General features: G+C 41.6%; 23 protein-coding genes across 23 annotated transcripts; 13 read left to right on the forward strand and 10 right to left on the reverse strand.

Annotated features, from left to right (window-relative positions):
* Window positions 1-14,991: 14,991 nt before the first annotated feature.
* K441DRAFT_706457 (golgi apparatus membrane protein-like protein tvp23) lies at window positions 14,992-16,221 on the forward strand. The gene is made up of 4 exons (XM_067653661.1): window positions 14,992-15,147; window positions 15,211-15,259; window positions 15,375-15,658; window positions 15,819-16,221. The coding sequence occupies exons 1-4, from the start codon at window positions 15,051-15,053 to the stop codon at window positions 15,971-15,973; spliced, it is 585 nt and encodes a 194-aa protein (XP_067502275.1). The 5' UTR covers window positions 14,992-15,050; the 3' UTR covers window positions 15,974-16,221.
* An 814-nt stretch (window positions 16,222-17,035) lies between these two features.
* K441DRAFT_688092 (uncharacterized protein) lies at window positions 17,036-19,257 on the reverse strand (the record flags this gene model as incomplete). The annotated part of the gene is made up of 2 exons (XM_067652149.1): window positions 17,036-17,186; window positions 17,246-19,257. The coding sequence occupies 2 exons, from the start codon at window positions 19,255-19,257 to the stop codon at window positions 17,036-17,038; spliced, it is 2,163 nt and encodes a 720-aa protein (XP_067502276.1).
* Window positions 19,258-20,193: 936 nt separating this feature from the next.
* On the reverse strand, window positions 20,194-22,144 carry K441DRAFT_613879 (DUF1776-domain-containing protein). Its single transcript, XM_067645656.1, has 4 exons — window positions 22,011-22,144; window positions 21,607-21,955; window positions 21,198-21,361; window positions 20,194-21,148 (listed from the first exon to the last, which is right to left on the reverse strand). Exons 1-4 carry the CDS (start codon window positions 22,041-22,043, stop codon window positions 20,339-20,341), a joined length of 1,356 nt encoding a protein of 451 aa, XP_067502277.1. The 5' UTR covers window positions 22,044-22,144; the 3' UTR covers window positions 20,194-20,338.
* Window positions 22,145-22,286: 142 nt separating this feature from the next.
* K441DRAFT_662394 (WLM-domain-containing protein) lies at window positions 22,287-24,464 on the forward strand. The gene is made up of 3 exons (XM_067649027.1): window positions 22,287-22,876; window positions 22,930-23,035; window positions 23,086-24,464. Exons 1-3 carry the CDS (start codon window positions 22,699-22,701, stop codon window positions 24,215-24,217), a joined length of 1,416 nt encoding a protein of 471 aa, XP_067502278.1. The 5' UTR covers window positions 22,287-22,698; the 3' UTR covers window positions 24,218-24,464.
* A 128-nt stretch (window positions 24,465-24,592) lies between these two features.
* Window positions 24,593-26,857, forward strand: K441DRAFT_706461 (acetyl-CoA acetyltransferase-like protein). The gene is made up of 9 exons (XM_067653662.1): window positions 24,593-25,067; window positions 25,132-25,236; window positions 25,298-25,537; window positions 25,586-25,732; window positions 25,798-25,909; window positions 25,967-26,076; window positions 26,143-26,162; window positions 26,216-26,437; window positions 26,500-26,857. The coding sequence occupies exons 1-9, from the start codon at window positions 24,683-24,685 to the stop codon at window positions 26,725-26,727; spliced, it is 1,569 nt and encodes a 522-aa protein (XP_067502279.1). The 5' UTR covers window positions 24,593-24,682; the 3' UTR covers window positions 26,728-26,857.
* Window positions 26,858-28,276: 1,419 nt separating this feature from the next.
* Window positions 28,277-30,282, forward strand: K441DRAFT_169725 (uncharacterized protein). Its single transcript, XM_067640310.1, has 2 exons — window positions 28,277-28,399; window positions 28,459-30,282. The coding sequence occupies exons 1-2, from the start codon at window positions 28,380-28,382 to the stop codon at window positions 30,176-30,178; spliced, it is 1,740 nt and encodes a 579-aa protein (XP_067502280.1). The 5' UTR covers window positions 28,277-28,379; the 3' UTR covers window positions 30,179-30,282.
* Window positions 30,283-30,301: 19 nt separating this feature from the next.
* K441DRAFT_639211 (uncharacterized protein) lies at window positions 30,302-34,170 on the reverse strand. Its single transcript, XM_067646572.1, has 4 exons — window positions 33,741-34,170; window positions 33,636-33,692; window positions 32,008-33,575; window positions 30,302-31,920 (listed from the first exon to the last, which is right to left on the reverse strand). The coding sequence occupies exons 1-4, from the start codon at window positions 34,003-34,005 to the stop codon at window positions 30,559-30,561; spliced, it is 3,252 nt and encodes a 1,083-aa protein (XP_067502281.1). The 5' UTR covers window positions 34,006-34,170; the 3' UTR covers window positions 30,302-30,558.
* Window positions 34,171-36,434: 2,264 nt separating this feature from the next.
* Window positions 36,435-38,098, forward strand: K441DRAFT_569171 (glycosyltransferase family 34 protein; the record flags this gene model as incomplete). The annotated part of the gene is made up of 3 exons (XM_067643851.1): window positions 36,435-37,032; window positions 37,083-37,371; window positions 37,420-38,098. Coding segments are annotated over 3 exons (1,566 nt in total), but the record flags the coding sequence as incomplete, so codon positions are not given.
* A 1,848-nt stretch (window positions 38,099-39,946) lies between these two features.
* On the forward strand, window positions 39,947-42,183 carry K441DRAFT_662399 (uncharacterized protein). The gene is made up of 2 exons (XM_067649028.1): window positions 39,947-40,414; window positions 40,544-42,183. The coding sequence occupies exons 1-2, from the start codon at window positions 40,285-40,287 to the stop codon at window positions 41,695-41,697; spliced, it is 1,284 nt and encodes a 427-aa protein (XP_067502283.1). The 5' UTR covers window positions 39,947-40,284; the 3' UTR covers window positions 41,698-42,183.
* Window positions 42,184-42,414: 231 nt separating this feature from the next.
* On the forward strand, window positions 42,415-44,551 carry K441DRAFT_662400 (cystathionine gamma-lyase-like protein). Its single transcript, XM_067649029.1, has 3 exons — window positions 42,415-42,826; window positions 42,879-42,964; window positions 43,030-44,551. The coding sequence occupies exons 1-3, from the start codon at window positions 42,701-42,703 to the stop codon at window positions 44,063-44,065; spliced, it is 1,248 nt and encodes a 415-aa protein (XP_067502284.1). The 5' UTR covers window positions 42,415-42,700; the 3' UTR covers window positions 44,066-44,551.
* Window positions 44,552-44,681: 130 nt separating this feature from the next.
* On the reverse strand, window positions 44,682-45,874 carry K441DRAFT_662401 (uncharacterized protein). The gene is made up of 3 exons (XM_067649030.1): window positions 45,493-45,874; window positions 44,982-45,414; window positions 44,682-44,896 (listed from the first exon to the last, which is right to left on the reverse strand). Exons 1-3 carry the CDS (start codon window positions 45,827-45,829, stop codon window positions 44,806-44,808), a joined length of 861 nt encoding a protein of 286 aa, XP_067502285.1. The 5' UTR covers window positions 45,830-45,874; the 3' UTR covers window positions 44,682-44,805.
* Window positions 45,875-60,619: 14,745 nt separating this feature from the next.
* On the reverse strand, window positions 60,620-62,094 carry K441DRAFT_706467 (Methylthioribulose-1-phosphate dehydratase; the record flags this gene model as incomplete). The annotated part of the gene is made up of 6 exons (XM_067653663.1): window positions 60,620-61,101; window positions 61,168-61,215; window positions 61,267-61,350; window positions 61,428-61,678; window positions 61,766-61,909; window positions 61,984-62,094. 6 exons carry the CDS (start codon window positions 62,092-62,094, stop codon window positions 61,038-61,040), a joined length of 702 nt encoding a protein of 233 aa, XP_067502286.1. The 3' UTR covers window positions 60,620-61,037.
* A 96-nt stretch (window positions 62,095-62,190) lies between these two features.
* On the reverse strand, window positions 62,191-63,104 carry K441DRAFT_613904 (uncharacterized protein; the record flags this gene model as incomplete). Its single annotated transcript, XM_067645657.1, has 5 exons — window positions 62,191-62,569; window positions 62,651-62,770; window positions 62,832-62,898; window positions 62,981-63,011; window positions 63,068-63,104. 5 exons carry the CDS (start codon window positions 63,102-63,104, stop codon window positions 62,420-62,422), a joined length of 405 nt encoding a protein of 134 aa, XP_067502287.1. The 3' UTR covers window positions 62,191-62,419.
* Window positions 63,105-70,112: 7,008 nt separating this feature from the next.
* On the reverse strand, window positions 70,113-71,628 carry K441DRAFT_697530 (2,2-dialkylglycine decarboxylase; the record flags this gene model as incomplete). The annotated part of the gene is made up of 2 exons (XM_067652985.1): window positions 70,113-71,061; window positions 71,143-71,628. 2 exons carry the CDS (start codon window positions 71,626-71,628, stop codon window positions 70,219-70,221), a joined length of 1,329 nt encoding a protein of 442 aa, XP_067502288.1. The 3' UTR covers window positions 70,113-70,218.
* Window positions 71,629-72,325: 697 nt separating this feature from the next.
* On the forward strand, window positions 72,326-72,989 carry K441DRAFT_662406 (uncharacterized protein). The gene is made up of 2 exons (XM_067649031.1): window positions 72,326-72,633; window positions 72,941-72,989. The coding sequence occupies exon 1, from the start codon at window positions 72,409-72,411 to the stop codon at window positions 72,580-72,582; it is 174 nt and encodes a 57-aa protein (XP_067502290.1). The 5' UTR covers window positions 72,326-72,408; the 3' UTR covers window positions 72,583-72,633; window positions 72,941-72,989.
* K441DRAFT_697531 (uncharacterized protein) lies at window positions 72,326-74,830 on the forward strand. The gene is made up of 5 exons (XM_067652986.1): window positions 72,326-72,756; window positions 72,864-72,896; window positions 72,941-73,076; window positions 73,123-73,664; window positions 73,738-74,830. The coding sequence occupies exons 1-5, from the start codon at window positions 72,679-72,681 to the stop codon at window positions 74,545-74,547; spliced, it is 1,599 nt and encodes a 532-aa protein (XP_067502289.1). The 5' UTR covers window positions 72,326-72,678; the 3' UTR covers window positions 74,548-74,830.
* A 1,164-nt stretch (window positions 74,831-75,994) lies between these two features.
* On the forward strand, window positions 75,995-77,546 carry K441DRAFT_662408 (uncharacterized protein). Its single transcript, XM_067649032.1, has 3 exons — window positions 75,995-76,884; window positions 76,932-77,093; window positions 77,159-77,546. Exons 1-3 carry the CDS (start codon window positions 76,060-76,062, stop codon window positions 77,426-77,428), a joined length of 1,257 nt encoding a protein of 418 aa, XP_067502291.1. The 5' UTR covers window positions 75,995-76,059; the 3' UTR covers window positions 77,429-77,546.
* K441DRAFT_662410 (uncharacterized protein) lies at window positions 77,508-80,558 on the reverse strand. The gene is made up of 10 exons (XM_067649033.1): window positions 80,130-80,558; window positions 79,754-80,081; window positions 79,523-79,693; window positions 79,293-79,454; window positions 78,977-79,241; window positions 78,798-78,929; window positions 78,693-78,750; window positions 78,409-78,638; window positions 78,137-78,355; window positions 77,508-78,082 (listed from the first exon to the last, which is right to left on the reverse strand). The coding sequence occupies exons 1-10, from the start codon at window positions 80,504-80,506 to the stop codon at window positions 77,919-77,921; spliced, it is 2,106 nt and encodes a 701-aa protein (XP_067502292.1). The 5' UTR covers window positions 80,507-80,558; the 3' UTR covers window positions 77,508-77,918.
* K441DRAFT_662411 (uncharacterized protein) lies at window positions 77,628-78,017 on the forward strand. The gene has a single exon (XM_067649034.1). The coding sequence runs from the start codon at window positions 77,635-77,637 to the stop codon at window positions 77,911-77,913; it is 279 nt and encodes a 92-aa protein (XP_067502293.1). The 5' UTR covers window positions 77,628-77,634; the 3' UTR covers window positions 77,914-78,017.
* Window positions 80,559-81,563: 1,005 nt separating the features above from the next.
* K441DRAFT_662412 (amino acid transporter) lies at window positions 81,564-84,581 on the forward strand. Its single transcript, XM_067649035.1, has 10 exons — window positions 81,564-82,035; window positions 82,111-82,239; window positions 82,294-82,354; window positions 82,416-82,877; window positions 82,923-83,039; window positions 83,099-83,164; window positions 83,218-83,317; window positions 83,432-83,632; window positions 83,688-84,064; window positions 84,143-84,581. The coding sequence occupies exons 1-10, from the start codon at window positions 81,821-81,823 to the stop codon at window positions 84,242-84,244; spliced, it is 1,830 nt and encodes a 609-aa protein (XP_067502294.1). The 5' UTR covers window positions 81,564-81,820; the 3' UTR covers window positions 84,245-84,581.
* A 122-nt stretch (window positions 84,582-84,703) lies between these two features.
* K441DRAFT_613917 (Clavaminate synthase-like protein) lies at window positions 84,704-86,242 on the reverse strand (the record flags this gene model as incomplete). The annotated part of the gene is made up of 1 exon (XM_067645658.1): window positions 84,704-86,242. One exon carries the CDS (start codon window positions 86,240-86,242, stop codon window positions 84,704-84,706), a length of 1,539 nt encoding a protein of 512 aa, XP_067502295.1.
* A 359-nt stretch (window positions 86,243-86,601) lies between these two features.
* Window positions 86,602-87,838, reverse strand: K441DRAFT_170252 (uncharacterized protein). The gene is made up of 4 exons (XM_067640311.1): window positions 87,612-87,838; window positions 87,276-87,536; window positions 87,037-87,220; window positions 86,602-86,966 (listed from the first exon to the last, which is right to left on the reverse strand). The coding sequence occupies exons 1-4, from the start codon at window positions 87,750-87,752 to the stop codon at window positions 86,782-86,784; spliced, it is 771 nt and encodes a 256-aa protein (XP_067502296.1). The 5' UTR covers window positions 87,753-87,838; the 3' UTR covers window positions 86,602-86,781.
* A 45,422-nt stretch (window positions 87,839-133,260) lies between these two features.
* On the forward strand, window positions 133,261-133,473 carry K441DRAFT_569183 (uncharacterized protein; the record flags this gene model as incomplete). The annotated part of the gene is made up of 1 exon (XM_067643852.1): window positions 133,261-133,473. A coding segment is annotated over one exon (213 nt), but the record flags the coding sequence as incomplete, so codon positions are not given.
* Window positions 133,474-137,369: the final 3,896 nt, after the last annotated feature.

The following is a 137,369-nucleotide window of genomic DNA, read 5'->3' on the forward strand; positions in this document are numbered from 1 at the left end:
CATAGGGCTCTCCTATAGAGGCCCCTGCGGTGGGGTTCCGTAACAAAGACGATCTTTTAAAGCTAGAACTACTAAGTTGGCCTATACTAAGGAATATACTACCCACGGCTATATTAATAGCAAAGCTAGACCCAAACTAGCTTACTACTTATAATTAGCTCTACGCCAAATATAAGGACGATTTGCGCGTACACTAGAAGCAAAAATAGGCTATAAACGATATTAACAACTACATTATTCGCACCATATTGGTAGCCTACCTTTTACTTATTAACAGCCTTAGTAGTTGGTTATATTAAATATTTAAGGCGTCTCTACTACTACAGTAGCCACTATAGTAGCCACTGCAGTGACAGAGACACCCCGTATTTTGGTAAGTAATTAAGCCCATCTTATACAAGAATCTCATGCTATTAGTACTTACTAAATTACGTACTCGCAGGGCCTCCTCCCGTCTATAAATACTCCCTCCTTTATACCTTCCTCTCTTCTTCTTTCTTCTTCCTTATAAGAGCTAGAGGTGCTTTAATACCCCTCCCTAGTCCCCACTAAGGGATTTATTAGTTAACGTAGTAATATAAATAGTATCGGACGACAAGACGGGTAAGAGAGGATAGAAAGGACGGAGGAGCCTCCGGTATATATCAGTCGAGTAATATTACTAGCTATATTATAGCTGCCTAATCTCCTATACTCGTAGGCCTCCTCCCGTCTATAAATACTCCCTCCTCTATACCTTCCTTTCTTTTTTTCTTCTTCCTTATAAGAACTAGAGGTGCTCTAATATCCCTCCCTAGTCCCCACTAAGGGATCTATTAGTTGACGTGGCGATATAAATAGTATCTAATAAGGAGACGGGTAAGAGAGAAGATAGGAAGGACAGAGGGGCGTCCGGTAGGTGTTAGTTAAGTAATATTAATGTCTATATTATAGCTGCCTAATCTCCCGTTTATAGGCCTCCTCCTATCTATAAATACTCCCTCCTCTATACCTTCCTTTCTTCTTTTCTTCTTCCTTATAAGAGTTAGAGGTGCTCTAATACTCCTCCCTAGTCCCTACTAAGGGATCTATTAGTTAATGTGGCGATATAGATAGCATCTAATAAGGAGACAGGTAAGAGAGAAGATAGGAAGGACGGAGGGGCGTCTAGTAGGTGTTAGTTAAGCAATATTAATGTCTATATCATAGCTGCCTAATCTCCCGTTCGCAGGCCTCCTCCCATCTATAAATACTCCCTCCTCTATACCTTCCTTTCTTCTTCTTTCTTCTTCCTTATAAGAGCTAAAGGCGCTCTAATACCCCTCCTTAGTCTCTACTAAGGGATCTATTAGTTAATATGGCGATATAGATAGCATCTAATAAGGAGACGGGTAAGAGAGGAGATAGGAAGGACGGAGGAACCTCTAGTAGGTATTAGTTGAGTAACGTTAACGGCGGTTTTTGTTACCCAAAAATTGCGTTACGTGATGACATTTGGGAACGTAAATATATACCCCGTCCCATACTCACACCACTACTAAATATTCTAGATTTTGCACTTAGAGCTGCTTATAATAGGCATTCCTAAAAGATCTGCCAGTTTAAAGCTCTATAATTAAACGTTATTAATGTTTTATATAGGGGTTGTCAATTAAGCTCCCGGGATACAATTTTTAAAGTTTAACACTATACTAATATTACGACCTTCTTGCAGTGGCTAAGCCACCCCCAATCTCCTCCCTCTCCTCCCCCCTCCTATTACTCGGCGCCAAGCTATTACGTTATCGCCGAGCTATTGCGTTGTTATATGTCCGAACTAGGTGGGCAATGATATAGTTACTTAATTATATTAGACGTCTCTATATACAGTTATATCTCTTCCTACACACGTATTTAATTAAGTTGGAGTAGTAGACTTACTTTAATTCCAGCTATACGGCGATTTAGTTATTAGGCATTAAAAATATTTAGTATATAAAGCTTTAAATTGGAATTATAATCTACTATATTAGATCCTACGTAAAGGGCTCTATATTAAAGCTCTGCAGTCTAAATATATATTAGATTCGTAACCAATATAATTCTTAAGCCTAGCTTAAGTAGGGCGCCTTAGTCACTATAGTAGATCCTTACCTAGCAGTAACTAAGGCGCCTTAATCTTACTACTACTTCTAAATTAAGCAAAAGCTCTATATAGGGGGGTCCNAGGGNGTCTCCCCCTNNAAAACCTTATCTCTATATATATTAATTAAAGTCTATATAATAAAGCTCTAAAATTAATTAGCTTATTACTTATAAACTTAGGTTAAAATTTACGTTAGGGGATTAACGTTCCGCATATTTAAGGTAAGGTAAGAAAAGGAGGTAAAGCTAAAGGCTCTAAGGCACCCTAATAAAATTGAATTAAAGACCGTTTACATTATATAATTAACTTTAGGAAATAATATAAAATACTAGTAGTAAGTCATTTTAATATCCGAACCCTCCGTAACGCGGATATCGTCAACGCGCTTAATAAATGTTGGAAAAGTGCCTTAGACGTAACTCCGGTGGTGCAGCACGAATGTGGTTAGTCAGCTTGCGGACTAATTGAAAATCCGTTATATAGGAATATCCGCACCGTCCGCTTACCTCAGCAAGCTCAGACGTGATTCTATTAGTTCGGATTTTTAATCGGTCCGCAAGCGGACTAACTACGTTTGTGCGAAACCACCAGAATCACGTCTAAGCCACATATCCAAAGTTTCTTAGTATTCCGTTAAAATCCGCGTTGCGGAGGTTGTGGATATTAAAATAACTTAACACTAGTATTTTATATTATTTCCTAAAGTTAATTAATTATATAACAGAACCTAGGCTTTTAGAATATATTATTTTTATTACTTAGGTATTTTTAGGTTTTATAATCATTTTTATTAAAAAAAAAACGCGTTATTAGGGATTGTAAAACTCTATATAGCTTTACTAAACGCTAGCTAATATATATAAAACCCGTATAGATTTATAATAGCCACCCTAAAGAACCTATTATAGCCTAGCGGATATATAGCGTCCGCGTTGTGGTGTGAAACACCTACTAAAACCTTATCTCGCGCCCACTACTAAGTTACAGATATTTAGGTAAATCTACTATATGCTAGCACCAAAACCCATTAGGTGGAGAGGGAGGAAGTTAAATAAGGTGCTAGAACAGCCGCGGCCGTATTAGGTGTTAAATAATTAGACTTATAGGAGTTGTAGAATAGACTAGGAACGACGGCTATAGGACCTTTAAAATTAGCTTCTTGCGCTTTATAGAGAGAGTAAGGCTTAGTAGCTAAGTAAGCTTAATAAGGCTATTGCTTTTTTATATCTATATTGCGGACGTGCGGAGCAGCTTAAAGCCCTTAGGTGGCTGCTGTTTAAGGAAAAAAATATAATACTTATTGTAAGAACCTTATTTGGCAAGAGTATAATAATGCAAGTAATGCTATATCTTCTTCAGGCCTTAGTGGTAATTATTATCTTGCCACTTAATACAATTAGTATGGAGTAGAAGGTAAAGATTAAGGAGCTTTTTAAAATAAGGCCGGTTTACGTATACGCTGAGATAATATCCGTATATCTTTTACGGGAAATCCGCATTAGAGTATATACCTATATTTTAATATCATCAGAGCTGTTAGTTGGCAAAAGGTTTTATAAAACTCTTACCAACCCTACCTTTCGTATATATATTAGCTTAGTAGTAATTAATAAGGTGCACCTTATAGCCAATTAGGGGGGTTCGTTCCGGAGTTTATATATATAGCTATAAAAAGTACGGTTGTTATTAGGGCGGAAGCCTTGGTTTGCTTATACTGTAACGCTTAATAATATAACATTTAAGATTGTTAAAGAGTTGGCGGGCTTTTAAAATAATATTAATATAGTACGGATATTAATTAACCGGCTAGATCTATTAATTATTAGAGAATACGTTAAGTGAGGAAGTAAGAAGTCCTTTAAGAGCTTATATTTTATTATAGACCGCGCGTATACCGCTATATTTGTTAAGTAGGGAATTTAATATACGCCAACTCCTTACTAAATCCTAAAGATAATTATCTTTCTTAATTTAAAGGACCTAATATTACTAGGGAGGGATATAATTTGTTTATAGTTAGTATATTATAGGTACTAGGAAGCGTAGGCTAGAAGAGCTGTTTAGCTTTATTATGTATTATTAGCTATTGCGGATAAAAATAGACTATATAAGGAGTTAAGAAAGCCTAACTCCGAAATCTGTATTTTACTCTCCTCTAACGCGCTTGCTTATGGCACTAATATTTTTAATTTTAACTATATTACGTAGTATTATATATATAGAGATAAGTTTATTAATATAATGTGGCAATGACTTGGACGCGGTGCTTATAGTAGTGGTTAAAAAGGTAAGGCGATATTTCTAATTAAGGATTAGTATAAAGGTCCGCGTAAGGATATTGCTGGGCTAGCTAAAAATTGCGGTTGTACTAGTAGAGCCTTCTGATCTTAGCTAAGTTAACTTAGCCGCGAATATTGTGTTAAGTAATAGGTGTTATAAGAGGATAGGGCTGCTGATTTTGCTAGCGATATATCTTTAAGAGTGTTTATATACAGCGATGCTAATTTTAATGCGTTCGCATCTAATATAGGATGAGAGCTTAGTCTGGGTGGAATATCCGTAGTCCTACCTATGGATATTCTACTAAAGAAGCTAGCGTGGCGCCGAAAGACTAAAGCTAAGAAAAGAGTAGCTCTCTCCTATTATATATATGCTCTTATAAATGAGGAAAAGGGCTACTTATAAAAGATTATATTGGAGAACTATAAGGAGTAGTCTCCGTCTACTAGTGGCTAGGGTTATTGCTCTAACTATAATCCTACTTTATGGGCTTTTAAAGAGTTTAATATCTATAAGCCGTATATAGAGGGGATTCCAAGGAAGATGTAATAAAAGGCCTTTGCTATAAGTATAAAAAACTAGTTCTATAACTGGATAGAGAAGAAATATTAGTATACTGTTTGGAATTTAACCTCGAGCTACGTTATATCTAATAAGTAAATTGCCGCTCTTTATAGCTGCGCCTGGTATATAACTAGCTATAAGGCACTTAAGAAAAACTTACCTAATTAGAATTGTGGTTAGCTTGGTGATAATCTAGATAAGTTTATTACCTTTATTTAAGAGGAGGTAGAAAAGGCAAATTAGGTAGAGAGCTAGCTATTAGTATTAGCAAGCAAATTAAAAGATAGTATAGAGCGGATATTACCACGGTTTAGGGTAGCGGAGAGGCGTATAGTATTGGTAGCTTAAAGTCCGTAAATATAAGTAGCCTAGCTACCTTAATTGATATCCGCCGAAAATCCGCATATAGGGCTGCTAACACTATTACCTTCTCAGCCTATATCTAGTAGGAACGCGCAGCTAGCTAGCCTAAACTCTAGCTAGCAGAATACCTCTAGGCTAAGTATACTAAAACCCTATAACGGATATCTAGGATCTTAAAATTAGGCCGGGTATTAACAGCCCTAGGGTAACAATTAGCGTCTGTTGTCCGGTATTAAGTATCGGCCTCTTAGATATTAGGGTCTATATTATAATAATAGATATTAACTCCCTACAGCTTTAGGATATCTAAGTCTATATTATAGTATTAGAAACTAGTCTTTAGGGTAGGCTAGGTATTATAGCTTATAAGGCAGCTCTGTATCTTAACCCTTAGAACAATCTGGATATTAGAGCTTATAGCGTAATATTAGGTTTTAGCCCTTAGAGCAATCTGGATATTAGAACTTATAGCGGAGTATTAAATCTAAATCCTTAGGGTAGTCTAAGTATTAGAGCTTACAGTGCAATACTAAGTCTTAACTTTTAGATAAACCTAAGGTTTAATATTCGCAATATAGTACCGGATCTCCGATTACGAAAAATTCTAAAGTTTAAGATCTATAGTGTAGTACTAGTTCCTAGGTGGTACGAAATCCGGAAATTTAGAATTCGCAACGTAGTACCAGATCTCCGCTCCTAGGAAACTCTAAGGCTTAGGGTTTATAGGCTAATGCTTAATCTCCGCCCTCTAAACTAGGCGTAGTTTAGAGTTTATATACTAATACTCGATCCCCGCCTTCTAAATTGGGTGTAGCCTAGAATTTGTAGTCTAATATTTAATCTCCGCTCTCTAAACTAAGCGTAGCTTAGAACCTGTAGCCTAGTACTTAATCTCCGCCCTCGGTTTTGGATATAACGTAGCTTTAGTAGGTTAGTATTTAATATTCCTCGGCGTTTTATTTGTTTATTAACTTAACTAGGACTGGGGCAGAGCTCTAATTAATGTCCGGGTGTTAAGTGTTAATCTCTGCATGCGCATTTAAATAGTTTATTAGAGTCTTATTTAGAGAGACATTAAGGTTTATACCTAAAGCTCCCGAAACCTATAGAACCTATATTATATTAGCTATTTAGTTTAAGTGTTTTATAATCCTCGTAACTAGATAACATCTGTTCTTCTTAGGCTACTATGCCTTAAGATTCTTAGCTAATAGCAGATCCGCCTTATAGTAAGAGAAAATAAAAGGACGTGTCTGCGTACTTTAAAAGTAAGAAATCCGCTTACTAAGTGAACCCGATATCCGCTTACAACCCTTCTTTAGCACCTTAATTAGGTGGTAATTCTATATTAATGTTACTTCGCAAGTTAACTAGACGGCGCCCACTAACTTTAATTAGTAGTAACTTAACTATAAAGGATTTGCGTGTTATAAATAAGCGTTTATAAGGTAGTTAATGTTTACTAAGGTAAGTCACCATAGTAATTACTTGTTAGTAAGCTAATTTAATAAAATTGGTAGCGCGGATATTCACCTTTAATTAACCTCTGTACCTTCTACCTTATAGTATTATACCGTAAACTTTATTATTATTGTTTCGTCTACTATCCATTAGTATACTACTATCTATAATGCCTCCTTTTATACCTCTAAACACGTCCGACAGTTGTTTAGTTAAGGAACTTAATATGCGCGACGTTGACGATAAAATAATTGAGGACGCTTTTAAGGACGCCCTTTTTTTCACTAATCCTTTAGGGTCTCTGCCTAGAGAGTTAGCTTTTTAATACTAAATTATGCCTGTAGCTAATATAATTTTAGGAAATATATACCAAAACACTCTTTGTTGGATCTAGTAGAGTACTATAATAAGGCTATTGCGAAATCCGCTGGAAATTTGCTTACCTATTCGCTGCCTGGCTCTTTACCGCCTACTTCTTTACTGCTTATTTCTTTGCTACCTACCTCTTCGCCGCCTACCTCTTTGCCGCCTGCTGCTTTTAAAAAGTTTAATTGTTATTATGCTTCTACTTCTCTTAAAAGGTAAGCTGATAGAATTGCTGCGTAAAATGTTTAGTATAAGATAGCCTTTAAATTGTATATGTTAACTATACTATTTTAGTATCTTATCTACTAATTTACCTCTTATAGTAACCTAATAGAAATATTGGAGATTTTAGATAATAATAAAGAGAGTAATCTTAATGACGCCGACTTTCCTAAAAGCCCTTCTCTATCCTCTTATAATCTCCGCAGCCCTTATAAGCTCTATAGTACGCAGACGGCCTAAGCTATAATGTTTAATATTAATATAAACGAGCGCCTTCCTATTTAAGTGCTGTTAGTAAATAAATGGTACACCCTAAAAGCTAGTGCTTGGGAGAATATAAAGGAAGCTTGCTAGTGGATATATACCTATGTCTAGAATATTAAGGGTAGCTCTAGTATACTGCGCGATCTGCTATACGCTCTATACGTTAAGCAAGACTATAAATGTCGCGTTTATAAGCAGGACTCTGGACCTTATTTTGGAGGTATATGCTTAAGATATCGCTTAAGTAGTAGGTTGTGCGAAAAGGTATGTACTGTATATGCTAATAGTATACTATTATTCTATTAGCTAATACGTATATAGGATAGTTTGCTGAGACTAGAGCTGGTTACACCTTAGCGCTAAAAACGTGTGTAATTAGCTTCTGCTAGTAATCCGGCTGGGATACCTAGTAAGGTATAATATCCGTATTTTAATAATACGGATACTACTAATATCCGTATAGCTTTGTACCCGCACTATCCCCCCTCTAGAGACCTCCCCTTCCTTAAAGACTTTTACTCTTTTACTAATTCCTAGTACGTCTGGTGCTGCTTTTAGTACTCCCGCTTATATAGAATCTGTTGGGATGTATTTAGCAATTGCTATTTCCGCGTGCGTTAATATAGTTAGTAAACGGGTAACTGATATAGTAAAAGATATTTAAGCTATAGACCGCCGGTTAAATAAGTTTAGAGATTCTCTAAGTGAGATAAAGGATAAGCTTGCATTCCTAAGGTGTAGTGTTACTGCGCTTATACGCAACGCTGAGTTACCGGATATAGAATTTAAGTAGATATAGGTTAGCTGTTGCTATAGGTTAGCTGTTATTATAGGTTTAAAGTAATAAAATAGTAGTTTTTACCTCTTTACTACTATGTATGAATTAAGTCTCTGCCTTGTATTTAATAGATATACTTAATTAATATTATAATATCCGTATAAGCTAGGATAAAGATATCCGTATAAGCTAGGATAAAGATATCCGTATAAGCTAAGATAAAGATATTTATATATCTGCACCGCTAATGTTTACTAAGGTGAGTTACTATAGCAGCGATTATTTGTTAGTGCGCTGTTTTAATGAAATTTGTAGATTGGATATTTACCTTAAATTAACCTCCACACGTCTTCTTCCTCTACTAACCTTCTACCTTACAGCACCGTACCGTAAACTTTATTATTATTATTTTATCTACTATCTCCTAGCGTTCTACTATCTATAATGCCTTTATTTACGCCTGTAAATGATATTAATGTAAGTAATAGTAGCGAGGTAGTTAAGGAACTTGATATGCATGAAATAAATAAGGATACTGTTAAGCACGCTATAGCTACTCTTACTAAGCCTTTAGACTCTGTTCCTAAAGAGTAAGCTTTCTAATACTAAATTATGCCTATAGCTAATGTGATTTTAGAAAATATATACTAAAGCGCTTTTTATAGGATTTAGTAGATGACAAAAATACGGATAAAGTAAAATCCGCTGAAAATCCGCGCACCTTTTCGCTGCCTATCTTTCCGTTGCCTATATCTTTGCTATAAACCACTTTGCTATTAGCCTCTTCGCCGTCCACTTCTTCGCCGTCTACCTCTCTGCTATTATTACCTAATGCTTTTAAAAGGAGGCTTAACAAGGCTCATTTATCTTCTTTTCTTAAAAAGTAGGCTAAAAAGGCTGCTAATACAAATCTAAAGGCTAAGATAGCTATTAAATTATATATGTTAGTTATACTACCTTAACGTCTTATTTACTAATTTACCTCTTATAGTAACCTAACAGAAATATTAGAGACCCTAGATAATAATAAAGAGAGTAATCTTAATAACGCTAACTCTCCTAAAAGCCCTTCTCTATCCTCTTATAATCTCCGCAGCCCTTATAATCTCTATAGCACTATAAGTACAAACAAGCGCCTTTCTATCTAAGTGCTGTTAGCGAATAAATAGTATACTTTAAAAGCTAGTGTTTGGGAGAACATAAAGGAAAGTCACTAGCGGATATTAATACACGTCTAGAATATTAAGGGTAGCTTTGGTAAGCTGCGTAATCCGCTATATACTCTATATAAAAAGTATTGCCATGAATGCCGCGTTTATAAGAAGGACTCCAGGCCTTATTTTAGGGGTATATGCTTAAGATGTTGTATAGGTAGTAGGTCGTGCGGAAAGGTATATGCTAATAGTATACTATTATTCTATCAGCTAATACGCGTATAAAAAGGTTTACTAAATCCTAAGCCAGTTATACCTTAGGGCAGAAAACATATAAAATTAACTTCTGCTAATAATCTAGCTAAAACGCCTACTAAGAAGGTATGGTACCTACGTTAATAATATAGATATTGCTGATATCCGTATAGCTTTGTTCTTATACTATCCCTACCCGCGCCACTACGCCTCCCCCCCCCTATTAAGACCTTTACCCCTATTAAGACTTCTACTTATAGTAGTACGTGCGGCCGTAGAGGCACCCGCTCTACTACTTCTCCTTTAACTCTTTTACTAATTACTAGCACGCTAGGTGCTGCTATTACTACTACTGCTTTCGCTAGCACGGGATTTATTAGGGTATATTTAGTAATTGCTATTTCTGCGTGCATTAATATAGTTTATAAATAGGTGACTAATATAGTAAAAGATATTTAAGCTATAGACCGCTGGTTAAATAAGTTTAGAGATTCTTTAAGTGAGATAAAGGATAAGCTTGCGTTCCTAAGGCGTGGTATTACTGCACTTATATATAATGCTGGGCTACTAAATATTAAATAAGTAGATATAAGTTAGCTGTTGCTGTAGGTTAGCTGTTGTTATAGGTTTATAATAATAAAATAGTAGCTTTTACCTTTTTGCTACTATATACGTAGGAATTAAGTCTCCGTCTTAAATTTAATAGATATACTTAATTAATATTGTGATATCCGTATAAGCTAAGGTAAAGATATCCGTATAAGTTAAGATAAAGATATCCGTATAAGCTAAGATAAAGATATTTATATATCCGCACTATAAAATAGCTAACTGCTATGTTATATACTATGTATTAAGGAGATTATATGCTAGCTAGAATTAATATTAATAAAAGAACTCGCTTAATATATTAAGATAGAAACGTACTATAAGCCTAAGTATTTAAAAGCCCTCTAGTATATTATCTATAGCCTTATTAAATCCGTCCTTATAAGGGTTGTATAGTAAACTGCTAATATAAGATATCCGCATATTAAAATTAGTAATGCCGCCCTATAAGAGCTGCTTTAATCTAAGTTAAAGAATAGCAGGTGCCTTAAATCTAATGTCCCGTATACGCTAACGCATAATCGAGTCCTTAGCAATTATATCTGTAAGGGACTGGATATTAACCGCAGAAGGCTTAATTGTATAATTAGATATTGTCCGCTTACTAAATACGCCCTTAAACTTAGTATAAAGAGGTCTAGTATAGCTTATAGTAAGAACACTCTACCTAAATAGAGAGTCTATTCTAAAGGTTAAGTTTCCGCATAATTAGAGTAGCTCCTTTAGCTGAAGATTTAGTAGTTTATTAAGTTGATTAGCTTTAAAAAAGCTATTTAGCTTTCCGCGATTATTAATTAACCTATTTACAAGTATAGCCCGCTAAAGTACTAAATTATACGCCTCCGTTATAATTAACCTCCAAAAGTACATTATTTTAGATATGTAGTTATTACTCCTTAATCCGGCAAAGTAAAGGTAAAGGTAGGCAATTATACGCTTTAAAAGGCCGATATCCGCATACCTAATAGCGTATTTTAACACTTTATATATTTTAACCACCTATAAATACCAAATATAATTAAAGAACTTTATGTTAACAATCTAAGCAGGCTAGCTTATAGTAGCGGAGCTAGGTTCTATAAGTAATTAATTTATAATCTAAGAACCTCCACGGGCGGAGGTCTGCGGAGGAACTAATTTATTAGCCTTATGGCCGACTTTAGAGCTGAAACCCGCTGCGTGGATATTCTTAATATGCTATAGAAACTGCTCGGGCGTTAAGGATCTAATGTATCTTTTAACCGCGCCTTCTTTGTAAATGTTAAGCCTATCGCGGATATATATTAAAAAGAGCGCAATAATACGCGCATTAAAACTATGCAGTACTAGCTCTTTAAGATGGTGGAAGGGAGGGTACTCTATAGGAATATTTTATTACCTAAGGTGATTTATATAAGTATAGAGCGTAGAGTACTACTACGTATATTACTTATTACTGAAGAAAGTCCTTATAATTATATATAGGAAGTTTAACTGGAGGTGCTAAAGACCTAAAATAGGTAGTACTCAACGGTGGCTATTATATAAGAGCGCAGCCTCTGCCCGCTCCCGCTTATAGGTATGGATAAGCTTTGCGGTTTTCTAGTTACCGTATGCCAGATATAATCGGTCCTAGAAATCGTTGTTATAATTAAGTTATAGTTGCTCTAAGAATATCATCTTAAGTACGCGGTGGTTGCCATTTATAGAAGCCTCGCTCTCTATAATAGGGCCTAGGTTTATATATATTGTCTTTATAGATGGTAGAATATTAATCTCCAGCATACGCGGATATTCCAGCTTAGTATTAGATTTAAAAATACTATTTATAGCGGCCGGATATGCGCTTTATAGAGCATTTGTAATTATAAATATGGATATCCAATTCTAAATACTATTATATATATTACCTAGCGCCTTAGCAATATCTTTAATCCGAAGTTGCACCTAGTTATATAGTATACTTTAAAGAAGGCTATTAGGGGGAATATAGGATCTGCGGATAAGCTTTTTAGTAGTATAGGAATAGAAAACACTAGTGTCTCCAATTAACTAATATTGCGTTCGCTTAAGGTAGTTAAAATTATTATATATAATATAGATATTATTAAGAGCGAACATTAATTAGAGGTGAGTCTTTAATAACGTTAGCGCCAGTATATCCGCCGCTGGTATTATAACCTTCCTTAAAGCGTTTGGCTAATTCTATTTTTTGGCAGTTAAGCGTTATATATCTATTAATAAGCCCTAGTCTATAAAGTAGTGATAGAACCTAACACTTTATACCTATGCCTTAAAGATAAAGACTAAAAAGCCGAGTAAAATAGTTAGTGGAGCTTTAAGCGCGGCCTAATAAAAGGATAAATGTAAGAAGAATAATCTGCCCTAGGTGCGGTTTTTGTAATCTATTAGTTCTTAATTGTGCTAATAATTCTTCTATTAGTTAGTAGAGTAGAGGGGTATATTAGCTAATTGCCTTATAGCCCTATAAGAGTTAAACGTCTTTAAACTCTAGATCTAACTTCTATAGACTAAAGATAACCATCTTTTGCTGAAGATCACAAAGCTCTTTACGAAGAGTATTTACGACCGTACTAATTAGTTCTAAATAGATATCCATAGTCTCTATAATCGCATTACGGATTTCTTTGTCCCCTAGAAGGGTAGTAATAAGCCCCTTTACCTTCTTCTTTTTTACCTTCCTTTTCTGCGCCTCGTCTTTTTTTACGCCTTGTTTTTTATTAGCACTAAGCTATAGCTATGCTAAAGAAAGGTTACTAAAGGTCTAATGCCAGTCACGTAAATACTCTAAAATAACTTTAATCTTCTCTTCCTTTAATATCCGCTTAGCGGACGGTCCAGTTAGCGTTTAGGTAGGCGTCCGCTGGTTAACTAATGCTATATTTATAGCGGGGGCGGGCGATTTAATTATTAATATATTACCTGTTTGGCGGCGCTTATTGCTTAACATCCTAGGGGCTAATGGGGTAGATGTATTAATTAATTATAGAGCTGCTTTTGCGGATTAATTTAATAGTATTTCTGAGATAATAGCTGTTATAGGGGTATAGATCAATTTCGTTAAAAAAGGTAACTACTCTATATATAAAATAAGTCGCGTCGCTTAAGAAAACGTTGGCAAAGTCTCTTAGACTATAGAATCAACCTTTTAACAAAAAAGGGTTAGCGATATCCGCTTGCGGATATACGTATGTCCGCTAACTGATTCTATGGTCTGAGCTTGCTGAGGTAAACCGTCCGCTAAGCTGATTTAGGACGGCAATCGTTTTCTTAGTCTGAGGGACTTTGGCGAGATTTATAGGAAAACCTAAACACGGTTTATATAAGAAGACCTTATTAACTTTAATAAAATTAATCTACCCTCCCGCAATACCTATCGATATAAAAATTAAACCAAATTATAGAGAAAAGCCTACTCTATAAAGCTATAAGATCCTTAGCTCCTTATACATGCGCGACGTTAAGAGGAAGTCGCCGCGGCAGAGGCTATAATTCCACCTCTGTACTATCGAGCGCGAAGTAACTACCAACGCTAAACGCCTACGCCTATGCCCGCCTTCTCCATAACCAGCGGATATTCCATCTGCTATATACCTATTTAATTTATTTACTTTATAGCCCTTTATAGGTTATAGTGTAGGCCCTAATAGAGTTACAAGCTCTGCGTCTACGTAGAGCTGTAGAGCTTTGCAAGAGCTCTGCAGAACGAAGCTTAGGGGGAGACCTGCACGAAGCTCTGCAAAAGCTCTGCACGAAGCTCCGCTCGAAGCTCTACTAGCACTAATATACTAGGAAGGTTCTACAATCGCCCGTATGAACGCCCGTACAAACGCCCATACAATCAATCGATCAATTGCCCATACAATCGTCTCTACAAACGTCTCTGCAATTGGTCGCCCGTACGAACGTCTGCACGTCCGCACATCTACACGCCTGCACGCCTGCACGCCTGCACGTGGCTCTGCGCGTGGCTCTGCACGAAGCTCTGCACGAAGCTCTGCACGAAGCTCTGCACGAAGCTCTGCACGAAGCTCTACACGAAGCTCTACACGAGGCTCTGCACGAAGCTCTACACGAGGCTCTGCCCAAAGCTTACCTCTAGTAGTAGCTCCGGGCCAAGGGAGGATATTTTTAAAGAAGGACCCAGCTATAGTACCTACTAGGTGTTGCAATAACTTNAAGTAGTAGATATCTATAGATCTGTATAGTTTTATCTATATTAGCAGACTATTTAATAAGATATAATATATGCTCATAATTTTAACAACGCGTTTTTTAACTTTAACGAAATTAATGTCAGGACTAAGCAATAGCCGTATAATAAAATTCATACCATTTAGAAGCCCTAAGTCTTAAAAAAAAAGTGACTTTGTGTGGTAATAATAACGCGTTATGTGAATGAATGAATTAGATATCCGTAATGTCCGCTTGGCGGATTTTGGTCATAATTTTAACAAAACACGCCAAACGCTCTCAGACGTGATCTTGCAATTCGGAAGACGGCGTAGATTATTCCGATGCTAGCTAAAAAATCGCGTCTGAGCTCGCTGAGGTAAGAAAATCCGTACCAACGGAATTAGGTGGGCAGCTCCAAACACCACGCGGCCATCACAGCTCTGCCGCATATACAATGGAGAATGCGCAGACCCAGCCCCAACCGGGCGACCTAAGTTGGAGACTAAGTAGCCATCCTATTACTCTACTCACTTTTCTCTTTTTCAGGATATGTGCGTGTCTCCATATGATCCCCAGGCTCCAAAGTTGGACTGCTAGCTAATATACTTTTACAGCAAGCCTCCTCGTTTATCTCTTCGGCCTCAAACTCTTCACCAAAAACTAGTACGTCTTACTTCCCAAACCAGTGCGCAGAACCATCTAGTTCCCGCCCTCCGCCCACTCTGCTCACTTATCCTCCCACCTCGCAACCCACCAAACTAACCCGCAATCCCTCCAGCGTCCTCATCTTCATAATCACCATACTGCTCCTGGCCACCGACTTCTACTACCTGAAAAACATCGCCGGGCGCCGGCTCGTCGGGTTGCGCTGGTGGAACGAAGCGGACACGGCGACGGGCGACTCGCGCTGGGTCTTCGAGTCCGCAGACCCGGAAACCCGCACCATCAACGCCACCGACAAGCGCTTCTTCTGGCTCGCGCTGTACGCACAGCCGGTCCTATGGGTCATCCTCGCTATTGTGGCGCTGGCCAGTTTCGAGCCCATCTGGTTGACCCTGGTTGGTGAGTTACACTCCCTACCCTAGCTTTCCGACTTGGGTGGAATGCAGTGCAAAAGACGGTTGGATGGTATGGGAAGCCGTTGGATTCTGGGTGTTGGAGACAAGAGATCGGCCGCGGAATGATGTGCTGGAGGTGTATACAATGCTAACCACGGCCGCAGTCATTGCGCTCATCCTCACAGTCACAAACACGCTCGCCTTCTCGCGCTGTGACAAGTTCAGCCAAGCCAGCAACTTCGCCTCCAGCGCTGTCTATTCATCTGGTCTGGCGCGGAATCTTGCGGGTGGTATGGTGAGCAGCTGGTTCCGTCGTTGAGGAAGTAATGAACCAAGATGAGATGTATGCCCTATTTGTGTCGAGTATTTCTAAAGGGGTTATCTTACTCCGGCGAGGCGTTTGGGTTAGGTTGGATTTGTATGAGTAGCGAGGCATGTATCAGGTCGTTCGTATGAAATATGCCAGTGCGGTCAGTTTGGCTAAATCCCATGTGGACAAAATATGCAGAATCAGTGACATCTGCTATAAGACATTTTTGCTTGAAATGGAATCTAATTCGTACAGCCACAAACTAAATTCGGCTCCCAACTGTCTATAAGGTCTGCGGTTATTGCATTCCCTACAATGGCGAAGGCCTTGAGTCGGCAATGTGTTCAGTGACGGGTTCTTAATTCAAATGCTATTCGCTTGGCTGAGGTCTTTTGCGTTGAATATTATAGCTATAGCAGAGACCCTGAAGCAAGACGCTTGGGCGAACCGCATCGAAGCACAAGCACAACATAAATATCGCACCAAGGTTTCCTCTAGGGCCGCGTTCGACGCAGCCAACTCAATTGCCTATTCCGATTCCTCCCATCCCATCTGTAACCCTCCTAAATCCACCAATAATGCATTAACAAGCAGGCCTAATCCTACAGCCACTCAGATAGCAGCACCGGCTGTACATGACACGAAACATACAGAGCCTTCAGGAAGCTCCCGGCTGATATATAACAACAAACCAAACCAAACGAAAATACCGTATCCACATTCCCTTCCCTTCCCAACGCAATGCTGAAAAAACCCGCTTATTGGCACAGACAGATAAACAAACAGATAAACAAAGGAAATATCACTGGAAGTGAGGTAGTAGTAGGCGCCGTCATCCACACGTCGTGGTTTTTGGCAAAGAAACTGTAATAAAACAGAGAAAGGAAAGGAAAAATATATGCAAAAACAAAACGATCCAGCGCCGTACCTGCCTGAGGGTGTGCACCAGTAGTTTCCCCACCCTTTGCCAGATTTACGCCGTCGCCAGAAAATAAAAAGACCCAAATCTGCATATACACATGACCGGCACGAGAGAGTGAGAGAAGGTTAAAGAAGAGGGAACGGCTGGGCTTATGCAGCGGTGCTCTTCTTCCGTCCGAAAATGGTCCTCGTCCGGCTCTTATCGCGCGGCTTCTTTTCCGACGAATCTTTTTTACTTGACTTGCCGGAGCGCGTTGATCGCGTGTCTGAAGAGTCTTCCATATATTTATCCTTGTATATCCTGTTCGAAAGGTCAGTAAAAAGCTCATCTAGTCATTCTAAGCTGGGATAACTACTCACCAACTATTCCCCGCCATACTCATCCCCTTGGCTTCCGCCAACCGGTAAAACTTGGCTGCCTTCTTGAGATCCTTCTTACATCCGATCCCCTCCGTATAACAAAACCCGGCCTCGGCAAGCGCATCAGGGTCACCCCAGTTACCCGCAATTTCAAAACACCTCAATGCTAGTGCTTTGTCTTGCTGGATACCCCATCCGTTCATGTAGCTCACTCCGAGCTCGTAGATGGAGAGTGCGAATTGCGCCTTGTGCGTTTTGCGCTCTAGAACGTCGCCGGGTTTACCTTGCTTGGTCAAGTCCTCGTCATCGGCGACCTCAAGCTGCGCGCAGTCAACTGCGCGGCGTAGCCATTGCACACCTTCCGCCTGGTTGGGCCGCATGCCCCAACCGTGACGGCAGGCAAGGGCATAGAGGAGCATGGCGGTCGGAAGACCGGCTTTAGCGGCCAATCGCAAGTGGTAGGTTGATTCATTGAGCGAACCAGCCTCATGGCATCTGATCCCTCTATTGAGATGCTCTTCAGCTGTAACCTCACCAGAACGTTCCTGACGTGCACGGACTGTGCTATTGCTCGATGCGAGAGAAGGTGAGCCGTGGCGCTCGGCCAAAGAAGTACGCGGAACTGGGGATGGATCAGGCTGGCTGCGGGGTCTGTCGATGGAGCGAGGAGGCGACGGTGGAGAAGGGGGTCGTGTCTGTGCAATTGGTTTGTTAGGTTTATTCGATTGCGGTTGGTCCCATTGGATCTGGCTTGAGAGGAAGTCTTCCACGCATATAGATTCCCGTTGTAATACCCGTCCGCGTGGCAAAGAAAACTTGGAGTAGACGTAAGATGGAGCAGGGTGATTCTGCGAATCTATAGATCCTCGAAAATCTTCGCTAGTCATGCTTACGGGAGTGTGGACCATTTCGTTGGAATAATTTGTGAGAGGACTGTCCCCAGCATCTTGCCTTTGATAGCTATCGAAGGATGGCCTCATCATGGCACTCTCGTCAGATGCCTGTCTTGAAGGCATGTCAAATGACGGTCTGCTAGCGCTGCTAAGTGGCCTCGAAAAGTTGAAAGCCGGACGAGGAAGCTGTGAACCGCCAACGGAGTACTCCGACGAAAGAGAACGGGAACGTGGTAATGAGTGGTTCATGAACGGGGAGGCTGGAGAATATGACCTTGAAAAACTGGAGTTCGACGAGAGTTGCCTTGCAGGTAGGGAATCATAAGAACCGCCAAGGGACATGCCTTCAACTTCATCAGAGCTGTCGCCAGGAACAGACCTAATGCTGGGAGATACACGAGGGGACCTTGACGGTATCGGCGACCTTGGTGGTAGGAGTCCGTTTGAAGGATAACCTCTTGCAGCCACTGAATCAATGGCAAGTGGCCTTTGCCTACCCTGTGATGAGTTTGATCCATTGTAGCCACCATTGGAGCCTGGCGTAATAGGCGTTGCTCCTTGGACAGAACCTATACGTGGCTCAACGGAATCTGGCGACTGTGCCCTGGGAATGGCGAAATAATCTTGAGGCACAGCCGAGGGTTGCTCCGTCTCATCCACTCGTGACAAATTATTCCTGAAGGGGAGCGGCCGGTCAAATTGAGAGTCATCTGCCTGCATCTGTGGATAATATGATTTGTGTCGACTGTCTTGTCGCGTCTCCCAAGCGCTATGTAGTGTCGTATCTTCTTCCTGTTGCTCGGATTCGGTGTAGGAGTTGAGGCTGTCCCCAGACTCCTGAGACACTGAGCGGAAGTAACCCGGGCGATGTCCAAACTCGTTTGCGATTGTGAGTGGAGGTAACCTGCTAATGCGGCGACCATGAGTGTTTGGTTCTTGAAACCTTTTTGCAAGAAGCCGTCCCTGTAACGCAAGCGCATCAAGTGGTGACAGTGCGGGGGGAACTTCGCCGGTCCTGGGAGAGGGCAGATCTCCGGAGGAGAAATTCGGTTGGCGTGGCTGTTCGTAGGACTGGAAGCCGCCACCCAAGTGTTCTGGTCGATCTGGCCGATTAAGCATTGTGATTGAGTGATTAAATATTGTGGTGTCGGATTGGCGTTCTCTCATGAGGTTGAGGGTGAGGTTTGCGGGACAATTGAGAGGTTATAGTGATCCGTCATACAGGCGCAGTTGAATGTCGTGACTGTCGAGGCAGAATCCGCAGAGTAACGGACGGGTATGCAGCGGCTTTCATAGGTATCAAGATACGCGCCGTCAAGGATCCAAAGGAGGCTGTGATAGTGGCGAGAGTTCACGGTCAGGACAGAGTATTATGTTTAGGAGTGAAGGAATGCTAGGGAAGGTCCAAGGAAATAATGCGTGGTCGGTGCGGGGTCAGTGTTGTTGATGAACGAAGGAGATAGGAAAGCTGGTGCTGGTAGCAGTGAAGCCGGCTAAAAGATGGCAAGGCGGCGGAGTTGGTTTTGTGTTCCGTCGTGGACAGAATACGGGGTTGGACTTGGATGGGTTGGACTTGAATAGGAGTCGCTTGGCACCCGTGGCTTGGGTGCAACGCCGACTTTATTTTTGCGACACACTGCTGACGCCGGCCAATCGAGTCTTCTGAATCAACCTACTGCGGTCAAAACCCAGATTAGCTCATCACAAAGCTGCGTCGTCACGGTCGTCACGGTCGTCTCAGTCGTTCGGCGTGCTATCCAGCCTCGCTCATCGCCGTTCGCGAAATACTGCCCGTCACATGAAAAATGCAAATTTCTACTCCAACCACTGGCAACATTTCAACGCCTCAGCCTTCGCCCTAGCCTCGATTGCGCAGCCCTCCCTGCAAGCCTCCTCGGCTGCACGCCCCATCAGGAACAGCCGAGGGACGGTGACATTCCTGACACTTCATCCCCCGTGACCATCATTTGTGGAGCCGCCTGCACGCAAGATTAGTGCAAATTACATCTCTTGGCCATGGCTGCAGCAAATCGTGACCCCATGGGTGGCGCCTGTCGTCTTTGGAGTAAAGAATAAATTCTGCTAATTATACTTATAATTCTAGGGTGCGATTGAAACTCGTTTCCTCAGATGCGCCTAAGGTACCTTCATTACAAGAAACCCGACTGCTGAGACACCACTATTCCTACACAACATGCATTTAAGTCGACTCCACCTTTTCCCATGACTGCACGCTGTCTTCCAACTTTGGTTCTGCCACCTCATCTAATGAGACTTGTCTTATTCCCAGTATCCATCCCACCAATCCTGTTGGAGCCCAATTACCAACAATGTCGTAAGCAACACTGCCTCTTCCAACTCTCCAAATCTTTCGGGGCCGTTTCTGTGTTAGCGCATCAAAGACAGCGTTATGCAGCTCGCGTAACGCACTGCCGGCAGATATGTTTCCATTCTCATTGAAGAGTCCTTTGCTGCCAGCGATCCGACTTTGCGTGACATAGTTGTGTGCATAGAGTGCTCGAGCAGATGGCGGCCAAGCATACGTCTTTGGTCCTCCGATCGGTTGGATGTGGTGTTTCCCACCCACACTTCCGTAGTCAAAAGTACCTAGCTTAAATTGGCATACATCTATGCCTAATGTCCCTAGTTCACCCCGGAGAGACGTGGTAAATCCTTCTAGAGCACCTACAACAGCACTTTCGACCCCGTGGAAGGGAGGCCGTAATGATGAAACGATACTCGGAGTAAGCACAAGAACACGTGCTTTAAATTCGCAGATGGTAGGTAAGAATGCCTGTGTAGTCGCAATAGTACTTAATACCTTTGCGTTGAGTGCATCTGACCAAAGTTCTGGGGAGACAATTTCAATGGGTCCTGAAGGGTAAATAAGATCCGGTACCAGAAGGAGACCTGTAAAGTTGAGATTGTGAGAAGATGCTCCTGAAAAGGCAATGTGTGGACTTAGGAGAATATTGTTGAATCGCTCAATTGCTTCTTGGGTGCTTAACGACTGCGCAAATTAGTTAGCATGGTTACTATCACGAGAAGAGTATACTTACATCCACGATATCTAGATGTAAAGGCCTTATATCTACTCTTGCTTCGCCTTGCACAATCTGTTCCTCTTCGACGCTGTTCACCACAACATACACAATGAAACCTCGTCGTTCGAGGTCTAGTGATATTGATTTCGTGATAGGAGAGCTCGGAGGACCAGCAATCACTAACATCATTAGCTGGCATTTTAGACACAATCATGAGTGTAGCGCATACCAACAACCTCTCTCCTGGCGCCATTGGTAGCTCTTCTTGCTCTCCGCTTCTTGTTATATCCTTTCTTCTTCCGCCATATCAGAAACGCACCAGTTCCAACGAATGCAACAATCGCTGCAGTGATAGCATGGAGGACCAGCAATCACTAACATCATTAGCTGGCATTTTAGACACAATCATGAGTGTAGCGCATACCAACAACCTCTCTCCTGGCGCCATTGGTAGCTCTTCTTGCTCTCCGCTTCTTGTTATATCCTTTCTTCTTCCGCCATATCAGAAACGCACCAGTTCCAACGAATGCAACAATCGCTGCAGTGATAGCATGATTCCGCGATACCCAGTCTTGTACTCTATCGATATATCCCGGAGGTAGTCTTGATATGGCGCGGGGTGGGGGTGGAGGTGGAGGACGGGCAGATTGCGGAAGCCAATCCGCAGCTGCAAGCTTATCTTTTATTGTCACTGCAACATACTCGAAATGTCGGTCAGTGGCATCTGCTATATCTCCAGTAAACTTTCTGATATCTCTGGATATCCCGGCAAGCTTCACAAGGTGGTTAGTGACGGCATTCACGGGTAAAGCTGCGAAGAGGCCTTACAACGTCAAGAAAATGCTGGTCGTCGCTTGTCATAGCTCAGGTGTGGAAACTAATCTTATAATAAACGATGGAGGCCAATTCAAGGAACCCGAGCGCAAGGTCCAACAGGTGTGGTGATGAAGCGGGATAACCAGCTTCCCATCGCATGAGCAAGAGGCGCGGCGCGGCGCGGCGATTATGCCGACGTTAATCTTATCACCACGTGATTGTGCCGTTGTTAAATCTTCATTGGGCGGTGGCAAGTGGCAGTGCAGGTTGTGACCGCGTACGTTAAATCTCCTGTCCAGGATATAACCGCGCCGTATTGTAGATGTTTTCCGACAAGCAAACGACGAGATATAGCAAGCAGCGTCCGTGTCCATATGAGTCTTCTCAGTTTTTTCTTTTCGTTATCTGTGGCGCTTGATCCATCTTAGCAACTGTGTATGGAGCTTACGTGGCGGCGTTGCCTTCAAGGACGTAACTTCCTTTCATAATCACTGTTCTACGTCTTTCCATACTGCCTAGCATCTATCGCCTTTGCATCGGTGAAGCCAGAGTCCTATCTCGTTTCTCCTCACTTCGCCAAAGATATAACTCTTCCGTTCATTCAAGAATACAAACGGCCCTCAAAAAATCTCTTTCGAACCAAGTCTACGCGCGTTTACATTGTTAGCAGGCACTAAAACTCAAGTTAGACGCGTTCAACATGCGGGAAATTGACGCGCACTTCGATGCCTACGAGCATCTGAAACATCTCCCGAGGGAGCAAGAAGCTCTGCATATGCTCCGCAAGGCTGCATCCTTAGTAAAACCTATGATGAGAAAGCGAGGCTGGAAAGTACAAACGTTAGCTGAGTTCCTTCCTGATGATCCTCGTCTTCTAGGTAAGATCTAGCAAAACTGCGTTCAGAGCTGTTACTGACCGCCTGCTTGGTAGGCTTGAATGTCAATAGGACCGAGAGAATCTTGATTCGGCTTCGGTATCATCATGACTCGAGGCAGTTTTTACCAGTGGAACAGATCACAGATACGTTGTTGCACGAGTTCGTCCCCCAGCCCTCACCGTAACATGAACCGTTCACTTATATGCTAGGCTTTCGCACATCGTTTGGGGTCCCCATGACCAGAACTTTCACAATTTGTGGAATGAGCTACGCACCGAACATGAATCTCTTGTATCGAAAGGCTATACTGGTGAAGGCTTCCTCTCAGAAGGCCACAAGCTTGGCGGTAAACGCATACCACTTGACGAGATGCGACGTCAAGCACGTATCGCCGCCGAGAAGCGCCGATCCCTTATCAAAGGGTCAGGCCAGAAGCTTGGCGGGAAGCCAACTCTCCGCGGTGTCGATATGCGGAAGGTGATTGCGGATGCTGCTACTCGGCGGAACACCATTACTAAAGGATGTGCGTCCGGCACCAAGGATGCCGGCCAGCTTTCGTCAGATGCCTCCAAGAATGGTTTCCGGACAAAAGCTGAGGAAGACGATGCTAATGACCGCGCTATTACGCAAGCGCTCGCCGAGCTAATGGAAGAGGAAGAAATGCAGAAGCTGGAAAATCTATGCGCGCCTAGTGGAACTGGTGGCTTGGCCTGGGACCGCGAGAATGGCTTACAATTCGATGACACATTAAACGATCCCGAGTCCGGCCTAAGTTGGACGAAAGAGGGTGGACTTGAGTTGGACAAGCCTAACCCGAAGTCATCTTCTGCATCTCCCGCAGCGCAACCGCTCCAAACCCGTAATGGCCGGCCTATATCACGGCTGGTATTTGAGGATAATACGCTTCGGAAAAACTCATCATCGTCAAGCCGCGCTCGCCCCATTTCCCACCTTATTTCAGAAGAAGAGGAACGCCTGCGAGCGAAACAGCTTCCGGCTCTGCCAGTGTCCACGCCTCCTCCAAAATTACCCCCGCCGTCCGACCCGAATATGTGGTCTTGTCCACAATGCACGCTCGATAATCCCTTGGATTTTCTAAGCTGCGATGCATGCGGGCTCGAGCAACCGCCTCAGCCGATTCCTAGAAATCAAAGATTCGGGCCTGCTGGGCCTCTACCACCACGAGCCCCACCATCCGCGAGTGTTTTCCGGCCAAATGCTCCGACGCCATTCGAACCAGCAAAGGGGCGAATTGGCTGGAATTGTTTGAACTGTGGAACATTTATGGAGAATCAGTGGTGGACTTGCTCGTTGTGTGGAGTCATGAAGGCGGAGTCTTAAGGCCTTATGTTTTGCCTCGATTTTGAGTCCAATTGAAGACCGAGAAGGCGTTCGAGGTTTTATACACGGCTATACTGATGATGCCATGTGTTGGTTGACCATAGTGTTCATAGCAGAGATACCTGAGCTGTGTTCATGGGCATATTTAATTTAATTGGTGCATTTTGAGTCTGGAATGAATAGAAATTTGCCTTAAGAATAAGTCTAACACATATCTATAATTCATAATTGAACTTCCCAAGTCCAGGCAGAGTTTAGCGGTCGTGGTTCTGTAAGCAATCGACCTATTAGGGCAAGCATGTAAAGTCATGTTCCAGTCACAGCAACCTCGGCAACCCTTTTAACTATCTCCCTATTGACTTGCCCTTGTTGCATCAGAAATAATTTCCCTGCAGAACCCATCATTTCCTGCTTCTCCGGACTTACCACATGCCGCGAATTTCCCTCCGGGTGTCCCATTAAAACATGACTGTTGGAAGAGCGACGCCCATCGTCGTCGGAGTCGGCGATGTAAAGAACCGATCTCAAAATCTTGAAGACGCCATTGAACCCATGCAGCTTATGCTACAGGCAATCCAGCATGCAGTCAAGGATACCAACTTACCGCCTTCTGCCACGGCCGAATTCCAGTCAAAGATTGATAGCATAGACGTCGTCGCAACTTGGACATGGCCTTATCCGGATCTACCTGGACTTATATCCGAACGCTTGGGTATAGAACCAAGCCACAAGCATTACAGCCCACATGGAGGTAATCAGCCAGCGAAACTATTCGATGATGCCGCACGTAGGATTTCATTAGGAAAGAGCAAGGTGGCAGTCGTGACAGGCGGCGAAGCCTTAGCTTCATGTATGTATCACCACCTTTGCGCTCTATGTGAACAGATGACGCTGAGAACGGAGCCGGCTGTTAGTAAGCGCCTGTGCAGCGGCTGGGAAACTGCCTCCTCCTGACTGGACAAAACTGGATCAAAGCATTGACTCCGTCTTTTCTCCGAGCACACGTGGACTAGGGGATAGTATGCTTGCCGTTAATTCCTTGTCTTTGACCTCTGCCGACTTACAGGAATTGTGTCGTAGATCTTGGGGCTACCCATTCTATTGGTGCACCCATCCACGTTTACCCGCTGTATGAAAATGGATTCAGAGCACATCGTGGACAGTCAATCCAGCAAAACAACATGGAGTCAGCCCAGTTATATGCTGAGTTCGCCCAGATGGCTCAACAAAACCCATTATCGTGGAACCACGGAAGGCCCACTGAAACAGAAAAATCCATTGGCAGTGTAACGAAGAAAAACCGCATGATCTGCTTCCCATGTAAAGACATCCTTCCCTCGTTAATCCACTTGCTAAAACTTGTTATAGATCCTCTTCTCATGAATGCATTCAATACTGTCAACTTAGCTGGGGCTTGTCTGCTGACTTCCACGGACTACGCAAAGGAGCTTGGTATTCCTGAGAGCCGGTGGATATATCCGTTAGGAGGTGCAGGAACCAGTGATAGTAGTGACTGTAAGGGATCACTGAACTCATTGATCCACTATATAAATCATTCCTTCTGATTAGAGGTGCTACAGTCTGGGAGCGTCCAAATTTCTACACAAGCCCTTCCATTTCCCGGTCGCTTGATGCAAGCTTAGAAGTTTCCGGCTTGAAGAAAGATCAGATTGACCTTTTTGACTTCTACTCGTCTGTTGCCTCCAAATCACATCGCTAAGGCACTGTTTTTGCTGATACTTAGTCCAGCTGTTTTCCAATTGTTCCCAAACTGGCTTGTCAATATCTTGGGTTACCTACTACAAAGCCGCCAAAGCCTATTACTCTCCTGGGAGGCCTGACATTTTTCGGAGGCGCCGGTAAGTGGCAATTTAATTATAAATTCCCTCTACCATACTTTCAAAACGTTAACATCTACCGCAAAGGCAACAACTATTCCATGCATGTGAGTAACAATCAACCACAAAAACGTCAATATACCATCCTAAACCAACATAGGCCCTCACTGAAATGGTCCGAGAAATCCGAAAAGGAAATGGCCAACACGGCCTAGTCCTAGCAAACGGCGGCGTCCTGAGCTACCAGCACGTCGTCTGCCTTTCCTCCAAGCCAAGGAACGATGGGTCGCCGTATCCCAACACGAATCCTCTTCCAGACCTCGTGAAAGATGTGCCTGTTCCCACCGTAGATCCTCAAGCGGAAGGCGAAGCGACTATTGAGGTAGGTTTGGTAGGAAGCTTGCCATAAAACCTAAGGATATATGCTTACTCTAGGTACATTAGACGTACACGGTTGAGTTTAACCGAGATGGCACGCCTCTACGTGGATATGTCGTGGGTCGATTGCGAAGCAATGATCACCGTTTCATTGCGAACCATGGCGATGCAGGCACTTTAAAGCAGCTCTCGAGTAGTGTTGAGGAACAGATTGGTAGAATCGGGTGGGTAAGAAAGGACTTTGAAAAAGCCGGTAGGAATTTGTTTAGTTTTGAGAGAACTACTAGGCTGTAACATCTTACAAAAATATGCCTGAGGCAGCATACTTACCTCAGCAACTCATTGGGGAGATATTACTTCTACTTTCAACCACTGGATATGCTAAAGGCCTTAGAATCCTACTACTGCAAGGCCCTAAAAAATTCAGCGAAGGGTTTTGGCTTCGTTAGAGTGAGAGCCAACAGCCCCCAGCGCCTGAGAATCAACAGACGTAGCCAAAAGCAACAAGGAACTCCAAAACACCTTCCTCTCCACCAGATAAGGCTTGGCATCCGCAGAATTTTAACTACGAAAGCTTTAGAGCTCTAGATGGGGCCTTAAGTGGAGAGCTTTTGCAGAGCTTCGTGCATAGCTTTTGCAGAGCTTCGTGCAGAGCTTCGTGCAGGGCTTTTACAGCTTTGTGTAGAGCTTTTGCAGAGCCTTGGTAGAGCTCCGTGCACGGCTCCCTGGGCCTTATTCCGCAGAGCTCTTGTAAGCTTTATGTCTGCGTAATATTACTTATCCTTAAGATATTTAGATAAAAGTGGTACCAGTTTAAAGCGCTTCGTAAGCTCTATAAATCTATGCCAATAGGGATTTTATTTATTTAATATTAGGGGGTCCATCGCAAGCGCAAGCATATCAAGGGGATTTCGGCTAAGGCTATCCGAAGACTATCCGGATAGTCTCCGGATACTATCAGCCGATAGGTCTATTATCCGAGAGGGCTATCCGGCCTATTCTCGGCAAGTCCGGCGTGGACGCCCCGGCAGAGACTTCTAAGCTTCTAGAATACACGTGTACACCGTGTACAAGGACCACGAACGGGGCAGACGCCCTCCCTGCTAGTATGTTTTCAAAATAAGCGAGCCCTTGCAAAATGGTTGGGCTGTATTATTCTGCTAACATACTAGCAGGGAGGGCGTCTGCCCCGTACGTGTGTTACCCCCTTGTATGTACACAAATGTACTATGGTATCAGGCAAATATTTTGTATGTGGGTCTCCAGCTGCAGGGAGCCCCTGTAACGCACAGACAATACAATACACCAATCAATATGCTAGTTTGTATAGAAATCTATGTACTTCTTTCTTCTTTGTTCTCCTGTCTACCATCTTGTTAATATTTACTTATTTTAACTATGGAGCCTCCTACACCTCACCCATCTTATCTTTCACGCGATTAACGCATCCAAATTCAAACTCTACGTCTAGCTAGCCATTCAATTAAGGATATTTGCCAACCCCCTTGGTTTTACAGAGAGACAAGTTCAGTATACAGCCGCTGCAGAACGCGTCACGCCAAAGAAACACACTGGTCGTCGTCCTCAACCGTCAAGTGCCCAAGTTAACCAACTCGAAGTAAAGAAGGTACGTAGATTTCTATACGAGCTAGCATATTGATTGGTGTATTGTATTGTCTGTGCGTTACAGGGGCTCCCTGCAGCTGAAGACCCACATACAAAATATATGCCTGATACCATAGTATGTACACCGTGTATGTACACAGGTGTATGTACACGTGTAAATGTAAACTCACACGCCTACTCTTATTTAAGGTTGTAAGGTTTCTCCAGCCGATTTCTTTTTTTTGTTTCTCCGTCCTCTGCTCTCGAACAGGTTATATAAAGATCTTAGATTTTTTGTAATATTTTTCTCCTATTCCTGCCGCCTAGCTCTAAGCATTAAAATGACAGCCGAAATCCATGAGTATGTTTAAATCTACCAGTATCACTCTTAAGCCTCATTTGTGCTGAAACCGTTGTTAGCTCCGCGATTCTTCCCAACCACACAGTCCATGGTGATACAAATTTTCGCTGCACAAGCAACATAGCCATTTTCTACATAACCAACTATTTCGCGCACTGTGCCACCGTTAAGATGATGCCTGGCGAGAGCGCCATATCTTCTTTCGTAAATGCAGTCATGGTCTTTTTCTTTCCCACTTTTGGTATCATGAGAGCTGTATCCGCTATTGTCAGACATGCACGATTTACTAGAAAGGACGAGGTGTGGATCGCAACTAGGGCCGGGGCACTTTGTATGCTTGTGCGATCAAGGCATTGGAAGCCACAAGATGGTGATGTGGTTCGCCAGTGTAGGACAAGAAGTAGCCAAAAGAGCATCAATTCATGGAATTATGAATTCTCGTCGCAAGCGGCCAATGATTCGGAGCCGCAAGATAGGTCGGGATTGCTGGAGAGACTTCCAATTGGGTCAATTCCCATGAGTGTGTGGGATCCCCGTTGGATGGCTGAACTCCTGCCAGTTGTTGGCTCGCAACGAATTTATCCTTCAAGGCACAAAGTCCATGGCAGGATGATCATTCCGGAAGGCTATCGGCTTGCACACATCCCAAGCGACGCCGAAGTTGTCCCACTGGCGAGAAATACTGACCTCTCTGCATTGCCATCTCAATGGTATGGCACCTTGTTAGGCATCTCGAGCAACTATAATCTCCCGAAGGCAGTTGTTGCAATTGTTCAGACGGTATATGCCGCAATCACTTTATATCGCTCGCGAGACGACCAAATTGATCATTTCGGTTATGCAGCGTTCGGATTGACTGTTACACCTTACATTGTTATGTCAATTTTCAATCTTTTGGCACAGATTGCGACACCCGATTACAAGACGTTATTTCTTGTTAAGTCAGATATCATGACTGAGGCGGAAGGCCGGGGCGGTGTTTTTGATGGTGCCATTGGCGAACTTGTTCACGAGCCGATAGCAGAGCCTGATCCTCGATCATTCAGCGCGATTATCCGCAAAGAGGGAAACTCGGATTCCTTTCAGCTAGAACCCTCAGTATGCTGCCTTGTTCCTGATTCTGAGGCCGGGTTAAGTGGAGTCAGTCCTCCTTTAAGTGCAACCACCATACCAATACGGAAGTTCTTTCCCTTCCGCCCTAAACGACACGGTAATAAATTTGAAGCTAGAGGATACACGGAATGGCTTTATGTTCCCTCCTGTACTCCGTTTCGCCGGTCCTCTGCCGTTACTGATGGCACAGTACACGTGCCTCAGGACTCACGGAAGTACAGTAGCAAAAATTTTCTTCACGACAAGGCGGATATAGGATACTTGAAAAATGAATCCATTCCTGAGCGTCGTCATTGGCTTCTCTTTCGCGTTTTGATTCCGCTTGGCATATCTCTGGTCTCCATCCTCGTGTACGGTATCCTTTCCCGGTTTCGACAGGGTAAGAGCACAAAAATGCAGAGGGTATGGATAATGAGTTGGTTAATTGTAGGTATGGCTCTAGCGCCAGTAGGCAGCTTATTAGGAGCGCTGTTTACGGATTTCTTGGCGGGGAAATGGTCTGGGGAAAAGGAAAAGGACGGTGTGATAGCCGCTAATTTTGGTATTATATTTACCACGTTAGGCATGCTGTTGGTAATTGGTATTTTATTTGTGCCGGCTGTTGGAGGTTTGGTGGTCGTGGGGGAGATGATTAAACAACATGAACATTGTATTAGAATAGATTAATGTAACAGTATATATATTAGGTCCCGCAAGGGCTTGGTGTGCAAAGGGCAACAAGAGGATAAGTTATAATGAGCGGCGATGCTCACATGGGCAGCAGAAGGAGGGAGCTTATGAAGCAAATTTTCAAGTTCTAACTCATTTCGATACTTAATATTTCTCGACTAGAAAATGCCATGTAGATACATGAAAGACGTTAGATAAGGTATGATCCTATATGCGATATGGATAATCCCTACGCCGCCTGAAAATGCTTCAAACTCCAAAGGTTAAGAATATTAGTTCCATAACCATGCAATACAGACGCTCACACTATTCAAAAAATACTAATATGAAAAAAAAGAGATACCAGTCCTCCGCTTTTAGAATTAAAAAGGTTCAGTTTAGCTCTGCAGCCAGTTTGCCCACTGACACTCACAGCCTCCAGTGCCGCCATCAATCCCGCCTGGTCCACCATCCGCTGGCGAAACCGTGACATTGCTGAACGGACCCTCCGTTGGGTTTACAAGGACGCCGCCGAACGAGCGATCTTCAAGCACGAATCCCTTGTTCGAGTCAATGATCTTGCCATTCGTATCCATGCCGTAGCAGTAAATCATCTTGTCTTTCTCCGACCCTCCATGCCTGTCGAGCGTGATCGTGACAGGGTAAGGGAAGGAGCCCGGACGGATAAAGTCATTGGCCGACGAATTGCCTGTGGCAGTAGGTGAAGGGGTGGAAGAGCTAGTGGGCGTAGCTCCTTGCAACAGTGGTTTGGATTTGCCCGCATTCGTCCAGATTTGCACAAGGAAGCGTGTCTGTGCCCACGTGCAACGTAGCGTTGCGCTGTCGAAGGAAGAACCGCCGTTTGTATCAGCTGGTACGCCACCAAAAGAGCTGTTAGTCGGTTCGATGGATTTTAGGAAAATGGAACGATCGAAATAGGTGTAGAAACCGTAGTGCTCGGTCGGTAGCCCACGATTGTACAGCCGGAGAGGTTGCGAACTGGGAAGCGGAAGGAGTGTAGCTGCAGCAGCGGTGCCATCGCTGTTGACGGCTGGCGCGGGAATGAGCGACGTAATGTTTTGAAAAGGATTGGTAGAGCGTTTAGCTAGTCTAGCAGAAATCACTTTGGTAGGATCGATGAGGGAAATGTAAAAGGGCGTTTGCTCGCCTTCGAAAGGTGGTGAATTCCCATCGGTAGTGTTTCCAAGGAATTTCTGGTCGTCGAGACTGGGTACGGCGGGAGAGGGATTTGGGAGTTGACCGCGGATCCTGAGGAGATGAGAGCGAATGAAGCTGCCTGCGGATACAGGATTCGTTACTCTGTCTAGGTCTCTTCTACGGTGTGCAGTTTGGGTCATTGATGAATTTGCCACGCTTCCATTGACAAAACTGATCTCAAGCCTCATATTAGGCTGGTCCGGTTTACTTGGCGCGTTGGATGCTTGCTCTTCTTTCGGCAAAGCACAGCTCCATATGGTAGCAGGTGAAACACATCCACTGTTCTCCACAACAGCTTCTGGCTGTGCAACTGTAGAGATCCCGGTAGGAATTGGAGGGTACCCCGTTAAGTTGAGCCACTGAGACGGCTGGATAGGTGAGGCTTTGTGCTTCCTTGTGAGTGTCACGGACAATGCCACAATTAGTGCAACGAGGGCGAGAATGATGATACAGCAGCAACCCCAACAACACATCCTTCTCTTATGTCTTTTGCGTTCCTGTTGTTTCTTTCGGCTAAGACGGTTCGTGCGGCGTTCCTTATTCTGTTCCTCATGAGAAGGGGGGAAAGGACCTAAAGGCACGCTGCCTTGAGCGGTATCTTCAACTAGAATCGGATCTCGGTGCGATACCTGGGGTGCATACCGTGAGTATGCAGGAGGAGGGATAGGAGGAGAATGTTGTCTTGGGGGTTGGTGCTCAGCAACATTAGTCGTAGGAGCAGAACTAGTCCCAGTGAACGGAATCGCATTGGTTTCGTGCGAGTCGGCCGTTTGCCTCCGATTTTCATCGATTTCGTGCGCGCCACTCGTTCGCATTTGATGATCTTCAACCTCTGGGATATCAGACATCGGTCTTTGCCGCTCTTGGACTTCACGAGGTACCAAAATTGTCCCAATAGAAGCAACTCCTAGTACAGGTGTGGATGTACCGACCGAAGTGGGTGACCTCATATCATGGTCGCTTGGTGAAGAAATGCTCGCTGAACCCGATAGCCGTCTGTCTTGCCGGTAAGACTCTGTGTTCTCGGACGGTGAGTGATCGTAAAAATCGTTTGACTGGATAATGGTGCGGGATGGCTGGGGATCTGCTCCTAATACGATAGGAACTTCTCGGTCTCCGGTACTAATGGTGGTTAGGAGAGAATTGTGGTCCCTATGAGGGAATAGAGCTGAAGTTGGCGAGGAATGTTGAAATGGTGAAGTTCGGAAACTGTGAAAGGAATCGGCTCCGTTGACTGACGGACTCTTCTCTGTCGCAGACCGTATGTAGTTAGAATGTGTTGGTATCGACTCTGGACTAAACGCAGCCCTGTGAGGTAAGTTCGGTACAGCTGTCCATGTCGAGTTGGATCGTGACAGTTCGAAAGGAGTAGTAATAACGTTCCACCAACCGCGCGATAGACGAGACATGGATGGAGATGATGTGGTATCTATCTTTAGGCCAGATGAAGTATTGATACTCTTATCATGCGGCGCTAACGGCGTTTGATCTTCTTCAAAGAGCGTAGAAGATGACATAATCCTATCCTTTCGCTTTGTGTCCTCGTCCTCCTCGAAAGCCGTCATCGTAGAATCCCTTGTGTCATTGCGAGAGTGCGTCAATTTGGGTTTTGGCGTTGTTTCTGCCGCACTCTCATCCTCCAGAATAGCTCGGTTCTCTGTTGCGCTAACCTTCCCGCCCTGATTAGATCCGAGCACATTTGACGGTAGTGCAGGCACTGGGGGTATGTCCTGATTGTGGGAATGACCAGCAGGATAAATTGTTGCCTGAGAATAGGTGCTTGATGCTGATATCGGTCTGTAATTGACTTCACTGTCCGGTGACCATACTGATTTTACCATTGCCGGCGTAATTATGATACTCGGGGTTACCAAGGTAGTGTCACTTTCTGACCGTTCTCGAGTCGTTCTATAGGAGTCGTGTTCTGATAAAGTGTCGGATGGTATCGAAATTCCTATGGTTATTGGCCTATCCGAAGGGGATACATCAATGGACAGATATTTTTTTGGCATCAATGGTCCCGGCGTCAGCTCAGAACCGGCATGTCCTGTATGGTCAGCCAGCGTAGGGGTTATCGCGTTCATATCCGCAACAACTGGTTTCTGTGTCGCCGTAGAGGGAAGGCCTGTCCCTTGGGCGGTTTCCTGGAGTCTCATTGTCTTGGATTTGAATTGAAATTCATTCCTAGCCAAGCTTTCTGTTTGATGAGATTGGTCATTCTGTCTGACATCTTGCGGTTCGAAAGTCTCATCCCTACTTTTGCTAGCTCCCTTTCCGAAAAGCCGCCAACCAGTCTTTTTTGGCGTGTTACCGCCTTCTAAACTTGCAAGGTCAGATATACTGATGAACCCAACTATGCTACTTCGTTTTGTAGTACTATTAGATGGTGATTTGTATGGAAGCATTTGGCGCGGGGCATTGCGTTGATGCCTTGTAAAACTAGTATCGACTTTTATTTGAGGTCGTCCTGATATCCCGTGCTTCGGTTTCTTCCAAGATTTTCGTCGTAAACTTTGAATGGATGATCTCGAACTCTGTTTGGCCATTGCCCTCCTAGCTGCTACGCGAGGAGCATCCGAGTGCCAATTATCCCTCTCTTTAACATCTCCTGGAAATATGAATGGCATGTCGAGGTCAACGGGCGCTTGCTGACTTTTCGCTTCTGGATATGCAGGTGGTGGGTGATCCGGAGCTTCACGATCTGTTTCGGCGAAATCTGCAGCGCCCGGAAATCTTGTGATTCGAGTAGTTGATCTCCGCAATTGCTTTGGTGGTGAGTTAATAGGCGCTGGTCCGAAAGGGCCCGACGCGGGAATTGCGTTCATTTCTCATGTAGTATGAAGCGCCAATAGTGGCAACGGTAGAAGCAGGATGTGGGGTCGTGAGTTGGTGTTCGAAATGTTCGAAATGTTCGAAACGTGAGGGTCGTGGGAAAGATTATTTTGGGGTTATTCATGAGTAGGGTATTATCATGGTGGAGGGACTTTGAAGGTCTCTTGCGGGTGGCACTGAGATGAAACAAAGAGTGTTTGCGATGCCTCTATTGTTCTATTGTTGGTCGGGGCGAATCCTCAACAATTAGGCTCAATAAAGACGTGAAAGACAACAATGACAAACTTTTAACAGGCAAGAATAAAGACATTGAATTTGAAAAGATGAGCTATATGCAGCGAGAGAGAGAAGGTAGACGGGGACGAAGGGGGAGGAATGTCGAGCGCGTGAACACGCGACCCAGTTCTTTGCGCCCAGGTAGCCATGTCAGCCATACTGAATCCTCCATAGTTCTGTCCGCTGAGCCTCAAATAAACGGCATCCTATTTGTCGCCAGGCCATCCACGTCGCCAGTGGATGGATGGATTGGAATGGACGGTTGATGAGTCAAAGCGATGATTGGATATGGTAGCTCTTCAACGACCGGACCTGCGACCCTAGCGAGCGCCCGCACGAAGTCTTGGGACTCATAACCGCCAGGCATTCGCTAGGTACGGACATGGTGGTGAAGGCACTTACGAAACGGCTGTCGGAAGTTTACTGTATCACTCGGGTTTTGCTGGCGGCGCGAATTGCTGTTTCGTTGGTGCAGAAGAGAAGGGCCAGTGAGAAGTGAGAAGTTCATCAAACGGAGTGAGGCCAAGGCATAAATTTCCTTCGGCTCGGCCCTCTCCCTCACGAGATCCAGCCTCTGAATGGCTACGGAAAGGCGTCGTCTAGTCCCACCGCTTCGTGCTGCGAGCCTGTCTCCGCTGCTTGCTACTGTTGATTCGGCCTGGGTCATGAATGTTATCAAAAGCATCCTCGCTAAGCACGACGATTCAGTCGCGCCGTTGCTTTATTATTGAAGGGATTGTTCGCCATGGGCGAGGAATTTCCCATCTACAAGCGTCCAGAAATGCTGCAGCAATAAATAAGCTTGTGTGTGCCTAGAGAAAGTCCCATGACTTGACTACAGTTGCACTCGCCTTGCAGTTCCACATAAATTATAGTACATAGCACATACATAGTATATACATAACATGTTAAGCGAAGGATGCAGCACCTTCAATTCCACGGCTTTGATGGACCCTCGCAAAGAGCAGTCCAGGAGTATATGGCATCAGCACGCCTTTTGGAAAATGCGCACCTAGCCTTTTATCGTTTTCGTAGCTGGCGAGGGTGACTCGTGCCATGAGCTTGTTTTGGAGCCGCATGCGTCTCAATAGACGCCCTTATGTGTGTCCCGGTCGCACGACGGAGCGTGCGCGCATGTATTTGTAGAAGCGACTACTCACTTCGTGTTCATGCCGAAGCCCATACAGTGGCGTTAATTTTGTTAAAGCCACTTTTGCTTCGCTATGGATCGATTGACAGCTGCTGGTACTGTGCTGTAAGGTGCCGTTGTCCAGAGACTCAACAAGCGGCAAGCTGGAGGACATGAGGAAAAGACTTTTCTTCCAACTTCGCCAGCTGCGCAAAAAGCTAGACTGTGGCTCTCCTTAAACAACGCCGGCACACAGCGACCCCTGGCGTCCGGGGCCGTCTTCTCTCCCACGAATTATTTCCCGGCAGAACTGCCAAGCCCACCAAGACGACGGCGGAGATAGAGGTGGTCCTTCTGGCTTCCCCTTTGTAAATGTTCAAAACCTGTACACCTAGCTCTTGTGTTGTCTTACCCGTCCATGAACGCACACACAAGCCGGCGACATCTGCACATGGTCGGCAGCTGCAAAATTAACGTTTTACCATACCCCCCACGTTCGCTGCCCCCAAAAAGGGACGCCTAAATCCATCAGGTCAGGACCCCAGTTAATCGACTCCAATTTGCGAACATCTGTTTTTATACCATTCTTTGCGCCTCAGCGCTTTACTGCTACTTCCACCTTGCTTCCTTCGTTTCACACGCTGCCCAGGTCAGTCGTCCGCCTCTCGTTGCACACTGCTTCAGAGCTCGTATCTCTAACAGCTTGGCTACAGCCTATCTATGCTTTTAGCTACAAGCCAAGCCTTACATACAGGTGGCTTTTCCGTTCGGCAACCCCATCCCTCGACTTAATACTTGGCAATCTCACTCATCCTGGCTGCTACACCTTCAACCGCCACCGCTGCTCACCGCAGGAGGCGTTCCTCTACCGGGAGGCCGCCACCGATTTTAAATATTCAAGAAAGTTCTCCAGTACGGGACAGATTTGGGACAACATCTGGTCTTGCGGCGGGCAGCCTTAATGAGCCATTGCCTGCGATTCCTGGCACACCTACCGATTCCACCATGACCTCGAGATCTCCGTCGCCTCACCGTGCCGGTGGCTGGTCGAGCCCTGGGTTGAATACACCATACAATACGAGTGGGCGATCCAGCCCAATGAGAGGGTATGCCAACGGCGGGCCGAACAACGTTACATGGGCTTCTGCTCAAGCACGGAGTGCAGAGGTCAAGGGATATCCTGCATTCTCGACGCGGAATCAAAATTTCTTCGGGAGGCATTTTCGAAAATTTTCGGCTAGTTTACCGTTCAGTTATGCTGAAAAGGAGAAGCTTGGTCGAGGTCAATGGCCACGGTACCAAAACAGCCGGCTGGGCCGTCTTTTGACATCGATTGGGAGGACAGTATGGCGCTTAAGGTTGCGATTTGGAATTTTATTCGTGTTCCTACTTAGCGTTCTTCTTTTCTACGTAACCCGTAAGTATGCCACGCTGGGTTCATGACAGCTCGCCATCTAACAACACTAGCATTGCATCGACTATACCGAGGGGCCTCTTTTCTTGGCGGAGGAAGTAAGTTCGTCATCATATTGGCGGCAAATCAAGGAGGAGGTGTCATGGAATGGAAAGGTCCCAGGGAGTGGGCAATTGAGAGGGATAGCGTGAAAAACAAGAAAAAGTACGCTAGAAAATGGGGCTACGAGCTTGAAATTGTGGATATGAGTACGAAAAAACGTTACGCGCACGAATGGAGGGAAAGCTGGGAAAAGGTGGATACCATTCGCAACGCCATGCGCAAGTATCCTCACGCCGAATGGTTCGTATTAAGCAAAATTTCCCTATAACAAGTGCTGACATATCATAGGTTTTGGTGGCTAGACCTCAACACCTTCATAATGGAGCCTTCATATTCCCTCCAATCTCACATCTTCAAGAACCTTAAACAAAACACCTATCGAGACATCAACGTCTACAACCCCCTGAACATCAGCCATCCTCTTACCGCGGAATACCTTGACCCGGAAACTCTTTCTCCTGTCGGTGATGGAAAGCCAGATTCTATCAATCTGATTGTTCCTCAAGATTGCGGCGGGTTCAACCTTGGTTCCTTCTTTGTGAGGAGAAGCGTTTGGGCCGACCGATTGTTAGACGTATGGTGGGATCCAGTTGGCTACGAGCAAAAGCACATGGAATGGGAACATAAGGAGCAAGATGCGTTGGAGCATATGTATGCGAATCAACCATGGGTTAGACCCCACGTTGCATTTATTCATCAGCGGAGAGTAAACAGCTTCCCTCCAGGGGCTTGCGGGGAGAAAGGTGATGATCCTAGAATTCATTACAGAGAGAAAGATCGAGATTTCCTTGTCAACATGGCAGGATGCGAGTGGGGACGCGACTGCTGGGGAGAGATGTACAGCTACCGCCAACTGAGCAACCGCCTCAATCGAAATCCGTGGGAGAAGTTCAAAGACTGGATCAGTGATTCTGTGAAGGGCATGAGAGAAGGGAAGAAGAAAGAGAAAAAGAAGCAGAAGCGGTAATCGCAGAGAATCTTCCACTGTTTTGCCGCATTTTGAGACGACGACATCATGCAACGTCGATTTCTTCCCGATTTTTATATCCGGCCATCACACGAGCCGCAATGACCTTCGAACAGTTCTAGTACTTCTTTTATTTGTCGCCTCAGATTTTACAGGCCCCTGTTTTCATCTTTCATCTCCTTTAGACCGATCAGCAGGATTTGTTAATTACCTTCTTTGTATCATATTCCATGTGATTACGTCTGCATCACTGGAGCGGGGTTTCTACTCGAGAATGTTGGGACTCATGATGTGGCTAGGCGGGGCCTGTGCCTCTTGGCACAGGTTTATGGCTGAAGACTGCTGTATTGCGTCTTGCCGCTGGCATAAAATTAGGTTGGCTGAAAACGCTTGCGTGCATCGGCGTGTTCGTCGAATGGCTCGGGCAGGTTGTTAGTGAAAAGTCAGCTCTGGAAGCAATATGGAGACTTCATTCACAGAGTTTTTCGTGTCTCTGCTGACATGTGAGTGAAAAGTGCCAAAGCTAAGAGTTCAACCATCCTCCCAACTCAACGCCAAAACCAGCGTCTACTACCGTTACCACCTCCTGCCTCAACAATTGGTTGTACTAATACCTGACCTAAGTGTCAAATAACCGCGCACGCTCTTGGGTCTTGACAATGCTGCAAAGTATGGGATTCGGTACAGCAAAATTTTGCCATTAGGTTTTACCGTCTTCGAACCAGACCTCCCACAATTTTTTTTGACGGGATGTGGCAGTTTACGTGATTTTACCTCTTTTAATGATTTGACAGATTTCTATTCTTCTGCGATGACACCCACCGGACTCTTGGAAATACGAATCGTGTCACACATCAACCACGACCAGACAATTCCCAACGAGATACCTCGTTAGAGCGGAAATCCTGATCAAAACTTCCCCGGATACCGCACGCTTTTCGATCGTCTTCATTTTGGAGCTCTTCAAAGCCACCCTAGTCTGCGGGTGCAGCGGCGAACGAGTCAATCTAAATTTAATCCCCCACAACTTGAAATTTCACCCTCCAAGAAGCTTGATGGACAAAAAGCTGCCAAAGATGTAACCATTTGAAGAAGAAAATAACGGCCTCTTGAGTAATAGCCTCTTAGCTGGATTTCGTTTGTTTGATAGCCACACATATTCTTTGGTCTTAAATAGGGTTTCACTTAGGATTAAGCAGAGATCATCGGGTGGCATAGATGGAAGCGGGCTCAAGTGTCCAAATTCGGCAAGCACAGGTAAATCAGGTGATGGCGTGGTGGGGTGAGATGTTTGAAGCACATCCAAGAGGGTAACACGTACGGGGCAGACGCCCTCCCTGCTAGTATGCTAGCAGAATAATACGGCCCAACCATTTTGCAAGGGCTCGCTTATTTTGAAAACATATTAGAAGGGAGGGCGTCTGCCCCGTTCGTGGTACCCCCCTGTAATATATAATATATAAATAAGATGGCTCTAATCGTTCACGCTGACTATCCTGAGGCACGTTCATGTTCGTACCTCATCGCCACGTTGTTGGATGGCTGTTCACTGCACGTGTACGTTTCATCCACCGCTGCCTGCAGTCCGCCGGTGACCATATGCAGCGCCTTATTGACGAATCTTAGGCCTGAAGGCTGCCTCTGCCAGGATTCGCTCGTTGCCTGTCCTCCCCTTGCAGTTTTCTCGTAGCTCAACTTCCGGGGCTTGCGTTGAGTTGAAAGTGTGGGTTGGACTCTCAAGACGTCATTCCGCGCCAACCGTTGGGCCTGCGTCGTGTGTAGCGCCTGAGCGCCAGCTTCTGCCACAGGCGTCCAGTCGCCTGAAAGGCCAAACCGTATCTCCAATCCCCCGTGAGCCCTGGCCACTGCCACGCAAGGGACAGCTGACTTGACTTCGTCTTACACATCAGCGACCTTTTCCCTGATACCATCTCCAATCCTATCCTCAACTTTCTTTTCCTTCGCTCTGGGCGACTTCTGCAGTCCGCCCGACTTGGACATTGGCCAAGTCCGAAGCAGGAAACGAAGGACCGATTTCGGGACGCTAAACCATCAATCTAACTCCACCATCGAAACAGCTGTCCTCGCTTCAGTCATATACAATCCGACGACCAGTCGCCGACAGCTCTTAAAACACCACCCACTACCGCTGATGTTCTATTCTGTTTAGACTCCTTACATTCGCTATGCCGACCTCAGATTCGAACCAACCACGTCGATTGCGAGATGGTGGAAGAGGGCATGCGCAACGACCTGGTCATACACCGGGCTCTATTCGACCTTCTCTTCCGCATGGCCAGTCACGGAGGTCAGATGGTGAGTTACTGCCTGTGACCATACAAGGTCGCTACCCCGAAAGCATCAGCCTCTCCAAACTTGCTACAACATTTTCCATTATGCTCGGAGATAGTCCCGACTATAACGCTTACAACTTCTTCTTCACAGATTCCTGGATAGAAGTGGCATCTCAACCGTCCTCGTCTTCTCTATCGTCTGCTGGGGACGAAATAATTACTACCGGTCTGCGGGTTCAGCACGATTCTAACGTTCGCCGACGCCGCCGCTCTCGAGGAACCACCCAGCAAATGGAAATTGGAAATCGGACGTCTAGTGCTGGAGGCAGCAGTCAGGACGAATATGAAGAGAGCGAGAGTGAATCTGATCGAGTGATGACATCCTCAAATGAGGGGCTGCACCCTGCCATTCAGCAACAGGAGTCTCGTCGGTCTACTCGACATGTATACTCAACTGCATCTTCGGACACCATGTCCGAAAAAGAGGGGGACTATGAGGAAGATGACGATGAAAACTCGACTGCCGTAAACTATCCCCGAACAACAGAGTCGCGCTTCACTCCCCAACCTAATGCCTTCTCGCACCCACCAAGCTCCCAGGCAGCGAGACCCCAGCCTACTGGGGCATACTATTCACAGTCCAGACCATCCGCACGACCATCTCCCCAACGCAACTCCTACCAATCGCAGCAACATACTCCATACAACATGATCTCACCTTCATACCAAGCAGACCATGACGCTGCTCTCCGCGCCAGCCTTTCCACTCTTCTATCTTGTGCAGCGGCAGCACGTGGCCTCCCCAAATCTAGCCAGGCAGCCACAAACCAAACACATGGAACGTCAGCACGGGTCGATCCCACGTCGCTGCGCATGGTGCCCGAATCTGTTGCTTTAGGCGAAGAGCCAACGCCCGCCGAACAACCTTCAGCCGTCTCGTCTCGTTGCGTTAACAATGCCAGCACGGGCGCGGACAAGTACAAACGCAAGGCAAGCATTCCCTCAAATGCCCGCAGTAGCAGCAAAGATCGCCGCGCTGTAAAGAAGGCACGTAGATCGGGTCCGGTTACCGACGAGATTAGCCCGACGTTGCTTACATGGGTCGTGAGTGCTGGAGTTGTCGTCCTCGTCAGCGCGCTCAGCTTTTCCGCAGGCTACGTGGTTGGCCGCGAAGCTGGTCACGCAGAGGTAATGGGACAAATAGGCAACGTTGGTGCGGAAGCTGGAAGCTGCGGTAAAGAGGCTGCATCTGAGTTTGGCCGCGCGGGATTGGGGCTTAGGCGGTTGCGAGGTGTCCGAGTTTGAGGTGTAAATTCAGCGTGCCGGATGAGTTTCCGATCTGACGATTTAACGAACGTGAGATACGGGACACGAACGGCACGCATGCACGAATACGAATATGATATTGAACGGGGGGAAATTCTGGCGGCAACCTTATTAATACCATTTTTGGCGAGGCAACAGGGCATTTCTAGCGATCAAGCACATGTGGGGAGTTTTGCTGCTTTCTCCATTCTTTCTTATATTTTCTATACATACCCACGGCGTTTCCCTCACCTGACGGTAGCATATTTATCTCCTTTTAGCCTACGATCTTGGTTGGTTTAAGGCGTTGGATGGAAGCGTCTGTTCTTGGGCATTCATCTTCATAAATCAAGATGCGGCGCTAAATGTCTTCAGAGAGACACAGGCGGAGCCTGGACAGTGGTCGCAGCGTGAAGCAGCAATTAAGTTCTACTAGTACTTACAATTTAAAAGAGTTGTCTCCCTATATGTAATTGATATGGTGAGCTGAAATCAGTCTGCACAGGCTAATTCGTAGCCTATTATTTTCAGCGTTTCTTAGTACAAGTAGGCCCGAAGATTTGACCGAAGGTAAGAGGTGGCAGGGGGTTGCTTGTAAAGTGCAGGCGGCGAAATACGGAGCCCTGATGATGCAATCTGGTGTTACCCAAATCAGATGGGCGGCCGAGGTGCTGACATATATGGGCGATGACAGTTTGGCCAGTAGTCACTATACAAGGCCCATTGGAAGCACGCCTATTGTCGGCTATAAATACAACTATGAATTGCTGCTGGTCAGAAATCCACTGACTCTGACTCTCGACATTTCCCCTCAAATCGCGCCATTTGGTTGATAATACGAAGCTTCTTTGTTCCGATCTCGCCCTCCACAACCGCCACAAGAAATACTTAATTCCATTCTTTGCCCGCCGACCAACCTCCGCCGAAGACTCCTAATTACTTTTCTCTCCAAAGCTTTTTCAAGACATCTTCTAAGCTCCCTGCATTCTTATCATACCAAAAAATGACGCTTTCCGGATATCCCATCGAGACCCCTCCACGGGCGCCGTCACCAATACATCGCTTCGGCACACTAGCTGTTCATGCGGGTTCGCCTCATGATCCAGTGACAGGAGCCGTCATAGAGCCAGTAAGGAAATACGAATTGAGCTTATGCATGGCTATTGCTGACTACATACCAGATTTCGCTCTCCACCACTTTCGCCCAAACGTCTGTAGGGAGACCAGTAGGGCTGTACGAGTATAGCAGAAGCTCGAATCCGAACAGGTGGGTCAATCGAGGACAATGGGAAAGCTTTAAGCCGCAGGGAGACTGACAAAAATGAATTCCAGAGACAACTTCGAAAAAGCCGTCGCAGCCCTCGAGCACGCCCGCTATGCCCTCGCCTTCTCCTCCGGATCCGCCACGACAGCTACAATCCTGCAATCGCTCGCCGCAGGCTCACACGTAGTGTCGGTGTCGGACGTATACGGCGGGACGCACCGCTACTTCACCAAAGTCGCCCTCGCGCACGGCGTGCAGGTGACCTTCTCGCCGTCGATAGAAATCGACATCAGCGACCTGATCCGGCCCAATGAAACCAAGCTCATCTGGATCGAGACGCCGTCGAACCCGACGCTCTCGCTCGTCGACATCCGCGCCGTCGCCAGCATCGCCCACCAGCACGGCATCCTCGTCGTCGTCGACAACACGTTCCTGTCGCCCTACGTGCAGAACCCGCTGGACCACGGCGCCGACATCGTCGTGCACTCGGTGACCAAGTACATCAACGGGCACTCGGACGTCGTCATGGGCGCGGCCGCCTTCAACGCCCCGGAGCTGTACGAGCGGCTCTCGTTCCTGCAGAACGCCATCGGCGCCGTGCCCTCGCCCTTCGACACCTGGCTCGCGCACCGCGGCCTCAAGACGCTGCACCTGCGCGCGCGCGAGGCAACCACCAACGCCACGCTCGTCGCCGAGGCCCTCGAGGCCTCCCCGCACGTCATCGCAGTCAACTACCCCGGCCTGGCCTCGCACCCGCACCGCGCCATCGCCCTGAAGCAGCACCGCGACGGCATGGGCGGCGGCATGCTCTCGTTCCGCATCCGCGGCGGCCACGAGGCCGCCGAGCGCTTCTGCCAGGCCACGCGCATCTTCACGCTGGCCGAGAGCCTGGGCGGGGTGGAGAGCCTGGTCGAGGTCCCCGGGGCCATGACGCATGCGGGGATACCGCGCGAGCAGCGCGAGGCGGCGGGCGTGTTCGACGACCTGGTGCGCGTGAGCTGCGGGATCGAGGACGCGCAGGATCTAAGGAACGACGTGCTGCAGGCGCTCGAGAGGGCCGTCGTGGCGCCAAAGGTTGCGAATGGGGTTAATGGGCACGCATGAACTTACGAATACACTCGCTAATTCGGTCGGTTTGGATTGAGGGGTGCATTTTTTTTTCACGGGATATTGGGATATCGGGATTGGGATCAGGGGCATCTAATACTATCGATACAGGGCATATTTACGGGGCGACTATTTAACGATGGGAACATCACGGATATAAAGGCGTTCTGACAGGCAAGGGCGGGAGTTTTTATGGAATCGCTAGCCAGGGGGTTGATAACTTATATAGGCCTCAGCCTTACGCTTGATACCAGCAAACCTCTAATTAATAGAAACACCACGCACCGACTGCAGCTTCGCAGTCCCCTTAAACCTCCCTTTTCTCTCTTCGAGACCTCAAACATGCTACCGCGCAACTCTAATAATAATATATGAATGCCATGTCCGCTTAAGACGGGGAACTCAGCCCTACCATTGTAGAGTTTTGCTCCGCAAGATCAATCTCGCCCAGGGTTTGTTGCATAGGCTGCTCATCGATGTCAACGCGGAAGCCGGCGAGCGAGCCGAAGAAAGGGTATTTTACGCGGGCCAGCGCACGACGTCAAAATCCGAGGACCTGGCAGACGAAAAAACGCAGGCTTAGTTTAACGGATGCTTTTTCTCTCGCCACAAAGCCAGAAGAAGTACGATGGAAGCTTATTTTCATCTCCCTCCTAAGCAAAAGGGGAGAAACATGACGAGGAAGTGAAACGGGGCTTTTGAGGATATGGGGGGGGTTTGATTGGGAGGGCTTGTTTTTACCGCCCGAAGCGCATCTGTGCTTTTGCGTAGTTGTGCAGCGCGCGCACGAAGACTTGGTAGTTCACGCCTTTGTTGTCGGGGACGTGGCTGGTTGGATGGTTAGCGTTAGTCATTGGTCTCTCCCTCTAAAAGGGTCGACATGCAGAGAAAAAGAGGGGGTGGGCGAACTCACTATATCTCCGTTAACCGCACCTGCCACGGTGGATAGCCCTTCAGCTCCACCTGCGGCGAGAACAGCACCAGCAGTTCTGGCTCTCCGCACACGCCCTCCTTGAGCTCGACGTCGATTAGCTCCGCTGTGATATCCCCCGGATCCAGCACCTGCTTCTGCGCCATCTCGGCGAGGGTCTTTGTCAGGTCCACCATGGTGTTTCGCCCATCGTTCGCGCTGAGGAGCAGCAGTGTTATATGCGGCTGTGCGGCGAGCGTTGTGGTCGATGATGGGCTGGGGGGGCGTGAGGATGATGGGGGTGTTGTTGGCGGGCTGAAGGACGGGAGGTGTGGTGCTCGGACAGAGAGGCTCGGTTTGCGGGACGCGCCGAAGTAGGATTCAAGCGTTTGGGAGATGCTGCGGTGGGTTTGGGGTATACAGTTTTTGAGGACACCTATATGGTTGTGTCAGTAAATGCGCAGAAGAATCACGCTCCCACAAACGAAATAATGTTGCGTGGCCATTGGCTTACCTGTCCTCTCGTAAATGCTCAACAAAGGTATCCCCGCGCAAGCGCACCATGCTGCTATCTCGCAGGCATCATTGACCAGCCCTTCCAGCCCTGCATTTCCTTGTTCGTCGTCGCTCTCGTTCAATTCGAGGATAACGCTGAGGTGGTTCGGCAGTTTTCCTAGATTCTTCACGTCCTTCTGGATGTATTCGGGCGTACGGTGGTGATAGTACAGGAGAGCGAAGAAGCGGTGGACTACGGCATGCCAGGCGCGGCGGAATCGAAACCAGACGGAGAATATGGTGTGGACAATAGTATATACAAGTAAGTGCAATTGACTGGCGAGGAAACTCCGCATCGACCTGGGTTTGTGAGACTTCTTTGTGGGTTTTCGTACGGCGGGGGGTGGCGAACTCGTAGGCGAAGGGGTTGTAGTGGACGGTGTGGGTGGGAGAAAGGGTTTGAGCATGTTCTCGCGGTCCTTCGCCGTTAATGGCCGGCCGTCGAGATTTGTACCTCTATGAAATGCAATCTGTTCGCGAGGACCAAGAGCAGACATTGTGCAGACTGGTTGCAATAGATCTAATAATAATAAGTAGAAGCAGACAAGTTACTTATACAAGGAAGCAAGCTTGATTATACAGCTGAAAAAGCGGAGTAGGATCGGAAGCTATCTCGGCGGGAGCTTGGTTCATATTTTGGTGTTCGCGCACGGGCCACATTCATTGGACACATGGGATAGCCGATCGCTGAATTAAAGCTTCGTGTCATTAAGGTGTATTTTACATACAAGTTGTGAATACAGCGATACCCCTGATATTACGATGCACTTGGGCCGAGCAAACGGTATCGTACCAAAGAGGTTTTACCGTATTGTACAGTTTTCCCAAACCCCTTTTTGCAGCAAAACCAAACACTCCTACCCCCAAAAAAAACGCCTCACAATTATCTCAGTAAGCGACTCAGCCGGCAATTGAAACAGTAAACCTTGCTAGTACTTAACTAGTATACTTTACAGACGAATTAGGGTTAGTTAGGATTAATCAACAATGCTGTCTCAATTGCCGTCTGAGGGCCTTTGGTGCAAAAATATAGGAGGGTCGATTCAAGACTGAAATCTTCTTTTACCTTTTTTAATGCCCTACTTCCACCTTAAATAACGTACTTTTAAAAATCTAATCGATTATATAACTAAAGCTACTTTTTAAGAATATTTATATAAAAACCCTATAGAATAAAAGTAAGTTGTTAAAATTACAGGTAGAAAAACGTCGTTGATCAGGCTTGGGTCAACTCGTTAACTTAAAATCTCGCCTGGAGCCTCGCCCAGAGCCTCCCCAGAGCCTCGCCAGAGCCCTACAGGCGCAATTTTGTCGCAAAATCTACCTAAATTTTACCTAGTTAACAGCTTTATATTTTAACAAAAATCTAATTAATTATAGAGGAGACCGGTCTGATTTGACTTATTAGCTTATTAGGTTAAATAGGTGTTGTTAAGGAGTCAAATATACAGGTGAAAGTGTCTCTCATACAAAATTGCGAAAATTGAAGTCGAGCCTCACCAAAGCTCGCACCATACCTAGGTAGGCCCTCAGACGGCAGGACAAGCCTGCGTTACTAATCAAAAATCATAAAAAACGCAGTGCGCGGGCCAGCCGTCTGAGTCGCTTACTGAGATAACCTCACAATGCTAATAGCTGTTGGCCACGGAAGTAGCTATTGGCCTAAATCGGATGTGCTTTAGATCGTCTTACAATTGTCTTTGATGCCTAGTACCCTATGTAAGACTACCCTAGTGCTTACCCTCGTATTTCGTATGTCTTGGTAGATGTCTCTGTTGCCTATACCTCCCCCCTTTCCTATTCTAGCAACTTCCTCGTGTATATAAAGATCCTCGAGAGCCACCTTAAATAAAACAGATCACTTATTCAATTCTATGTCTCTACCTAACAGCTAGCTTATGTCATTTGTCTTAATACCTGCCTAGCTAAAAGTTATGAGCCTGGTAACCTTCTGAGCACTAGGGAGATTTTAGTGGCTAGACGACTACCACTAAGCCTCTTTAAGCATAGTTCGTCACGGAATATCGCGTGCTTTACGCGTAAGCGCGTCTCTTTACGCAACTTTAAAATAAAAGCCAAAATGGCAACTAAGGACTCTATAAACCCTCTTTTGCTAACCTAAAAAGACTAGCCTATATGGTTTTAATTTATCCGCTAAGAAGTAAGTTTTGCGAAGATCTAGGACTATATTAACCTAGATAAGACGGAGAACAAAATCAAAGAAAATAATGAGCTAGCTATACCTTTAATAGCAGCAGCTCCTATAGCACCTGCAGCAGCACCTGCAGATCCTGTTAGCGACTCAGTCAATCGAGGCACGAGCACGGCAAGAGGGACGCGCAAGCCTGTACGATTGGTAGTCTATAAACGAGGATCTAAAGCTAGAGAAAGGAAAGGAGAAGAAGAGCAGCGCTGGTCGAAGTAGGGTTCTTTTTATGCGGTCTTCTAGTCACGTAACCGCGAAGTTCTGCCAAGTTCTGCCAGGTTCTGCCAGTGCCGTAACATTACCCCCCCCTCCACAAAAGCCTGCCCTCAGGCTTTGTAGTCCATATTATGCTTATAGGGCGTTCTTATCTTTATGTTCTTCCAGTAGCTTATTATTTTCGCTATGCTAGCACTCTATCTACTTATCTAGGTACTTTAGGGGTCTTAGTTTATTAGGGTAGCGGTTATAGAATTCTTAAAGCTTATAGAGACTGCCAATAAAGTTCCATATAGGGTACTAGGTAGGATCTAGGTTATAGCCTTTCCAACTAATATAGTACTTTAGCGTTTTCCTTACTAGTTTATAGGCTAGTACTTCTTTAATTTCCCATTTGTTATCGCCATTAACTTAAATTAGTAGGGGAGGTTTATTCTTTTATCTAGGCAATAGGTCGTTTATAGCTTTCTATAGCTTATCCGGTAAGAAAACGGGGTAAACCTTAATTAAATCCGGGAGCTTTACTTTATATAAGTTACCTATCTTCTTAAGGACCTTATATAGTCCCGCTATCTAATAGTCTAGCTTATAGCTAGGCCGTTCCGTCTTTTAGTTCTTTATTATAACCTAGACTATATCGCCTATAGTAAAGTCAGGTTCGCGCCTATGCTTATTTGCCTACTATTCTATTAATTTCTAGGCCTTTTCTAGATTTATATGGGCTACCGTCTAGGCTTTCTCTAAGCGCTTAGCGTACTACTAGGCTTCCTTATAAGATAGTTTCTTGCGTATAGTCCGTAGTCCTTCTGGTCTATTCTAGTTAAAGCTTATTTAGGGTAAATACCCTATTTCTAGTTAGATAGGTGCAAATCCTATAAAGTTATAGGGTAGGGTTGCCTGGGCGTAGTTTATTAGGGGTAGTAGTTCGCCCTAGTTATCCTAGAAGTAGTTAATAAAAGGCCGGAGTCTCTAATCCAAATATTAATTCACAATCTCCGTCTAGCCGTCTGTCTAAGGGTGGTATACTATAGAGAGCTTTAGCCTAATACCTAGGATCCGGGTAAACTCGTTCTAGAAGGCTAATATAAATTACGGGCCGCGATTAGATATAATAGTATCTAATAGTCCGTAAATACGGTAAACGTAGTAGATATATAGTTAGGCCGCCTCCTTAGCATTAATATTCTTATAATAGGGAATTAAAAACAGGCGCTTACTAAAGCGGTTAACTAAAATTATAACTATATTATATCCGTCGCGGTCTATTAGTAGCTTATAGAAGTCTATAGAGATATGCTGCTAGGGGTGGTCGGGTATTAAAAAAGGTTTCAATAGTCCTAGGGTCTTATCTCATGGAATTATAGATCTATGGCAGCTATTACAGTTCCGTATATAACGGTTAATATCTATAATTATTCCGGGCCAGTAGTAGCAGTTACCAATAATCTTATAGGTCTTATTTTTTCTAGGGTGGGCTATAGAGACCTAGGTATAAGCTTTGATAATAAGCTAGGTCCGTAAGTTCTATTTTTTAGCTACTACTAGCCGTTCCTAGTGCTTAAGTAGTTCATTTTTAAGGGACTATAGGCTAGTAACGTTCTTTGCCTTTTTACGGTATTCCTATAGAGAGGGGGTCGTTTGGTTAGCCTATAGTAGTTCATTAATAAGGTTAAGTTTAGAGGAGTTAATAGGATATATCTCGGCGCCTAAGGAGTCTATACTTAGTTCTACCCGTATTTAGGGGTTAAGGTGTTCTAGTTATAGTAGCGTTTAGGTCTATAGTAAGATCTTTATAGCTGTCTGGTTATCTAGGTCTTGCTTATGCCTTATAAGAGCGTCCGCATGGTTCGTAGCGCCTGGTCTATATATAATTAAGAAGTTAAACTAAGATAGGGTATCCGCCTAGCATACCTACCGGGCCGTAAGGGCCTTAGTTATTATAAAGTATTCTAGGGCCTTATAATCTAAAACTACCTTAATCGGCTTAGGGGTCCCCTTTAGCTATATACGCCAGTGCTAAAAGTTAGAGATAATAGCTAGCATTTCTTTATTATGGATATGGTAATTCAGCTCGGCATCTATTATAGTCTTTAAATAGTATATAATAAAGTGTTACTCTCCGTCCAGTTACTTCTAGGAAAAAACACCAGCTATTGCGCCGTTTAAGGTATTAGTTTCTAGTATTAAGGGCCGTTTTGGGTTAAAATAGGTAAGTAGGGGAGCCGATACCAGCCGTTTCTTAAGCTTATTAAAGGCCTACCTATATATGGCGTTAAAGTAAAAGGGCTGGTCTTTTCTAGTAAAACGGTTAAGAGGCCGGGCGATCCTGCTATAGTTCTTAATAAAGCGTTAGTAGAAGTTACAAAACCCTAAAAAGGATTATACCCCCTTTACGGTCTGTGGGGGTGCCCACTAGTTAATTACGGCCGTTTTCTCTAGGTTGGTTTTAATTCCGTCTATACTAATAATAAAACTTAAGTACTTTGTATGCTTAATACTAAACTTTAACTTCTTAATGTTAACCTAGAGGCTAGTCTTGCGGAGCCGTTATAGGACTTTATAGACGTACTTCTTGTGTTCTAGCTTGTTCTTAGAGTAGATTATAATATTATCCAAATAGGCCGTATAGAAATTGTTAAGGTAGTTAAAAAGTACATCGTTTATATACCGCTAGTACGTAGCTAGTCCGTTAGTTAGTCTAAAAGGGAGTACTTTATATTTATATGTTCTATAACGGGTCTAAAATATAGTAAGATCTTTAGACCCAGGGTTTATTCTAATTTAGTAGAAGGCCTAGCGGATATTAAGCTTTATAAAGACCTTAGCTCTACTTATTTGGGCCAGAGTCTTATTAAGTAGGGGTAGCGGATAGCGATCCTTGCGGGTTATATTATTTAGCTTATAGTAGTTAATGCAGAAGTGGAGTCCTTTATTTAGCTTTTTAATAAAGAGAATAGGCAAGGCAAAAGGGGCTTGGCTAGGCTTAATAAAGCCCTTATTTAGGTTATTAATAAAATACTACTTTATAGCCTATAATTTGGTAATAGACTGCTTATAGAGGGGGCTAAAGCTAAGGGTGTTTTCTTTGCCCTGCTTAATCTTAATCTTATAGTTATACGGTTAGTGAGGTGGAAGTATATTAGACGCTGCTTTGGAGAATATATCTTTAAATTTTTGGTGTTAATAGGGCAGCTTTTGTTCTACTAGTTCCTTATCTATAAGCTCGCTTTTTTATCCACTAAGCTTATTTCCCTTTTCCTTAATTATTTAATTAATTTTATATAAGCTCGTTATAAAGGTAACGGTATTAGGCTGAACCAAGTTCTAGTAGAATCCTACGGCATTAATATAGCAGATATTAACTGGTGGGAGGTCTGCTAGTTTCCTTATAGCCGTTTTCCGGACCGTATTTTATGGTTTAGGGTTTATAATCTTTTTTAGCTCCTATTCCATCTTCTATAGGTTATCCCTCCGATTTATTAGTTTAGTATAACGTCTAACGTCCCTTGCTGTTCTTTATAGCTGTATAGGGCCTAAGCTCTCTATAGGGGGCTTTTCTAGGTCACTATTAACTTCCTAGGTCTTTAATGCGGGTAGCGTAATATGGGTAGTTTAGGGGTAATGTAGTATATGGATCCGTTATAAATTAAGCTGTATATCTTTCTTAAAGGCCTAGTCCCTATATATAGCATCGGCCTAGTAAATAGTATTAATCTAGGGCCGTATAAGGTTTTCCATTATAATGCTAATTTCTTTTATAAAGGAAGGGGTTAAGGATAGGGTTTTGGGCTAGGTAAGCCGTCTACTCCGTATATTAAGCTGTAAGCCTAAATAGGCTAGCTATTTTCGCCCTAAGATTATATTGTGGCTACCTAGGTCCGTAATAAGGAAGGGGGCATTATACTACCTTTATCTGTTAACACGGAGGTAAATCTATAAGATAGTTGTAATAGGTAGTCCTATCCGCCTATTATACCTATAGATAGGAATTAATTTAGGCAGTTCTTTAATAAGTATATTTAGAAAGTTAGCCAGCTTTATAGTATACTGGGTATCTATTAAGGCGAAGGCATTTACTCTAGAGTTAGCTAAAGTAGAGGTTAAAACTTGGTATCTATTACGGAATAAAGTATAAAGGATAGTGTAGCTTCTTTTACTAACTAGCTAACCTAGATTAATATCTAATATATTAATCCCTTTTGACCCTAGAGAGAAGTCTTTCTCTAGGGTTCCTCTTTTTCCGACTTTGCGCTGTCCTCCTAGATTAATAGAACCTTGTCCGCTTTCGCGTTTATTAGGCAATCCCTTATATAGTAACCTTTCTGTCTATAAGAGAAGTAAGCTCCTTAATTACTAAGGGCCTGTATATAGGGGTTGCTATATATAGGCCGAGCATTCGTTGGACCTATAGCAGGGCTGGCCGCACGGCTAGCTGCTGAATTGGTGGTGGGCTATATAGGTAGTACTGTGGGGGTTACTAATTGTGCTAGGGCATTACGGGCCGTTCTTATATTGCTTATAGTCTAATTTAAAGGGTTTCTAGCTTTGTACCGTTTAGCGCGTGCCTTAATTTGGCGGAGGCCTTAGTTAATAGCTAAGCACTAGTCCGTAAGTTCCTTTAGCGTCTATATAGTAGTAAAAACTGGTAATACGGCTTGCTGCAGGTCTAGGGTAAGCTTGTTAAATAGGTCTGGCATTAAATTTTTTTAGGGAATTCGAGCCTGGCCGGCTAGGTGCAGAAAGCGGGTCTAAAAGGCCAAGAAGGTCTCTGTTGTTTTTATGTTTAGGCTTTTATAATTAAGTCGGGCGTTCTATACTTTAAAGGGGTCCTTATAAATAGAAGACAGGTAGACGATTATCTCTTCTTTAGAGAGGAAGGGCTCTACCAAGTCCTATGCGTACTACGGACGTAGGTACGTCTATACATCCCCGCCGGTACGGCTAAAGACGTAGGCCATTTTAGCCTAAGTGGTAGGGAAGTAGTCCGCATTAACTTTAAGCTTGTCCTATAATTAAAGCTTCTAATTATTAAATATAGGGTTAGTTCCGTCTGTAAGTAACAGGGGGTCCACGACCTTTGCGGACTATAATAATGCTAATACTATACGTTAGGCTAGAGCCTTAAGAACTATAGCAAGTCTCTAGGTATCTAATAATTCCTCGCTAGGCGTAGGGGGTTCTCTAGCTTTAAGCAGCTCTCAAAGTCGTTTAATTTCGGCATTAGCTACTATAAGCTCCACTTAGGAGTTCAAGTCAGTTACTATTTTACTATTAGAGGTATTCGAGGGTCCTACGGCTGCTTTGCCAGCTGCTGTATTTCTTAGCATCGTAATATAGTTATTAGGGTAACCTTTAGTAGGATTCTACAGGGGTTCTAGTCTGTGCGTATTCTATAGGTCTTATTATTCTTTTCTATTCTTCTAGTTTTAGTAATATTCTTTAGATCTAATTCTGTATTTTATTCTAGTTCGTGGTCTATAGATATATTTAAGTTCCTTCTTAGGAAGAAAGGGTAGTTAAGCTTTAGATAATGTTAGCGACTTAATTAATTGAGGCACGAGCACAGTAAGAGGGACGCGCAAGCCTATATAATTGGTAGTCTATAAACGAGGATCTAAAGCTAAAAAAAGGAAAGGAGAAGAAGAGCAGCGCTAGTCGAAGTAGGGTTCTTTTTATGCGGTCTTTTAGTCACGTGACCGCGAAGTTTTACCAAGTTCTGCTAGGTTCTGCCAGTGCCGTAACAGATCCTGCAGTACTACTAGCGGATCCTATAGCTCCTATAGCACTACTAGCAGATCCTATAGCACTACTAGCGGATTCTATAGCTCCTATAGCACTACTAGCGGCTCCTATAGCTCTAGTAGCAACTTTAGCATCTACTAAAACAGCTATACCTAGGTTATTAAGTTAAGGATAATAACCTTAGCAATCTTTAGAGATATAGAGAATGCTCTTTAAGCTCTATAAGCTATAACGATAAGACTACCTAAAGTGGGAAGAGAAGCTCTATACGTTTATAGTACTCTTATATACCACTATAGGCACTAACTTCTTAGGTTATCTTAAGAACCTTACTATACTATATTTAATTATAAGATAGCTAAAGAAGGTAGCAAAGCCATCTTAAGCTATATTGCAGTAGATAGTATTAGACGATTTTAGGAAACGGAAATAAGGGCCTAAACGCCAGACTCTAGAATTATAGCTTTAGCTTTATATTACTATTATACAAAACGGTAAAGAGCTAGAGGAAGGGCTAATAGAGGTAATAGAGAGTAGCGTTATATAAGCCTTTATCTAGAACTATAAGAAGATCTATCTAGCTCTGTATTATGCCTTTATTTAAAAGGTAGCAAAGAGGTTAGAAAAGCTTGAAATGGTAATAATAATTAAGGAATTTAACCTTCTCTATAAGCATCTAAATATAGGACGTAACGCCTATGCTATACTCTTAGGGCAGCTAGCTACAGATCCTACGACGTCTACTACTTTAGCACCTTCTTAATTACCTAAGGCAAAGTGCTTTACTTATAGTTTACCCTATAAGTTAAAGAATTATAAGTAACTATTTTAGTCTCTTTAAGGTCCGAATTTTATTTCAAATAATAAGTGTCTATAGAGGTATTAGGAATGGCTTAAGGTCCTAATAAATAAGTAGTATTATAACAAAAGGGTTAAGTAGATTAAGAGGAAAGGCCCTAAGTTAAGGACGTCTCCGTCAGCCTCGTCTACTACTAAAAAGATTAAGGATCTGGACAGGCCTAGAGCTATAGCAGCTGCTATAACAATATCCTATTTATTGTTATCATCGTAGGAATATCTAGATCTATCTTTGATTAACGCCTAGGGGTATAATATTATGGTAGATATACACTTTTATAATAATATTAGATACTTCCGTAACCTTAAGCCTTGCATATCTATAGTAATAGCTAGAGATTTAGGAGCAGAAATCTATGGATATAGTGATATTAGCTTGGCCATTAATGTGGGTAAATAACGTCTGACTTAGTATCTAATATTAAGGAACGTAGCGTACGCTCCGTATTTTTATACTAACCTAATATCCGTAGCGAAGCTCCGTAGGGTTAAAGTAATTATGGACTAATCTATAAACCACCTACACTATAAGGATAATAGAAGCCTATTTACTAACCTTATAGAATACGGAGGTCTCTACCTTATTAATGCTATTGCCTACTTACTACCTACTCCTACTACCTACGCTATATCCACTAGATTCTTTAAGACCTTAGTATATAACAAAGTATGGCATTAACGCTTACTATACTGTAATATGGAATTAGTAGATTATTTACTGACTACGGCAGACGGAGTTAAAGTGGTTAAGACGGACAGAGGAAGGACTCTATATAGTATACCACTTTATAAACTATATATTCTTAAAAAGATAACATAGCAGATATCTTATAGAATATTTATAAAGGAAACCTACCCTTTTAAACGTATTTACTTTAATGTTATTATAAAGGAAGACGGGTTTAATAGAGATACGTATATAGCTTACTTTTAGTATAACTATATAAAGTACTATTATGCTTTTCCTATTAAGAACCATAAGTAAGAGATACTGCTCCTACTATTTAAATTAATAATAGTATTTATAAAGAAATTTAATACTTAAGGTATCCGTATTTAGTATATAGACAAGAAGTAAGGTATAGGCGCTAGGGTAAAGAACCTTATCTAGCTTAACGGAGGTGTTATTAAGCAATTAACGCTATATACCCTAGCTTAAAATAGACCTATAGAGAGGTTAGGGAGAGCCATTTCTAAATAAGTAAGGACTATTATTATTAAAGCAAAGTTACCTGTAGATCTATAGCCCGAGTTTATGCTCCTTATAGTATTCCTACTTAATTAAACTCCTATTAAGTCCATTAACTAGAAAACCCTATTTAAGATACTGTATAAACGGAAGCTATAGCTAGCAGGGCTTTATATAGCTGAATTTTTAACCTATATACTTATTAAACACAGTATTCCTAGAAAGGCAAAGTTTAAGCTATAAGCCTAAATAGGTTATCTTATTAGTATAAAAGCGTTAAATATCTATAGGGTATAGATACTAACTACTAACCGCATTATTTAATCTTGTAATATACAAATAGATAAGTTAAAGAGATATTAATCTCCTAAGACACTAGAATACCTTATTATCTTATAGGCTTAAAAGGATTATTTTTAGTAAGTCTAAGACCTACTAAATAATCTTTAAGATGGCAGTAAGGACTAAATAGAGAACTTTAATAAAGAACTAGATATAAGACTGCCATATTTAGCAAATATTAACATTACTCCTATATTAAAAAGCATTTAGATCTTAATAGAAGAACTCTATTAACTACCTACTCTAGATCTAACTCCAGAACTACCTAAACTATTAGCGTCTTTAGCGCCTTAGCAATTACTATTTACTGCGGCATCTACACCATAGATACTATCTACTACTTAGTTATCTTCTAAAGTCACTAAACTACTATTTATAGATTCTACACCTCGTTCTAAACCTCAGACGACAGCAGGCTTATTATTAGGGGGTAAAAAACGTTCTGGCCGTAAAAGGCGGCCTATAGTAAAGAAGAAAGATATGCCAAATTAGGACTTATAATAACGAGCCTTTACGGTTTAAATTAGTAATGGTAATAATATTATTAATCTAGATACAACACTATTAGCTTACGCGTTCTATACCACTGCTATAAAGACATACGGACATTAAGATAATTTTCTACTACCACCAAAGTCATAGAAAGAGATACTTAATTATAGGTACACTATAGAGTTTAAAGTAGCTACTCACACTAAGATAAAGGCCTTAATAGGAAAACACACCTAGGACGAGGTATGGCTAGTTAAGAAGGTTTATTAACTTCCTACTATATAGGTCTTTACCTATAAGGAAGATTTAGACAGCTTTATTATAAGATTTAAGGCTCGTCTAGTTATTTATAGAGACCTTTAAGCAGTCTTATAAAAAGAGGTTAAAGCTATTACGGCAGCCTATTAGACCTTCCGTCTGCTCTACGCTCTTATTACTAGTTTTAACCTAGACGTTATATAAATTAACGCCGTTAACGCCTTTATTAATGCCTTAGTTAATAATAAGGTCTACCTTATTCCCCTTAAGGGTATAGACCTACTACCTAGATTCTCTCTCTGTTTAAAAAAGGCAATATACAGACTACGTAAATCTCCTAAATTATAGTTCTTAGAAATGTCTACTACTTTATAAAGTATAAGTTTAAAAGCTGTACTGGATAAGCTATGTCTCTATATATACCCTATAGAACCTATCTTTATATTCTTTTATATTAATAATATCCTAATTATAGGACACCTAAGCTATTGTTAGCAGATGGAGGATATCCTAAAGCAGCTATAAGATCGATTTAAGATCCGCTAAATACCCTAATTTACGTCATTCCTAAACACTTATATTATGCGAGATTGACAAAAGGGAAAGCTCTAGCTCTATCTAGATTAGTATCTTAAGAAGCTAGTCTTAATATACCATCTAGAATATCTAAAGCCATTAGCTATACTACTATTGGGCTAGGAATTAACACTATATAAAGGAGAAGCTACGCCGAATTAGATAAAAGGATATTAATGCCGTATAGGTTCTGCAATATATCCGGCATCTACTATATAACTAGACATTACTTTCTTAGTTAGTAAACTAGCTAAGTTCTTACAAAATCCATCGCCAGCTTATCTTACGAAGATTAATAGATTATTTACCTATCTCTACAATACCAGATACCTCGCTCTTAAGTTCTCTACTATTACGCTATATAAGATAAACCAGGTTCTAAAAGCTACCTCTAATGCCAGCTTTGCTGACGATGCTCCAACACGTTAAAGCTCATAGGGCTTCTTAATAAGCTTATTTAATGGGCCTATAGTATAGCAGGCAACTAGACAAAAGGTAGTTACTAAGTTAACTATAGAGGTAGAACTCCTAGCTCTCTTATACGTTAGTAGGAAGATTGAGCATATAGTACGGATATTCAAAGCTATTAAATTTAATCCAGAACAGGACATTATTATCAATTACAACAATTAGCAGTTAGTACGGATTGTAACGAAAGAAACTTCTACGGTATCTACAAAGCTCCGACATATAGATATTTATTAGTTCTAGCTTCGCCAGGAAGTATAAAACGGAAGCTTTGTCGTACAATAGGTACTAATAAGCAAGATGGCTGCAGATGGACTAACTAAGGCTCTATCAAAGCAAAATTATCAAAAGTTCGTTAAGGTGGTAGGGCTTCGCGATATCAGACATCTAGTTAATTGACGCTCGGCGGAGCTCACCACCAACTCATCTCTCCCAATTGCCTATTCCGGTAATCCAGCTCTAACGCTCTACGCCAGATCTAAGGGGGTATATTGGCCACGGAAGTAGCTATTAGCCTAAATTGGATGTGCTTTAGATTGTCTTATAATTGTCTTTAATGCCTAGTACCCTATATAAGACTACCCTAGTGCTTACCCTCGTATTTCGTATGTCTTNGTNNNTNTCTCTNTTGCCTGTACCTCCCCCCTTTCCTATTCTAGCAACTTCCTCGTGTATATAAAGATCCTCGAGAGCCACCTTGAATAAAACAGATCACTCATTCAATTCTGTGTCTCTACCTAACAGCTAGCTTATGTCATTTGTCTTAATACCTGCCTGGCTGAAAATAGCCAGGCCTGGCCTCGCAATTACCTGTTCCCCTATCGCTCTGCTGAATGCATATATCATCCCTTCGTTCCCATATTATACTTCCATCGTAAGATATGCTGCTATTCTTCAGCGCGCCTTTTCTTTGGTTTTTTGAATGCTCTCGGCTCAGTCCATAAGGTAATGAAGTGTTTGGAGTGTCCGCCAGAGACGTCGTGTCGGGTTTGATTGTTGTAAGAGACTCTAATCATCGAAAAATTGCGAAAGCCTAGATGCCTCTGAAGACTGCAGCTTGGAGACATTGAAATTTATGTTGGCTGGCAGCTGATCGATAACGGAACAGATCCTCTTAAAGTGAGTTGGCATTCATATGTCGTAGACGTTCTTTGTGAATTTGTATGTCGTCCATTTTTCCTTGCCATCTAGTGCTGTGAAGTCGAACCTGTGGATTGGGTGGCGGTTTAAAATAGAACGCTGGTAGTATAGTTAGAATTTAGGGGGTTTTTCTATTTTTTTTAATATACACGCAGACAGAGAGGGGAGGTAGGGAGAGCATACCCACCAGCCGCTCAGCGAGCGGATGAGTGACCTTTCCGTATAGGGTAAATACATGGGCGCATGGCTCAATGGGCCAATGATACGCGCGTATCAGCGGCTCAATCAGCGGGGGGTGTCACTAACCAAATCATTCTGCCTATATAAAACAATCCCTGAGCGCGGGCGGTGTAACAAACATTAGGGCCTGTACCTCCGTATATCCACGCTTAGCTGCAGGTGGCGCCGTGGATATTCGGGAATATCGATGGGGGTTGTTAAGGTCACGTGAGCCGTGAACACCAATATAAGCGAGGTGACACGTCACCTGACAGTAGGGCATTGAAAATGGTAGAAGAAAGATACCTTTTTAAATTGTTACTCTTATAATTTTGTCCCAAAGGCCCTTAGACGGTAACTAAGGTAGCATTATTAACTAACCCTAATTCTATTACACTAGTAAGGGTCCATTGAGCTATACCAGTTAAGTACTAGCGAGATTTACTGTCTTGGTTGCTAAGATAAGCCTCTCCAGATTTTGCTTTGGAAATCTTCAGAAGCTTCAACTAAACTGCCTACCCCGCTGTAATAACCACACCAATCATGACCCGGAGTTTTAATATATACTCACTTCTGATATTAGTTTCTCGGCCTACGCGACGGCTTCTTCTTCTAGGGCTTCTTCTTTCGCAAAGAGTTCCTCTATCTCTCGGCTTTTTCTGGCTGGACGGTCCTTTTCTAATTTCGGCGGGATTTCTGACATATAATTGCTTTAACCAGTTTTCCGTGTAGGGTTCCTCTCTCTCCACTCTTTATCGCCTCGTCTGTCAACCCTACTGTCGCATCGTCGCCCTCGTTCAACTGTTCCGAGAGCTTCCCCAACCTCGTCATCGCTTGCCCCCACCACCGACGCACCACCACCAGCACGCCTTCCTGCCGGGCTTTTTCGCGCAGCCCCGCATACGAACCCGGTAGTCGCTCGTTCCCCATCGGTTCTGGGCCGCCGACTCATTCTCCTTCCTGACTTCAGTTGTTGTCTCACCCTGCGGTTTTATTTGTGTAAGGACACGCTTAAGTTTAAGCTGCAGGGTCGAAATTACATTCGTTGTAACGCCTTAACAAAGAAACCGAGGCATACGAAGAGACGTACGTACTAATATGGCTTTAGGGTGAGGATCTATAGCTAAAGGAAAGTAGCGGCAGCAGCGGAGGATACTCCGGCGGAACCAAGTGAGCCAATTGAGCTAGATTTGGATGGTGAGAATGATAGCGACGACGACGCGCAAGCTGCCTTTGAGGATATTAAGGATATTAAGGCGATTGAGGCAGAAGATGAGGGAGATTCTGTATTAGACCGAGCGATCTGGGATCTTCCTCTCTTACCTAAACAACCGCCCGTTGCCAAGACTTACTATTTGTGGCATATATTTGATCTGGAGCTGCATTGGAGTCCTGGAGCTCCACCAGCTTTTTGGCGTATGGAGTGGATTTGGGGGTCAAATCCACTCCACTCCAATCCAACGAGATCACTGCTCTACGGCTCTGCAGGATCTTGAAACCAAATAAACCTCCGCTATTTAGTACATCTCTTTAGCTTAAAATGTCTTCTAAATCACCCGCAACGGTAGCTAAGGCCATAATGTCTTAATTCAAGCTAGTCGTTATTTTAATTGGTCCTATTGTGGTCTGACCCTCTCGGATCGAGGTCCAAGGTATGATAGTAGTAGTAATCGTCATAGACGCTAACTTGAATCTCAAAACACTCTCCCACGCCAATTGTTTACATGTGGACATACGAAGAGGCGCTTTCGTCTCAGGGTGATAATAGCACTAAATAGCTAGTGGCATGTCTAACTAACTACGATGTCCATGGGAGACCCAGTTTTTTCATCTCAACAGCGAGTTGGAAAATATAGTCCAAGCTGGAATCACGCAAGATGGGTTAGCAGAGACGGTGATAACTTTGTTAATGAACCTGGCATGCTCACCTCTCACACTGCGTCTTTGCTTTGTGAACATTGTCACCCCAGACGTAGCTGTCAGACTTTAGTATCATTTGAACGAACCGAGGCGGCTTTGAAACTCACATGCCATGCCTCCGGACTAACACGGCGTAAGTGTCAGGATACTTTTCCATGGCTTCCTCTAAGCTCTCGGTAAGATCCTCTTCACTACAATTGTAGTAATACATCAGCCCTTGTCCTGCTATTCTCTTCACAAGAAGCAGGTTGCTGAGGCTTCGACGTACTGGGCTGTGTTCTCGATTATTGGTATCCTCAACCGGTCGAAATATCCAAGGTTCCCAACCTTCCCCCGGCCTTTAGGTATGCCTTTAATCTGTTCAATTTGCTCAATCTCGAAACAAGCATCCTTTCCGAACTCTCGCTCTACAAGTAGAGTTATGAGAACAGCCCATTGGGAGTGCGTATGTATGCAGCAGCCGGCACCGCGCGTGAAGGCTGCAAGGAATAGTGGAGTACAAGCTGATGGCTTAAGGACCTGTAAAGGGTGGCAGCATTAGAGGTAATGGTTCCATCATTCAGAACGCAAGAAGACATGGGGTTTAGAAAGGCACAACTCTCATACTGTAGGCTTGCGGAGGTACTCGCGCGTATTGAAGTCCATAACAAACATGTCGGTTGGCTTCATCAGTTCTTTCTGGACGCCCGACGGCGCAATGAAGATATGGTCATGATGTCGGATACTTGTTCCGCCACCAGTACCAGTTACCTATGTTCAGATGCTTTATTAGCCATGTGAAGAGCTTTACCGCATGTCATTGGGCCGAAGCGGTAAGAATATACCCAGCCCAAAGTGTAAAATTTCTGACAGAGAGTACAGATGAGGTTGGCAGGGTGATTGGGGTTTATGGAATAGATAAGATGCTCATTGTCTTCAGCTTCGTCTGAGGCCATGTTGAAGCACAATGCATACAAGCCGATTGGCGTGTTAGTTAGCGGTACTGGCGAAGCTTCGGTGTCGATGGCGCCAAAAGTTCGAAATGTCGCAATTCGTATCGATAAGAGATTCTTGGCAAGATTGGCAGCCTTGGAACCCCCTCAAAAACAAATCATATCATAGATATGCACTAGAGAAGCTCCAAGTTGAAATTCGCTACTATTAATCTCCTAAATTCCGGAGCGTTTAGAAAACCGACTGTGGCAGCTTGTGTGGTATCTCATAGACCCAAAAAATTCCATCTTCCGTCGACGCAATCGTTCAATTTCCACAGCATCACGACTAATCCTTCGATTCATGAGCCAGTGGGGATTCTTCGTGCTTCTTGTCTATGTGGAGAATATGCTTGACCTTATCGCCGAGTCTTTCCCTACTTGGGCTTTTGCTGTGACCTCCATACTTCTCCTTGTGGATGTTGCCTTCGCCGCCGCGCTGTTGATTGAGAGATATCAAATTAGCCCCCTAGCCTTCACCCATGTACCTTTAGGGCCATGCATGTACTGATAAACTTACGCCAGTGTGGTAGTTCTCTTGGCCCTCACGTAGAGCAGTCTCTGGAATGATATCTTGGGAACCACGGCGACCGCGGTCAGGGCCCAGCCTGGGAGATTCTACATTCCCAGCGCCGCCACGCTGAGTTTTCGAGACGGGTAAGCTTAGGCCTTACTCGGAGAGAGGCTTTGGATATACGAACACCTGTGGAGTGCACCTCAGCAGATTCACCTTGGAATCCTTCACGAATAATACCGCCGTCGGCATAGCTGCAGAACATATCAGTATTAGGCATGTCTAATAATTTTGGAACTAAAATCTCAGGAACTCGTTTTCATCATGCTTACTCACACGTTGGGATCATGGCCAATGTTACCAGAGCCTAGATAGCATCAATTAGATGCACCCCATTAGAGCAGTCCGGCCATTATCTCTTACCACCGCGGCCAGTGGAAACAAGCGGTTCTTGAGGCATGCTGAATTTGGTAGACGCTCTGTCAATACACAAGTTGTACAAGTTCTCGGGGATACAATGATGTCAGTGTTTGGTGGGGTCAGGGGGTAACTGCGAACTGGGAGAGGGGCACTGCATTTTTATAGTGAAAGCTTTCAAGGGCGAATGACGCAAGGCTAGGTACGTGGGATGATCCTAAATTTTTAGTGTCAAATTTCAAGCCCAAGGATGAGTACTTGGCTGAAGCAGCTTGAAGACAGCTATGAGTGGATTTTGCAGGCTACAAGCGATGTTGCCGTAATGGGTCGGAAAACTTTGAAGCCATGTGCCTGCTCTGGAAAGCATGATGCAGGGCCAAGCCGTGGGACAGATCCTTGGCCCGAATATGGTGCCCTTGTACTCGTCAGGATTTGTTGATGGTGTGAGGTGCTGCTTTTTTGCGCCCGATAAGGCCCCTGAAGCTGATTCGCTTGGAGCCTTTTTTAGTTCTATTTTCTACTAACTAAGTATGGTATCCCACCCTCTGACAACTTGGTACTACCAAGGCTTGCCAGTGACATGAGAATTGCAGAGCATCCTACCCGTGACCTTAAATAACTCCATATAATATATAATGTTATATATTAATATTTCAAGCATTGCCAACGTACCGACAGCTCTCCTCTAATATGGACATGTCTATGTGGCTAAGCGAGCACTGCAGCAGCACCCCTGCATCTCAGCAACACTAACATCATTAACATTCACAAAATTGAGCCTTACTTGCTTGCTTTCCATATTAGTCTTATTTAAGAGCTAATGCCTTATTTACTTAGTTTCTAATAATTAATTGTTACTATTAATAACTTAATAACCTATACGCTCGTCTAAACCTTCGCAAATTATCTATAAAAACCTTAAAAACTTAACTAACGACGACACACTTAACGAGCTAAACTCCTTAGAGGTTACCTACTAGTCTCCCTCACCTTTCCCTACACCTTTAGGCGATACGCTAGCGTTATAGTCTCTATCCTCTATAATAGCGCCTCTCTCTACGGCTTAACGCGAGACTTTAGCCGCTAAAAAAGCTAAAGAATAGCTTTAGTAACTATATAAGGAGGACCTAAGGATTAAAAGAGCTTAGGTAAAGGAGGTTAAGGACTAGGCAACTAACCGGAAAATAAAACTCCTTTAAGAATAGGAGGACCGTACTAAAATGCTACGCGTTTAAAAAAAATAGGAAAATTAGGTGACTAAACTCTATATATTAAGCCTCGCTATAGTAATAGCGAGATTAGCTATAGCAGTATTATTCTTAACCTTAATTAATAAACTAGGTAAGTTACTCCTATCTATAGCTAATATCCTAAATACCCTTTTCCCTAGCGTCCTAAATAAAGAGATACTTAAGGTATTTTAGGGTACTTTCTTGCCTAATAACCTTTTTTACCTTTAGATATACTAGCTCTGGTCTAAGCCTTAAAATAATATTCTTATTATTAATAGCGTCCTTTCTATAAGACTAAAAGAAGGGATAATAAAGAACTACCTATCCGTTAAAGTATAGGTAAAGGGCTTCCTTAACTATATAATAATTTTAATCGTTATATATAAGAATCTTTTAGTAGATCTTATTCCCTAAATACTTACCTTCTATAATTAAGTTATTTAGCTATCTACTACCTACTAAATTGCTCCCTTAATAACTATAGCCTTAGAGCACTATTTTATAGTTATTTAAAAGAACTAGTTAGAGCTAGCTAACTAGAAGATCTTTAGTAACTTCCTAAATATCTATTATAATCCTAGTACTTATAAATCCGCATCTATCTTAAAACGTATATAAGTAAGTACTAATATCTTAAGGACCTATTATAGCTTTAATAGAGGGAAGTATAACCTAGGTAAAGATTACAAGTTCCTATATACCTATAGTAAGTGCAATAGCCCGTATGCTGTGAGAAATTATAAGTAATAATTACTAGAGGAAAGTATTAATAAGGAAAAGAAAGAGGAGGAAGAGGATTTTATTAAGCTATACCTACACTCCGCTAAAACTATACTCTACCCTTATAATATAGGTAGGCTAAATACTATACTATTATTTCTAGTCTTTTTACCCTCCTCTTCTCTACAGGACTCTCCTTCCCCCTTAATTATTTAAGCGTGGGGGTGTTATCTATCCCTATACCCTAGCAACCTCTAATATAATATTATTAGTATCTTAAAGTTTAGATGCTAGATTAGGGTAGACCTAGAAATTAAGCTCCTTTCCTAAAAGAACTAAGCCTTAATAGCCGCAAATATAGTCCTAATCTTAGAGAAGATTAGCGCTAATCTAGATATAGGTAGGATTATAATAGTAATATCTCCCATTATATCCTTACTGCTAGGTTTAGTACCTAAAGTGGATAAGGGATAGCGCTATATTTATAACTTATCCTTACTATCTAGCCAATCTGTTAACAACTTAATCCCTATAGTATTTGCTATACTATAATATTTAATAGTTAATTAGGTTCTCTAATACGTTATATATATAGGCCGTAGTTATATAATTATTAAGAGGGATATTAAGGACGCCTTTTAGAATATTTTACTTTCTATTAAAGCTTAACGCCTTATAGGGTTCTCTTAGAAGGGTATAGTATATTTTAAACGTTGCCTCTTATTTGGCCTTTAAACTGTACCCTTTTTATTTAATTTTTTTATGGAGGGATTTTACTAGATACTTATCTAATATATCCTAAATACCGCCTTAGAGCACTATCTAGATAACTTTATCTTTATACTCTTTAACGCTTTTATCTTTCCTTAATTGCTTAGTATATATAACTAATTAAATAATAAATTAGGCATCTTATAAAACAAATTAAAGAATATTAAAGGTACTACGGCTAAAGTCCTGGGTTATATTATAGATACTCTAAAGTCTAAGCTGCGTCTTTCTTCTTTAAAATAGGCCACTATAATTAAGGAGATTAATAAAGCGTTAAGTAGTAGATCCCTAACGCTAGTTTAGAGTTAAAAACTAGCTAGTAAACTTACTTAGAGCGCCCGGGTAATTAGGCTTAGGCGTTTATATAACCGCTTTATTTAGGAGTTTATCTCTACTTTTATAAAGGTAGGTAATTATCCTTACTAATAGCTAATAGCTAAACTTCGCCAAGACTTATTATAGTGGAGGGATACTCTTACCCTTTTAAATAGTATCCTCTTCTTTAATAATACGGATTAAAAATAATTCTATCTTTTTTTAGATATATCCGGGATTCTTAGTTATAGGGCCTTCTTCTTCCTTAAGGATTCTTAAGGGATAACATAGCCGCCCTATTTAGTATCTCTACCCTAAGACAATTCTTTAAGCTACTACCCTAATGCAGAATACCGCCTTGCCCTAATTAATAAGTAGGAGGTCTAAGTAATTATAACCTTATTCTAGCTCTAGGCAACGCAGTAAAAGTATAGCTTAGTCTATATCTATACGGATAATATAATAGCACTCTTAGGATTCTAAAATACGGTAGTAAAAAGACTGGGTAATTACTTGCTCTATAAAATCCTCTAACTAGCCACAGCCTATAATATTACGCTCTATATAAAGTGGGTTTCCTCTATAGAAAATAGGCTAGCTAATACTTTATCTCGTTTTAATTGTAATAGGGTATTATTACTATACCCGCATTAAAATACTTCTAATTTACCGTTACTATACGCTTCTTTATTATATTTAATCTAACGCTAAAATAGGAGACCTAGTCCCTCTTAAAGACCCCCTACCTAATTTCTAGATTAAGGTAAAAGCCCCCTTAGAATGCTTCGGCTAACTATTATAGTACGGCCTCTCTAATAGAATAAGAGATTTATACTATCCCGCAATTAAGAGTTAGGAGGGCTACTGTAACCTTTATAAAGCGGTAAAGTACCTAATACCCCTCTACTACCTAGGAGAATAGATTACCTAATAGATCTTTAGTAATACTAGTCTAGGAATAAGCTATATTAAGCCTACTATAGTTAGAGCCTATATCTCCGCAATTTAATCCTACTATATTAACGCTAATTATAACACCTCCGTCTTTAATAATTCTATTATTAAGAGGATTCTAGACGGTGTAATATCTATAAATCCCTCTACTATAGCTAAAAGATTGCTAATTACTAAAGATATCCTTACCTAATTGGTTACCCTAAATACCTAATCCGTTAAGGATCTTAACTTTAACGCTGCTGTTACCACGGCCTTTATAGGATTCCTTTATTTAGGTAAGATTACCTATACTAAGGCTTAAAAAGATAGCTATGCCTTCTCTACTATAAAATATACTAGAAACGATATAACGCTAGTAGAGGACTATATAATATTATATCTAAAGCATAGTAAAACGGACGTTAATTACTAAGGAGTCTTAATTATAATTGCCACTTTAGGGTAACCTAAATACGCAGTTTAAGCTATAAAACACCTATTTAAAAATAACCCCTAACCCAAAAACGCCCCTCTCTTTTACTTTAAGAGATTAGCCTTTATAAGCTACGCGGTTAGGAATAAGCTAAAGTATAAAGTCGCTACTCTTGGCCTTTACTCTAAGCTCTATAACGGATACTTATTTTGGAAAGGTGCTGCTTAATATACTTAAGATAACGGTTTTATAGACAGCTAAATACAGTAACTAAGCTAGTGGTCCTTATAAGCGTTCCAGCTTTACTATTTATTTTCCCTAAAAGACCTATTTTAGCTAAGTGTAAACTTTTAATATAGAACGCTAATACCGTTCTTATTGTTACTTACCCTAAATATAATAGGCAAAGATATTTAGGTATAACGGCGTATAGAAGTGCCTATTTTAGCACTCTAATATATTAACTTAAATCTCTTCTTTCCCCCCCTTTTTTATTTTTTATTTTTTCTTCCCCTTACTCTACCTTATATAGTACGGGTGCTGCGCTTCTAGGTTTATAGGCATTATATTTAGTTAAGGCAAGATAATCCCCTATAAATGGCCTTGCGAATATACCCATTCTTAATTAATGCCTTTAAGCCCGTACCCACTAATTAGATTAATTAATCCTCTTCTCCGTAAGCGTGTAAATAATAGATAAATATGTCTATGTGGCTAAGCGAGCACTATAGCAGCACCCCTGCATCTTAGTAACACTAACATTATTAATATTTATAAAATTAAGCCTTACTTGCTTGCTTTCCCTCCCACCTATACCTTTTTCTTTAGTTGCATATTTTAGGCTTTATAAATAGATACTGTAGCAATATACTTGCGCACGGGTCCATAGGCATTACGTTTAGTTAAGGCAGGGTAATCCCCTGCAAATGGCCTTGCGAATATACCCATTCTTAATTAATGCCTTTGAGCCCATACCCACCAATCAGATTAATTAATCCTCTTCTCCGCAAGCGTGTGAATAATAGATAGAAGTATATTATAAAATTGTGCCTGTTACAGCCCTTGAAAATTGAACGTTATTCCATATATTGTTAAGGCATATACTCAAAATTGTCTTGCGTTATGCCTTCGCAAAAAGCTTCAGGGGTGTTCGGTTGCAATCTGGAGCTTTTTCAATCTGACGTTGATCCGTGCTCTCACCGGCGTCAATTAGTAGATAATTAGTGGCGCTTAATCTGGTGGTTGTACTCAATCTGAAATAAAGCCGACTGTTCGGTTGGTCATTCTAATAAAAAGGCCTTGGATGAGGATTAAAATTAGCGATGTCTTCTGCCCAGTCGGATCTGAATGGCGACAGTAAGAATTAAGAAGACGACATCGTATAGGCCCTTGCAGCTGCTGTAGTAATACCGTCATCGGTAAGGGCGGTGGCGGTGGGGGTATGGTGCACTGGTGGGCAATCAGACGCGCACGAGTAGAGCTCCAGATTGATCTAACGCCAAGAGCTCAAGTTCAACTACTATATACGGTAAAGCGTGCGAATTTGACGCGGTTGCCGATCTGGAGCTCCAGATCAGAAAGTCGCCAGGTTGACCGAACAGACACCTCCAGATCAGATTAAGGCTCCGGACCAACCCGGCTCTGAAGCCTCCAGATTCAATCTGGAGCTGCAACCGAACACCCCCTTAGATGTAAGTGAACTTCAGACGCTCGCCCAATGCCTGCATGGCGTCGCAAGGAACAATTAAATGCCCCACTTAAACAGTTTCAGTACTGGCGCATGGTATTTGAGCTTAATGAGGCATTAAATTGAGAAGGCGAGCATTCAATTCGTATAGAAATACATAAATCCAAAGCTAGCCGACCGTGATCCCACCATATGTTCACCATTAATCTTATAACCAATTAGACAAGTCCGAAAGTCAAGCCCAAAACATATCGTTTGCGTAAGAGAGACCGTATAAAATGCGGCAAAGACATTCTGGGCCTGTCTCTTGCTTCCACCTGCCTTCCTCGCGTGACCTGAAAAGCACAGGTCCCCCGGCCTAAGCTTCGGCTTTCTCTACTAAATATCAGCAGTAATAGGTGTATGCAAGAGAATAACTTAAAGTACGATGGAAATATGCTAAAGAAGAACGCTATAGAAGTGAGTATGATGAAACCGAAGTATCCCTTAGCACGTCAATTCGGGTCCAACTCTTATCGATAAGATCTAGCCAATCAATTAAGCTGCGTTCAACGCCCGTACTCAGGAATATGAAGCTTTTGGAGGCTAAACACCATAGTATTTTAATATATAAGCTTATTCTTTGGAGCTAAGTCGCTTAATACAAGGTTTCCAGTACTTATTCTTTCTATAGAAATCCCAGCACGACTAGAAGGCACTGCAGTGAGTATTTAATTGCTGGAATCTATATATGTACTCGTCGTTTTAAAAACAGTGTTCCCGCACGGACCACGTACTCGTTGGACGCTGACGTGGTAAGGAATATATCTAAACTGCAAGCCATGGTTGTTGCAGCGGGGTAAGCAGTTTAGTGAAGTTTCTGAAGATTTCTCCGGATCCGCCGACCCGGACCCCGCATTGCGTGTGAAAGAGCATCACTCTTTCGGAAGCAACGAAGTCGTTTGAATTGCAGTAACTGTCGAGAGAATAGGTAAGTCAGGACGTCCTGTCTATTTTTGGCCAAGAGAACTCTAATTTTTAAGATAAGGCAAATCAGTTCCACTCCCAAATTGTCAATCCTTCTTCAGTATAATGGCATGGAACCCTGCGTCGTTCTCAATGCCTCTTCAAAAATGGACAAACCCTCTGCCAACTCCTTGTCTGTGATCGTTAGCGGTGGTGCAATTCTAATACACCCCGAGAATGTTGTCCTCGCCGATATCGTTGCCGAGAGACCCAAATCCATCATCTTAGCGCTCAGCTTCTTTCCAAAGTCAATTGCTGGAGCTTTTGTACCCCGATCACTCACGATCTCCACTCCAGCCATCAAACCTCTTCCCCTAATATCCCCAATACAACCATATCTCTCCATCAAACGATGCAGTCCGGCATGTAATTGCGCTCCAACAGTTCTTGCTCTCTCAACTAGACCGTCGCGAAGAACAATTTCTAAGACCTTCAGTCCAACAGAAGCAGGAAGTGGATCGTTGGCATGCGTTGTGTAAAACATAAAATTTCTTTCCTCTATTACGGCTGCGATTTTATCGCTCGTAATCACAGCGCTCAGAGGGAGTCCATTTCCCAACGTTTTGCTCAGAGTTAGAATATCTGGCACCACGCCTTCGTATTGAATGGCGAAGAGATCACCACATCGACCGAGGCCAGTCTGAGCCTCATCGACGATCAGAAGCATATTGCGTTTTCGGCAGTGCTCCTTCATAGCTACCATGTAGCCCCTGGGAATGGCGATCATTCCCCCGGAGCTGAGGATTGGTTCCATGATTACAGCAGCTAGGGACCCGGCTGATGCTTTATCGATGAGAGACCAGCCATAGTTGAGCTCCGTTTCCCAGTCGTGAGAGCCATCTTTATTGCGGAAGATAGACCGATATGAATCTGGGGACGGCAGCATATGCATCCCTGGCATCTATGCGATATCAGCCATCAATTCGAAATCAGAGAGGTTGCAGAGTCGAGCGATCAGAAAATCCAAAGGGATAGAGCATACCACAGGACCATATCCTTTCCTTCCAGCATGATACTGAGCACCGTTTGCACCACTTGTCACCCCATGCCAGCTCGCTCCCAGCCCAACAATTTCAAACTTACCAGTGTACATCTTGGCAAGTTTTATCGCACATTCGTTGCTCTCCCCTCCAGTACTGAGGAACATCGCCTTGTCCAGGCCATCGGGCAAGACGCTGGTGAGTGCCTCCGCCAATGCAATGACCGGTGGCGAGACCATGCCGCTGTATAGATGATCCAACTCAGCTGCATGCGCTGCAAGCGTGTCGACTATTTCGGGGTGACCGTGTCCGATCAGACAGGACATTTGACCAGATGTCCAGTCCATGATCTTCTCCCCAGATGCAGTATAGAGATAAATCCCTGACGTCTTGACGATGACATCGGGCATGAAACTGCTGCCGAATACAAGGAGGTTCTTCTGTGCGGAAGCATAGAGAACAGCGTTGTTGTCTGGCTCAGAAACCATTTCGAACTTGAGGCTTGTAGAGAGATGAAGAATTTATCCTGAGAAACAACGAGACTGAGAATTTTGACGAACTGATAAACACTGCGAGATCTAGGGAGTATTTATTATACATGGCGTACCCACAAAGCCAACTGTGTGTCTCTCAACTTCGGAAGAGACTGATGAATTCTTCTTCGTGGAGTTCCGATATTGTTTGAAGACTTCAAGTGATCTTTTAGGACTGAGCTCTAATCCACTTATAGTTTAGCTCATTCCTAAACAGGACTAACGCTTGCCTATCAAGGCTAGCAGCCAACTCCACTCCAACTTTAACCTGGTCCAAAAGATCACTAGTTTGAAGTTTCGCTATCATATCCTTCTTTGAGATTCTGGGCTGTCGAATGGTTGCACAACACTCCTCGGACCAACGTCCGCAGAATTGTTTGTTCATTATCCCTTAACACGTCAGTTTATATCCATCTGTTATCGATAAGCCAATTAAATCAACCGAATCGAATCGTTACGTAATCAAGAGTCCAGGGATACAGCCGGAATCGGCGACGCTATCGCTGTCATATCCCTGCCAGGTACACTGGCTTGGGCCGGCACTCGTCTTGCGGTGCCTGTTTTTATTTGTACAACAAATGATGGCGGGGGTCTTTGTCGCTTGTTTATTTAGCGTAATGCCATTGGAAGTCCTTCACTTCACTCAGATACCCTCCCGATAGCACCGTGACAGACTTGCCAACAAGCAAGTCAAGCTGGCTTGTAGGGCGTGCGCGAGTCGTGCAAAGCTCAAAAATGAGGACGGTGCACCCTAACACAGACCCATTTATGACTTTGCACGTGAGCTTGTACCAGGGATTGGCTTTTGCATGGCTCGCGCATGTCCTGCAAGCCAGCTTGGCTTGCTTGTTCGCAAGCCTGACATCACCTCACTGGCTCACTGGTCGGAAAGGGGCAGATCATTTGTGAGCTGCCTCACCGACTTCTTGTCTCCTTAAATCACAATCCAAAGTTTGCAAGGTATTTCTCGTTTCAATTTGTGCACCGTAGTCTTCATGGATCATTATGATGAATGCTCGACCTGTTGCGCGGGAGTCATTGGCTCAACCAAAACGAAAGGTTCGGCGTGAGAAGACATTCACGGTATGTTCCGCAGAACAGGGCATTTCCAAGTGGGCATTCTATTATATCTTGATGTTATGTTTTGATCTACTTCTAGAACTTTGGCTGAAACTTGTTGAATCCGGCAGGGCTGCTGGAGCTGCCGTTCTCGCAAAGTGAAAGTGCGTACAGCTTTTTCATTTGGTCAACCGTTAACGTGTGGCAGTGTGATGAAATTATACCAGAATGTTCTCCATGTCGTAAACGGGGCTTCAGATGCGGCGGGNACCAGCCAATACCAGTTTGGGTTGCTCCAAACCAGAATACCTACCAACCAGGTAGACGTCGAATACTCCAATCTAGTGAGTAGATATGTCCAGGCCGAAGGGTTGAGACTAATGCGAGCAGATCTTACTTGGCGTGGATATTGTATATATAATTCTTCGGCTGTCGATAGTATGATTGCGCAGTGCGATGTCAAATCGCCAGAAGAAGGGGCATTCGCGATGTCGGCTGGCCCCTTTACAGTGTTTACTTCGAAGATCATTGACACAGTTCATCCACAAGCTCCACCCTCCGATATGGACCAAATATTTGGGGAGCTGAAAGGCACCCAGCTGTATGACCACGCACCCAACTTATTCCACCATTACACACACCTTACCGCATCCAACATGATGCCTTTTCAGGATCAACGGAATCCATGGCAATCATTCTACCCCTCTATGGCTCTGTCTGCTAATACTCGAGGCCAAAATCCCTTGCTTTATGCCATCCTGGCACAAGCGGCTGGCAACCTAGCTCATCTAGGTCACAAGCGAGAGGATATGTTAGTATTGGCGACGAGATACTACGTAAGAGCGATCGAGCAATTGAGAGAGAGTCTTGAAGAAAACGCTACCGACTTCAGCATCATTTTGGCAAGCGTTTTAACACTTATTATGGCCGAGGTATAGTATATCTCGAGTTATTCGCCCTCCTGTCGAACATCAAGGTGCTGAAGGTTCCTAACTATCTTAACAGGTATACTGTGGCAGGTCCAATGCTTGGAAGGTGCATCTTAACGGGGCATGGAATTTTATCATGATGCACCGAAACGAGCGACCTTGGGAAAAATCTGGGGGAGCATGGGTGACCGCTCAAAGCCTATGTCTGCTCAAAATCCGCAGTGACACGATGGAACAGCCCGACCCGCAGGCCTCCAGCTCCTTACAGATAAAGCAGTCGCTCATCTTCTCTGTGGCATCTAGAGATGACTTTGGATTCACGGTCGGCGCCAGCCAAGGCTTGATCAGGTGTATCTACGATATCACTTTGCTAACTTCGCGGCGGTACTATGGTGACGTAGGAACGCGTCAAAGTGCCATTGATGAGCTACACCAACGGCTTTTAGACTGCAATCTTCAACTCACGCCAAACAAAGAATTGGTCCAGCTTCATCACCGGATCTTCCAAGCAGGTGCTCTAATTCATTTCCACCGACGCATTCTCAATTCCACGCCTCGCACCTTAACATCTCGTCTGGATGCCCTCCTTAGAGATGTGACAGCGTACCAAGGTCTTGGAAAGGGCTATGTCACACTCTGGCCGGTGTTTATTGGTGCTGTGGAAGCATATCAAGAGGAGCATAAGAGTTGGGTGAGGGCCTGGTTAGATACAACGGAGAGGATTGGAGCTGCGAGTCGTGGATATATTAGGTCGCTAATTGAGGCTGTATGGCTGGAACGGAAATGGAAGAGAGACGAGATTGGTGAGGGGACTGAAGAAGGCGATGTGGTTGTGGACTGGAGGAAAGTGATGGGAAGGATGGGAATGGATGTTTTGCTAGTTTGAGACTAGAAACCATCACCCCCCGCCTAGGCGTGAGCTACATTACTAGCAGGACAACTACTTTTCCAGGAGTGCCATTCCAGCCGTAACACTGTAGTTATATGCAGTGATCTTTTTGGACTGGTGGAGTGGATTTGAGCTCAAATCCACACCAGTCCAAATTACTTGTAGTTTAGCTTATTCCTAAACAGGACTAACGCTTGCCTATTAAGGCTAGCAGTCCACTCCACTCCACTCCAACCACCGAGGGTCTGGGAGCTTATGGGTGTCGTTTTGGTGGTAACTTAGGGGTCGTTCGGTTGCAATCTGGAGGCCTCAGATTCAGTTCAGAACAGAGTTGATCTGGAGCTCCGATCTGATTCTGAGGCGACTGTTCGGTTGAATTCCAGTTCAACTTGACCCCAGCCACAAATTTTTGATGTTCCTCTGACCGCCCAAAAAACACGCTAAAAGTTACTAAAAATTTGGCAACTTTACTGTATACGGCTTCTGAACTGAAGGTCTTGGCGTCAGTTCAATAAGGAGCCTCGAGCTCCTCATTTGAATTCTGAAGCCTTCAGATCGCACGCACTCGTGCCACAGACGCGTGTCAAATCGGGAAGGAACGCGTTCTTTCTGCCGGACTTTCAGTTCAGATTCAAAAGCGTCAGATTGCAACCGAACGACCCCTTATTGTTTTAAAAATCAAATTTTCTTCGTTTTTATCTCTTTTTAAATATCATAGATTCTTTAAGTAATTCTATATCTAGATATATATTATAGTTCTATAATATCAAAGGGGGAGATACCGCGTTAAAAAAGGTAAGTAATTCTCTAAAATTTCTCTAACTTAATTAAATATAACCAACTACCTATATCTAATAGTTTATATAATATAGCTATGGCGTTATTATTTAATATAATAAATAGAGAAGCTAAAGAGCTCCTACCTTATAGTATTTTTATAATAACTAGACGTTATAAAAGGGTTGAGATACGGCAGTAAAAAAAATGTGATTTTTGGTGTGTTTTTGTAAGAGTACAAGTTCGCGAGTACTCTCTGTCTTTTTGGCCGTATGGCGACGTGGAGCGAGACACGTTACAGTTTTGACGCCCCGTTACCACTAAAACGACGTCCATAAGCCTCAGACCCTCGGTGGAGAATTTGTTGGATAAGGAGCAGTATGCCTGTACGTGCGCGTAGCGCACGTACCAACGGTCCACCGGGGGTCTGATTTATGAGATAACCAACTTTAACCCAGTCCAAAAAGATCACTGGTTATATGGCCTTCGATACAGCAACAAATTCCAAGTCTTCGTTTCGAGGCGCGTGAAAGCGACTTACAGGGCATTAGCTTTGAGCACTAGAAGCCATAATCGGGGCACCATTCGCTTCGCTCTGGCATTCCCCTCGCAACCTTGGGGTACATCGAAATAACCGAGCAAGCCTAACCATTCTTGCACCTCCAGAATTATCACCAGCCTGGGCATCATCCTGCTTGACTCCTAGTCTAAAGAGTACCGCTACTGGCTAAGATGAGTTCCGGCGAGCAGCATGAGCTGCTGGAGGAGGCGCCTCTGAATTCCCCTTCACTCGAAAACCTTCTCATGGCTGAAGACGATGGTGCGTTCGATTCTTTAGGCGCCAATGTCTCCTTTGCCGGCTCGGAGCACCCTGGCCCTGGCTTCAGCAGCCCTCCCCGAAATCTAACGAATCTCAACGGCCTCGCGCTCGTGATCGGGTTGCAGATTGGGTCCGGCATCTTCTCAGCACCAGCGGTAGTTATCACCAAAGTCCCGTTGCCTATCCTGGCCGTATTCGTGTGGCTCCTGGCAGGAGTCTTGGTGTGGACCGGCGCAGCGTCGTTTATAGAATTAGGAACGAGAGTACCTCAGAATGGCGGAATCCAGGAGTATCTCCGGCACTGCTATGGAGACGTCTACGGATTCCTGTTCGCATGGATATGGCTCCTTGTTTCGAGGCCCTGCGCCATGGCCATGGTGGCGCTTGTGTTTTCGGAATACCTTTTCAAAGCTGTGTCGCCACAGCAGGACGTCTCGATATGGGTCCTGAAGGTAACGGCCTTGCTTGCAATTATTTTCATCACGTGTTTAAATGGTATGGGCACCAATGTTGGAAGCGGTGCTGCGAACTTTTTCCTCGTGCTTAAGATTTGTGGACTTGGCTCCGTCGCCATCATTGGTCTTTTCACATTCACCGGCTTTTGGAATCAGGATGGAAATAATCATCCCATTCCACCTACAACTACTGGTGTCGCAGATCCACACATCTGGACAAATTTAGGCGACTTTACAGATGCTATCCTGGCAGCCCTGTTTGCATACGGAGGATGGGAATCGGTCAGTAGATTACAATGTCGTGACATGTCCTAGCTAACATTTTCCAGATCAGTTTTGTCGCTGGGGAGATCAAAGAACCTCACTACACGCTTCCGCGCATACTTAGCCTTTCAATGGTTATAGTCATCGCTCTATTCACTCTAGCTAATATTACTTTTTACAACACCCTCTCTCTAGAGACACTACAAGGAACAAATGCAGTCGCAATAGTAAGTCGGCGTTCTCGAAGCAATCACAAAGCCTTTGACCTCTTTTCGACGGCTAACAGTCGCAGGCATTTGGCATGGAGATATTCGGGACGCCAGGTGCAATATTCTACGCTTGGATTGTGTGTCTGTCTTGTCTCGGGGCCTTGAACTCTATAGTATTTTCAACGGGTCGGCTAACCCAGGCTGCTGGGGCACGACATTATCTTCCTGCTTTCCTCAAATCCTCTGCTGGACTCCCAGCCGAACTTCCGCACAATCGCACGGCACCCGCAAGCTTTTCCAGGCGAATCTGTCCGGCACCGAATAGAGCAAAAAACCAGAATATTCCCCTGTAACTACCCCTTCCATCTTATCCATATTTGCGATACGTCTAGTCTTGACTGATATTTCCTAGAAACGCGATGATGCTAAATGCAGCAGTCGCCGCAATCTACGTCGCGATTGGCAGTTTCCGCGGCCTCTTGAGTTTCAAAGGTAGTTAATCTCTACCTGCATCTTGTCTACTTCCACACTGCCCTTAGCTGACTGGCATATTGTAGGCATGGTGGAATATCTGGTTTACCTCACAGCCGTCTCCGGCCTTCTACTGCTTCGCTTTACTGCAGATACAGAGTCCCGTAGCGGAGTCTACCTCACACCAATCTGCAATCCAGTCATCTTCTCTTGCGTAGCTGCGCTGATAGTGGTTCGGAGTGCGGTCGCACATATAGTGCAGGCTCTTGTCATCGTCCTTTTTTTTGGTGCAAGCTCCCTTGTGTATCGATCTAGGTGGTGGAGTAAGCTTGTGAGTACAAGTACAGCAGCGCCCGATTCGGAGTGACACGGTCAACGTGTTTTTGAGAAAAATGTTGACATTAAATTACTTGAAAAATAAGACTTGGATTCAATGATTGGACTTCGCTGTAAATCTCGCTGACTTTTTAGCTTTGCCGCTTTTTCGAACCATTTTTGGCGGCATTCGCCAAAGTCATCTATGAAGGCTTGCATCCCTAGGTGGCCGTGAGACGATTGAAATTGAAGGGGATAGTATACGGATGTCTTACTTTCTGAGTTTGGGAATTCCAACCGAATAGAAGAGTATTCTTTGATATCCCTTGTAGAATTTCCGGCACGTGACATTGGGCTGAAATTCATCGGCATCCCTGCCGGTCGCTCCAACGTACCTTTTGTGATATACATTGGCAAATGGGCGGTCCTTCCTGCAAGGCAGAAGATAGTGAGTGATGTTGCATTATCTTTTTTGAGATTTGTTTCGTTTGTGACTAGTCCTATTCATCAGAATGCGATGAGTAACAGGCGATAAATGTGGACTTACCCAGCATGGTGAAGATGGATGGGCCACAGAAAAAAAGGATTTTGGATTCCTCAATCCGCTCACCAATAGGCCCAACAGAGCTACGTCGTTGGGTCTGGGCAGATTGCAAGCTTGGGGCAGAGCCTCTCATCATTTCCTCTCCGATCGCCGTCCATGCCTGTGCAGTAGGATCTCGAAATGTAAGCGATCCAGAGCCTTTCTTGCTTTGGATTTGGATTTCGTTAATGAGTCTAAAGTGAGAGTATATCAGCTTAGCTAGAGGATTGGAGCCTTGGACTTCTTACGGAAAGTAACCCATGAGCCCTGCGTCTCCGATGAAGCAATCCGTAAAGTAAATTAAGTCTGCAACAATCAGGACTGCCTTCAAAATAATGTAAAGAAATATTTACCTTGAATATTCACAGTTGAAAAATGAGGTACCTTGTCTTCAACATTTTGTCGAAACCAGAGAGCAGGCCGGCTGCTGGGGGAGTTAGTTCTGAACGCATATCCAGGTACAATTTCGTCCGTTTCACGGTTCACTGGTCAACATTAGAAATTCTCCCATATTAGCGAGTTTCGAACTTACCGGTAAACTCAAGGTGAAGGGATTCCTTTTGGTGAATACAAAGGCGAAAATTTCTATCACCTTTGAAGATATGAACATCAGAGGGGATCCATTTTTGCTGATCCAGGGGTTCGGTGACAGCAGCGGTCAATAGTGACATCGATTCATCAGGCTGTTCTTTCTGTGATCCAGAAGTAGTCGATGATTGAATGAGCTGGTGCATCTGAGAACTTCCGCTTGTAGGTGAACTACTAGACTTAGAAATGCTATACCAGTCCCCTGCAGGCTAGCAAATTCGTATCAGAGGTGCCGATAATTGCACTTTCGTGTGACTTACCATGGACGCAGGCTCGAAACTTGAGATAGGTTGAAAATGCCCACACTCCTCCGGTGTGTCGCCGAGAGGGTCTCTGACGGAGAGGTCACATGACTGAACGTTTATTGAGTTTGCTGAGGGAAATTGCATTTGGTTGCCTTTGACAAAAGTGTCTGTTAATTTCTATCGAATTTAATTTAGTACAGCGGCCTGTTGAAAGTTAGAAGCGGCATCAATAGGCAGAAACTTACTTCGAGTATCAATGTGGTTATTTGCTTCATCCATCCGAGACTTGGCATCGATTCAGAATATTTGACGAGGTTATGCACAACCCAAGCGCATTTGTAGAAGTTTACAAAGACACTCGTGAGTTTGGTGTCGTCTGCCGCTCCTTGGTCGACATCACACATCGATATCTGTAGCTGGTATCGCCTCTCATTTTAGCCAGACGCTCTTGACGCTAGGATAAACTCAGAACGTACCGTGTTGAGGAGGTAAACCGAAGCTCGCATAAGTGTATCAAAATATGTACTCTGCGGGAAATCCAAAAAAGAAGCTAGGGGCTCAAATTTTAGTTTCGCAATGAAAGGGATTGACGTGCACACCGGAGATGATGAAGGACTCCACGATGGGAAAGGAAGGGCCTCCGGTGTTTGCTGAGTCGTTGTGGAATTGCGCCATAATAAGTCAGAGGAAGTGCAGGTGAAGACCTTTTTGAGTATGGCCTCCAGATCCGCTTTTTGCCGAGCCCATCTCTCGTCCATTCTCCTGAGTTCCATTTGGGGATTTGGAATGCGTTTGGAACGCTCTCTTTCAAATGTCAGCCGTCTGCGAGGTGCCTCAAGGAGATCGGGTTACCTTTTCGAATGAGCCGAAATCAAAGCTATAGACTCCGTGTGATAAACAATACGTGCTTCCAGTCGCTCAAAGTGCTGTGGCGTTTGCTCAGTGAGCCTTTCGAGTTTTATGTCGCGTAACCTGTCGAGCGTTTCGTCCATTCCCGAGGTCAGGACCGAGCAGACAGTAGGCTCTTCTTCCGCACTGGTCTCCTCGAGATGAAATTCTTCGACGAGTGTTTCGAACGATTCCGTCCATCTTTTCGCGCTCTTTTTCAGAATATCCCAATCCGATGGAAGACCAACAGGATTGGTTTTCATGAGGTCATTTACAGTCGCCTCGACCCTCTGCGAGAGCTGTGCACTCCTTTCTGTGTACTTTGGCGGAACCCCAGCCATTCTCGACGCATGGCTCCCGGTTTCTCGGGTATGCCCTGCGCGGGGGGGGGGGCGAGGCGAGGCGAGCTGCGATAAGTTCTGGGGTCGCTCAACGGGTTTGACGCCAGAGCCTCAGAAGTTGTGAAATCTCAATGCAAGATTTGCAATGAGGTAACATGAGCGATAGGGTTATGACGGTTCCTAACAAATTTCGTCTGTGCGTAGTTTTAATGTTCCAAACCGTCACAACTATGCTGACCGTCATAACCCTATCGCTCACGTTACTCCGTACGGATGTCGCGGCCAAAAGTCTTGCAACTCGCTTGCAGTGACAGCGGCAACTAGGGCACAAACGCGTGTAATTTAGCCCCGGCTGTGCACGGACTGGTTGCAAGACTTTTGGCCGCTGATCCCTTCCGCTAGTAAAATGGGTCCTACGGTTATCGATAAGAGCCAGCCAATAGAATCAAGGATCAAGCTCCGTGATCATAGGTACGCGTACTTTTGATGTTTGCGCACAGTCCAACTGTCGTAGAACCCTACCAGGGGAAGGAACACACAGCAGAATCCGGTCACCAGACGGCATTCGTGGCATTGTTAGAAAGATACACGTGCCACAGCCTTGTCTCTTTTTCTTTTCTTTTCTTTGCTCACTGTACCTTGCTGCCGCTATATTCGGAGCGTTTATCCCCTGTTAAGTGCTCTGGGTTATCTATACCTTGGAGTCATTGTCGAGAGCGGCAACTTCCATATCTGCAACGGGTAGGGTTCGCGCGTGATGCGAATCAGGGTCAATGACATCACTTCAATAATCCCCCCAAACCACCTTTGGCCGGGAGAGGATGACGCATTTCCTGATGTCAACGGCTTTCGCTAGTCCGCCTTGACTTGGCGACATGGTTACACGATGCCTTAACTTCCAACGCAGAGATAAAAAAAGAAAAAAGAGTATCATTGCCATTGGACCTTCCGGGCTGAGATGCTGAGCGAGGTTCCCACAGCCACCGCCAACTGCGCCGGGATAGGAAGGTATATATGCCATGTCGGATTGTCAGCCCAGCATCATCTTCGATTCATCGTGCCGCGTGGAAAATGAACCCAACTCCCAGTCAAAGCAGTCCTTCTCATGCAATATGATGGGCTTTTGCCCTATGGCCTCGCAGCCTTTGGGTGCCGTTGAAGCGGTGGTCAGTTGCCCAATATGCCTCACGAACGTCTTGGCAGCATGTACAGCTTGCATGAAGCCAGAGCCTCACCCTGATCTTTTGTATATGGCTCCTTTATTATATTGATAAAATTCGTTCGCCTGACCTCTTGTTCTTTGAATATCCGGACATGGAGAACCTCATCGAGCCGGTAGTTGTACGCCTACGACCAAAGGCTGAAGATGGCAGTCGCAGCAGTGAGCTTGGTGCACTTGAAGCCGATCCCCCCAATAATGGGGACAACTCAGAGAAAGCCCCTAATGTCGAACCGAAGGGAGGCCGCGCAGTTCAGGCCGTGCTTGTTCCAGTCAAGCGGCAGGATCATCTGGGCTTGATCTCAACAACGTTAGCCCAAATCATCTCTTATACCACATCTAATTTTTCCTTATTGACATTACTTCATTCTAATTACGCGGCCAGAGCTCTCATTATCAACAAAATCATCGGCACTGGAATATACGTATCCCCTCAAGTCGTCTTATCAGCAACCGGAAGCAAAGGAGTTTCTCTCATGATATGGATAGCCGGTGGTGTCATGACTTGGGCCGGGTAAGAGAAAAACCCCTGGCGATTATTTGACAAAATGACTGACAAATTGACAAGTTTATACATATACCTTGAGTATGGCATGCGATGGCCAGTTACGGGCGGCGAACTCTACTACGTATGTCCTCGACTTCCTCTCAATATCTCACGAACCCCTCCTTACGGCTCCTCGTGCTTAGGTCGATAATGTTTTCAGCAAGCCACACCGGTTTTTTACATATATATTTGCCAGCATGTTCATTCTGATCAATGGAGTGCAAGGGAACGCTTTACAATTTGGCAAGGAAGTCATTATTGCCAGTTCACCTAGCAGTGCGACAATCAACAAAAACCTGGAAAAACTTTTTGCGGTTTTGATAATAACATTTGTCTGCCAGCTTCAAGCATACTCGAGAGTTATCTACGTTAGGATCAGCAATACCTTAGCGGTACTTAAGGTTTTCTCCCTTTTCTTCATAGCTGTCTGCGGGCTGGCAGCACTCGCGAACAGTCGCGCCAAGGCAAGCGACGAAATACCAACACCATACGGAAGAGAAGACCTTTCCAACGCCTTTTCATCGGCATCAAATGACCCGTACCAATATGGGCTTGCCCTTCTCAGTGTTATGCGAGCATTTCTAGGATACGAAAATGCAAATTTTGTAAGGCCTCACCTCCTTTGCAAATGTCTCTAATCAGCTGCATAGGTTCTAACAGAAGTTCGAGCGGGGCCTCAAGGGGACGAAAGACAGACGTTCCGTCGTGCGGTCAAGACAAGCGTTCTTACTACATGCTTTCTATATATTATGGTTAATGTTGCCTTTGTAGGTGGCAATGACTTTGAGTACGATGTGAACTCTGAAGTTTGTCTAACTTTTTGCAGTTTGCCGTTTGTACAAACGACGAAATTATAAACGCTCCAGACACACTCTCATTTTTTCTACAGAAGGTCTTTCTCACTCAGCGTGCATTACGAAATGACGGCTTACTAACAGCATCTAGGTTTTCGGCATCTCTAAGCAAGCTACCATAGGCTCAGCAGTTATGATTGCCTTTTCTGCTGCAGGATCTGTCATTGCTCTCACATTCGCGAATGTACGAGGTAGGCTCCTAACATTATGATTTAGTAGCGTATGATTAATCAAATGATAACTAATTGTACACAGTGAAGCAAGAGATTGCTCGCATGAATCAAATGATAACTAATTGTACACAGTGAAGCAAGAGATTGCTCGCATGGGTTTAGTGCCAGTCCCGGAGTACTGGTCTAAAACCTCGCATCGCCGGACGCCTGCACATGCTCTATTTCTCCACTGGATTTTCAGCGTTATCTGCATCGCCATAACCCCATTGAGCAACCCTGCTGGTTTCCTTATCATGAGCACACTCTATTCATATTTGCATACTTATATCGGCAGTTTGTCTCTCCACGGCCCTTGCGATAATCGATACGTTTGCTAATAACTTCGCAGTTCTCCTTGGGGTCGGTCTCCTATTCGCACCATGGATTAAATCCTTCCAAGTCAAAGGCGAAAAATGGAAACCCCAGAGTTCTATGCTAGGGTGGTGGTTGCTTGCCCCTCTAGCGGTCATTTATGTTCTCTCCAACGCCTTTGTATTGATCCTTTCCTGGTTTCCTGCAAATCTACAGTCGGTAACTCGCACCACGCAACAAACGCTTCCATATTACACCGGCCCCGTCGCCGGCCTTGGTATCATTGCCTTTGGGATTATGTGGTGGACTTGGGACACATATATTCTGCCATTCTTGGGATACCGTTTTCAGGTGAAAGAGTCTGAAGAGTGGAGCGACAGATGGCAGATGGATATACTCTGTCTTAATTTTCATGTAGGTTACATTTCTCTATATTTCTTCCCTTTCTACCGTCGGGATTTTGGACCTTGTAGCTAACCACTGTTTCTTTAGCGCACGTTGGATGATGGTAGCCTATCTAAGAGAGTGGTGAACTTTTGTAGTCCGATCGTTCGCTGGCTGTGGAAGTATGTATCGCGGGAACCAGCTGCGTGAGGCTAGGCTTACTTCCCCGTATTGAGATATTCTTTAGTGCATATTTGAATCATTGGGTACATAATTCTTGGGGGACGAAGTAGACTTGGTGCGGCTCAGCCTACGTCCGTAACCTCGTAAGGTTGTCAACTCTGCCATTTGTCCATTCATCTTAAATTTCACATATTGTAAAATGCCATGTTAAATGCCGGAAAGAGGAAGCAGAATAAATTGCATGGATTGGACTCTGATGTATCATTGCCAATGGACCTTCTACATAAGGCCGTGAGCATGCTTTCTCTCGGATCAATAAAGATCAGGAAGAATATTATTGCGTGTGAGAATACCTCAATCTGTCGCCTGAATCCAAATCCAGAGTTTTCCAACAGAAAAAGAGCGGACAAGGGACCAACACCGAAAAGAGCTTCCATATTCCGGTTGAGAACAGCTTCTCAGTTGAAATGATTCTTCAGCCTGATCCTAGTACTCAGGTTCAGCAGAACCCACAAGCTTGACCATCTCATGAAGTTGCTGCAACGGAGTATGAATCAGCCATCTCTCATCGATAAAGTCCTTCAGCTTTGCCATCTTCAGAACACGATACCGGTCCGCGACGACCTGCTCGGGCACCGTCTGGCCCACGGCCGTCCTCGGAAGCCCTAGAACGCGTTCCCGCCCATGCAGCACCCTGAAATTATCCCAGATATAGAGATCGCCCGGCTTAAATGCAAACTTGAAGAGGTGTGAATCGCGACACATGATTTCCTGGAAGGTTCGGTACGCAACTCGAGCTTCTACGAAGTCATCGTATCGCGATAGTAACGAGCCCGTCAAGTGTGGGTGCCATCGAAAACGTTTGATCTGGCCAGGGAAACCAGGGTGCATCGTCACTGCAGTGTCGGTAGCTGCTTGGTACATAGAGGGCGTGTAGAAGTGTGCGACTCGGCCAGTGGCCATCGGCGCTGCGCAGAGTGGCTCGTAGAGGTGTGGAGCTTCTTTTTTGAGAGTTTCGAGCGCAGCAAAGCACGAGACAAATGTATTCTCACTTTCCCCTTCTAGGGCATAAAGTCCTTGGATTCTGGCTGGATGTGTGTAGTGAGCGTGGTCAGAATGCGGTAGAAGAACTTTGTTGGGGTTGTAGTTAGGAAGTCCAGCTCCACGCTTCATGTCTTCTTCATGGTGTGAAGCCACGTTGAATGTTTTATCGGCTCCGCGGATGGGATGGAAGAAAACGTTGCCAAAGAGTTGCTTCAATACTTTGGTCACGATTGTGTTTTCTTTGTTTCTCTCACTCTCGAAGTCAGGAGCTGGAAGCCCAACTACTTTGACGATCCCAACGGTTGAGTCCAGTAGTACGGCGTCAATAACCCGCTCTTTGGCTGCATTCAGGACCTCCGGTACGGCATTTTCAGGAAATAGATCTGAGTATAAGACCTCTGGGATCGCTAGTTCATTTGCCAGCCATCCAGTTGGAGAGTCCAAACTAGTTGTCGCTCCAGGATCACACCTGTTTGCTACTAATGGTGCCAGTGCGCGAAGCCATATTGCTGGGAATGAAGTTCTCGACCCATCGTTCCAAGTTATATTGACGATTGACTGGGCTCCGGCGCCTGTCAAGCTGGTACGTTGGATTTGAGCCTTTGGAAGTTTCCGAGAAAAGACATCGGCGTCATCTTTCGATGGACCATTATCCACTTGCGCATCATGAAGCCACTGCGCATGAAATGTGAAGCTAGCATCCCGGAAGTCAATGGTCACTGCTTCTAGGTTTGCCGCCGTCTCGACCCGGCCAACGAGGTTTCCAGTTGTGCCAGTTAGTAGATGGATATCTCGTCCGAGTAGTGTATTTGAGGATTCTTGGACGGCAGCCTCTTGTTGAAGACGCGCATGACTAGAGTGCAAGGTACGAAAGCCTTTGGCTGCACGCAGCCTTGTCTCTGTGGTTACTGGCCGGATCAGATATCTCAGATATCTGGTGTTACTAAAGTTAGCCCCTTTGAGCGAAGCACGAATTCTCATCCTAAAAGAGTTTTAATGAGGTACCAAAAGTGTGGCGACTTAGAGCAAGTAGAAGCTTGAGAGATATGGCGCGAGATTCGATGGAAACGAACTCATAACAGAAGCAACAGATATAGATACAAAGGACTTCCTTATCTTAGAGCCTCAAAAACAAATCGAAGCCATTTGATTACCCGGTAAAAGAATGCCATGCACATGATCATTGTTCACTGGACTCTCATGCATGACAATGCGTGCTGGCTTTGCATGTGGTATCTACTTACGCCCGACATGACTTTGCATGTGGGGGTATCTGCATCACACCCTCAAAGTTCACCATCATGCGGCTCGGAGGACTAGTGCAACCTGATGGGTTCAGGCGCAGCACCGTGCTATAATAAACTCATTTGAGTGGATCAACTTCCTTTTTATGATTAGAAGTTAATCAATCAATCAAGTAAACTATTAACAAAACGCCCCGGCTCAAAAATCGCCTGTCTCAAATGTTTACAACTTAAGCTCACATTTCCTATATGGCGATTCAGCTATTCAATAGCAGCCTATGCATTAGACGTTGAAAATTGCTTCTCTGATCGTAGACGAATTCGGAAAGGATTCTCCTCTATACGGTCGCGGAACGCAATGAAGAACGCAAAAAAGATTACGACGATTGAGATTGGTCCTGCAATGCTCCAGAAGAACCCCTGATCACGATTCATCGCTCTGACGTCAACGGTATTCATACCTAAGTGAGTCGATTAGATCTGGCTGGTGACCTGGAGACTATGTAGGGAACAGAAGCTATATGAACTTACCAAAATATGATGTGAAAAATGACAGGGGGAGGAAGATCACCGTGATAATAGTGAATACCATGATGGACTTATTCTGAGAATCGTTTCTTTTGGCAAGATTAACCTGAACTTGTGTTTCCTTTGCCATATCAATTGCTATCTCAGACTGCAGATTTGCTGTGTCTATATTGCTGATTTGAAATAGCTTCACAGTCATTAGAAATTTTATGATATAAGGAGGCGTGAGAGCTTAAGCTTACTTGGGCTTGTAATTCTCTTGCTCGATGTAGGAGCCCTTTCAGGGACTCAAGGTGAACATCTCTCATCTTAATAGCATCGTCAAACGTACTATCTGTCGATTGTGATTTGGCTTGCAAAGCAGTACGTTGGTATTGCTGCCAGAATTGGAGAGCCTTAATTTGTGCTTGTAGAGGATCGAGAAGAATCGTTAATTCAGCCACAAATTCACTCAGACGTTTGATTAGATCTTTATTCAAGCAACGGTCCGTGATAGAGAGGATCTGGAATTGCTTGGAATAGCTATGTTAGCTGGAAAGATTCTGGGCTTGGCAGGGCTTTGAGGTGTAGGGACATACCAAACTTGACAGCCTCTTTCGATAAGTTGGCTCGTAGCTTCCCATACCCTTATCTGCATTGTTTACAATCTGAACAAGAATTTGACCCCAATTCTGTGGGTCAATTGACTTTCCCCATATGTCCTCGAAGTGGTCAACCATATTTTCGTTTCTGAAAGCGCATATCGTGTCTAGAGCAATTTAGTCAAATCAACCTCCCAGAAGCTTTTGGCAAAATGGTTGTGCACCTGCATCAGGAAATATTATTAGCCAAAGGGGGTCCACAACGAGTAAATGCGTTTGGCGGTGTGTCTTTGATTCGTTGTGCTCTGCCGATATTTGACGGCAATCGAGTCCTATAGTATCATGGTGGCCACAAGCGTACTCAAACAAGGCTCTAGCGCTTTGGATCCTTTCGGCACAGCTGTCGCCTTGGAATGACTCAGTTTGGAGCGTACTCTCCTCTGCGAAATCAAATTTCCTCGAGTACCTCCATTGAGATATTGCTGGGATACCTTTACTGTCTCTTAGAGTTTGCCGTTGCATGAGTGTAATGAATCTTTCTGATTTTTTACGCTTTTCATAATCCAGCACAAACTCAAAGTCGATGACAGGATACATCGCCGCAAGATACCGGAAATCGCGGAAGTCATGGGCCTTCTGGACAAAAGAATCCGCGAACGGGTCGGGAAAGACGTTATGATAGCCATCATTTGCTTGGAAGCGCTGTAATAGGGTATGAGACATAAGTTTGGCCTCTTCCTCGGGTAAAGGATATAGAGCGTGAAAGATCTGCGTGATATTATTAGACAGATGAATTCGAAGAACAAAGAAGGGCTCGGACTTCATCTTCAATGAATGAGTATCTAGTCTGTGGGAAAATGACAACCCGAAAGGCTGAGGTACGCTCAGGAAGCATCCGTGACACTAGGGCATAGGTGGATTTCTGGAATAGGGCTGGGTTGGCTGGGTTCTGGTTTGGCGCAACCGCAATTTCGATCAATGGAACACGGTACTGCTTGATTTTGTCGCCGAAATCTTGGATACGGATCCCATATTGACGGTATTGCTTGTAAAGCCATGTTTCTGGAGCTGCTCCGTCTTGGAGGTGAGTTTTGGCTCTCGCGGTACGGATTACCGATAGCTGTAGCTCGGAGAGCAATCCAAACGCAGCAGTCCGACTGAAATACTCCTTGAAGCTTGGGAGGATGTAAGACCAGTGAAACCAGTCGAGTCCAAGAAAAGAAATCGTGTTAGATTCTGGAATTGCCAACCACACTAAAAATAGGAGGAGTATCATCAGCGTCATTGGGATTATGTACGACGGATGGGTACCAACAGTGTTGCTCCTCAGTCTGCCACAATTGAAACTGTGCTTCTAGTTCCTTTTTTATTGTGTTGCGCCTGTTTACCTCGCATTCTGGGAGCTGGTCTTGGACGTCAACTCGAAAATATTGGCCGACGGGAACTTCACTGAGATACGGAGCCATAGCTGGGGAGGAATGAGAATTGTTTAGTCAATCAGCAGATTGCCAAACCCAGATTTCTGGGCTTGACCAAATTTTCTGAAATTGAAACTCGATAGAATTTGTGTAGGTTTGAAGGAACTTGCTACGTGTTTGATTAGAACAGGGCTTACTTTGCTCACATTAACACGTTAGTTTACGTCCAGCTGTTATCGATTAGGACTAGCCAATTAAATCAACCGAATCGAATTGCCGTGCTCAGGAATATAAGGCTGGTGATATTTACACACAAATGTGTCCTCGGCGCTCGCAGGTGTTTCGGTGTTCCGCACACGGACCACATTCTGGATGGACGCTGACGTGTTAGGGTATGTCGTCCGGACACAGCCTTATATCTTGTGCCCAACGCAATTTTTGGCGCCCGGGTGATTCGTGAGGCGATGGCTGTGGGTGGCAAGGATTCTGCACACAGCCATGCTTGGGCTTGTGGCCAAGGGTAGGGGTCCGCAAGGCTGCTTCTGTGCGACATAATTCCTTATTCGGCCGATGCAGTGGGGGCTATGTCGAACGATGAGCTCTATCGTTTTCTTTATCCATTACAATTAGATATGTTCTAGATACGGTATCTACATAAGCTCAACCCCTTTTACTTGGCACGGTCGGCGGTACCGGACACGCGAGCCAAGCTTTTGGCCTTAAGGACCGTAGTAAGTCTCTAGGTGTCCGATAATAACTTATTACTAGATATAGGGGTATCCCTAGTTTTAAGCAGCTCTCGTAGCCGTTTAATCTCGGTATTAGCTACCGCGAGTTCCGCCTAGGGGTTTAAGATAGTAACTATTTCACTATATAAGGTATTTAAAGGTCCTATAACTGCTTTGCTATCTACTATGTTTCTTAATATAATAATAGGGGCGTTAGGTAATTTCTAATAGGTTCTTCTAGGGGTTCTAATCCGTGCGGGCCCGGTTCTTAGTGTTCTATTCGTATTCTAATTCTATATCTTAAGGTTCTTATTCTATTCTTTTCTATAAATATATTTAAGTTCCTTTTTAGAAAAGAGGGTAAAATAAGCTTTAAATAATATTAGTAACTTAGTTAATTAAGGTATAAGTATAGCAAGAAGGATGTATGTTGTCAGGGCACTGAGCAGGCTGATGGAATGATACATATGATGCTCTATGAGGAAGAATCTCAGGGGCTTGAAGGCCCCGAGAAGGTATCTACACGATGGCCGGCGCGCTGTCACGTGACACGCCGCTGAGCTCAAAGAGACTGCCCTAAGTACCCCCCCAGGCTCTATGAGCTCTAGCGAATAGGAAACTCCTCCGGGATGACTATACCATGCTCCATAAGGTTGTGGTTAATAGGTAGGGGTAGTACAAGTAGTAAGAAATGAAATTGGGAAAAAATGGAAATTTTTTAAATATCGACAACGCTCGATCGCCCGTCTCCTATGCTAAAAAGTAGTATTAGTAAGCTTTTAAAATTTGGAACCAAGTCGATTGGCATCAATTCCGAGGTTCCGCCGGTCGTAGTATGATTTCCTAATTAGGCCTAGTTGACCTAGGAGACTTTAGTAACTCCAACACCTATCTTAAACGCCTTATAGGCGACCTTTAGTAGAGCCTTTATTAAGCCGTCTACTAGCTAGTCCACGCCCGGTATATAGTGTAGTTTAATCCTACCCTATTTAATATTATCCTTAATCTTATAGAGCTTAATATCCGCATAGCGCTCTTTCAGCACCAGTCGTTCGCCCTTGGTAAGTGCTTATATATTTATACTGTCTATATAGATCTGAACTAGAGCTAGGTCCGTGCCGTTATAGCTAAGGGCTCTTAGGAAGGTCGTGATCTTAATCGCTTCTTATGCTGCCGATTTAATCGCTAGGTACTCTACTACCGTAGAGGACATCGCTACTATTAATTACTTCTTTAAGGCCTATTTGATTGGAGCTCCAGTTAGTTTAATAAACTAGCCTTAAGTTAATTTGTGGTTATTTAGGTCATTACCGTAAGCTGCATTGATGTATACCTTTAGGTTAAGTCTCCTAAGGTTGTACTACTTGCCGCCATATATTATTCCATAGTCTTTTATACCTTAAATATATCTAAATACTCTCTTAACGTGCGCTTAATGTTCGTTAGGTGGGTTAGCTAAATATTATAATAGCTTTCCTATAGCTATAGATAGGTCTAGCCTTATCTAATATAAGAGCTAGGTAAAGGATCTAATGGCTTTTAGATACCACTTCTTATAGGCCTTATTTATAAGGTCTTCTAGATAGCGCTTTCTTAATTAAAGGCTAGTAGCCATTAGTGTCGCTTTTAGGTTAATTCTAGTAAGCTTAAAGGACTTAAGGATCCTCGCTATATAGGCGTCCTACATAATTGCGATCTTTTAATTAACTTAGTCACGTATTATACAAATCCCTAGGAAGAATCGAAGCTCTCCTAGGTCCTTAATCTTATATCGTTTCCGTAGGAGCTCCTTAAGGGCCTTAATAACTAGTATCATCGCCGCCGTAATTATAATATTATCTACGTATAAGCAGAGATAGGCGTCCTAGTATTCGCGGTGTCGAAATACGTAAGGATCTTCGTCAATTAGGTCAAATCCTATCGTCTTTAGATATTCCGTCAGGGTGTCATACTACAGCAGAGGTACCTATTTAAGGCTATATATCGCCTTTAGTAATAGACAAACTAATATATAGTCGTTATTTTTAAATCCTTTTAGCTGTTGTACGTAAATTAAGTGCTTCCTTATAAAGCTGTTTAGGAAGGCTGTAATAACGTTAATCTAGTAAGCCTTAAGGTTATATACCGCGATTAACGCCAGTAGTATCCTATACACAGTTAAGGTTACTACCGCGGCATACGTACTATCGTAGTCGATATTCGCCACTTAGTGGTTACTGTATATAACCTACCTTGCCTTATACCGGATTACCTCTCTAAATGCGTTATATTTAAGGTTAAAGACAAACTTTAATAGTAGTACTTATGCGCCCTTTAGTCTTTTGACCAGTTAATATATCTTAGCCTTTTAGTATTAAGTTATTTTAACTATTAGCGCTTAACGCCAGTAAGGAGCTTCTGGTAACTATAGAGCCTCCTTTAATATTCGCGGTATCTTAATCTTGTGTAGAGCTTCTAGATAAGGTTCCTAAGGAGCCGGCTATATCTATATATAGGACGAGAATGCAATCGCTATATAAGAGACCTTCTTCTTTTAGCTATAAGTATTTACTCTAACAGGAAGCTCCTCTAGTTTAGAAGCCTCTGTCTCCACACCCCCCTTAAGCTATTAGTTAATTTAGTAGACTCTATTATTATCTAAGTTAACGTTATCTTAATTATTATAGTCTTCGTTGTTACTTTTAGCAATTAACGGTATTATGCTCTCCCTACCTACTAGGAGTAAGTTAGCAGTTAACTGCCAGGCTACCTTCTTAAAGGCTCGCAACGCCTTAGCTGCGTCCTTTATAGTAGGTGCATTAGTTATTTAAAATATAGTAGCGTATTATCGCATGTCTCTATATAGGTCAATCGCCTTTTTAGAAACTGGCGCTGACGCTAAGGAGTTCCCTAACTCCATTAATAGGCTTTAACTTAATAACTAATTTAATTAAGTTAACGGGCCTGGTTCTGGTAAAGGAGATAACTATAGTGTCGCCCCTCTTAGGCCTAGTTCTCCTAGTACTAAGTTAGGAGTATAGGGTCCTTCTAGTTTATCTATATAGTGTTCCTTTTCTTCTAGTGCTTTTGTAGTAGGGTAGGTAACTATAGTAACTATAGTAATAGTCGGACCTTATGGTTCTGGTAGTAGTTCTAGCTCTAGCTCCTATATAGTAAGCTTATCCTCTAGCGTGGCAATTAGTAGATTTTAAGCTTTATTAAATATTACGTTATGTAATTATACAATCTTGTTCTTAGCCGGTATCTAGATATGATAGATATAACCGTTATTACCTTTATAACCAACTAGACGTCCTTTCTTAGCTTATAGAGCTAGCTTTCTTAATTATATACTCTCTGGTCCTTTAATATAGACATAGGCAGTTGTACTATAACGTTATAGATATAATATATTTAGTATACGCATTTTAAACGGCTGGTTATAGTATTTAGCGTTAATTTAAAACGGTGATCTGGTCTCTTTTTTATAAGGTATTCTATTCTAAATTTAAATCGCTGTCTTATAAGCTTTATCCTATAGGTGTTTTAGTAGATTGGCCTTAATTATTATTAATCTAGCTATGCCTAATATAATACCTCTAATGCGTTTGGGTGTTCTGTTCTGCTTAGAGGTATAGGGAGCCATACGCAGTACGTTTATGCCTATTAATTTGGCGTATTTAGTAAGCTCTTTAATGCTAAATTCTTTACCGCCGTTAATTACGAGCGAGCCGATATATTGTCCAGTTTGGTTATATACTAGATTATTAAGCTCTTAAAGCCCTTCTACGGCGATTATCTTTTTAGTTTTAAAGAAGGCGTATATATATTTAGCATACGCTTCCATAAAGATTGCCATATGCTTATTACCCCTAACTCCCTCTAGGGTAAGGTAGAAGGTGTCAGCATATACGCGTTCAAATAGCCGCTAAGGTGGTATAGGTGTAGTATAAAAGACCTAGCGCTTTACCGTCACTAGGTAATAGGCTTTATATTAAGTTAGCTTGCCTATAAGGCTAAAGTCGCCCATCTTAGCCACCTTTTATAGTATATCCTTGCCTATATAGCCAAGACGCTAATGTAGTATATTGATATCAAGCTGCTATACAGTGGCGTGCGTAATATATTAAGGCTTTAGAGCCAGTTAAATTACGTATAGGCCGTTCGTATACGTCACTCTGCCCATAATTAAGTTATCTAAGTACCTCTAAATTGTATAACTACTTATTTCCTTGTTAGGTCTAATATAGAGCTGCTTGCGCTTCTTAAGAGCTAACTCTAAGAGGAGTTTATAAGGTAATTTAGATGCGAAGAAGGCCTTAGTAGCTACTATATAGGTGCTGTTATCGTCTATTAGTAAGGGCATATACACCGTTCCCTTGCCAGTTATATAATGGACGGTTCCTCCTAACGTCCCTATTGTAATAGGTGTTAATAGAGTCTTATAGTTAATAAACTTGCTTTAATTATTGCTTATTATAATATTAGAATAGAAGTTAAGGAACTAGTTGTCCTAGTTGCTGTTATCTAAGTTATCAACTATAGCTATACTGCTAATGAATAGGCCTCCTGCTAAGCCTCTGCCCGTCGTCCTAACTTAAGAAGTTAAATTTGGTAAAGTCGCTTCTAGTTCCTAGGGTGGATCTACGTATAGTATATCCTTATTAAAAGGCTTCTATGTCTAAGGTTAAAGGTTTAAGTAAAGGTAAAAGCACCTATCCTTACCACTATAATATTTTTTACTGTAGTATGTATAATCTTTGTACTTTTTATTTAATGCTAATCCTTCTATATTAGATTTTGGTTAATTATCTTTAGATAGCTTCCTGCTAATTAAGGATATTATAGTAGAGGTAGCTGGTTAAGTACGACTCTTGTTTATAAGGTTGCTTACCAGTTCCTTAATTATAATAAGGTTGTCCTCCTTTGTAACTCTCCTAGCTGCCTCTTAACAATTGGCTGTCTAAATAGGAAACTCCTCTTTTACCGCATAAAGCAGTTAGGCGTGTGATTGCTTCCTTAATATCGGCATTAACGCTATATTTAATTTCCTTATGCCTGAGATAAAAGCTTCTATATAGGCTTCAAGCGAGGTATAGTCTTTACGACTAAGATTAAGCTATTAATTCTATATCTGGTAGTTATGAACGAGACCTTGCGCGGTATATAGTAATTAAATTAAATTAAGCAGATCCTTAATGGAGTTGCGCGGCTTGCCTAATGTAGTAAGTTAATCGCGAATTAATTCCGATACTACGCCCTTAATTACCTTAAGTCCTGTTATCTGTTTATAACGCCAATCTCTATACTCGTCCGTCTGCTAAGGTAGCTCTACAGCCGTACCTTGTATTATTGGTAGGAGGTTATAAAGCTTAAGTTGTTGTATAATTCGACGATACCATTCTTTGTAATTACTGTCCCCTTTTAATACAGGAACAGCCCTAAGAGAGCTCTAGTATTCCTTCTTCTTTTATACTATATCCGCTATAGTATGCAATTAGTCGGTTTAACCATATCGTGCGTGGCGTGTATTTATATTAGTTTGTTATAAATTTCTGTCGCACTGTACTAGGGTCCAAATTTAAGGATTTATAGGTTTGTGTCGACTTAGTTAATTAAATAATAATATGGCAGCTAATAGAGCTTTAATTAAAGTTATAAAAGGGCTTATAACCTATTAGGGCACTAAGTAGGCTAATGGAATGATACATATAATGCTTTATGAGGAAGAATCTTAGGGGCTTAAAGGCCCCAAGAAGGTATCTACACGATGGCCCGCGCGCTATCACGTGATACGCCGCTGAGCTTAAAGAGACTGCCCTAAGTACCCCCCCTACTAACATATATAAGCCTATAGAATTAGATTATCTATTAACGAAAGTATAAAGCTAGAGAAAAGGAAAAGAAAAAGAAAAGTAGCGCTGCTTAAAGTTTTATACAATCTTCTAGTTATATAACTGTAGCTATTTACTAAGTCCTGCCGTAATAGAAGAAATCTATAACTTACTAACTTATCGCCTATTCCTTCTATTTATATAATATAGCGTATATCTATTCTTATAACTGTTATACTTTTATCTTTTATCTTCTATATTTAATATATTTATCTCTTTACTATACCTAATATCTACCTTAGTAGTAGTTTACGTATCTTATTTAGTCTTATTATATATATTTTCTTATATTATAAGAGCCTATATAGATTAGGTATATCCCTACTATAAATAGCAAAAGTATCTTTCTATTATAGTACTGGCAGAATTTAGTAGAACTTGGCAGAACTTAGTAAAGAGATGCGGTTATATAACTAGAGGGTTGTATAAAAGAACCTTACTTTATATTAGGACGCCAAGGTCCTTAGGGTATATGGTAACGTGATAATAGTAGCGGAATGCAATAGGTATCTGGTTCTTAATAAAGTAGAACTGTAAAACTAAATTCTGTTGTTCTCTAATGCGGGGCGACTACGTTTTATAGGCGCCTCGCCTGCGCCTCGCCTGCGCTAAGCCGGTTATGGCTAGTGCGTCTCTATGGCCTAACAATTGCCCCCCCCTTCTTAAGCGGCTGTTCTTAGCCNACGCTATTATACAATAGGAGTGCTATTATTGCCCTTCTCTAAATAAAAAGTTTTTAATAAATTTAAGTAAATTAGATAATATAATAATAGGATAATATAATAATAGGATAATGTAATAATAGGACCTTATAGAGATCTATAAAGGTAGGAGTTCCCACCTAGGTAGGACATTAGATTTCCCTTCTAATTACATTTTAATTTATTTAGCCTACGACTTGCCTTCTTTACAATTTCTAATTAACTATAAATCGCAAGCGCTAAGCTATCGGTCCGCCTGCTAGTAAACCTTCCGTAAGTATTCTTTATACTAGCTTATAGCTATCGCTAACCCTACTAAACGCTGTCTAAGCTTCCTCGTCGTTCGCAAGGTGCTCCCCCAGCCTTACTTAAACTAATTTGCCTCCGCTGCGCCAAGCGCGTAGCTACCGCTGGGTGGGCCACCTACGGTAAGTAGGCTAACCGCAATTGCGGGTACTACCGACGACTAAATAAGTTGTGCCAACTAGTAAGTCTAAGTGCGTTAGTTTAGGTTTTAATAGCTAATAGACTAGGTCCCTAAGGCCTTCTATGGCCGCCTAAACGAGCTGCTTGCCCTTATTAATAGGGCTAAGCGCCGGCGGGTTACTGGCGGAGACATGGCTAACCTTAATACTTACGTCGCTGCCGTCCAGAAGTCCTTTACAAAGGATATTAAGGCCTTAGTGCGCACCGGCGCTAAGCACGGTCTCCGCCAGCGCCTAAAGGGCGAAGACTTTCCCTTACTTTAAGTGTAAGAATTATAGGCCATCCGTTATACCCTTAAAGGAATTCTTAACGTAATGCGCGCTTTAGTACGTATTATAGCGTAGGTGTTTTGCCGTTATAGCGTATGCTAATAGTACCTATAGGCTAATATACCTCCTATTATAAGGGATAAGAAGGAGGATAAGGGTAAAGAGGATAAGGAGGAGGGGGAGGAGGAAGATAAGGAGGGAGAGAAGGAGGAAAAGGAAGAAGGGGAGGAGAGGGAGGATTTATTGGAGCTGTAGAGTATCTATATTTCTATTAGCGTACTGCCGTTACTCTACCATCGTTCCGTTATTGCCCCACTAGTAGGGCGTAATCTTAGTTATAATTAAAAGTTTTTTATTCTCCCGCCTACTTTCTTTTCCATTTACCCCTTAAGGTAAAGTAACTATTATATATCTTCTTTACGTCCTTATTAATGTCCTCTGCTAAAACCTATTTATTATACTCTTTTAGCTAGCCTTTTTACTTAACTAGGTACTATAGGGTTTAGTTATATCCCTTCCTTCTATATACTTCTTCTACCTTATATTAATCCTCTTAGTCTACTTAATTATCTAGCTTAATAGGCCCTAGTAGAGGGTCTCTAATAGTGCCCTTATATTATTTATATAGCTCTAGTAAGCTAATATAAAACACTAGGTAGATATAGTAAGATATAAATAGATATAGTTAGTATGCTTACTTTCTAACTAGTTTAGCTATATTAAAAGGTCTAATAAAGCATGCTATAAGTTTTTTATTTAGCCTTTTTAGTTTAAGGTTCTTAGTTAATAGTAAGACTAAATCTCCTACTTTATATGCCTATAGTTAGTAATAATAATTATAGTATTTCGCTTATGCCTTAGCGGCGTGCTCTTAGCGTTTTACCAGCGCTTTACGTTTAAAGGATATTCTTTTAATTTTTTTTAGAGGCGGCTAGAATAGAACTACTATTATTTACCTAAACCTTATATTCTAGATATAGGTAAAACCTATAGCAGGTATAAAACGGGCTTATACCTATTATACTATGTTTAGCGTTATTATAGGCAAATTTAGCTAGTAATAAAAGGCCTGCCTAGTTGCTCTATTTTTTATTATAGAATATACGGAGGTAATACTCTAGGGTTTAGTTCTGGCGTTTTATTTACCCGTCCATTTATAAGTAAAAGGCCGTACTTAGCCTATGTTTTATCTTTATAGTAAAGCATAGCTCTAACTAAAACTTATTAGTGAAGATACTACCGCGATTAGATATAATCCCCCTAGGGACTCTAAAACGGCGTACTACTTTATTAAGGAAGAGATCCGCGAGTTTAGTTATAGTAATAGTTTTTACTATAGGTAGATATAAGGCCATCTTAGTATAGCGGTTAACTATTATATATATTGCGTTATATACCTTATCGCCTTATTTACTAGGCGGTAGGCCTATAATAAAGTCTATTATAATCTTCTACTACAGCTAATCTAGGTAAAGTAGCGCTTAGAGCTTACTATAAAGGCGATATTAAGGCGTATATATATATTAGTATAAATTACAGGTAGAGATATAGTTTATAATATCCGCATTTATATTAGGCTAATAGTACTTACATAAAAGTAGATCTAGAGTCTTTTTCTTACTAAAGTGGCTAGCTAGGGCATTATTATGGTAGATTTATAGGAGCTTTATATAAACTATTAGGTCTAGGGGTATATATAACCTCCTATAGTAATAAAGTAGTCTAGCGGAATTAAACTACCACACTAGCTTTAAGCGGGCGCGTTAACGGCGTCTCGCCGTATCTACGCTATTACTACGCTTTTATAGTATAAGGTTATCTTTGGTTTAAGGTCCTTTAATAAGCTTAACGACTATTTCCGTACTAGACTTATAAGCACTCTCTTAAGTACTAGCTTCTTTAACTTAGGTCCTTATTATATACTGCTTAACGGTATATATATAGGTTACCTAGTTAAACCGTAATGCTATATAGCCCAGGTGTATTACCGTTAGGTTACTAGCTTATAGCTATAGAAACGATACCTCTATAAAAGGCTCGCTTTCTTATATACCTAATAAGACTTTTACCTTAGGTTAGTGGCCTTACATTCCTAAAGTCCTTTAGAGTAGTAGTAGTATAGTGTCTTCTTCTAGCAGACCCCTTACGCCTAGGGGTTGCCTTAACGGCGCGTTTACGGGGTTCGTTTTTCCCGCCCTATGCTTAATTACAAAGTTATAAGCAGCTAATGCTATAGCCTATCTGGCTTACCGTCTATTAAGGGCTTTTACTTTTATAAAACCCTTTAAATTATTATAATCTATAAGTACTTCTAGGCGGCTTAATAGCCCCTTAATATAGTATCTTCAATGCTTAAAAGCCTCTATAATAGCTAGTAGCTCCTAATTATAGGTCTTATAATTACGCTTTACTAATAAAAGCTTTCTAGATTAGAAGGCTATCTTTAAATAGCTATAATATAATTACTGCTAGGCCTTATATAGAGGTATTAGTCTTTAACTAGGTTAGTAAGCCCGGCGTATAATATTATAGGAGCGGCGCCGTTATAAAGGCGTTATAGAGCCAGTATATTACCTACTCTACCTCTTCTAGCTAACTAAAAGGCCTAGCTTTACGGCCGTTCTTTACTCCCTTAAGGAGATTAGTAATAGGCTTTATAATAGTAGAATACTTATAGATAAACCGGTAATAGAAGTTAGTAAAACCTAAAAAGACCTAGACATCCCTATAGGATTAAGGGCTCTCCTACTTAGTAATAGCTTCTACCTAGCTAGGATCTATCGCTATGCCTTTAGGACTAATAATATATTTTAAGAACTTAACCTCTTATATACTAAACCTATACTTCTTAAGGTTTATATATAGTTAATATTATCGCAACCTATATAGCACTTCTAGTACGTAGCACTAGTGTTCCTCTAGATTTTTAAAGAAAATTAGAATATTATTAAGGTAGACTATATAGAAGACATCTACTAGTCCTAATAAGGCCCAATTAATATAGCCCTAAAAAGTCACTAGTCTATTAGTTAGCCTAAAAGGTAGAACTAAATACTTAAAGTAACCATAACGCGTACGGAATGCCGTCTTTTACTTATTGCCCCAACGGATATAAAGGCGGTAGTATACATTTATTAGGTCTAATTTAGTAAAAATCTTAGAACCTGCTAAGCGGTCTAAGGTTTTACTAATTAATAGTAGTGCAAGATAATTCTTAATTATTACCTTATTAAGGCCTTTATAGTCTATACAAAGCTATAACTTCCTATCTTTTTTAGGTATAAATAGGATAGGTACCCCTACAGGACTAGTACTTAGTTAGATTTAGCCTTTAGCTAAGGCGTTATCTAAGTACTCCTTTAGTACCTCTAGCTCTTTAACTAAGAGGTTATAAAGCGGTCTATATAGGACATCCTATCCCTCTTCTAGGTTAATAGTATAGTCGCCCTAGTAGTGTTAGGGTAGCTTTCCTACTTCCTTATATAAGAAGACATCGCTAGCTTCTTTTAACTATAGGAAAAGGACCAGTAAGTTGCCGTTATCTTATTTACTAAGTATTAATCCAGTAATTACTAGGGTAAAGACCCTAGGTTCCCTCTAGAGAGACTCCGTAAAACCCTTAGGGGTTTATAGTAATAGGAATGAGCTATTTAGCTTCTATTACTATACCTTCGCCTTATAATTAATAAGAAGTTAGGCCTTCTTTAACCCTAGTATACCTAGGGTAATAGGGGGGGATATATTAGCCATTCTATAGCAGATAAGGGTTACTTCCCTAATCCTACCCTAGCTGTCTTTTATTTATAATAGTACTTTATAGGCTTTATAGTAATATGCCTAAGTTTTATTTAACTAGGAGTAGGTAGGTAGTTTTACGTCTAGTGTCTCAAAGTTACACTCTATTATAAATCGCTAGTTAATTATATTTACTTCAGCACTAATATTAAGCATTACTAAGGTCTCCTTCCAGATCTGCTTAAAAAGGATTTTACCTAAGATAGTAATAGCTTCCTTATAATCTAGTAGGAGCTTATACCCTACGGCTATAAGGAGGTCTAAGGGCGCTTATCTTTTCCTAGTATAGAGGTAGCGTTTATACTACTTAGCGGTGGTTAATTCCATTATAGCTCTTTATATTATTGCCACTAATGTCCTAGCTGCCTACATTTTAAGCAGTTTCCTTTAGGCTGAGTTAAACCCCCAGCGGTATTGCTTTACCCCGCCGTTAAGTTATTAGCAGTAGTTTTAGAGTCCGCTTTCCCTAAGTTACCTAACTAGGTAGTCTTTATATTTAAGTTTATAGCGCGCCTATTGCTTCTACCCTATAGGGTACTTACGCTCTTTTAGTTTTCCTCTAATAGGGCAGCTAGGAAAACTAGCTAGTCTTAAATTTAAGGGAATTCTTAATAGTTAGTAATAGCAACCCATAGCTCTAGCCGTAGCTTCGCGAATAGATATATTATTAGATGCTTTACATTATAAGAAGGGTTAATTTACGCTTTTAAGGAGGTTAGGTAAGCAGCAAACTCATTTACTAGTTAATTGGTTTGCTATATTGCCCTTAAATAGGTTAAGGCTATATAGAGTTCTTAATTAATAGGACTTTTAATCTAGTTAAGTAGGAATTCTATAAGCTCCTCCTAGAAAAACTATATATCTAAATAGTTATCTTCGTACTATAGCTAAAGGGTTTAGTTAGTCCCCTTTATATATTGCATAGTAAACGCAACTTTAGTATCCTTATTTATAAAGCTATCGCGCTCTAAGTAAAACGTTAGCTTTAAGCTATCGCGGAAGTCTTAGTGCTCTTATATAGACTTGCTATAATATAGAGTAATCTTCTCTATCTTAACGGCCCGTTTTAATAGAGCGCCTAATATATTAGTAGCCCTCCGCTTAAGGCTTAAATGCATTAGGCTACCCCCTAAGTACTCTAATAGGATTATTTAAGGTTGTAGAGATAGGTTAGGAACAGGAGTCGACATCGCCTTACCGTGTTAACGCCGTTTTAGCACTTCTACCTCTTCTCTAAGTAAGTATAGTTTTCTTTACTCTAGGAGTTATAGCTTCTCGTTTTCTAGCCATTATATTTCTTCCTATATATTCCCTTTACTTATAGCTTCCGGTTCTATCTGGGATAATATAGGTTTACCTATATTATTCTAGGGCCGATCCCTAGTCTTGGTAGTATACACTACGCTAATACGCCCGCGTCTCGCTATTAGGTCAATAAGCTATAATATAGTTAATAAATATAGGTTGTCTTCTTAACAGAGGGTTGCCGCTATATAGTTGTGGCCTTTATAGACCGCTATATTGTCGGGCCACTACCTCTAAAAAGGGATAAGAATTTAGTACTGTTAGGACGCTAAGGTCCTTAGGGCATATAGTAATATAATAATAGTAGTGGAATGCAATAGGTATCTGGTTCTTAATAGAGTAGAACTATAAAACTAAATTCTGTTATTCTCTAATATAGGGCGACTACGTTTTGTAGGCGCCTTGCCTACGCCTTGCCTGCGCTAAGCTGGTTATAGCTAGTGCGTCTCTATAGCCTAACACTTTAAATAGTACTACTCCTCTTCTTTTCCTTTCCTTTCTCTAGTTTTAGGTCCTTATTTATAAACTACTAATTATATAGGCTTATGCGCGTTATATTGCTATATTAGTACTATAATTAACTAAGTTACTAATATTATCTAAAGCTTAACTACCTTTCTTTCTAAGAAGGAACTTAAATATATTTATGGAAAAGAATAAAATAAGAACTAGACTAAGAATATAAATAGAATATAAACCCTAAGAACCGGATATATATAGACTAGAACCCCCTAAGCAGAGCTTATAATAGCTAATATTAAAATTAAATAATTACAAGAGCCGTTAGAAACTAGAGAAACTCCTATATTTAATAATAAGTTATTCTTAAATACCTAAAGACTTACTATAATCCTATAGGCCCTATCTTAGCGCCTTAGTAGATCCTCTAAAGCCTATATAGTATAGTTATAGTTAGTAAAGGTCGCGGACCTCCTACTACTTATAGATGGGATAGACCCTATATTTAATAACTAGAAGCTCTAATTATAGGATAAACTTAAAGTTAATACTAACTACTTCCCTATACCCTAGGCTAAAATAGCCTATATATTTAGCCGTATTAGTAAAGACACCTAAATATACTTACGCCTGTAATATACTAAGTGTTAGACCTTACGCTACCTATATGGTATATATAGGCTAAAGAGCTTATAAGGTATTCTAACCAATAGTCCGTCTAGTCGCGAGACACTACTGCTACCTTTTTAGTGGTTTGTATAGTTAAGTAGGTTAGGCTTTAGCATAACACTAAGGTCTTAATAGACCCTTTATCTCTAAAGAAAAAATAATTAACTACTTATCTTCTATTTATAAGGACCGCTTTAAGATATAAAACGCCCGTCTTAATTATAAAGGCCTAAATCCCCTAGAAAATCCTATTACTAGACCTCTTTAATACGCTTACCCTAAACCTATAGCGAGCCGTACTACTAGTTTTTACTACTATATAAATATTAAAGAAACTTATAAACTAATATCTAGCTATTAACTAAGGACTGTATTAAATTAAGTTATATACCAATTAGCTAAAAACTAGAAACCTTTTAAATTAGGCTATAAGTACTAAGAACGGCCTATAGTGCCCTAATATAATCTGCGACTCCTATAACACTAGCTATATAGCTAGTCTTACCCTAAATCTAGGGTATACTTAGCCTATATATAAAAGCCCCTATATATAATGTTAGCGACTTAGTTAATCGAGATATAAGTACGGCAAAAGGGTCGCGCAAGCGTATGCGATTAGATTGTCTATAAACGAGAATCTAAAGCTAGGGAAAGGAAAGGAGAAGAAGAGCAGCGCCGTTCGGTGTTTTATAAGATCTTCGCGTCACGTAATCGCAATATGCGGCAATCTATAGCAATCTGTGGCAACTTGCTAGTGCGAAGTTCTGCCAGTGCCGTAACATTACCCCCCCCTCTAAAAAAGCCTGCCCTTAGGCTTTGTTGCTAAAAGTCTTAGTAAGAGAATCTGACTAATTAGATAACTTTAACCGCCGGTTAAAGTTCCTAGATATTTTAACACCTTATATAACTAAGAAATTTCTAGGGTGTTTTTATCCTTATATTCTTCTGGTAGCTTATTATCTTTATTATATTAGCATTCTATCCACTTATCTAGGTACTTTAGCGGTCTGGGTTTATTAGGGTAACGGCTATAAAACTTCTAAAGCTTATAGGGACTACCTATAAAGTTCTATATAGGGTACTAAGTGGGGTCTAAGTTATATCCTTTCCAACTAATATAATACTTTAATGTTCCCTTTATAAGTTTATAGGCCAGCATTTCTTTAATTTCCTATTTATTATCGCTATTAACTTAAATTAGTAGGGGAGGTTTATTCTTTTATCCGGGNAGTAAGTTATTTATAGCTTTTTATAGCTTATCCGGTAAGAAGATAGGGTGAACTTTAATTAAGTTTAGGAGCTTAACCTTATATAAGTTACCTACTTTATTAAGAATCTTATACGGTCCTACTATCTTATAGTCTAGCTTACGGCTAGGCCGTTCTATCTTCTAGTTCTTTATTATAATCTAGACTATATTACCTATAGTAAAGTTAGGCTTACGCCTATGCTTATTCGCCTACTATTTTATTAATTTCTAGGCCTTTTCTAGGTTTATATAGGCTACTTTCCAAACTTTTTCTAAGCGCTTAGCATACTACTAGGCTTCCTTATAAGATAGTTTTTCGCGTATAGTCTGGGGCCCTTTTGGTCTTTCCTAGTTAAAGCTTATATAGGGTAGGTAACCCATTTCTAGTTAAATAGGGGCAAATCCGGTAGAGTTATAGGGTAGGGTCGCTTGGGCGTAGTTTATTAAGGGTAATAGTTTAGCCTAGTTATCCTAGAAGTAGTTAATAAAAGGCTAGAGTCTCTAGTCTAAGTATTAATTTATAATCTCTATTTAACCGTCTATTTGGGGGTAATATACTATAAAAAGCTTTAGCTCAATGCCTAAGATTTAGGTAAACTTATTTTAAAAGGCTAATATAAACTGCGGCTTATAGTCGGATATAATAGTATCTAGTAGTCCGTAAATTTGGTAGACGTAGTAAATATACAGTTAGGCTGCCTCTTTAGTATTAATATTCTTATAATAGGGAATTAAGAATAGGCGCTTACTAAAGCAGTTAACTAGGATTATAACTATATTATATCTATTATAGTTTAGGGGTAGCTTATAAAAGTCTATAGAGACATATTACTAGGAGCGGTTGGGTATTAGAAGGGGTTTTAATAGTCCTAGGGTTTTATCTCGTGGAATTATAAACCTATAACAGTTATTACAGTTTCGTATATAGCGGTTAATATCTATAATTATTCCGGGCCAGTAGTAGCGGTCACTAATAATCCTACGGGTTTTATTTTTTTTAGGGTAGGCTGTAAAGACCTAGGTATATACTTCGGCAATAAGCTAAGTCCGTAAGTTCTGTTCCTCTACTACTACTAGCCGTTTATAATGCTTAAGTAGTCCACTTTTAAGGGACTATAGGCTAGAAACGTTCTTTGCCTTTTCGCGGTACTCCTATAGAGAAGGGGCCGTACGGTTTACCTATAGTAGTTTATTAATAAGGTTTAGTTCCATAGAGTTAATAGGGCATATCTTAGTATCTAAAGAGTCTATATTTAGTTCTGCCTATATTTAGAAGTTAAGGTACTCTAATTATAGTAGCGCTTAGGTCTATAATAAGATCTTTACGGCTATCTAGTTATTTATATCCTGTTTACACCTTATAAGAGCGTCTATATAGTTAGTGGCGCCTAGCCTATATATAATTAGGAAGTTAAACTAAAATAGGGTATCCGCCTAGCGCGCCTATTAGGCTATAAGGGCCTTTATTATTATAAAATATTTTAAGGCCTTATAATTAGAAACTACCTAAATAGACTTAGGGGTGCCTTTTAGTTAGGCTCGCCAGTGCTAAAAGCTAGAGATAATAGCTAGCATTTCTTTATTATAAATTAGGTAGTTTAGCTTAGCATCTACTATAGTCTTTAAATAGTAAGTAATAGGGTACTATTCTCTGTTTATCTACTTTTGGGAGTAAACGCTAGCTATAACACTATCTAAGGCATTGGTTTCTAGCATTAAAGGCCGTTCTAGGTTAAAGTGGGCGAGTAAGGGAGTAGAGACTAGTCGTTTCTTAAGCTCGTTAAAGGCCTGCCTATATACGGTATTAAAGTAAAAGGGCCGGTCCTTATAGGTAAGTAGGCTTAGTAGCCGGGCAATTCTGCTATAGTTTTTAATAAAGCGTTAGTAGAAGTTACAGAACCCTAAGAATAACTATACCCCCTTTATAGTCCTTAGGGGTACCTATTAGTTAATTACGGCCGTCTTTTCTAAGTCTGCCTTAATTCCGTTTATACTAATAATAAACCTTAAGTACTTTATACGCTTAACACTAAATTTTAACTTCTTAATATTAGCTTAGAGGCTAGCTTCCTAAAGCCGTTATAGAACTTTATAGATATACTCTTTATATTCCAGTTTATTTTTAGAGTAGATTATAATATTATCCAGGTATACTATACAGAAGTTATTAAGGTAGTTAAATAGTATGTTATTTATATATCGTTAGTATATAGCCAGTCCGTTAGTTAGTCTAAAAGGTAGTACTTTATATTTATACGTTCCGTAATAGGTCTAAAATATAGTAAGGTTTTCTAATTTAGGGTTTATCCTAATTTGGTAAAAAGCCTAGCGGATATTAAGCTTTATAAAGATCTTAGCTTTACTTATTTAGGCTAAAGCCTTATTAAGTAAAGGCAGTAGGTAGCGGTCTTTAAGGGTTAAATTATTAAGCTTATGGTAGTTAATACAGAAACGAAGTCCTCTATTTAGCTTTTTGGTAAAGAAAATAGGTAAGTTAAAAGGGGCTTAACTAGGCTTAATAAAGCCCTTATCCAGGTTATTAATAAAATACTACTTTATAGCCTATAATTCAGCAGTAAATTACTATTAAAGGGGGCTATAGCTAAGGGTAACTACCTTGTCCGGCTTAATTTTAATCTTATAGTCGTATAGTCGGTAAGGCGGGAATATATTAGATGCTGCTTTAGAGAAGGTATTTTTTAAATTTTTAGTATTAATAGGGCAGTTTTTGTTCTACTAGCTCCTTATCTATAAGCTTACCTTTCTCTTAGGCTAGGGCTTCTTTCTCTTTAATTATTTAATTAATTTTGTATAAGCTAGTTATAAAGGTAACGGTATTAGGCTAAACTAGGTTTTAGTAGAATCCTATAGCGCTAATATAGCAGATATTAACTGGCGGAAGGTCTGTAGGTTTCTTTACAGATATTTATTAGGCTATATTTTGCGGTATAAGGTTTATAGTCTTCCTTAGCTTACGTTCCATTTTCCGTAAGTTATCCTTTTAGTTTATTAGTTTGGTGTATTATCTAATATCCCTAGCCTTTCTTTATGGCTGCGTAGGGCCTAGGTTCTCTATTAGGGACTTAGCTAGGCTATTACTAACTTCCTAAGTCTTTAGTGCGGGTAGTGTAACACAGGTAGTCTGGGGGCGGCGTAGTATATAGATCTGTTGCGGATTAAGCTATATATCCTTTTTAAAAGCCTAGTCCCTACTGTTACGGACGCTTTAAGTACGATGCTACGACTACTTGGAGAAGAGTTGGAAGAAGCTAGTTGGTTAATACGGGCACGGTTTAAGATGGAGCCGGTAGAACCATGTGATAAGGAATAGTAAGCGAGTTACATAATATTGTACGCAGTGTACGCAGTATACGAAGGGAACGTATGTACAATATATATAATATGTATATTACGTATAAGAAGGATTTTATAGGAGTACGGTTATGTATTTAAGGACCCTTAGTCCCTACCTAGATAGTTCCTTCCTTATAGTAATTCTTAGAATATAATTAGAGTTAATCTGTTAGGTAACTACTCCACCAGTTGTTATTATGTTATTAACTTACTTATAATACCTATACACCTAGCCTAATAACGAGCCTACTGTAGTACTTGCTATAAGGTTCCGTTATATAATTACTACCTGGTTACGGTTTTAATAAGTTAAATAATATGCCACCAAAAGCAGCCACTATAACGCCATTGACGGCGGCAACCACCTTAAAATTAGGAAACGACACCAGTATGGTAAATACTGACTCACAGCAGCATCAGGAAATTTTTTTTTGGGCACGTTGTCGCAAGCGAAAATCGGGGTCTGCAAAACCTGCGTAAGTCGCGATTTTAGCGATTTGCGGCAACTTGCGGCGATTTGCTACAAATACATAGGCTACCCATGTAAATCNCCGCAAATTGCGACTTAAGTAGACCCTAATTTTCGGCTGCAACAAAAACGCAACAAAAATACTATAAAGCTCTACACGAAGCTCTACACAAAGCTCTGCACGAAGCTCTGCACAAAGCTCTACACGAAGCTCTGCACGAAGCTCTGCACGAAGCTCTGCACGAGGCTCTGCACAAAGCTCTACACGAAGCTCTGCACGAAGCTCTGCACGAAGCTCTAATACGAAGCTCTGCGTATAGAGGCTCTGTACGAGGCTCTGCACGAAGCTCTACACGAGGCTCTGCACGAAGCTCTACACGAAGCTTTGCACGAAGCTCTACACGAAGCTTTGCACGAAGCTCTACACGAGGCTCTACACGAAGCTCTACACGAAGCTCTACACGAAGCTCTACACGAAGCTCTACACGAAGCTCTACACGAAGCTCTATACGAAGCTCTACACGAAGCTCTGCATAAAGCTCTACACGAAGCTCTACACAAGGCTCTACACGAAGCTCTACGTACAGAGGCTCTGCACGAGGCTTTGCGCGAAGCTCTACATACGGAGGCTCTACACGAAGCTCTGCACGAAGCTCTACACGAAGCTCTACGTACAGAGGCTCTGCACGAGGCTTTGCGCGACATACGGAGGCTCTACACGAAGCTCTGCATCGGTCCCGCTATATTCCCGATAGCCTCTACACGTGCCTCTGCCAAGTGTACCCCTTATCTATATACCTAGGTAGCCACCTTATTTTTTACCTTCCTTCCTTACATCCTCCCTACCTAGGGAGGCACCAGAACGGCAGCCAGCTGAGGACCGTCGCCAGAACCAGACGACCGTCGACCGTCGCCAGAGCCAGACGACCACCGTTCGAATATACAGCCAGCGAACGGCCCGTAGAGAACGATTCGAATTAATACAATTAATCGATCAATCAAATCAGGCGGAGCCTTTGATCGGCCGACCTTTCCCCCAAATTACAGACAGGTAGGCATAGACAGTAGCACAGATAGGAGGCACAGACGGTAGGCACAGACGGTAGGTATAGACAGGTAGGCATAGACAGGTAGCACAGATAGGTAGGTACAGACAGGTAGGCACAGATAGTAGGCACAGACAGGTAGGCACAGATAGTAGGCATAGACAGTAGGCATAGGCAGGTAGGCATAGGCAGGTACAGATAGACAGACANACAGACAGGTAGGCAGGCAGGCAGGCAGGCAGGCACTAGGCCTAGTTAGGAAATCGGTACACAGCCAGCAGATCGTTAGGAATACCGCCAATTAATAATTTGGAGCCTTTGTAAAGGGTATTCCCCTTATCTTAATTGCTTAATAAATAGCTCTACATTTTATATAGTTATATAGGAATATAAAATATGCAAAATATAAAATATATAAAATGTGTAAAATGTGCAAAATATATAAAATATATAAAATATGTAAAACGTGTAAAATACACAGGCTCTGCGCGTTTGCTGCGAGTTACTATAAAATGCGTAGGCTCTGTGCAGTTTGCTGCAAGTTACTATAAAATACGTAGGCTCTATGCAGTTTGCCGCAAAATGCGCAAACCGCACAAGACCATATACGACTGCCGCGACCGTACAGTTTGCCGCAAATTGCCGCAAACTGCAACAACGAGCCCGAAAAAAAATTTCCTGATGCAACCAGTGACGGTTGGGCAGTTATAAGAGATAGTTAACTAGTTAACGGAAAACAACGTAATACTTAAAAATAGGATTAACGGGATTAGAGTAGCAAAGATTAAGTTACTATCGATTAAGAGATTCTTGGGAGAAAGATTAAAGTTTAAAGGATTCCTTACGCAAATGTACTTTAAGGTTTCGTAAGAAGGAGCAAAGCTGCTAACACCTATAGATTAAGTAGCGTATACAGGATTGTTCTTATTAGGAAGGGCACTTAAATAGTTTAAATCTTACCTTATAGAGATATAAGTAAATGGAATAACGATAATAAACTAAGAAGTATAGTTTATATTCTTAAGCTGGAGCAGATTCGCAGAGCGACTTATATAAATGTTTAGAGACCTAAAGGCAACAACTATAGCGGAAAGAAAACTCTAGGATATTACGTAATAAACCTTAGTAATTAAATACATAATATAGTTCTAAACGCTAGCAATATAGGTTAAGTGGAATAATAAGGCGCTAATAGCATAGTATAAACAGGGACTTAAGGCTAAAGTCTAGGACGTAATTATTCTGATAGAAGATACGGACACCCTAAGGGAACTAATAGATTAAGCGATAAAGATTAATAATAGGATCTACCAAAGGGAACAGACTAAGAGAGGTTAGGATAGAGTTTTATAGTCGTATAAGGCGCAGAGTACGCAATAATAAAAGCTAAGTTAGAAACTATGGTATGGCGCAGAGCTAATGGACCTAAGTGGTACTAAAGAAACCTATAAGAGATAGAGTAAGAAACTATAAAAACCTAGAGGTTAAGGATCTAGTAATTATAGGACTAAGAAGTATAGGCCAAACTAGGGATCTTAGCAGTAGAAGATGTTTAGGTGGACTCTATAGCAAAGTTAATAATTTAGAGATAGAGCTTATATAAATTACGGGAAACAAGGTCATTTTATAAGGGATTGTAAAGATGGTTAGAGTTACTATGTAATAAAGGGAACGAGACTAATAGTAGAAGGTATATATATATAGAGGGACGATAGTATACTACGAGGAACAAAGGAATGTTTAATTAGAAGTTTCGCGTTTTATTATAATAACGTATGCCAAATTTATAAAGACGCTAAGTATAGCGTAAGCTATTAGCTATAGGAGCCAGAGTTAAAAGGACTTAGAGGAACTATAGAGTTAGATAAAAAATAAGATTGACTCTATAAGCTAGATTAAGATATTATAGCAATATACGGATAATAATTAGTAATAATAATAATAGAGTCGGAGTACTTATTAATTAACAGCAATAAGGATAGTAAAGGAACTAACTAGGGGTATCTAAACCTTAATAACGCAATAGAAGTAGAGACTGAGACTGCTATAGAGCAAGGTTTAGTAACGGGCATTATAATACCGTTAGATATGGCATCTATTGCTTCGCGAGATAGAAGGAGTAATATCTAAAGACGATTAAGCAAGCAGACGACTGCTAGTACTAGCTTACCACTTAATAAAGGTAAAAGGCTATAGGCTTAAGATTCTTAAGACGAGATAAGAGATAACTAAGATTCTTAAAACGAGATAAGGTATGCTTAAGGACCTATAACGGACGAGAACTAATAGAGCAGAGCAGTAGCTTAGTTTAAGAATATACGAATGAGCTTAGAATAAGAGTTTCCCATAGTATAAGATTCTTAAGATGAGATAAGTGAGATTTAAGACTTTTAAGACGAGATAAGAACACCACGGACGCCTAGTTAGACTAAGGCGGGAGCTAAGCTTAAGTTAGAAGTAAGCTTAGGATTAGAGAATCTAAGGGACTAAGAATTTAGAGTATAAATTAGGACACCTATAGGTAAGAGGCAAGAGGCTTCTTTATAGATTAGAGAATCTGTAGTATAAATAGTAGTTAGACTAGGAGATAGATACATAAACTTAGAAGATTTACTAGGAGAATATAGTGTTTAGCCTAAAGATTAAAAGCTTAATACTAAGATTAAGAAGTAAGAGAACTTTAAGGATCTACTTATAAGACGCGAAAGAAAAGAAACTATAGCAGAATTTAGAGCAAGAATTGCTGTATAGTAAGAACAAAAACTAAATAAGAGATCTAGCATATTGGGACATATAAGGGACAGAGCGCTAGTATAAAGAATTACTAATAGGCCGAGAGTAGGCACACTAAGAGCTAAGTGGCTTACTGAACTGGAACAAGAAAAGGATTTAGGGATTTTAACTAGGTTTGAGGAACGATATATAAAAGGCTGTTATAATATAGTAATAAAAAGATACTTCTTTACGGAAAGACCGTATACACTTAAGGAGCTATACTAAAGGTGGTATAGGTAACGGCATAATAATAAGTGGGAAGATTTCTATATGTGGTTAGACGAGAAAGTTGTCCAAAACTACCCGATTATAGAGAAGGCTATAACTTATATTAAAGGAGCCTTAATTATAACGTTAAAAGATCTAAAGAAGTAATTAGAGGACTGGAGAAGCGAAAGGCGAATCTTAGTACCTGCGAATGAAGTTATAACACTTAGATTAACACAAAAAAGGTTTAAACTTAAGGACGAAGATAAGCTAAGAGTTAACCCGAAATACTAAGCATATTATATACTATTATGGATAGTATATATAGATAATGCGTATAACATGCATAGAGCACCAAAAAATAAAAATTAGAAGTATCTAATAAGAATGTATTGGATAATGGATAAGGCGAAATATTAAAATGCTAAGTATATACATGGTTAGCACCTAGTAGAAGTTTAAGAATAAGGGGACTTAATACTTTAACCAGGAAGATTTCTTACGGAAGAATATCTAGATAGACGATAATGGTGGGAATGTCTAGAGAACACCTATCTATAGTATATTGAAGATAAAAAGCGAACTAAGTATTGGCTTAAGTTGGACTAAGTATAAATAGGATTAAGTAGCTAATAGTTAGGAAAAGTAAAGGCCTATGGGACTAGAGGGAACCAGTGGTAGAGCCTTAGACCCTTAAAGGAATTTAAGGTTAGCACCTAAATCTACGAGTTAAATGGCAAGATTAATAGTTTGAGGCATTAATAGATAGTAGAGCAATAAGGAACCATATCTTGCTAGTAGTAGTTAAAAGAATGGGGTTACTATATAGGAAAAAGGAATGTCCTTACCTATTAGTAATGATTTTAGGAGATCCGATAGCCTACGGAGGAGGTATTATTAATCTTAAAATAGGACCTATTTAGTTAACCATTAAAGGAAGATAAGTTAAGATGTCTTTCGATATATTACCATTAGGAAATAATAAGGCAGTATTAGAAATGCCTTAGTTACAGGAATATAATCTAAAAATTAATTAGGTTATAGGCTAGGTCAATATTAGAGATACTTAACGCCGTAAAATGTAATAATAAGCTAAGTTGGTATAGTATTAAGTGGGGGCGACCTACAAAGAAATAGAGAAAGAATTAAGCTATATACTAAAGAGATACTATAAGTACGGCAAGAAACTATAGTCACTAGAAAGTAAAAAGCTGTTAAAGTATACAGCATAGGACTATAAGATAGAGTTAGAACTAGAAACAAGTCTAAGGTTTTTTTTAATCTATAAGCTCACTAAAGAAAAAGGTAGAGCACTTAAAGAGTTTATCTAGGAAAACTTATAAAAGGGATATATTAGGCCATCGTAGTTATTAGCGGGTTATCTAGTACTATTTGTACTAAAGAAAAATGGCAAACTAAGGCTGTGTATTAACTATAGACAGTTAAACAGCATTACTAGAAAGGATAGGTATCCTTTACCCTTAATTAGCGAAATCTAAGACGGGATAAGTAACGTATAAATCTTTACGAAGATAGATCTAAGATAGGCATACTATTAGATTAGAATTAAGAAAGGCAACGAATAGAAGGTAGCCTTTAGGTTAAAGGAAGGACTATATAAACCATTAGTTATATAATTTGGGCTTATAAACGCACTAGTAACGTTCCAAAAGCGAATTAACAATATATTAGGAGAGTACTTGGATGAATTTATTATGGTATACCTTAATAATATTATTATCTACTTAATAAGTAAGGAAGAATATGGAGAATACGTTAAATAGGTCTTAAAGAGACTACAGGAAGAATAGATGCTAGTAGTAATTAAGAAATACGAGTTCTTTACCAGGAAGACCAATTTCGTTAGATTTATTATTAAACTAGGCCAACTTAGTATAGATCTAAAAAAGATTAAGGCTATAGTAAATTGGTAAGAACTAGAGAATATTATATAGTTAAGATCGTTTCTAGGGTTTTGCAATTACTATAGAAGGTTTATAGCGTAATGGTTAAAGGATATTAAGCCATTTACGCGATTAACAAAGAAAGAAGAACTATAGGTATAGGGAAAGAAACAATAAGAACTATTTAAGGAAGTTAAGAGGTTGTTTACCTAGGAGCTAGTTCTTAAAATCTATTAACTAGGACTAGAGACGGTTATAGAAACAGATATATTAGACTTTACACTAGGGGCATACTTTATATAAAAGCATCCAGATAGATGGCACCCAGTAGTATACTATAGTCGGAAGATAACACTACTAGAACTAAACTATAACATCTATAACAAGGAGTTATTAGGTATAATTATAGTACTAAAGAAATAGAGAGCGTTCTTATAAGGTATAGAGAAACTATTTATAGTTAAGACGGATTATAAGAACCTAACGGGGTTTCTAATAACAAAAGAACTTAATTAGAGATAGGTTAAATGGGTAGAGATGCTTATAGAATACTATTTTAAAATTTAGTATACTAAGGGCATAGACAACACGCGAGCCAATGCGTTAAGTTAAAAAGCTGAACTATAAAATAACGAAAAGCCATTAGGGGCTTTATTGCGAAAAGATATAGATAGATTAATTAGGTACAATTATCCAAAAATTATAGTAACTTAAGAAGAGGAGTTAGAGAAAATCTATAAGATACTAGGAAGCTTTTAGGCGTAAAGAATTCTAAAAGCATAACTAAAAGATCTATAGTCGGATATATACGAAAATCGAAAAGCAAAGTATATTTTAAGAAGTATAGCGGAGAACTTTATGGAGGAGTTCTATAAGGGACTAACTTAAGGATATAACGGAGCTATGGGCTTAGTATTAAGACTCTAGGAGGAGTATATTATTAACGGGATCTAAAGGATAGCTAGAAAGGTCACTAAGGAGTATCTAGATTGCTAAAGAAATAAATTAATGAGGTATAAGCTATATAGAGGGCTATAACCTATTAAAATACCAGAGAGACTATAGGAGGTTATATTATAGGACTTTATTATTAAGTTGCTAAAATTAAGAAACCCTATTACCGGGCAATATCACGACGTAATCTTAGTAATAGTAGATAAGCTTATAAAGTGGGGATATTTTATAGCATATATAGAAGAAATCTTAGCGGAAGATGTCGCTAAAATCTATATTAAAGAAGTGTTTGTAAAATATAGAGCACTAAGTAAGATTATATTAGATAGAGATCTAAGATTTATAGCAGTATTCTGGGAGGTATTTTTAGCGAAGCAAGGAGTTTAAGCAGTAACTTCTACCGCATATTATCCGCAGACAGACGGTTAAACAGAAAGGTTAAATTAGACACTAAAGCAGTATCTAAGGCACTGTATTAATCACGCACAGAATAATTGGGTATCGCTATTACTAGTTATATAGTTTATATATAATGTAACACTATAAGAAGGAATAGGTACGTTACTATTTAAGGCGAATTACGGGTATAAGCTAAGAATATTATTATCGTTATGTTAAGCAAAGAAGACAAGTAGTACAGCTAAGTAAAGAATAGAGATTTTAATAAATCTTTATACAGACCTTACGGAAACAGCTAAGGTAGTATAGCAAAGAATAAAGAAATACTACGACGCTAAGAGATCTAAGGGACTAGATCTTAAGGAGGGAGACAAAGTATAGCTACTATATAAAAATTTTAAGAGTTGACGACTAAGCAAAAAGTTGGACTATATTAGACTAAGACCTTTTAAAATTACGTAAAGGATTTTACTGGTCACGTTTAAGTTAAACCTACTAGCTAAAATAAAGATCTACCTAATATAGCATATTATAATACTAGAGCTAGTATATAGGAATATTAAGCTACTAGTTTACAAAGCAGACACACATAGAGGGCAAGAAGAGAATAAATAGTAAGTTTTAAAGATTATTAGTTATAAGGATGTAGATAATAAAATATAGTATAAAGTAAAGTAGATAGGCTATAATAAGACTACCTAGAAGCTACTAGAGAACCTAAAAAATGCTATAGGAAAGGTATAGGAGTATTAGAAGAGAAAAGGTTAGGTAATATTAATAAAGAAGGATCGCTAAAAAACAAGTTACCTAAGGGGGACCCAGAAAGAGCGACTGCTAAATTACTTAGAGTTGTTTTCTTTAGCCGAGGAGAATTAGTTCTCTTATTATTAAGTTCCTATAGACCTTATTCTATAAGTTTCTACTCCTTAAAACGGACCTTCTTACGCACTTTCTTAAGACGAAGAAGACGGGTAGACGCCATAATGTAAGTATCTAGGGCCTTTTGTTCCGTATTATAAGAATACTTAAGCTTAGCGAGAGCCTATAACAGTTTACTATTAAGCCTTATAGCAGTAGATTAAACATAAAACCCTATAACAAATTACTTAGGGAACTTAACGACTATTAAGAACAATAGGACGCGTATATTTAGCGTTAGAGATAAAGCGAACGCTATAGGATAAACGAATATTCGCTTTAGTGCACTCTAAATATAAAGAGGGTTACTGGGAGGAAGGACTCGCCAACGTAATATAAACTAACCCCTTTTTTACACAACGAGAACACGGAGATGGTATTATCTTACTAAGCGATAGTATGCTAGCAACAGTACGAGCATAACACTACGCTTGTGAAGAAGAAGGAGGTTTAAAAACCTTAGGAGATATAATAAGTAACAATGTTAACTAAATTAATTAGATGGATATTATACCTCTAGTAAACAACTTAAAGATATTTAGAATCTTTAAGGATAAAGATAGAAAGGAGGGAGATAGTATTACGGACGCTTTAAGTACGATGCTATAACTACTTAGAGAAGAGTCGGAAGAAGCTAGTTAGTTAATACGGGCACGGTCTAAGATGGAGCCGGTAAAACTATATAATAAGGAATAGTAAGCGAGTTATATAATATTATACGTAGTATACGCAGTGTATAAAAGGAACGTATATATAATACGTATAATACGTATATTATATATAAGAAGGATTTTATAGAAGTACAGTTATATATTTAAGGACCCTTAGTCCCTACCTAGATAGTTCCTTCCTTATAGTAATTCTTAGAATATAATTAAAGTTAATCTGTTAGGCAACTACTCCACCAGTTATTATTACGTTATTGACTTACTTATAATACCTACATACCTAGCCCAATAACGAGCCCACCGTAGTACTTGCTATAAGGTTCCGTTACACCTACGCGTTATATCAGCCTAGTAAACGGTGTTTATCTACGGCTATATAAGGTTTTCTATTATAATACTAATCTTTTTTATAAAGGAAGGCGTTAGGGGTATAGTTTTAGGCTAGATAAGCTGCCTATTCTATATATTAAGCTATAAACCTAAATAGGCTAGCTATTTTCTCTCTAAAATTATATTATAGCTTCTAAGGTCCGTAATAAGGAAGGGGATATTATATTACCTTTATCTATTAACACAAAGGTAGATTCGCAAGATAGTTATAATAGGTAGTCCTATTTATCCGTTATAACCGTAAATAGGGACTAGTTTAGGCAGTTCTTTAAGGGGTGTATTTAAAAAGTTAGCTAGTTTTACAGCACACTTTATATTAATTAAGGTAAAGGCATTTACTCCTAAGTTAGCTAAAGTAGAGGTTAAAACTTAATATTTATTACAAAATAAAGTATAAGGGATAGTGTAGCTTCTTCTACTAATTAGCTAACCTAGATTAATATATAATATATTAATCCCTTTTAACCCTAGAGAGGAGTCTTCCTCTAAAGTTCCTCTTTTTCCGGCTCTATACTGTCCTCCTAAATTAATAGGACCTTATTTATCTTTGCCTTTATTAGGCAGTTCTTTATAGGGTAGCCTATTTAACTATATAAGAAGTAAGCTCCTTAATTGCTAAGGGCTTATATGCGGGGGTCGCTATATATAGGCTAGGTGTACGCTAGGCCTATAGTAGGGGTAGCTGCGCGGCTAGCTGCTGGGTTAACTATAGGAGTTGCCGATTATGCTAGGGCACTATAGGCTATACTCGTAGTACTTACGGCCTAGTTTATAAGGTTTCTGTTACGGCTCGTACAAATACTTCTAAACCGAAGCTTGTAGAATACTGTATTACAAAGATACTAAGCTGAGGAGCAGAAGAAGGTCGAGGAAGGGCTAGGTCTATATACACGAGCCAAGTTTCCAAGCGAGCCCCTAACTAGGCTGCATGTAGACGTCACAGGGGCAGTACCCTAGCGCCGTCACAGTTTCTAGTTTTTAGCTAGTCGGCGCGTACCTTAATTTAATAAAGGCCTTAGTTAATAGCTAGGCAATAGTTCGTAAGTTCCTTTAATATATATACCGTAGTATAAGCTAGTAATACGGCCCGCTATAGGTCTAGGGTAAGCTTATTAAAGAGGTCTAGTAGTAAGTCTTCTTAAGGGATCTAGGCTTATCCTACTAGGTATAGAAAGCGGGTTTAAAAGGCTAAAAAGGTCTCTGTTATTTTTATATTTAGGCTTTTATAGCTAAGGCGGGCGTTTTATACTTTAAAAGGGTCTTTATAAATAGAAGACAAGTATTTAATTATTTCTTCTTTAGAGATAAAGGGGTTTGCTAAGTCTTTAGTATATTANNNGCGTAAATGCATCTANGCNTCTNNNCNAGTACGGCCNAAAANNTAGGCTATTCTGGCTTGGGCGTTAGGGAAGTAGTCTATATTAACTTTAAGCTTATCCTATAATTAAAGCTTCTAATTATTAAATATAGGGTCGGTTCCGTCTATAAGTAGCGGGGGATCCATAACCTTTACCGACTGCTTTAGTACTATATAGGCCTTAGTAGATCTACTAAGGCGCTAAAATAGGGCCTAAAGGACTATAGCAAGTCTTTAGTTATTTAATAATAACTTATTATTAGATATAGGGGTATCTCTAGCTTTAAGCAGCTCTTATAGTTATTTAATTTCAGTATTAGTAGCCGTAAGCTCCGCCTAGGGGGTTAAAACGTTAATTATTTCTTTATCTAAAGTATTTAAGGGTCCTACAGCTGCTTTACCTACTGCTATAGTTCGTGGTATAGTGGTAGGGGTATTAGGTAATTCTGGGTAATTTCTTTAGGGGTTCTGGTCTGTGTATATCTTGTAGGTTCTTTCCTTAGGGTTCTATTCTTTTCTTTTAGGTTCTGTCCTTATAGTCCTAGTAATATCTTTAGGGTCCTATTCTATATTCTTATAAATATTTTTAAGTTCCTTTTTAGAAAGAAAAAGTAGAGTAAGCTTTAGATAATATTAGCGACTTAGTTAATTAAGATATAAGCACGGCAAAAGGGTCGCGTAAGCCTGTGTAATTAGATTGTCTATAAACGAGAATCTAAAGCTAGGAAAAGGAAAGGAGAAGAAGAGCAGCGCCGTTTGGTATTTTATAAGATCTTCACATCACGTAATCGCAATATGCGGCAATCTATGGCAATTTGTAGCAACTTGCCGGTATAAAGTTCTGCCAGTGCCGTAATATATAAGCCCTTAGCAATTAAAAAGCTTACTTCTTATATAGTTAAAAAGGCTATATTATAAAGGACTGCCCTATAGTAGTAAAGATAAATAAGATCTTACTATAAGGAGACTTTATAGATAGAGCGCTATAAGGCATAATTATAGAAATAGGATCAATTATAGAGGAGATAAATCCTTAAGAGGGTAGGGCCTTTAGAATTGTAGAGATTATATACTATAGGTACGTATCTCTAGTATGTAACTAATAGCTATTTAAGGGGTGTTTAGGGGTTGTCCTAAGGGCAACCTAAGGTAACCGCAATAATATCCCTTATATTTGCCCCCCTTCTTATAGTTAATCCCTAATCGCTATTACCTTATAGTAGAGAAAGATTATAAAGGGCTTGTCCCAGAAGGGGTTTAGAGAGATATTAATATACTGTTATATATTACCTAGCTATTTAACCCCTACGTTAAACTCCTAAAAAACCTTAATAAAAAAAATTATAACTAGAGAAAAGATATAAGCATTATAAAAAGACCTATTAAAAGCCTACCGGAAGTATACTATTAACTACTTAGGCTAACTTAAGGATTTTTATATAACTCTATATCTAAGCCTTTATACCAGTTTGTAATTAATTATAAGTATTATAAATAATTTAGTATTCCTAATATAGTTCTATAGAAATAAATAGTAATTCTATACTATGGTTTTCCCAGTATCTAGAGGTATAGGTTACTTAACTAATATAGCATTTAGCAGTTATAAAGCTTTGGTAGTCTTTAGAAGATATAAATAGGGCAATAAATTTTATTTAGAGACGTCTTAGATTAAAGATATAGCTTTATATATCTTATATAGCAAACTACTACAAAATCCTAGGGTTTTTTAACGGCATTACGGTATTTGTTTAAGAGTATAGGCAAAAACTATAAGGTAAACGTGCCTAGAACTCTAATATAGACCAGAAAGAGAAGAACCCCTTATAGGTTAAGCGCCTGCTTATTAAAATATATATATCTATCTACTATTAAAAATAAGACAGAAAAAATATAACTAACCTTAAGGGCTAAATTAGTAAGGTAGTATGTTGTATACTAAATTGGTAATATTCTAACTAGTAAAGGCGTAATTATGTATAGGTCTAAGAGTATATAGATAACGGCGACCATATTAGAAAGGGCTGTACGCTATTAGGTAAAAGACTTATAGGCTAGCTTTAGCTAATTATTACTATTTTAGATATTAAAAGGTTAGATAAGTATAGTATATATATACAGTATACTAGAGCTATAGTAGAGCTGCTTTAGCCATTAAATTATAGACTGCCGTATCTAACACACGGTATAGTTAAGGTAAAAAGGTAGCCGCGCTTAAATGTAAATACTAGGCAAGTACTTAGAGGTAGTCGCTTTTATTTAATGCTATCTATTTGTCGGTATATATATTCGTTTTACGTGTCACGTGCATAGAGCACGTGATCTACGCGAGACGCGTATATATACCATCAAGACGTGTAGATAGAACGAGAAGAATTCACCGACAACACCGCATAGTACATATTATTACGATATATGTATTCTGCACGTTGTTAATGTATACCAACACTAATTAGTGAGCGCGCACAGATCAGGAAACACGCAGATAGCTTGGAAGACAGTTATACTGTCCACCTTACAGCAGATTGGAAGATAGTTATACTCATCCACCTTTTGTATCAGCCTATTTCAGTTGAAGAGAAGAAGAGAAACTACCTAGGAGTACTTGTCTGGTATCCACGACGACTTCTAGATATCTCGTTCTATCTATTTTAGAAGAATTACTACGCAGAACACCTTACCCTACTTAAACAACTTAAACCGCCCCCTAAACCGCCTTCTTAACCACCTCCTTAACCACCTCCTTAACCACCTCCTTAACCACCTCCTTAACCGCCTCCTCAACCGCCTCCTTAACCGTTCCCCTACTTTTACCCTACAAACACCCTTACCTACCTAAATAATATATAAAAATACAAGATGTTAGGAATAGAGAAAGACTGGGAGGAAGAAGCAGCTAAATGGGAAGATGGAATTAACCTAACGGAAGTTACTAAGGACGAGCTAACTAACTATGTATGATGCAAGATATACGTATATACAGAGATATATAACTAGCTAGACTTAACACTCTAGGAATCGTTTTAGGGAGATTTTAAGGACTTTACGGTTAATATCTTTATGCAAATCCACTTATACTGGCTTTAGAAACTACGCGATTGTCTAAATACTAGAGGAGTATAGGTTAACACTAACTATAAACGAGGTAAATCACTCCCTTAATCTTTATACGATATAGTACAAAAAGAAGACTAAACGGAATGGACTAAAGAAGAGATAAACGCACTTAAGAAAAAGTTTAATACTGGTATTAAGTTAAGAAGTATCTAGTATTACAAGACACACGGAACTCTAAAAGAGTAATAAGTAAGACGTTCCTTAGTGCCTATACTTTCCACTATACCTTAATCTATAATTACCTCTACCTTTATACTATCTGTTACGCCTTAACCTGTAATAATAATATAACAACTCTATAAACAACCTACGGACAAGGAGAACCGCCCTATTACTATAACTGGCTATAGAAAGGAAATTATAAATGCAGCTAAGATATATACAGAGGAGTAGAAATACGGTGGCATAAACGAAAGCCTTAACTATAAATTAATAATATTTTACAACATCTATAATTAAGCGGACGTACCCTAAGAAGCTTACCTTAAGGCATTCCCTACTATATTAAAAGGACTAGCTCTAGACTACTTCTATATAAACTAACTGTTCCGCCTACTATTCGCCAAAGCTTACGAGCACCTTTGGAATTTCTTTAAAGGACTAGAATTTTAACGCAAGAACCTAGACGAGTGGAATACTATTACACTTATAATAGTAATGGTAGAAAATATAGACAAGTCTATAAGCAAATGCCTCCAATTGCTAATCTATAGACTTTATTAACTATAGTATGGCCTTAGACCTACCTTATAAACCATAGACTTCCTTTACAATAAAATCGTCACTTCTTGCTAGGGAATACCAGTATATAGATATGCAGTCTCTGACCCACCGGATAACCTTAGAGCCCTTATTAACAAACTCCAATCATCTATTATAGCATATAAGAAAGAGCATGCGGAGAAGATATAAGCTTTCTTTACGGACCGATAATTCTATAGAAGAGATAATAACTATAACCGCAACAACCGCAACAACCGCAACAACCGCAGCAACCCCCCGTATAACCGCAACCGATAGAAACTACGTTGCTTTATATATAATAAGGAAGAATATCGCTTATAGAAACATACCAAGGAGGAGCAAAAAGAGTCTAAGACTAAGTTTAGAAATAAGTTTAAGGACCGCTTCTAGGAGTAAATAAAGCAATATATTATAGACTACGAAGGCAATAACGACGAGGACAATAACGAGGACGACGAGATCACTAACGCATTTAATGCTTTGGTAATTAACATGGACCCTAACACTCTACTAAACGAGGACAACCAGGCCACAGTATACTACACTTTATACGGTAAGATCGAACTAGATAATATAACCGCTATAGCTTTAGAACTGGCCAACAGAGCTTATAGCCACGTAGTTACAACCATCGATACTATAATAGATGCATTTACTACTAATATAGACCCGTTTGCGTATAATATAACCTTATACTATACCTTAACAAAGTTTATAGGTGTAATAATCGATACTAGAGCCTCTAAACGTTCTATAGTAGGATACAGTTAGTTTCTTATACTTTAGAAGATTAATAAAGTATAGTTAAACGAGTCTATAAGAGGTATAGTTAGCGTATAGTTTAGAATAGGTTCTACATCCTCTATTAGTTCTATTAAGGTAGATATACTAATAGGTATAGTAGAGTTCCACGTTATTAAAGTTAATACCCCTTTCCTACTTTGCTTAGTAGATATAGATAACTTACGAGTGTACTTTAACAACTTAAAGAATGTCCTAATAACCCCCTTAAAGACTGTACCAGTTGTACGCTAATTCGGACACCTATTTCTACTATAGGATACCTCGTTATATGTGTTTATTATAAAGTCTTTTAACTAAAACTTATACTACTTAACTAATGTAGAATTGCGACGCCTATACTGACACTTTAAACACCCGTTAGTAGAGCAACTCAAGAGAATATTAGACCGCGCTAGCTATAAAAATGATGCTAATTAAAAGACACTTAAGTATATCACCTACTACTGCTTATACTATTAAAAGCACGGAAAGTCACTAGGCAGATTTAGATTTACCTTAAAGGATGACATTAATTTTAACTATTGCATTATCGTTAACATTTTGTATATTAACAGTAAGCCTATACTTTATATTGTTAATAAAGGCACCCAATTTTAAATAGGCAGATAGTTATAGAATATTAGCGCTAAGTATATATGGGACATATTATAAGTATGCTAGATTAATATATACCTAGGCCCCCTAGATATAATTGCATATAATATAGGAAAGAACTTTATTAGTAGAGAGTTTAAGCAATACGCGGTTAATATGGGCACTACTATAAAGAGCGTACCGGTTAAAGCTCACAACTTAATTGGCATGGTAGAGCATTACTACGGCCCCTTGCGATGTATATACCATATTATTACTTCTAAGATACTAGGAATTAATAAGGATATAGCACTGCAAATAGCCTTTAAAGCAATTAACGACTTTATAGGACTAGACGGCCTAATACCTATACTGTTGGTATTTGGAGCGTACCCCTAAATAACAGAGTCTAATATACCTTCACCTATAGTGATATAGCGTACGATTGCATTTAAGAAAGCTATAGAGGAAGTAAAGAAGATATGAGCGGAGCGCTAGGTTGTAGATGTACTTAATATATATAATAGCCCCAGTACTACCGCAATTTATAATCTACCCCTTAACTCTTTAGTATTAGTCTAGAGAGAAGGTAATATAGGACAACTTAGATACTAGGCAGGACCATACAACCTACTAAATATTAAAGGAGAAATATATACTGTTAACCTACCTAGCGGCCCTATAAAGTTCCGTAGTACTGCTATTAAACCGTACTTAATAGACCCTAGAAATATTCACGTTAAAGATATTTAAGATGACGGCACCTAAGTTAACAATATTTAAGTTAACAAAACTGCCTGTATATATAAACCGTCCCTTACTAAAACTAGAGAAGCATAACCACCTTGCTGAGGAAGAGGAAGACCCCGTAAGTATCCCCTTCACGTTAATACTGCTAATATTACTATATTCTTGTAAGAGGACAGCAACTATAAGCAGTTTAAAACGTCCTGTTAAAAAGAAATTATAGGACTAATTAAAAAGGGCGTATTTAAGATAATTAACCCTTAAGATATACCCGCAGGAGTTAGAATCTTTAACTCACGATTTGTAGATAAGATTAAGAACCCTAGTACTAATAAAGCCTTTAAGAAATTGAGACTTGTCGTCTAAGCGTATAACGATCTTGAAAAGGGCATTATACTAACCCAGTTACCTACTATTTAACGAGTCAGCTAACGCCTTATTCTATGCATCGCAGCGATACTATAAGGCAACGGCATATAGTTATACCTATAAGATATCTCTTAGGCGTATATCTAATCTCTTACAAAGCTAAATTAAGACTTCTATATCCGACTACCTTATAAGTTAAGAAGCCAACTAGGCATCGGAAAGAACTCGATCCTAAAGGTAATTAAGCCTTTATATAGTATTTTAGAAGTAGGCAATTACTAGTTTATAACCTACTATAATTATTATATTAAGGAATTAGATATAAACTTATTAATGTATAACCTGTGCCTCTTATAGAGCAACACTCCTAACTACTTTAGTATTATTAGCCTTTAAACTAATGACACTCTATTTCTGGCTAATACTACCTTTACAGACGCGGAGTAATAATATTTAGAAAAGGCTTAATTTCTTATAAAAGAACGCGAGCAACTTACGGTTAAGCAGTCACTTAAATTCAACGGATGTATTATTTAACTCTCTCGGAAAGGCAATATTATAATAACCTAGGAATACTAGTGCAAGAACCTAAATACGGTCTACCTTAGTAAAATAGCTATAACTACGAGCTTAAGAGGCATTGTCCGTAATGCACTAACTATAAAGAAATAATACGTTGCGCAACGCGTAAGAGGTGTATATATTGCCTCTATATGCCAACTAGAAGCTTTATTTAATCTCTCTTTTACCACCTAGGTAATTAACCCTAAGAAGAAAGACGTTATAGTACTTAATAAACAACTATAATTGCAGATTAATAATCCAATAAGAGGCCTTACGTTTATTAAATTAGACATTAACATATTACGCCTACTTACCTTTATCAGTAAAATGTGTGTACCTCCTAACAGTACTAACAGCTCCTAACAGCTCCTGTTAGGGCTGTTAGGAGCTCTAGGAGACACTTACACTCGGCATTCTGTCAGGAACCTGTTAGGAGGTCGCCCGGACCACTAGGACCACTAGGACCTCTAGGACCTCTAGGACCTCCAGGACCATTAGGACTATTAGGACCATTAGGACCATTAGGACAACAATAAAAATTCTAAATTTAAAAATAAGGTATATTAACACTCCAGTATTTACAGCTAGTTAAAAAATACAAAATTATTTTAATTATATATAATCTAAATAATCTAAATCAATCTCTCCTGTCTACCGCCTGTGTCTCTACGATTGCTTGGGCGTCAGGCGATTGACTAAGGAGCCTCTTGCGGAGGCTCCAAATCGTCAATTGGCGGTGTTCCCGATGATCCGCTAGCCGTGTGCTGATTTCCTAACTAGGCCTAGTGCCTGCCTGCCTGCCTGCCTGCCTGTCCTACCTATCTGTGCCTGCCTGTGCCTGTCGTGCCTACCTATCTATGCCTACCTATCTGTATCTGTAATTCGGGGGAGAGGTCGGCCCGATCGAAGGCTCTGCTTGATTCGATTGCGATTGATTGTATTAATTCGAATCGTTCTCCATGGGCGTTCGTTGGCTGTATGTTTGAACGGTGGTCGTCTGGGGTGCCTCCCTAGGAGGCCTTAATTTGATTTGATTCGGTAATAGGCTGATATTAAGGCTCTGGTTCGATTCGATCGATTGATCGAATCGATCGTGGTGTTCGCTGGCTGGTCGTTCGAACGATTATCGTCTAGTTCTAACGATGGTCCTCTCCTACTTGCCTGCCTACCTGCCTGCCTACCTACCTACTTACCTACCTACCTACCTACCTACCTACCTGCCTGCCTGTGTGTGTCAGTATCTGATTTAATTCGGGGGAGAGGTCGGCCCAATCGAAGGCTCTAATTGATCCAGGTCGTTCTCTATGGCCGTTCGCTAGCTGTATATTTAAACGGTAGTCGTCTAGGGTGCCTCCCTAGGAGGCCTTGATACGATTTGGTAATGGGCCAATATTAAATTCGATTAATCGATTAATTGAATCGTTCGTGGTCTTCGCTAGCTGGTTGTTCGAAAGGTTGTCGTCTAGTTTTTATAACGGTTGTCTGGTTCTGGCGTGTTGGAATTACAAGGTTATAGGGTCACAGCGGAGGTATCTTGAGGGTCTAATTAATGATAGAGATAACGCAGACGATAATATTGATTGATTCGTGATGCAGTAGATGCGGTTAATATCTATATAGATTAACATGCAGAGCTCGCTCTCGCGACGTGTCCAGAGCTTAGTTAGCATCTCTCGCTTAATTCTAATACTTCCCTATACTGACGACGCTCTACTCGTCTATCCTAAATAGGCAATTATAAAGCTATTCCTAAATACCTTATAAGCGCCATTCGGCCTACATACAGAGGGAAAACCTATAGCAGGCGAAAAACCTCCGTAACTTGCTCCGTCAGCTACTCCGTTAGCTACCAATTCCTAACGTTATATAGTACTTCGTAAATTAGTTAATTAGTAGCTGTTTCGTAAGTATGTCTCCAGGTTAATCTTTACCTAGTATATACACTACCTTAAGTTAATCTTTTTAAACCATGTCGTTTCGTATAAAGAGGTATTAAGTCTCAATATACTTAGCTTTCTAGTGGTACTTCGTGTCGTACAAAAGGTCTACTATACCCTTATTGTCGCAATACAGCGTAGGGACAAAAGGGTTGTTGTTGTCGTCGTCGTCTCTCTCTCCTAAATCTCTCATTAGCTTCTTAAGCCATACTGCTAACCTTACTCCTTCTAACGCTGCTATAATCTCTACTTCTATTAAACTTAATACCGTTAACTTCTATCTTTAAGCCATCTAGATCACTGCTCCCCTATAGCGTACAACTGCTATACCCTAGAATAATATCCGATCGTATTCTGTTCCCCACATAGCGTTAGTAAAGATACTATAGCCAGTAGGTAGGTTAGCCAACGTAAGCTTATATAGAGAAAGGTAAATCTTTTAATTTAAGAAGGTAATTCCAGTTTTGAGAGTACCGTTTAGATATCATAGTAGCTGCTTACTTAAACGGTAATGTAATTCTCCTAGTGCTACTATAAACCTAGCTAGCTAACTAATAGCATAGCTGGTATCAGGACGCGTATAATTCAAGAGGTAGATTATAAAGCCAATAATCTATCGGTATACTATCGCGTTATTATACTTAAGAAGACTTTCAATATTAGGTTTCAGAATAGTACCAGCTAGTATTAGTAGCTTAACCAGATTACAGTTATCCATTTTCAGCCGTTTAAGTAGCTTCTTAGTATACATTATCTAATATAGCTTAAGGGTTTGGTTCGTACGATCTTAATTAATTTAGAAGCCTATAAATACTTCTACAGAACCTAGGTCTTTACATCTCCATTCTCTTAAGATTCTTATCTTCGTAATATTAAGGTATCGGCGCTTTCCTACAATTAGCATATTATTAATAAATAGCAAGATATATACTTCATTTCCTATAAAGAGATTAGGGTTAGCTTTAGCTGCTTTCAAACCTATGTTTTTAAAGAACTTCTTAACTATCTAAAACCATTCTCTTGGTGCCTGCTTTAGGCCGTAAAGTAACTTATTTAGCTTTAAGTAAACGTCCTTTACCCCCTTAAGGTTAGGATTAAAGTCTCTTAGTAGGTTAGAAATCTACATATAAATCTATTCTTATAACGGCGGGTTTAAGAATACAGTTTTAACGTCAATGTGGTTAAGCTTAAGGTCTTTAGCTACTACCTTTGCCATTAGGAACCTAAAGGTGTTATATTATATAATAGACGTAAATATCTTAAAATAGTTAATATCGGGGGTCTACTTATCTCCCTAAATGCATAGTCTTGCCTTCTTACAAATTACTTCTCCCTTAGCGTTATACTTATACTTTAGAACTAGCTTACTTAGGAGTAACAACCTTCCTTCTAGTACTCTCCCCCTTACGATAGTATAGGTGTGCATTCTCTTAAGAGAGAGAAATTCTTTAAAGATAGCTTTTATCCAGCTAGGAGCATCCTCCCTTAAGGCCTAATCTAACTTAATAGCGTTAAAAGGTGCTATAGGTGCTCCTATAGAGGTAGTGTTCTCAGCTTCCAGGTGGATAGCTTTTATAGCTATTACTAACTAAACCACCATATTGTTAAAAACCCTTATATTTGGTAACCTTCTAGACCTTATTCTCTGCGCATAAGGAATATATATTAATGTACTTTATACGGGCGTCCTACCCTTTACATCACCTTATAGATTTAAGCGTCCCACTTAATCTTAACTTAGGCTTCCCACTTAATTTAAGCGGCCTACTTAGTCTTAACCTAGGCTTCCTACTTAGCTTAAACGGCCCACTCGGTTACTATCTGGCCTACTCTTAGTTCTTATAACTAGAGTCTCTATTAGCGCGTTTAAGGTAATAGGGGGAGGTCTAGGTCGGTTCGGAGCTTAGCTTATAGTATAATTTAAGCGTCCCGCTTAATCTTAACCTAGGCTTCCTACTTAATTAGAGCGGCCCACTTAGTTACTATATCTCGTAGCTTAACTTATAGTATGTACCTAACGTGCTCTATAAGGGAACCTATACTTATTTACTTTAGCATCTCTAAAGAGCTTAATTGCTTACATATGCAGGTTCATTATCTTAAATTAACTACTTCCTTTTAACCCTATAAAAGCGTAGTTAGGTTTTATCCTTAAATCGTACTTCCTAGGGTGTTTCTTAAGCGTATTAATTAGGTTAGTATAATACCTAAAGATAACTAGATTCTTAAGGTTAGGGACTTAATAGGTATATACCTTATAGGGTATAATAGCACCACTATACTCGTTGTTAAATGGAAGTGCTAAGGTTAGTATTTAATTCTTAATCCAGATAGTATATTCGACTGCGTAGCACTAGAGCTCTACTAGTACATTTCCTTAAAATAGCAGTGACCTTATCTTATAGTTAACTATATAGATCACGCGCTCAATTACGCCATTATATAAGTGCTTGTATAGCAGGCAAGGTTCAAAATCAATACCCTAAGATATTAATTCGTCTTAAAGTCTGCGGCCGAACTCCCCCTTTCTATTATCCGCTCAAATCCAGACAGCTCTATTACCAGTAAATCTCTCTACCCTTACAATAATCTCTTTAATATACAGCAGTACCTCTTCGGTTTAGAGGGTTTTAAGGAAAATAACCTAAGTATAGCGTGTGGCGTTATCTAGGGCTAGGAGATAGTAGTTATAACCTCTAGTTAATATACCGATTCGTCCCATAGTATCTAGGTATAGTCCTTAACTAAATACCTTCTCGCGCCTAGTCGTCTTCTTACTTAGTATTTCTTGCATCTTCCCTACTAGATAAGCTTCGCACATACTCTTGCCGACTAATACTAGTCTCTTCTTAAGCTTTATATCTAGTAAGGAGTGCTATAGCTTAAATAGGTCGCTGTAATTTATATATCTAGTTCGGCGGTACTATAGCTTAGCATCTATTTCGTTAAGATTTAGTTATAAATTATATACTTCCGCCATCGCATTAAGTGCTTCCTAATACTCTTATAGTACGTAGAGGTTGTTCTTTATAATAGCCTTAAATATCACACCTAATTTATGCTTACTAGTAGCTTAATTGTCTATATTAAAGGTAATTAAGTAGCCTTCCTAAGTGAGAGTCCTTACTAAGATTAGCTTAATTGTCTTAAACGAAGGTACAAGCTAGACGTCTTTTAGCTTTAGGGTACCAATTTAAGCTTAGCTATATCCTACAGTAGGGATAATAATCCTATTTATAGTACGGACCTATTAAGGCGTATTCTATCTCTTTAAATATATTAGGTCTAATTAGTTACTAGTAAAGTGCTTAGTTATACCTAAGTTAAGAGCCTAAGCTAGAGACGTTATTATAAGTATAGCACGTTTAGGGTCAGAGTTAAGGTAGATTAAATCGCTATCAAATTCGTCTTCTGCTATTGCTATATTTTCTACTTCCTTTACCTTAGGAGCACCTTAATCTATCTTTCTAGCGTTGTTAAATCGGAATTAGTTAAGTAGGGGATAGTCTTTCTAGTAGTAACCTTTCTAATAATATACTCTGCACTCGTCTCTTTCTAATTATCTTAGCTCTTTGCTTACTTAAGACGACGAGCTATAGCGATAACGCGATAAGGAATAATTAAATCTACTAGCACAACCTCTAGCCCTTATTCAACCTCAACCTTAATTTCCCCTTCTCCCCCTAGGTTCGTCTTTCCTCTTATATACAAGTACTACATTTTATACTTATATAGGGAGAGCAGTCTCTTGCTCCTAAAGAAGGGTAATACAGCTCTTAAGGTCTCGTTTATCTCGTAAGCACTAGGTCTTCGCATTCTGCCACATAACATCGCTTAGGAGGGCTAAGAGAAGCTACTCTTTAATATCATCGTTAGTAAGTACTTAAGGCGTTAAGGCTAAATTAATCTTAAATTAATTAAGTATACGAAGGAACTTAACAATTCGCATCTTTATAGGGTCGAATATAGTGCTATAGAACTCCCTATAAAGTCTAGAGATATAGACCTCGTCATTGGCCTTATTAAACTTCTTTATTCCTTCCCACATTCCTTAAATATCGTACGCCTTTATTATTGCACGCATCTCTTCCTAACGGTTGTCTCCTATTAAATTATAGATAATCTTATTTGCCTCCCCTCGTCTTCTTCTTCTATTAGCTAAATTAACTTAATTTAAGTCCTCTGTACTAGTGATGAAATCCCATCCTTCTAATATAATTAGGGCTACCTCATAGGTGCGCTCCCAGTCTGCATAGTTATCTTTATTAAAAATAACGATTTTACCTACCTTATAATCATATATAGGTGTCGTTAAGGTTAAGGTAGAGGAGGTTATTTAGAGCGTCGATTTTTTAAGTTAGGAGAGGTATCGCTACCCAGGCTTATAACCTGTTGGAATTATAAGGTTATAGGGTCACAGCGGAGGTATTTTAAGGGTCTAATTAATAATAGAGATGACGCAGACAATAATATTAATTAATTCGTGATGCAGTAGATGCGGTTAATGTCTATATAGATTGACATGCAGAGCTCGCTCTCGCGACGTGTCCAGAGCTTAGTCAGCATCTCTCGCTTAATTCTGACATGGCGACGGTCGTCTGGTTCTAGCGACGGTCGTCTGGTTCTGGCGACGGTTGTCTGGTTCTGGCGACGGTCGTCTAGTTCTGGCGACGGTTGTCTGGTTCTGGCGACGGTCGTCTAGTTCTAGCGACGGTCGTCTGGTTTTGGCGACGGTCCTCTGCTAGCTGCCGTTCTAGTGCCTCCTAAGGGAGGATATAAGGAAGGGTAAAGAATGGGGTGACTGTAAAGGGAGTAACTTGGCAGAGGTATGTGTAGGTTATTAGGAATATAGCGGGGACCTAATAGCACTGTGTGTCGCGCGCACGCGTATATAGGGTTGTGTCGCATTAGGGGGGAGGTATTCTATTAGGGGAGGTATCACAGTGGGGAGGGTGTCGCATTGGGGGGGTGTCTTAAGGGGTGTGCATAGGAGGTGTCGCTTTAGGGGGGGGTTAGGAGGGATATTACTTAGGGGTATCCTATTAGGAACCTAATAGGAAAATTAGGAAAATTAAGATCCTATTAGGAATAATTAGGAAATACTAGTTTCCTATTAGGACCCTAACAGGACTATAAGAGGATAATTAGGAAATTAAAGATCCTGCTAGAAGCCTATTAGGACAACTAGGACAATTAAGAAAATTAAAATCCTGCTAGGAGCCTGCTAGGAGCCTACTAGGACAATTAGGACCTCTAGGAAAGTCAAAATCCTATTAGGAGGCCTTTAGGATCTTAGCACTCTAATAAAATGCTAATATTTACTAATACCTTATTCGCCAATAATAAGGACCTTTTATTATAAATAGGATATATACTAGTATTAAAGGACGCGTTATATAAGGCTAACATTATTTACTGGTCGTTAATTAAGTGTAAGAGAGTCATTAGAAGCGTACTAGCTTTAGAACTCTACGTAATAGCCTACGGATTTAACATCGGCGCCGCAATTAAGTCAATTGTTAAACAACTCCTACAGATCGAACTCCTACTTGTACTTTGCACCGACTTAAAATTACTCTATAAATGCCTTATTAAACTAGGCACTATATAAGAGAAACGTCTTATAATAGACGTTATGTATCTCCGTTAGTTATATAAGCGCAAAGAGATTACGGAAGTTAAGTAGATTCATCAGGAATTTTTTTTTTAGGCGTATTGTTGCAGTTTGCGGCAAGTTGCGCAAACTGTACAATCGCGGCAGTGGTATATGGTCGTTAGCGGTTTGTACGTTTTNCGGCAACCTNCGCAGAGCTGCGCAGAGCCTGTGCGTTTTGCAGNAACCTGCGCAGAGCTACGCANAGCCTACGGCACCTCGCGCAGAGCCTGTGCGTTTTACAGCACCTCGCGTAGAGCCTATGCGTTTCGCACGTTTTATACATTTCGCANATTTCGCACGTTTTGCAACAAAAAAATACCTTAATAAATATTTTCTAAATTTATTAAATAATTATATATTTTCATAGATTGCTATAATATACTTTTAAATATATTTATATTATAACTATATAAAATATAGAGCTATCTACTTAGGTAAAGGGAAAGCCTCTTATAGAGGCTCNAAATCGTTAATTAACGGTATTCCTAANAATCTGCTAAGGCCTACCTACCTACCTACTTACCTNCCTNCCTACCTACCTANCTACNTACCTACCTACCTGCCTGCCTACCTGCCTACCTATTTATCTGTCTGTCTATCTGTCTATCTATCTATCTATTTATCTATACCTACCTGTCTATATTACCTTNATTTAATCTATCAATTAAATCGTTTATAGTGTTCGCTGGCTGGTTNTTTAAACGGTTGTTGTCTGGCTCTAGCAGCGGTCGTATGGCTCTGGCGAGGTCGTGTAGCTCTGGCGACGGTTGTGTGGTTCTGGCGACGGTTATCTGGCTTTAACGACGGTTATCTAGCTCTGACGACGGTCGTCTGGTTCTGGCGACGGTCATCTGGTTCTGGCGACGGTGACGGTTGTCTAGTTCTGGCGACGGTCGTCTAGTCGTCTAGTTCTGGCGACGGTCGACGGTCGTCTGGTTCTGGCAACGGTCGTCTGGCTCCGGCGACGGTCGTCTGGCTCTGGCGACGGTCGACGGTCGTCTGGTTCTGGCGACGGTCGTCTAGCTCCGGCGACGGGTCGTCTGGCTCTAACGACGGTCGTCTGGCTCTGGCGATGGGTCGACGGTCGTCTGGCTCCGGCGACGGTCGTCTGGCTCTGGCTCTGGCGACGGTCGTCTGGTTCTGCGACGGTCGTCTCGGCGACGGTCGTCTGGTTCTGGCGACGGTCGTCTGGTCGTCTGGTTCGGCGACGGTCGTCTGGCTCCGGCGACGTCGTCTGGCTCTGACGACGGTCGTCTGGCTCTGGCGATGGTCGACGGTCGTCTGGCTCTGGCGATGGTCGACGGTCGTCTGGCTCCGGCGACGGTCGTCTGGCTCTGGCTCTGGCGACGGTCGTCTGGTTCTGGCGACGGTTGTCTGGTTCTGGCGACGGTCGTCTGGTCGTCTGGTTCTGGCGACGGTCGTTTGGCTCCGGCGACGGTCGTCTGGCTCTGACGACGGTCGTCTGGCTCTGGCGATGGTTGACGGTCCGTCTGGCTCCGGCGACGGTCGTCTGGCTCTGGCGATGGTCGACGGTCGTCTGGTTCTGCGGACGGTTGTCTGGCTCCGGCGACGGTCGTCTGACTCCGGCGACGGTCGTCTGGCTCTGACGACGTCGTCTGGCTCTGGCGACGGTCGACGGTTCGTCTGGTTCTGGCGACGGTCGTCTGGTTCTGGCGACGGTCCTCAGCTGGCTGCCGTTCTGGTGGCCTCCCTAGGTAGGGAGGATGTAAGGAAGGAAGGGTAAAAAATAAGGTGGCTACCCTAGGTGTATGTGTTAGAGGCTATCGGGAATATAGCGGGACCCGATAGTAATGTATCATGCGGAGCTTTGTGCAGAGCCTCCGTACGCAAAGCTTCGCGCAGAGCCTCGTGCAGAGGCCTCCGTACGTAGAGCTTTGTGTAGAGCTTCGTATAGAGCTTTATGGAGAGCTTTCGAGTAGAGCTTCGTGCAGAGCCTCTGTACGCAGAGCTTCGTGTAAAAGCCTCGTGTAGAGGCCTTGTGTAAAGCTTCGTGCAGAGCTTCGTGCAGAGCTTTAAGCAGAGCTTCGCGTAGAGCTTCGAGCAGAGCCTCGTGTAGGCTTTGAGCAGAGCTTTAAGTAGAGCTTTGTGTAGAGCTTCGAGCAGAGCTTTGTGTAGAGCTTTGAGTGGAGCTTCGTGCAAAGGCTTTGTGTAGAGCTTTGTGTAAAGCTTTGAGCGGAGCTTTGTGTAGAGCTTCGAGCAGAGCTTTAAGCAGAGCTTCGTGCGGAGCTTTGTGTAGAGCTTCGAGCAGAGCTTCGAGCAGAGGCTTCGAGCAGAGCTTTGAGCAGAGCTTCGAGCAGAGCTTTGTGTAGAGCTTCGAGCAGAGCTTTGTGTAGAGCTTCGAGCAGAGCTTTGTGTAGAGCTTCGAGCAGAGCTTTGTGTAGAGCTTTGAGCAGAGCTTTGTATAGAGCTTCGAGCGGAGCTTCGTGCAAAGCTTCGTGTAGAGCTTCGTGTAAAGCTTTGAGCGGAGCTTTGCGCAGAGCTTCGAGCGGAGCTTTGTGTAGAGCTTCGTGCGGAGCTTTGTGCGGAGCTTTGTGCAGAGCTTTNAGTAGAGCTTCGTGTAGAGCTTTGTGTAGAGCTTTGTGTAGAGCTTCGAGCAGAGCTTCGAGCAGAGCTTTATGTAGAGCTTCGTGTAGAGCTTCGTGTAGAGCTTCGAGCAGAGCTTTGAGCAGAGCTTTATGTAGAGCTTCGAGCAGAGCTTCGTGTAAAGCTTCGTGTAGAGTTTTGTGTAGAGCTTCGTGCAGAGCTTCGTGTAGAGCTTCGTATAGAGCTTTGAGCAGAGCTTCGAGCAGAGCTTTATATAGAGCTTCGAGCAGAGCTTCGTGTAAAGCTTTGTGCAGAACCTTGTGTAGAGCTTNGTGTAGAGCCTCGTGTAGAGCTTCGTGCAGAGCTTTATGTAGAGCTTTGTGGTTATAGTATTAGGATTTTTTTTAGGCGCGTTATTGCAGCTAAAAATTAGGGTCTGCAAAACCTGTATAAGCCGCGATTTCAGTAATTTATAGTAATTTGCACGAGTAGCCTGTATATTTATAGTAATTTATAGTAATTTGCATAAGTAGCCTATGTGTTTGTAGCAAATTGCCGTAAGTTGCCGCAAATCGCTAAAATCGCGACTTACGCAGGTTTTGCAGACCCTGATTTTCGCTTGCGACAACGTGCCTAAAAAAAAATTTCCTGATGTTAACGGTAATAGCAACCCTACTAACTCAATAACTAAGAGCAAGGCATCTACGGCTCTTAAGAAGTTAATTAATATTAATTACTTAGAACTGTAGACTATAGAGTAGGTTAAACGAACAAACTAAGATTTAGCGTAGCGTTGTGACAGTGCCATATTCTACGGACCGTAAATTTAACTAGCTAATTAGGATTTTCCATACCTAGCATGGAAAATCGCTATTGGCTCGCTTACCACTAGCGCCTTAGCGACCCTCGCGATATGTCCGCTTACTACCCCTACCAATTCTCCTTCTCCTTAACTTAGTATCTTCGTTAAATAGCAATTATTATTGGACACCCCCATGACACCTTACACGTGTCCACCTATTTCCACCAACTTAGCAATTAGAGACTGACCGTAAGACAGCAACCTAACGGCAGTCTACGGCAATCTACGGCATTCTGCTATATTCTGCTAAGTCCACCAAGTCCTGCTAAGCTCTGCTAGGACTACTACTCGAATCCTATTCTGCGGAGAAGCTATTATGTATTACGGACGGAAGAGCTAGTTATTGCGTATACGCTACGAATAACGGGAATAGTACGATTTGGTTTCCTTTAGAGTTGCTCCAGTGTCGGTATATATATTCGTTTTACGTGTCACGTGCATAGAG

The sequence above is a fragment of the Cenococcum geophilum genome (assembly GCF_001692895.1).
Source record: "Cenococcum geophilum 1.58 unplaced genomic scaffold K441scaffold_30, whole genome shotgun sequence".
Classification (NCBI taxonomy): domain Eukaryota; kingdom Fungi; phylum Ascomycota; class Dothideomycetes; order Gloniales; family Gloniaceae; genus Cenococcum; species Cenococcum geophilum.

Bases quoted from the DNA above. Each gene is read 5' to 3' on its own strand.
- K441DRAFT_706457 (XM_067653661.1), top strand. From the start codon at position 15,051: ATGGAGAATGCGCAGACCCAGCCCCAACCGGGCGACCTAAGTTGGAGA. The intron at 15,260-15,374 runs GTACGTCTTACT...CAATCCCTCCAG, and splicing joins AAACTCTTCACCAAAAACTA to CGTCCTCATCTTCATAATCA. The intron at 15,659-15,818 runs GTGAGTTACACT...CCACGGCCGCAG, and splicing joins CATCTGGTTGACCCTGGTTG to TCATTGCGCTCATCCTCACA.
- K441DRAFT_613879 (XM_067645656.1), bottom strand. From the start codon at position 22,043: ATGACAAGCGACGACCAGCATTTTCTTGACGTT. The intron at 21,956-22,010 runs GTAAGGCCTCTT...CACCTTGTGAAG, and splicing joins ACCAGCATTTTCTTGACGTT to CTTGCCGGGATATCCAGAGA. The intron at 21,149-21,197 runs GTAAGTATACTC...TAATTTGCGCAG, and splicing joins TACATCTAGATATCGTGGAT to TCGTTAAGCACCCAAGAAGC.
- K441DRAFT_662394 (XM_067649027.1), top strand. From the start codon at position 22,699: ATGCGGGAAATTGACGCGCACTTCGATGCCTACGAGCATCTGAAACAT. The intron at 22,877-22,929 runs GTAAGATCTAGC...CCTGCTTGGTAG, and splicing joins TGATGATCCTCGTCTTCTAG to GCTTGAATGTCAATAGGACC. The intron at 23,036-23,085 runs GTTCGTCCCCCA...CTTATATGCTAG, and splicing joins ACAGATACGTTGTTGCACGA to GCTTTCGCACATCGTTTGGG.
- K441DRAFT_706461 (XM_067653662.1), top strand. From the start codon at position 24,683: ATGACTGTTGGAAGAGCGACGCCCATCGTCGTCGGAGTCGGCGATGTA. The intron at 25,237-25,297 runs GTATGCTTGCCG...ATTGTGTCGTAG, and splicing joins CACACGTGGACTAGGGGATA to ATCTTGGGGCTACCCATTCT. The intron at 26,163-26,215 runs GTGAGTAACAAT...AAACCAACATAG, and splicing joins GCAACAACTATTCCATGCAT to GCCCTCACTGAAATGGTCCG.
- K441DRAFT_169725 (XM_067640310.1), top strand. From the start codon at position 28,380: ATGACAGCCGAAATCCATGA. The intron at 28,400-28,458 runs GTATGTTTAAAT...AACCGTTGTTAG, and splicing joins ATGACAGCCGAAATCCATGA to CTCCGCGATTCTTCCCAACC.
- K441DRAFT_639211 (XM_067646572.1), bottom strand. From the start codon at position 34,005: ATGCCATTCATATTTCCAGGAGATGTTAAAGAGAGGGATAATTGGCAC. The intron at 33,693-33,740 runs GTAGCATAGTTG...CAAGTTTAGAAG, and splicing joins TAATAGTACTACAAAACGAA to GCGGTAACACGCCAAAAAAG. The intron at 31,921-32,007 runs GTATCGCACCGA...CATGAGGAACAG, and splicing joins ACTCACGGTATGCACCCCAG to AATAAGGAACGCCGCACGAA.
- K441DRAFT_662399 (XM_067649028.1), top strand. From the start codon at position 40,285: ATGCCGACCTCAGATTCGAACCAACCACGTCGATTGCGAGATGGTGGA. The intron at 40,415-40,543 runs GTGAGTTACTGC...TCTTCTTCACAG, and splicing joins CCAGTCACGGAGGTCAGATG to ATTCCTGGATAGAAGTGGCA.
- K441DRAFT_662400 (XM_067649029.1), top strand. From the start codon at position 42,701: ATGACGCTTTCCGGATATCCCATCGAGACCCCTCCACGGGCGCCGTCA. The intron at 42,827-42,878 runs GTAAGGAAATAC...ACTACATACCAG, and splicing joins CAGGAGCCGTCATAGAGCCA to ATTTCGCTCTCCACCACTTT. The intron at 42,965-43,029 runs GTGGGTCAATCG...AATGAATTCCAG, and splicing joins AGAAGCTCGAATCCGAACAG to AGACAACTTCGAAAAAGCCG.
- K441DRAFT_662401 (XM_067649030.1), bottom strand. From the start codon at position 45,829: ATGCGGAGTTTCCTCGCCAGTCAATTGCACTTACTTGTATATACTATT. The intron at 45,415-45,492 runs GTAAGCCAATGG...ACAACCATATAG, and splicing joins GAGCATTTACGAGAGGACAG to GTGTCCTCAAAAACTGTATA. The intron at 44,897-44,981 runs GTGAGTTCGCCC...CCATCCAACCAG, and splicing joins GTGCGGTTAACGGAGATATA to CCACGTCCCCGACAACAAAG.
- K441DRAFT_662406 (XM_067649031.1), top strand. From the start codon at position 72,409: ATGAGGACGGTGCACCCTAACACAGACCCATTTATGACTTTGCACGTG.
- K441DRAFT_662408 (XM_067649032.1), top strand. From the start codon at position 76,060: ATGAGTTCCGGCGAGCAGCATGAGCTGCTGGAGGAGGCGCCTCTGAAT. The intron at 76,885-76,931 runs GTCAGTAGATTA...AACATTTTCCAG, and splicing joins CATACGGAGGATGGGAATCG to ATCAGTTTTGTCGCTGGGGA. The intron at 77,094-77,158 runs GTAAGTCGGCGT...TAACAGTCGCAG, and splicing joins GAACAAATGCAGTCGCAATA to GCATTTGGCATGGAGATATT.
- K441DRAFT_662411 (XM_067649034.1), top strand. From the start codon at position 77,635: ATGGTGGAATATCTGGTTTACCTCACAGCCGTCTCCGGCCTTCTACTG.
- K441DRAFT_662410 (XM_067649033.1), bottom strand. From the start codon at position 80,506: ATGGCTGGGGTTCCGCCAAAGTACACAGAAAGGAGTGCACAGCTCTCG. The intron at 78,751-78,797 runs GTAAATATTTCT...TGATTGTTGCAG, and splicing joins TTCAACTGTGAATATTCAAG to ACTTAATTTACTTTACGGAT. The intron at 78,639-78,692 runs GTAAGAAGTCCA...CTCTCACTTTAG, and splicing joins GGGCTCATGGGTTACTTTCC to ACTCATTAACGAAATCCAAA.
- K441DRAFT_662412 (XM_067649035.1), top strand. From the start codon at position 81,821: ATGGAGAACCTCATCGAGCCGGTAGTTGTACGCCTACGACCAAAGGCT. The intron at 82,878-82,922 runs GTAAGGCCTCAC...TCAGCTGCATAG, and splicing joins GATACGAAAATGCAAATTTT to GTTCTAACAGAAGTTCGAGC. The intron at 83,633-83,687 runs GTTTGTCTCTCC...ATAACTTCGCAG, and splicing joins TTTGCATACTTATATCGGCA to TTCTCCTTGGGGTCGGTCTC.
- K441DRAFT_170252 (XM_067640311.1), bottom strand. From the start codon at position 87,752: ATGGTTGACCACTTCGAGGACATATGGGGAAAGTCAATTGACCCACAG. The intron at 87,537-87,611 runs GTATGTCCCTAC...AAGCAATTCCAG, and splicing joins GAAAGAGGCTGTCAAGTTTG to ATCCTCTCTATCACGGACCG. The intron at 87,221-87,275 runs GTAAGCTTAAGC...ATGACTGTGAAG, and splicing joins CAAGAGAATTACAAGCCCAA to CTATTTCAAATCAGCAATAT.